The 144,179-nt window shown below is 38.4% G+C and overlaps 1 protein-coding gene across 1 annotated transcript; it reads left to right on the forward strand.

Annotated features, from left to right (window-relative positions):
• Positions 1–16,999: 16,999 nt before the first annotated feature.
• LNPEP (leucyl and cystinyl aminopeptidase) lies at positions 17,000–106,413 on the forward strand. Its single transcript, XM_037032401.1, has 18 exons — positions 17,000–17,200; positions 61,240–62,080; positions 63,981–64,119; positions 65,636–65,767; positions 76,205–76,325; positions 76,948–77,102; positions 78,851–78,964; positions 80,418–80,549; positions 83,687–83,818; positions 86,136–86,296; positions 86,569–86,657; positions 92,850–93,033; positions 94,179–94,335; positions 101,148–101,332; positions 102,773–102,934; positions 104,445–104,585; positions 105,261–105,342; positions 105,974–106,413. Exons 1-18 carry the CDS (start codon positions 17,182–17,184, stop codon positions 106,103–106,105), a joined length of 3,078 nt encoding a protein of 1,025 aa, XP_036888296.1. The 5' UTR covers positions 17,000–17,181; the 3' UTR covers positions 106,106–106,413.
• The last annotated feature ends 37,766 nt before the right edge of the window (positions 106,414–144,179 follow it).

Genomic DNA, 144,179 nt, shown 5'->3' on the forward strand with positions numbered 1-144,179 from the left:
GTTCCCATTCTGCTGAGTGTTTTTTTATCATAAATGGATGCTATACTTTATCAAATGCTTTTTCAGCATCTACTGATGTGATCATGTGATTTTGTTTTTCATTTTGTCTATATGGTGTATCACATTTATTGCTTTGTGAATATTATACCATCCTTGCATCCCTGGGATGAATCCTACTTAATCATAGTGTATAATCTTTTTAATGTTTGCTGGATCCAATTTGCCAATATTTTGTGGAGGCTTTAGCATCTATGTTCATCAGCATTATTGGCCTATAGTTTTCTTTCTTTGTTGTGTCTTTACCTAGTTTTGGAATTAGGATAATACTACCCTCATAAAAAGAGTTTGGGCCCTGGCTGGTGTGGCTCAGTGGACTGAGTGCTGGACTGTGAAGCAAAATGTTGCCAGTTCAATTCCCAGTCAGACCAAATGCCTGGGTTGTGGGCCAGCTCCTCCAATCTGATGTTTCTTTCCCACTCTTTCTCCTTCCCTTTCCCTCTCTCTAAAAATAAACAAATAAAATATTTAAAAAATAGTTTGGGAATCTTTCTCTTTATGAATATCTTGGAGTAGTTTGAGAATGGTAGGACTTAGCTCTTCCTTAAATGTTTGGTTAAATTCCCCTGTGACGGCATCCGCTCCACAGCTTTTGTATGCTGGGAGTTTTTTGATTATTGCTTCAATTCACTAATTGTTATCAGTCTATTTAAGCTTTCTGCTTCTTCCTGATTCAATTTGGAAGATTACATGTTTCTAGAAATTTGTCCATTTTGCCCTGGTTGTCAAATTTCTTGGCATATATTTGTTCATAGTAATTTCTTGCAATCCTTAGTGTTTCTGTGGTATCAGTTGTAATTTCTCCTCTTTCATTTCTGATTTTACTTATTTGGGTTTTCTCACTTTTTTTTCTTGATGAGTCTAGTTAAAGACTTGTTGATTTTATTTATTCTTTCAAAGAACCAGCTCCTGGATTTATTGATCATTTGAATTGTTCTTTTAGTCTCCATGTCATTTAATTCTGCTCTGATCTTGATAATTTCCTCCCTTCCACTCGTTTTGGGCTTTATTGGTTGTTCTTACTCTAGTTCTTGTAGATAATAGGGTTAGGTTGTTTATTTGAAATCTATCTTTTTTAGGTAGGCCTGTATTGTTATGAACTTCTCTCTCAGGACTGCCTTCTCTGTGTCCAATAGGTTTGGGGCTGTTGTGTGTTCATTTTCATTTGTGTCCAGAAACTTTCTGATTCTTTCCTTGACCTCATTGTTAATCCATTCATTATTTAATAGCATGTTATTCAGCCTTCATGAATTGTAATGCTTTGGTTTTTTTTTTTCCTTGAGGTTGGTTTCTAGTTTCAAGCCATTGTGATCTGAGAAGATACTTGATATGGTTTCAATTTTCATGAGTTTGTTGAGGCTTGTTTTGTGACATACTGTGTTGTCTATCTCTGAAAATGTTCCATGTGTATTTGAAAAGAATGTGTATTTTGCTTCTTTGGGATAGAAGTTTCTGTATATAGGGATTTAATCCATTTGATCTAGAGTATTATTCAATGCCACAATATCCTTGTAGGTGCTTTACTTGGAAGACCTATCCATTGTTGACAAAGGAGGGTTAAAATCTCCTGCAATGACTGTGTTGCTACCGATATCTTTCTTGAAGTCCTCCAAGATGTTCCGTATATATTTGGGTGCTCCTATATTGGGTGCATATATTTTCAAGGGTTATATTTTCTTATGGAGTATTCCCTTAAGTATTATATAGTGTCCTTCTTTGTATTTTATTATTTTCTTTGTTTTGAAATCTATTTAGTCTGATATAAGCATTGCTACCCCAGCTTTTATTCATGACTGTTTGCTTGGAAGATATCTATTTCCATCTTTTTGCTTTCACTTTGTGCAGATCTTTTTTTCTGAAATAGGTCTCTTGGTAGACAGCATATATGCAGGTTATATTTTCTTATCCACTCAGCTACCCTGTGTTTTTTGATTGGAGCATTTAACATTTACATTTATGTTTAAGGTTTTTATTCATTGCAATTGTTTTCTTTGTAACTGTCTCTCTCTCTCTCTCTCTCTCTCTCTCTCTCATCCAAGTACTAACCAGGTCTTACCCTGCTTAGCTTGTGAGATTGGGCAAGTTCAGAGTGGTATGGCCATAGACATCTCCCTCAATCTCTCTTTCTTTTTCTTCATCTTCTTAAAGCAGTCCCTTTAGCATTTCTTGCAATGCTGGTTTGGTGAAGATATATTCTTTCAGCCTTTTTTCTTTTGCCTGGGAAGCTCCTTATTTCAACTTCCATTTTAAATGAGAGCCTTTCTGGGTAGAGTAGACTTGGTTGCAGGCCTTTGCTTTTTACTACTTGGAATATTTCTTGCCATTCTCTTCTGGCTTGTAGTGTTTCTGTTGACTAATCAGCTGATTGCCTTATCAGGACTCCCTTTATGTTACTAGCTGCTTCTCCTTTGCTGCCTTTAATATTCTTTCTTTGTCTTTAAATTCTGCCATTTATACTGTGATCTATCTTACAGTGGGCCTCTTTGGATTCATCTTGATTGAGATACTCTGTGCTTCCTGGACTTGCATGACATTTTCTCTCATCATGATAAGGAAGTTTTCTGACGCTACTTTTTCAAACAGGTTTGATATGCCTTGCTCCTCTTCTTCTTTTGGTATTCCTATGATATGGATATTATTACATTTCATTTTATCCAGCAGTGCCCTTAAACTGTCTTCCTTCTTTTTTAGTCGTTTTTCTTTGTGGCTCTGTCTGGGATTTTTTTCTTCCTTGTGTTCCACCTTGCTGATTTAATCCTCTGTCTCATCTATCCTGCTTTTAATTCTTTCTACTGTGTTCTTCATTTCAGAAATTGTTTTCTTCATCTTCTCCTGGCTTTTATTGATAGTGCCTACATCCTTTTTCATGGTGATGTGTTCTCAGTGAGTTCCTTGTAGCTTGCCTATAGTTCTTTGCAGTTCTCACGTAAGTCATTGAGTTTCCTTATAACCATTATTTTGAACTCAATGTGTGGTAGTTTACTTTCCTCTATTTCATTTAGCACTCTTGTGATTCCTCCTTTCCTTTCAATTGAGGGATATTTCTTTGTCTTCCTATTTTGTGACTTTTGTTGTTTGTTTCTGCCTCTTAGATTGATGTGCTTTGACTCCTTATCTTTGTGGTGTGACCTTCTGTGGTAGGAGACCTGTGGGATTAGTGGTGCAGTCTCCTTGATCTCAACTTGATGCTCTTGAGATGGCCCTTATTCCCTTTATGTTGGCTGTCTGGGTGTAATCGAGTTTTGATTGTTGCTGGGCCATTTTTTGGTGGGTCCTTTCCTCCAGCTGGTTGACTGAGAGGTACTCCACCTGCCACGTCTCGTATGCTATTGGTCAGGTGCTTCCAGAACAAAACCACAAGCCCAGAAAACTGCTCACACCTTCAAAAATAACACCCATCCATAATCACACTATCAAAAGCAAATGAGCCAATCTTAATAAGGGTAAAAAGAGATTAAGACTATTATAATAACAAATGAATATGAGGTGACTAACCAAAAGAAAAATGATTTTGAGAGGGTAGAGGGAGGACCCATAGTAAGAGTAGGGCCCCAGCTGGTGTAGCTCAGTAGATTGAGCATGGGCATGTGAACCAAAGGATCGCAGTTCAATTCCCAGTCAGGGCACATGCCTGGGTTGCAGGCTAGTTCCCATCAGGGGGCGCATGAGAGGCAACCATACATTGATATTTCTCTACCTCTCTCTGTCCCTTCCCCTCTAAAGATAAATAAAATCTTTAATAATAATAATAAGAGTAGGTAGTTGGGACAAAGTGAAGAGAGAAAGTAAATTTTACATCATAAATTAAAAAAGGACGAAAGAAGGTAGAATGGAGCGAGAAAAGGGAAGCATATAGTATTAGGTTTAAATAGAAATTTTTAAAATATAGTAAGAGAGAAAAAATAATAAAAAAGTAAAAACCAAATTGGAGAAAAAAATCCACCAAGCACTATCAATAACAAATGAGCAAATATTAATACAGCTGGGATATGAATAAGAAGGAAAAAAGAAAGAAAAGCTTAAGAGATCTCTAGAGGAATGGGAAGTGATTTTGAATGACAGGGGGAGAAGGACTACTAAGAGTGAGGATTGAAAATCAGGCTAAGGCAGGGGAAAATTAAAATTTGAGACAAAAAGAAGAAAGGGCAAGAGGAAGGCAAAATGGAGTAGGAGAGGGGAATGGTCATATTTGAGATTTAAAATACCAAAATAGTGAAGATCTAGAGATAAAATTGAGGAAATGCAACAACAACCTATCCACAACCAAAGATCAGAGGTTGATAAAGGTGGAGAGAGAACTAGTATACTTTAAGATTAGAAAAAAATGTGAGATGACCGATGACAAGAAAAATGGATTTGAGGGCTGGATGTAGGAGAAATAGAAAGAGTGCAGGATGGAAACAATTCTCCCATCATAGCAAGAGAGAATATAAAATTTAAAACAAAAAGAAGAAGAGGAACCCTGGCTGGTATAGCTCAGTAGATTGAGTGTGGACCTGTGAACCAGAGGATCTCCGTTCAAGTCCCAGTCAGGGCACATGCCTGGGTTGCAGGCCAGTTCCCAGGAGGGGACACATGAGAGGCAACCATACACTGATATTTTTCTCCCTCTCTCCTTCCCTTCCTCTCTAAAGATAAATAGATTTTTTTTTAAATTTGAAAAAACAAAAAAAATTTTAAAAAATAAGAGGAAAGAAGAAGGTTAAATGGGAAAAGTGAAGGGAAGAGCAAAATATCAGATTTGAAATAAACTATAATATTAAAACTAGTGCCCTAATAGGCACAAACTTCATACAAAAAATGAAAGTTAAAAAGCTATGCAGGAAAAAAATACCTCAAATGAAGTATGAAAAATTAAGAAGACCACGTCGGATTTCATCTTGATAACATCTAGTATTTACCACTGTTTTTTCTTTCTTGATCTTCCTCTGGTGATGTCAGATGGTGTCCCAGTCTGGCCTTAGGCAGCCTGTTCGAGACTATCTGGGATCCACAGTCTATGGCTGTCTGCTTCAGCTGTAATCTAGTCACTCTGTATTTAGCAATCAGGCCCAAGCATCACAGGCTGGGGCAGCGTAATTCCTGTGGGCGGGGCTACTGCTTCTCCTCAGGCTGATGCAAATTGGAGCAAAAGGTCTTCCTGAGCAAGAAGGTGAAATCATTAGGCACCAGAATCCTGGCAGCTGCTCTATGAATTCTCTCCCCAAAGCCACCTACCCCAGTCCCTCCTCCAGCGTTTCTAGTCGACTCTGCTCCTTCTTTGCTAGTGCCCAGGGTAAGTGGCTGCAAATGAAGTTTTATACGTTGGCCCTTTAAAAGACTCTCTGTGTCACCAGGTGTCTGTCCCTGGCAGAGAGAAACTCTGCTGCTTTTCACAGATGGATGTTATCTGGGTTCCTTTCCAGCTCTGGTGCTGTAAGCTGGGGAGCCCAGCTTGGGGTTTAGACCCCTTTGGGAGGGACCCCTCCCCCTCCCCCTCCCCCTCCCCCTTCCCTGCCCGCTGAAATATTCCTCCAGCACTTCAGCTGCCACCCATGGGAGCCCAGCCAACCCTCTCAAAACTCCTCCATGCTTCCTAGAAGTCTCATTTTGGTGAAGCTGTTTCTTCTGTCTGTCCTTAGCTATAAGTCTTCTCTCCAGCTAGTGTTCAGTTGGCTATTCAAGATGACCTGTCTGCAATTTAGTTGTAATCTCTACAATTTCAGATTGTTTGGCAGGAGGATAGTGTAGCTTCAACTTAGTCCTCCACCATCTTGGATAACCTTGCTTCCTGAAATTTTAATTTCAATAAACTCATGTCTTTAAGTCACAAGGAAGAAAGGTGAAAAGGATTATGAAAGACTGGGTATGTGGGGCAGAAGCAAATGTATATTTTATATCCTAATATTTAATGGATGGTACCAGATTATTTTTCTGAAAGTGGGTGTTAATTCACTTTCCTCTTACCTTTATATCCTGTACTTGTTTATAACAAATGTTCATTTCTTATGTCTAGTAATACTTTCCATGGTATAGTTTCTCTAGATATTTATATAGCTGTGCCACTAATTTGTCTTGATTGTTTTCTGCTTGATAAGTCTTTTTATATCTTGTTTCTTTGAATTTTTCTGTATCCTTTTTTTCAGATGAGTCTTTTATACAGACTATACAGACCTAAATTTTGTTCCCTATTAGATTCCCCATCTTGGGCAAGTTGGGCTTTGTCATCTGTCCCCTCTCTACATCCTGTTGCTCTCAAAGGCATAAAAATGGAAGCTCCAGGTGCCCTCAAGGTGAATGTTGATTTCAGCCTCTGCTTACCCCTCAGGGTTCCTGCATTCACTTCATTTTTGATCCATGAGTATTCCTTAGTTGTTTTCAAGAACATCAGTGCACTAAAACAAATTGAAATGTTAGTTATTCTACATTTTTATTTTTAGCAAGAAGGTCAGCCAGGGTACCTAGTCTAGTATATTCTCAGAGTCCATAATAATTTATTTTCCAATCTGCAAATGCCTAGCACTTTTACACATGAAGCTCCTTAGTATGGACATTTGTTTGTTGTATTGACTGTGTAGTATTGATTTCTTATAAATGAGGTTGTGGGATGCCTAACACTGTATCATACTTAGGAAGTTATCTGTATAAACAGATGGTTTATTGAGAACTTAAATCAGGAAAATTTTCCAATATTTATAGAAATAGTTTAGAGAGTCTGAGAAATGCAGACTTAACAAGATAGACAAGCATTTCTATGACTCAATCACTTCTGCAAATTTTACTTTTCAGCTATCACTTCAAGAGTGTATATTGCCCTGGCTGGTGTAGCTTAGTGGATTGAACACGGGCTGTGAACCAAAGGGTCATGGTTTGATTTCCAGTCAGGGCACATGCCTGGGCTGTGGGCCCAGTCCCCAGTGGGGACCATGTGAGAGGCAACCACACATTGATGTTTCTCTCCCTGTCTACTTCCCTTCCCCTCTCTCTAAAAATAAAAAATAAATAAAATATTTTTTAAAAACAGCGCTTATACTAATTTGTTCTTCTTCTCCCAGGTCTTCATCTTCTACTCTGCTCCTAGGTAAAGTAAAAAAACTGGTTTCTATTATGAGTAGATGACTCATTAATTCTCATTTTTAGATTTTTAGCCAAATGATTTCCACACTTCAAGTTCATGTCTCCTTCTGTTGAATTATGCCATATTTCTGTCTTTGAATATAACGGTTTAGGTTTGTGCCTCTGTAAGGAATTCTTGTGTTAAATACAACCTAGCATTTCTCTTAGTCATCCAAACAAGACCTAGTTATAAGTACAAATCTCATTTTAAAGTAGGCAGAATAAATTGTCTAAGACTTAAGAGATACAGAAGATATTAAGTTTTGAAACCTCATTCCCTTTTAAAATTGTTTTCTTAGTAAACTGAATTTGATAATTATCAACCATTTTTAATATGATGAGTTGGAATTGAGAAAAGGTTAGATAAAACATTCTAAAAGTTTTAATAGAAATAGATCCCTGGCTGGTGTAGCTCAGTGGATTGAGCACAGGCCTGCAAACTTGAGGATCGTGGTTCGATTCCCAGTCAGGGCACATGCCTGGGTTGCAGGCCAGTTCCCAGCAGGGGACATATGAGAGGCAACCATACATTGATATTTCTCTCTCTCTCCTTCCCTTCCCCTCTAAATATAAATAAATAAAATCTTAAAAAAATAAAAGTTTTAATAGAAATAGAGGTAGGATGGGGAGAGGGTGAACTTTTTCCAAAACAGAAACAATCATCTCCCTGGTATAAGATTGTTAGCATATTAGTTTATTTTCTTTCTATTCATACCGCAAAACGTGGAACCAAATACTAAAAGCAGGAATCTTATCAGAACAAATGGAACTTTTTACGTGATAAGCGGTAAATAGACAATGATACAGATCGAAGAAAAGGTCAGGTCTGAAACAACTATGCACAATCTATATGAATCTGACAGATTCCACAGGAGACAGAACTTCTGTCCTGGGTAAGTTAACTCAGTTCATGCTGATGGACTGACTTTGGGTCAGTGAAGCAATAAAAGAGGATGGAGAGCACTTCAAAGATTGTATTGTTTATTTTTGTCCTAAGTTGTGCCTTACCTGTATGTAGATAATAGTCATGATGCAACTGATCAAAGCCCTGTTTAACGTATAATGTTCTCTATTCTAGGAAAGCTGTTACCAAATAGGAAAAGCACATTATTCTTTTAGTTTCAGATGTTTCTCTGTGAATCCTACCTGTTTGTATTTTAAGGCCAAGGGGAGTATAGTGTTAGTTACACTGTATCACTTGAAGACCAAGAAAGAAATCACTTGAGCTGTAGACCTTGCAAATCCAAATCTAAAAAGTGCTGTATAAAGCAATAATAACAATAAAGCCTCACAGATTTTGTTTCAAAATACATCTTTCCTTATCCAGTTGCCTTTTCTTCTATCATTATTACAGATTCATTCCTTTGGGCTAAAGAAATTAAATATTAAATTATAACTCATTAGTCATACTTTAGTGTGACTTAAAAAAATAAGTTATTTCTTCACAGCTGGCTGAGAAAAGGGCCCTAAGGAGAGAGAGAGGACCCTGAAGCTGGGGGAGAGGATTGGGGTAGAGGTGGGGTATGGCCTAGGGTCTGGAGTGAGGTCACTACCCCCCAAATTGCTGGTTGGTTAGGAAGATCTGGAGGGTAGTATCTGTCCTTTATTCTAGGGTGTTGAATACAGGTGACCTTCAATAAATATTTGTTGGCTGTGGGATGCAGCACCTAGAAATGAGGAAAATTGAAAAAACGGGACCTAAGAGAACTTGGAGCTAAGCCTACTGGGCAACTTTGCCTCAGGCTGGTCCTGCTGGTATGTGATTGTATGCTTCTGTGGCGTGTATTAAGCATTATGTGTATATCCCGTGATCTTGTCCTTTTTGGCCCAATGTACTTTATGTGCCTTAAAGCAACACTTCAGTCCTGTTTTTGTTGCTTCTGGTGTTGTTTTCTTTGGTGCTCTGTACACCACAGGCACGTCACAAATGCTACCGACGGACGGACAGCCTGTGCCGGCAGCTATCAGCCAGAGGGAGGGAAAAAGCATCTGAGTCAGCCCAGTGTCCGCCAAGAATCCCAGCCAAGTGTAATTCTCTGCATAAATATGGCAGGACCTTCTCGTGCTAAAAAACAAATAAGAACCTGAAGGACGTATTTCACAGGAATGAACCTTAGGCTCTATTTCAGCATAGATGTGAGAAATAACGGGAGATGAAAACTGAATCAGTATCTTCAGGAGTACAAACGTCTCTCTAGAAAAAGCAAGTCAATCAGAAATTCCAGCTAGATATCATTTCTAAAAATAACTTTTATATCTTCTGTCTTTTATATAAGACAGCTGATGATTGGTTCTCAGGGCTGAAGCAGGGTCCAGCATCCCTGCCCACTCCTGGCCTAGCTAGGCCTCACTGAATACAGGATTTATGCTTCCGGTCAGCACCAAAAACTTGGTCTCAGGGCATCGTTACTTTAGATTATCAGGTTGGAGTATGTCAGCATTGTATAAATTTGTTCACTCTTGCATTATACTTTGTGAGTTTAAACTTTTTTTACATGCAATCCACATGGTATTAAAGTTTACAATTCACATTTAAAAGTAATAGCAAATACATTTTAATGTTTATTTTGTGCCAGTCTCCTTAAAATACTTTTAGTATGTACATTCCTCTTTTCCTCACAACAACCCTAAGGACAGAGTGCTTGTCTTTAGTTTATAAAAGAAAAAAGAAAACCCAGGGAGATTAAACAATTTGCCCAGTCACAGAAGCAATGGTTTTAAAAAATATTCAGAGTTGTGCACCTGTAATTGTGGTCGATTTTAGAACATTTTCATCACCTTAACAAGAAACACTGTACCCATTAGCAGTCACTTTTCATTCCTCCCTCCCTTCAGTTCTAAGCAACCGCTAATATTTCTGTCTCTATAGATTTGCCTAGTCTGGAAATTTCATATAAATGGATGACTCCCATATATGGTCTTCTGTAACTAGCTTCTTTGATGAACATTTGTGTTGTCTGATGAACATTTGTTTTGGCTATTATAAATAGTACTGCAATGAACATTATTGTACAAGTTTTTGTATGGACAGAAATTTTTAATTCTTTGGGCATATACCTAGGAGTGGAATTGCTGGATCCAACAGCAACTCTGTTGAGCCTTTAGAGGAACTGCCAGACTATTTCCAGCACAGCTACACAATTTTATATTCCCACCAGCAGTGTCTGAAGGTTCCAATTTCTTTACATCTTGGCCAACATTTATTAGTCTCTAGCTTTTTTATTCTAGCCATCCTATGCCTGTACCTACCTATACTGTCAAGTGGTACGTCATCGTGGTTTTGATTTGCATTTCCCTCATGGGTCATGATATTGAACATCTTTTCATGTGTTTATTGGCCATTTGTATATGGGAAATGTCTATTCTGATCCTTTGTCCATTTTACTTGGATTATTTGTTTTTAATCATTAAATTGTAGGAGTTCTTTATGTATTCTAGATATAAATCTCTGTCATTCTGTGGGCTGTTTCTTCACTTCTTGGTGTTATACATGGAAATCAAATCTTTCTTGATGCTTATCTTCAACCTTATTTCTTTTAGAAAGATGCTGTTATGACGAGTTTAATTGTGTTTATGTAAAATCCGTATGTTGCAGTTGTAACCCCCAGCACCTCAGAATGGGAACCCATTTGGAAATAGGGTTGTTGCAGTGTAATTAGTTAAGATGAAATCACACTGGAGTAGGGTGATACGACTAGTGCTATTAAAAGGGAAATATGAACACAGACATGCATGTAGGGAGAATGCCATGCAAATACTGAAGTTACGCTGCCACAAGCCACGGAACTACTAGAAGCCAGGAGAGAAGCCCGAACCTGTATGTTTCCCTGGCGCTTTCAGAGGGAAGGCCCTGCTGACACCTGGGTCTTCAGTCCTCGCCTCCAGAACTATGAGACAAAAATTTCTGTTGTTTAAGCCACTCAGATTGTGATTGTTTTTTTTTTGGTTTTGTTTTTGTTTTTTACAGCAGCCATGCGAACTCATACAAATGCCTAAGATTTATTTTTCCATTTTAGTAGTTACTTTCAAGTCAGAGTTCAAGGCTTAATAATATATCTTTTTTTTTTTGGCTTGTAATCCTAATTATAATGATTGATTATATGAAAAATTGCATTGATTTTGGCTCTATTTTTACTTTTCTTGTACAGTGGCCTAGGGTTTAAGAATATTATTATTTTTTAAAATATATTTTATTGATTATGCCATTACAGTTGTCCCATTCCCCCCTTCATTCCCCTCCACCCTGCACACCCCTCCCCCACCATCCCCCCCTTTTGTTCATGTCCATGTGTCACAAGTTCTTTAGATTCTGTATTTCTCATAATATTCCTGCCCCCCTATTTTCTACCTACCATCTATGCTACTTATTCTCTGTACCTTCTCCCCTCTTCTCCTCCTCCCACTCCCCTGTTGCTAACCCTCCATGTGATCTCCATTTCTATGGTTCCGCTCAGAAGCAAAACCATAGCTGTCCTCTAAGTTTGCTGTCCTCTTAGTTTGCTTTTGTTTTAGGTGTCGTTGTTAATAACTGTGAGTTTGCTGTCTTTTCACTGTTCATATTTTTTATCTTCTTTTTCTTAGATAAGTCCCTTTAGCATTTCATATAATAAGGGCTTGGTGATGATGAACTTCTTGAATTTGACCTTATCTGAGAAGCACTTTATCTGCCCTTCCATTCTAAATGAAAGCTTTGCTGGATAGAGCAGTCTTGGATGTAGGTCCCTGCCTTCCATGACCTGGAGTATTTCTTTCCAGGCCCTTCTTGTCTGCAAGGTCTCTTTTGAGAAATCAGGTAACAGTCTGATGGGAACTCCTTTGTGGGTGACTGTCCCCTTATCTCTTGCTGCTTCTAGGATTCTCTCCTTCATTTTAATCTTGGCTAATGTAATTATGATGTGCCTTGGTGTGTTCCTTCTTGGGTCCAACTTCTTTGGGACTCTCTGAGCTTCCTGGATTTCCTGGAAGTCTATTTCCTTTGCCAGACTGGGGAAGTTCTCCTTTCTTATTTGTTCAAATAAGTTTTCCACTTGTGGCTGTTCCTCTTCCCCTTCTGGTACCCCTATAATTCAGATGTTGGAATGTTTAAAGATGTCCTGGAGGTTCCTAAGCCTCTCCTCATTTTTTTGAATTCTTGTTTCTTCCTTCTTTTCGGTTTGGTTGTTTCTTTCTTCCTTCTGGTCCACTCCCTTGAGTCCCAGTTTCCTTTCCATCACTATTGGTTTCCTATGTATTTCCCTTCATTTCAGTCAGTTTAGCCTTCATATGTTCCTCTAATCTGTGACTAAATTCAATCAATACTGTGAGCATCCTGATCACCAGTATTTTGAACTGTTTATCTGAAAGGCTGGCTATTTCTTGGTCACTTAGAATTATAGGCTCTGGGGCTTTGAGCTGTTCTTGAGTCATAATGTTTGGTCTGTTTGCACCTGTTATGTTTGAGAGGCGGAGACTTAGGTGATCACCAGGGCCGGGTGGGTTTAAGAATATTATTAAAATATTAGTGTTTATAACTTTTAGTGAATATTTAGATTGCATACCTGATATTTTGCCTGCTTAACCTTTTTTTACCCCTCTGAATAAGAAAAATGATTCTGTACAATTCCCTCTGCCCCCCCCATATGAAATACAAGAACTCAGCACTCCTAAATATTAAACTCAGCACTCCTAAACTGCTCTGTCTTGATCATGGTAAACTTGATTTTGTTTTCAGTGATTTGCTTAGAAATAAACAAAATTCCCTTTGGGCAAGTAAAACCTAAAGAGAATTCTAATGGGGCATTTCTGAGAAAAGCTTCCTTGCTCTTAAGAAAGACAAACCAGAGAAAAGTTCCTTCTTCCTCCCGTGATGCAGCCTGTTTGAGCTTGCGGCCCTCAGTCTTTCAGAAAATTGTTCACAGAGTGGACAGAGTGAGAAGGTGAGTTTTTTTTCATATGTTTGAGAGCCGTGACTAAAGACTGCCTTATCTCTGGGCTTATTGCGTGAGATGATAAATTTCCTTCTCATTTAAAATAGTTTATTGGCATTTTGCTTCTGTGTCCCAATGCATCTGAACTCATACAGAAGTGCTCTTTCTTGATAACCCTTTGCTTTATTTGGCTGAGTCTTTTTTGCTAATGGCTAAGCTATATAAGAACTTTGTTGGATAATTATTCTGTTGTTGGTTTTTTTAGTGCTTTAAACATTGCCTAATTTGGTATAACTTCAGATGTCACTAACTGGTGCTGAGCATGTGTGCTGCAAGAGGGTTATCAGGGTAAGGAGATACTGACTCCTTTTGTCCTTGGGATGGCTGAATCTAGAGTAGCTGGAAACGTCATAGTGGTCATCTTGTCCCGGCAGCAAACAGCATCCTCCATTGATTTAAGAGTCCTGAACAAGCATTTTCAAATGTATACACCCAATTAATGTATAGTTAAGTGCTTATTTCAAAAGAATTAGAAAAAACATTTAATATTGCTAAACCTAAAGTTGACATGGAATATCAATAAATGAAGTTGGAATTTCAATTAAGTAGTTAATGGAAGTAGCCTGAAGTTAGCTATATTTCTCTTCATGCCATATACCTCTCACAGATCATTTTTATTTCCCTGTGGGAACAAGGAAGCAACAGCAAATTTCAGGGCACTGGTTTAAAACAGAGGCCGCCTGAGTCCCAGCCCCTGTCTGTCGCTGGACCGAGAATAAATCTTCTAGCTTTTCCAGATTTCAGTTCCCTCATCTGTTAAACTGAGGCTTGGATTAAAGATCCCGGCCACACCAAGTGCTTTACTTTGATTAAAAAGAAAAAAAAAGTTCTTATATTCACTGATTAGCAAGTTTGTTGCTTCTTTGTAAATAAATACTGTTTATTAGTTAGGGAACTTGTATTTTTCTTTTCATTATTAGTTACATTATACCTAGCCTTTCAGTTTCTTTATTTTCAAGTGTTAAATGATAGAAAGCAAGGATTCTGAAATAGTAATGGGTATAGTAGATACTGTCACACTCTCCTTGATAATGAGTAGCAACTTCATAGCAATTTAAAGTATTATGCCCTTAAACTAAAGAGGAAGTTCTGTGTGGGAGGCTAGAAAGAGGTTAAAGACTGAAACATGATGGGTTTCAGCAGTGAATGTGTGAAATTGTGTTCCCTCATTAAGGCTTTATGAAGTCAAATGTAAAACAGTATCCTCCCCTCAAAAAAAAATCCAGAATAAAACAAAACACAATTCCTTATTATTCTTTTGAGGGCAGGAAGGGACCTGAAACACTTTGGGTTTAGATACTTTTATCTCCAATCCAAAACCAGAATTCTTTAAATCTTTAAATGGTTCTTAATGACTCTCTCTCCTTCTCCCCACCCCACCCCACCCCACCCCACCCCGTGTAGGAATGGGTTGGGGGTGGGGGGGGAGAGAGGCAAGAGCCTGGTAAAGAGAGAATAAAGAAATTATTTGTACCTTTGTCAAAGAACTCTCAGGAAGACATGATAATCCATCTATTAGTGCCATGGTGAAGCATTTTTACCACAAGTCTCTGCAGAAATAAAATATTTAAGACAAACACAAGATAATGTGTTTCACACTTAAGAGCATAATAGACTCTAACTTACAGGTGAGGTGAGGGGATTTAACAAGCTGTGGATTTTTAAATAGCCCTGATCTTAAGTACTTTGGTTGCAAAAATAACACCAAAGGGACCTGGCATGTCCTAAAATATATGGAAGAGCTTCTTATCTAAGCAATACAATGTGCATGGTCCTTTTAACAAAATCCAGTCCTTTATAAAATATCTGAACACTGATGCACCGGCTGCGGTTCACTTCCTATTTTTGGTTAAGTTCCCTGGGGCAGGGTGAGGGGCAGTCTACAGGCTCTGATTATTTTTATTTAAGAGTGAGGGAAGAACAGCTTTGAGGTATCCTATGATACAGACACCTTGCCTGTACTGATCACATACACACTATTTAATATAGAATAAGGCAGATGATCTCTGGAAGGGAGTTCAACATTGCAAGTTAACTGGAACTCTAAATACCGTTGCATCCATTCGCATATTTATTCAAAAATTTATTGCAGTTATCTGGGGATTAGGAAGACAATCTGTGTCTTGCAGCTTGCATTCCTGAGAGGGAGTTTGATAATAATAAAGCAACAAACGAAAACATTGTTTTAGAGAGTAATGAGTGCTCTAAGAAAATTAGGCAGTAGTCCATGTTTGTTCTTTTTTCCATTGTGTGGTCAGGAAAGGGCTCTCTAGAGTTGACATTTGAGTGGAGACCCCGATGACAAGAAGGAACCAGCAGGCAAATTACCAGTCAGAAGGATCAATGCTTGCAGGAGGAACGTGCTTGGATGGAACTTGGCTACTTCCAGGAACTCCAAGAAGCCCTTTGTGGCCAAAGCCACGATCACGCATAGGAAATGAGGTCCCCAGAATTAGGTAGAGGTGTTTGTTTTTTTTTTATTCTAAGCACGACTGTTGTCCATTGAAGGCTTTAAAGTGGAGTGGGAAGTGTGTAATTTAACACAATTGACACTTACGATATAACATTGCACTTCGGTTTTACTTCTTTTAAATCTAACTGCTAATTCCTGTGCGGGTCAAACCCCTGCCATCCCCTGTTTGGCTAGGCTGTTTTGCGCTCACCGGCTTGTTTGCAACCAATGCCTTGCAACCTGCTGTTGACAGCCTCTGAGGAGCCTGTGACACTTGGCAAGCACAAGGAGGCACAGCCTAAGCCAAATTGCGGCAGCGGCCAGGGATGCGGAGAGGAGAGAGTAGGAGAGAGGCTGAGGCCACGGTTTGGAAGGGCTGCGGCCTTCGCTGCGAGAGTAACAGCAGCGGTGTGCACACTGAGCGAGGGATGAGGGAGCCAGTCCAGACGAGCCTCCCCCGGGGCTCACGGGGGGCCCCTAGTTGCTCCATCCCCAAGGTTTGCCAAGACTGCCCAGATTTGACATTGGAAACAATGGTGGCAAGGGGCTGGAGGCAAAGGCGCCAGGGCCGGGGAAGGGGTGGTTAAGGGAGCTTCCGCTTCTCCAGTCTAGCTCCCTCTGCCTAGACCAAGAACTCGAGCGGTGGCATCCCGCAGAGCCGCAGGTGTTGATTTAGGTCTAGCTCCGGCTAATGTTCTGATCACATTCTGCGGTGCCCAAGGACTCCGGCTTATCCAGCGCCAGGTTTTGTGATTCGCCGGCCTGTAGAGACCTCGCAGGAACTGCTAGCCCGATGATAGGTTCCCTAGCGCCCCGGCCTGCCTTCTGTCTCTTGGGGTACGCCCACTTGGGACCATTCTGTTGTGGGCCAGCAGCCTTGCGGAGACTGCCCACAGCGCCACCTCTTTCGAGTCTTGGTGAAGTGAGCCCCTGAAGCCTCTCTCCAGTTCGGGAGTGACCCTTCACCCGCAGGCGCCTGCTCTGCATTCAGATCTCTGTTACAGTGGCACCTCCCAGCAGTCCTGTCTTCACCAAGCCACCCGAATTAGCGCCCCACTCACTCTTCATCACATCACCCCGATTTGATGCTCAGCGGAGCAGTTATTTCAGCCTCGTGTATCTTCTGCGTTTGTTTATTGCCTGTTTCCGGAATGTCTGCTTCACGGGGCAACCATTGTGTTTTTCCACTGGGGTGCCGAGTTCTGGGCACCTAGGATGGTGCTGGCCAGGACACAGTAGGCCCTCGCGTTTGCTGAATGACTGAACAAGGGCCTGAAGAAACTGACAACCAGCTTTCCCGACGGGGGCGTGACTTGCTTACACCCGCCCTTGGGCCGGCCCTCCGCTCTAACCCGCTTCAACCCTTCCTCTCCCCCAGTTGGCTTCGGGCCTTGAGAAGCTTTTTCCTCTTTCTACCCTCACCTTTTCTGCTGCTGTTGTGAAAACCCGGAATGCCGGAGCCAATGAGCAGCGGAGCGGCGCCGCCCCTAGCAGCACCTCCCTATCATCACTCGGTGGCCGCGCTGGGCATGCTCAGTCTGCAGGGCCGCTTCAGCCCTCCGCGTAGGAAGCTGGGGCTCTCCGGCTGCAAGGAGCAGTGGCGGGGGGAAAATGGAGCCTTTCACCAGTGGTGAGTGGGCAGCCAGAGGGTCCGGGACCGGAGCTCTCTGGAGCCCAGAGGACTGTGGGCAATAGGAACCCGAGGGGTTGGGATGCAGTTGTTCCCACCACGGGTTTTCTGCGAGGGTTTGGGGGCGGGGAGGTGGGACTGGGGGGGAGGCAGCGGGAGGCTCGGGGGCAGGGGTCTGGCAGAGCCCACTGGGGGGCCGGGGGCTAGCGTGAAGGTTAACGCCGCCGCCGCCTTCCAGGGTTGGGAGGGGAGGCTTCGGGTGCGGCTGGACCCGATTCTCCGCTCAGCGGCCAGGTGGGCGAACGGCAAAGTTTGGGCTGCCGTGCGCAGAGGAGGGGGAAGTGGGAAAGTTGGCAGCACCGTTGCCCCATAAGGTGGTGTGCGTCACGGCCTCTGCCCCGCTAACTTGGGTGCTGCGCTGGGAGCTGTCCCCCTGTCCTTCAGCGAGGTGCCGGCGTGACTTTTCCTAATGGGACGGGTTGGGGTATGGAGCTTGCCGGTTAAATTATGGGAAAGAAGGGAACCTTGGGGAAAGGCTTGCCTCCCCGCTGCTCAGCGCCCGAGGAGGTGCCCGCCAGCACCGACTGTGACCCAGGTGCTGCGCTGGGCGTTCGAGCCTCCTTCCCCAGCTCCCGATAACACAGTTGTTCAGTGGGAGGCTCATTAGATATGGGGGGGGTGGGTGGGCATTAGGGTGATATCACAATGCGACTCGAGAGGAGAGTCAGAGTCGGAGCTTGTGGGATATCCTACAAGAGTCATGCCGTTTACTGAATGGAGAGAATAAATCCCGCCTTAGTTAAAAGGAGGGCTTTTGTTTGGAACAGAAGTGCCAGAGTTACAATATAAGGGTGAGATGCCTAACCTTTATGCAGCGTTGGTTATATGGATTCTGTTTGGGGATAGAAAGTAGGAAAACTGCCATCAAGGGATAATTCACACTTAAATAGAGAATTCATTTTCTAGTTGACATGTTTTCCTGCTCGTGGTTGGTTACTTCAGGTAGTTTGTCGTGTTAATAGAAGCCAAGTCTACCGCTGTTCTGGTGGGTCGCTGTCACCCAAGAGCCAGGCGTTGACCACTATACATCCCAAACACCATCCTGACTTTGTTGTGCTTCATTCAGGGGCTTGTGAACTGCTCATTATATCCTTCCTGTTTCTACTTCAGAGCGCTTTATTCTACTGCCATCTTCCTGTTTGTACTGTTTAATCAGGCTTAATGATGGCAAATGTAGTTCCGAATCTTCTTATTCAGGTTCTATTTGTAATCACGAAGGCTCTAAGAAGAGTCTGGTAAAGTTACTAAGTTACGGAAGAATGGGACAGAAAAGAACCTTGAAGACCATCTGCTACTTTAGTGTAATATATGTTTAATACAGATCATTAAATCCTTCCATATGACTCTTCCAAGGCTTTTTCTTTGTTCTAAGTAGAATACTTGGAGCGTCCATCTCTCTAGGATGTTAAATATGAAATTTCATTTAAATTTTTAAAAAGTTCCCGCAGCAAGGCCAAGTCATCCATTTGGTCAAGAGCGTGGCTGGCTGATTTTTGTGAACCCATGCCTACAGAATGAAAGTACATTCTCACGTCTTCAAATTGGAACCTCTTCTTGTCTCTTAGAACATGCTCCCCTAGATATGAACATTTACAAATTGCTACATTTGGGAAGGCAGTGGAAAAGTCCTACAGACGAGAACAAAAAAGAAGCAAACCTTCAACTTTAGTGTAGGAAACTGGATTTTTAATCCTTTCCTGTCTTCCAGATTTTCAATGTGTGCTAGAGATAGTTTGGCAATGCATCATTTTAGTTAATGTAAATCCTTTACCAGGGAGAATAGAAACTACATTTGAAATCACAAGAAATGAGCTCCTAGCAATTTGAGGTACTTTTCAGGTTTAAGGTGGACTGTTTTGTTTTTTTTTAATTTCAGAAATTTTGAAGAATAACTAGAATTTTCTAGTGTTTTCAAATAGGACATCTTTGTACTTAATCCTTTTGAGTATAAAGGATATGTAAATTTAATTCTTCTCCTGTAGGTCTGGGTATTCTGGTGCAGAGTATTTCATTATCCATAGAATTTATGATTGCAGGAATTGTCAAGCTTGGTATTGGCTTTTGTTTCAAATTCATGCTCTTTTAGTGAAATCTTCACTGCTGGTACTTTCTCATGTATCCTGTATATGGAAAGAGTTGTGAGAGCCTAACAAAGACAGTTTTAGTTTTAGGACCACATATCTTTCAGTTAAAAGCTTGTCAGTGGTTTTACCCTGTGCCCTACAAATTTGTAGAGAAGGCAAATTTAGTTTCTGTTTTGTCATTTTGGCTTTGAGTACTCATCTATTCTGGTAGGGCTTTCTGTACTTTGTTAAAACTTGCGGCTCCCGTGCTTCTTTTTTCTTGGGCCCTGCTCTTTGCCTGCTGATAATGTGAATATCCTATGTTAACCTGTCCAGATAACACTTCCTTAACCCATTTAATATACACATCTTCAGAAAAGGCTTATAAAAAGGGACCTTAGTGCCAGGAATTCCCATTTGGCTCAGGAGATATTTTTGGTCTTGGGGAAGGACTGCTATTATGTTGAAGACTGTATATATCTATACTGGTTTTGTACCTTTGTTGAATTTTGGGGGGGGTGGTAGGGGTGGGGCTGAGATGTGCTAGACCAGTACTCAAGAGTTTTAACAGTAACTGTTATGTCCTGCTATGCAGGTAGAGAGAGATGAAACTTAGAAAGTAGTGATTTATATATTATCAAAAAACAAACAAAAATGTAGCGGCAACTCTCTAGACCTTTAAATAGATTTACTGTTGTAGATTAAGTTATTGTTTGATGACTGTCAATCTTTATTTATTTGTCCTCCCTCATGCAATCAGGATTGGGGTATTTCAGAGTAACTTAAATTTTTGTTAAGGAATATAAACACCAGGGCTCACCCTCAGAATCTGATTGAGGAGGTCTGAGATTGTTAGGCCTAGGAATATGTGACTTCATTTTGAGGATGTTAAAATTACTCACCAGAAGGTAGCAGATTCAGGATTTGGAGGTGTATTGACAGAGAAGGACTTTTTATCCTTATGTGCTGTGTTGTATGTGTGTGTGTGTGCGTATTTTCCCCCTGTGCTTTGTAGGCCTAAAGGAAATATAGAGGGTAAAAAAGCATTGATATTTGAAGTCCCAAAACTGAAAACATAATTTAAATGGGTAGTTGTGTTTTTTTCATATGAACAAAGCCCCCAGAAATTTCTTTAGCACTACAGCCTGATGCATAATCTAACAGGGTGACTGGACTTTCCTGTCTTACAAAATTATTTTTGTTTTTGTTTCCAAATGCAATCCAATTGAAAGTATTTCCCAACTTCCATAATAGACAACAAACTAGATATTCATGGGTTGTAAAGCAGTATGAAATTGTGATTTCATCTTTTTATGTTATAAAATAATAATTGTCCTATAGCATACGTTTAAAAAAATTAGCATCATCTATCAAAAATGTGAGCTTACCACATTTTGTTTAAAAATGGAAGATAGGAGTTTTTCTCTCTGATAGAATGTAAATTAAGTTCTGTTCTTAATCCATCTGTTTTGTTTTTATTTTAGTTAATAAAAATAGGGACTATATAATAATTGAGTGTTAACACTTAATAGTCTAAGTTTGAGGCATTAAGTATAAACCAATTCAGCTTTTAACTGGGAAGCAGTGTTTGAAAATTTCTTTGCTTTACACAACCTCCAAAAAAGAGCGTCTTGAAACAAGATAAACAACATGGTTTAAATGCAGTTGAAACCAGTGATTATCATTTATCTGTAGATGATCCTTGAGAACTCAGCCTGAAAGATATATAACCAGAAAGATTGGTTATGAGGAAATTACCATATAAAAATAAGCAAGAGGTGATTTCCTCCTCAGTAATTCAGTCAGATAGCATTTTTTGAATCCCCATTACAAAGTAGAGTTTTGTGCTAAGCACAGTTATAAAAATCTCACAGACCTGTCATTAGATAATGCTAATCTCAGTGAGAGAAATGAAATGCAAGAATCTAACTCTGTTCTCATGCTGATATATATAAATGAAAAAGCAATAACAGTTTAAGACAGTTTTCTAATTATGAAATAATTGTACAGGGTTGTTTTTGTAACATGCTCATATAACATCTGTCACCAATAAGTTCACATTTCTGCTGTAAATATTCCTGTTAGGAAACAACAGCATTTTACCCTCTCTTTGAAAATGTTAGGAAATCTTAGGAGTTGGGATGGAGCTAGGTTAGACCCCTGCTTCCTGGCAGTCGAGGTGAGAATAGTGCAGACAAGTTCTGTAAATTTGTTACCTAACCTCTTGAAAACTGTAGGTAGCTGGAGGTGGCACAAATACTACTAAGCCTTTCCATAATACTAGTGAAGCAACATGAGAAAGTTTTTTTTCTTTTTTTAAAAAAATTGAATCAATAGACATGCACCTTTTCTGAGAGTTCATAGGAAGCAAGGATTGGAAATAGAAGGAAATTTTGAAGCCCTTGCGATAGTACAGTGCCTGTATATGTAGTGGCTTTTTCAGAGAAGGCTGCTTGCTGCCCTAGTGTTCCTGTGCAGTTGTTGTGACTGACAGTAAGAGTTCCTGTGTCAGTGCAAGAAGGGTCAGGATTCCTCTGTAACCTGATTCATTATTATAATCCATTTGCAATGGTCCCGGGAGGTCCTGTAGGACTTGGACTCAAAAGATTTTTTAGGGAAAATTTAGTATAATTAGTGATGAAGATGAAAGAAATGTAGAGATTTTAGGTAAAGGAGGAAGCTGATAGGCAGAGATTTTCAAAATAGTCATGTCTTGAGCTTTGCAAATCTGGTTCAGAAGGGAGCCTAGTTTGGAGAGCGAGACGCTGTTGTATAGGCTGAAAGGCAGAATCAAAGTTGGAAGGGGAGGTAGGTGGATCTGGTGGGACAAAATAAATTGTGGGGCAAGGGGAATGAATGAGTTGAGATTGGCATTTGGAGGCCCTGGAAGGAGATTGAAAACATTTGCCATGAGTTTAATCATACAATGTACTTCTTTCTTTCACAGTCAAAAATTCAATTACTTGTAAGTTAGGACTCTTCACTTTCATGAACATTTTAAATTTCAAGAAAAAAAGTACAAAGAGGACTGTAGAGCCATTGACCTTGTGGTACCATCCTGGTAGTAGTGACTGTTCTTTATTTCCTGGTTTTGCTTCACTTTTCTACGGATGCTTATGGTTGAATAATGACCCAAATAATTTTTTTAAACTCCAAGATTAGCATCTAGACTAGGAGGAAACCAGTTCTTTTGCCAAATAAAGAAAATTCAGGCTTCCAAAGGAGTTTGAAAAACAATGGAAAATCAAGTTCAACTGTAGAAGATCCTTTGAAGTTCTTTTCCTTTTAAGAGTGTTTTCCTTAATGAAGGTCTTCCTGGTCATCCCTCCCATGTATTTAAGAATGCAGTCACCAGAACAAAACTCAAGCTAATTATCTGGATTTCTGTAGGTTGGGGGACTGGGTGGTCCAGTCTTCTCTAATCCCCCCATACTTTGGGGGGAGGTCAAGGCAATGATCTGGGATGAAGGGGGTAAAAAGGTTTCCTGATGTTTCTGTGGGGAGAGCTTCATAAGCTGGGAGAACAGGAGAATGGGAAGTGTAGTGAGAGAATGGGTATCTCTGCGGGTTGGTTGTGCTCCTTTCCTTCCTGAGCCCGATGACCTGAACTGTGTGGTAATGTTTCCTAGACAACTATATCAGGTGTCATAGAGGAACTTGCTGGTGGGTGAGGACGCTTTGGTCATAGTATTGCTCACATCTGAAACTTAACAACATTTAAAACAGTTGTTAGAATATTTATCACCCCAACAGCATTACATTATCCCAAGTTTCTCTTTAGAGGAAAAATGCATGAAAGTTTGGGAGTGATTGAGTAGAGTAAGCAAATGTTTAAAACATCTTTAAGTTGCTTTTGGTTATGTGATTTGAAATCAGATGGCAGTGTAATCCTTGTCTAGTTTCTTCTTGTCCATAGCTGTCCAAAGGGCCTCAGTGGTTAAGTAAGGGAGGCTGCCGTGGCCCTTGCGGCATAGTGAGAGGAACTAGTGTGTCTGATTTATCAAGATCAAGTCCATGAGTTTGAGGTGTTTCCCCTTGTAAGTATTAGCAGTAGTTTTTCTGCTTTTAGAACTAAATGCTAAGTACCTAACCAACCCTTTGGGCATTGACATGTCCTTACGGTATCTAGATGGGGTGGCTAGCTTAAGAAAACAACTCAGACTGAGCATAGAGTATTGGGTGTTAGTGGGAATAAGAAATGTGTTGCTCTTTAAAACATCAGCCTCACTTCCATCTGCATCAATCCAGGCTAGTGAGGCTTGGTAATCTTCCAGTTGGAGGAAGCACACAGAAAAATAATTGAATGTAGAAAAGAGGGTGTAATACGAATGGATGTTAGATAAGAAATAGGGTATGTTGTGTTAGATACAAATAAGTTACCTTTGTTTGAGTTCAGTTGTTCATTGCAGTTGGCTACATAGTTCTGTTTTAATTAATTGCCAATTTGGGAAATACCACAGAGATAAAGACTTGAAGAATTCATGCATAGAAACTTTTCTTGGCAGATAATCAAATGACTGTGATGATTGGTAGAAAAAAATGTGGTTATAATCCAGAATTTTGGATAATCATCTCTATTTTTACAAAAGTGGGTTGATGATAAAGTGACCCTCTAATTAAGTTTTAACTTGATGGCAAAATATTTGCTATAGAGATTTAAGACTATCGCTTACTTGTGTTTTATCAGTCTGATAAGTCAGATGGAAAAGCATTTCAGAGAATTATCAGCAGAATAATGTTTTGTTCAAATCTCTCTGAGATCAAGTCTAGCAAATATATTTACTAATTGAACTACTTCCATGTAAGCATTTTGTATACATGAAAGGATGCTTAATAAATTTCTTTTGCAGCTCTCATTCAGTGATATTAATTTTCTGTTAAATTCCAGGTATTCATTATGCCTAATGCCATTTTTCATTTTAAATAAGGGATTATGGTAGATTAAGATTATTTTGAAATTATATTCAGGTAGTTGATGAAATTAAAAATAAACTTTTTAACTTTATATCTTTAAAAGATACTTGCCACTTTGTAGATTTGCTTGAGAGATTAAGGAGCATAAATATTTAGGCATTATTAACAATTACAATTGCTTTTTATAGCTGAATCTTTCTAAGAGGTACCATGAGGATTGTCTTGGATTGTGGGACCCATGTTATGAAGAAAGATTAAAAAAATATATTGTGAGCCCTGGCTGGTGTAGCTCAGTGGATTGAGTGTGGGCTGCAAACCGAAGGATCGCTGGCTCAATTCCCAGTCAGGGCACGTGCCTGGGTTGCAGGCCAAGTGTCCAGTGTGATGGTGGGGTGGGGGNAAGGAGCATAAATATTTAGGCATTATTAACAATTACAATTGCTTTTTATAGCTGAATCTTTCTAAGAGGTACCATGAGGATTGTCTTGGATTGTGGGACCCATGTTATGAAGAAAGATTAAAAAAATATATTGTGAGCCCTGGCTGGTGTAGCTCAGTGGATTGAGTGTGGGCTGCAAACCGAAGGATCGCTGCTGGCTCAATTCCCAGTCAGGGCACGTGCCTGGGTTGCAGGCCAAGTGTCCAGTGTGATGGTGGGGCGGGGGGTGGGGGGTGGGGGTGGTGGCACAGGAGAGGCAACCACACATTATGTTTCCCTTCTTCTCTTTCTCCCTCCCTTCCCCTCTTTCTAAAAATAAATAAATAAATAAATAAATAAAATATTTAAACTAAAAAAATGTTGTAAAAAAGTTTGATATAAATCTAAACATTAGGGTAAGTAATTTAGCCTAGGAAAGGAAAAGAAAATTGAAAATTAAGCTCAAATAACTTTAAGCTCAATTTCCCCTTATGACGATGTTGGCTAATTTTTAAATGGTGAAAAAAAATGTCTGATTAATATTATAATGATAAATATAAGGATAAGGAATACTGTTTGTATTCTTTAGTCTTTGGAATATTATGTTCCTCTTGTTAACTTGATGCTTTTTAGGTGTCCCCTAGCCAGAAATTTAACTAGAGTGTTTTTCCTGTAGGATCTACAGTGTGTTTGAATGCTGGTTTTTCAGTAGAAGTAAATGGTTTTTACTGGAGCTTTGTATATTATTGTGAATTTTATTTTTCTTTTGGCTCTACATCAAGTCCATTGTAGATAACAACCAGAGAAAATAAATACAGAAGTGTATATGTGTATGTGTGTGTGTGTGTGTATGTGTGTATATATATATATATATATATATATATAATTTATTTATTTATTGGAAGATACTATACAAAAAATGTTTTTAGCAAAGGAATGCTTTGAGCTCAATGCTATTTTATTGGAACCAGATAATACTAGGGTTTAAATCTACTTATGTTTTTTTCTTTATTCCCCCTTTTTTTGTGTTGAATTTCTCCCTTTTTAAATCATGCTAATAGTTTTTCTTCATCTCTTATTTTGTTCGCCAAGACTAAATATAGAACAAACCAAAATTAATGTTCCATGTCTTCTTGGAAAGTCAGGAGTTGGGGGTCAGAGAAAAGCATAGAGTGAATACTTTAGTGCAAATTCTTCTTACATACCATTTTAAACTGCTTCAATTAACAGGTGTTTATAAAATCTATTTTTGACATGTTCCTACTTACCTCTTTTTAAAGATATAATAGTTTTTTTTAAAGATACCTCCTCAAATAAATATATTAAAATACACATTAATTGTATGCTAACTTGTGCCAGGCTTTGTTCTTAAGGCTGTAGCACAAATATGAACACAGCGTGGTCCCTGTTTTTGAGGAGCTTATAGTCCCCCAGAATTAAGTTTTAAAAAAGGTATGTGAACACACAAAATAGTATATTCTCTTAAAAATGGTCAGGCTTCTTTAAGAAGCACGGGTCCCATACTATACCACTTTCCTTAGATACACTTGGTTTGGTACTTTTAGTGTTTCTTTGTTTTGGAGAACTATCCATGACAATGATAGGTCTGTCCATCTCACTCATTTTGATGACGGCTATGTAGTGTAACATAATATAGAAGCGCGATTTAGATGGTTACATTCAAATCCTGGCTCCTTACTACTAGCTCTGTGCTTCATAGCAAGATGTTCTACTATATTTAGTTAAAAGACTAAAAAAAATATGCACAGAAACTCAAACTTTTGTTGTTTTTAGCTGAGGTCTAAGATACATGGTAGTTTGACATACTCCAGCCATAGTGAGATTTTCAAAATTGGAAGACAAATGGTATTTCCTACATCTTGTCTCCTGAAGGCTTCGGGCCAGTATAGGAGGATTCTTTTCATTTCATATTTATTAACAATTATCATGTATTTGTAACACTTTCAGGGAAGTGTTGTGTAAGAGTAGAATAGAGGAGCTATTCATTTCTACAGTCAGTTTGATTCTGGCTTAGATGTGTTTTTCTGGTTCCTTTAAGCAAATGTAATATGCAACACCTCATTCATACAAGTAGAACTTGTTTCAGTCTTTAGATTAGGTATTAAATATATTTTGTCTGTTAGTTGGGGTTGAACTAGTTAGGAATTTAAGACCAAAAGAGGTAGTGTTAACATGAAGATACAGAATAAAGGTACTTCATTTACGGTTAACAAGGTGTGTATTTCATAGGCATTAGGAATGCAAACAAACATGTCTGTGTTAAAATTTATACCTATTTTGCTATGTTTCCTCACAGGAAGTGTAATAAGGAGCTAGTTTTACTAGTGAATTTGTATGTCTGCTAGTGTCTGTGACAGCCTTATTTATTATTATTATTTTTACAGAAGATTGTAACTTGGCAGCAGCTTTTGGCTCTGAGAATCTGTTATGAATCATGGCAATTTAGCTCCTTACCTTCACCCTGCCAGGAGTCTCCAGAACTTCTTTTTCCCTCACAGAGATAATATTTTCAACTTTTAAAACATATCAGGTAGTGATTTTGACCAAATGGCAAGATGAACTGTCTATATGGAAGGATTGCATGGGAACAAAGTAGAGGCATTTCTCATCTTGGGCCAGAATTATTCCTAGGAAGCCTTAGGATTGAGAAGAGAGTGATTTCCTACAGGAATAAATTATTGGAGTCCACTTTTCTGCCCAGAGATGCTCAAAGAAGAACTAATGGTACTTTATGAAAGCATGGGTATCACTTTTTAGGACTCCGTTTTCTAAATGGTTAACAACACATTTTGAGTTCTAAATAAAGAATGTACATGCTTGTTCAGCCAAAAACCATCAATTACACACAACAAATAAAAGTACAGCTCTCTTATATTTGGGTGCTACTAGAGTTGCCACCGAACACAGTGTTTACGTATGTTAGATGCTCAATAAATGTTATCTGAGATTACTGTTACTTCAAATAACTTGGAAACATTTAAATAACAATATTATTTTGTTTCTTTTCCTTTAATTTAGAGATTTTTCTTTTTTTCCTAAGTAAAGTTGAATTTCAATGCTTTTTTTTTCTATAAATTTTTCTATGGCAAATAGAGTAATTCCAAATTGCCTTTTGGTGGGATATTCGTAGGAGTGTTCATTTACCTTCCCTTTTCACTGAAATGCATGTTGAGTGCTTGCTGTGTTTCAGACACAGCAAGTGCTTAGTATAGCACTACGTTAAGGCATGGTCTCAGTGTGTGAGGGGAAAAAGATGATGGGTAAGGGGAAGCAGTCTCTTACTTGGAAGCGTTTTCAAAATCAAAATTAAAGGATGACCTCACATTTTCCTCCTTCCTTCATTGCTAGAGAGTTGCTGTGCCTTTGAGACCAGAGTGGGGCAGTTAAATCAATGTCTCGTCCAGCAGTACTATAGGGCCTCTGGCTGACCTAGTATTGGGGTACTTTTGCTCTTCATTAAAAAGACACAAAAACAGTTCCCAAGTTAATTAGATTAAACTTTTAAAAAGTAAGTTTTTATATCCCAGAGTTGATAAGAAGGCGTGAATTGGTCATACATAAGCATTCATGTGGCCTTATGGGAAGAGTACAGGAGGCAAGGCCACATCATTGCTGTCAATTGGGCAGAGTCATTGAGAGGCAAGATTCTCTATTAGTTGATACAACAGGGTACTAATAATATAAGTTAGTTACAGTATGAGCAGGAATGTGAAAGCATGAAACTAACCAGGATGAAACAATGTAGATGTTTCTGTTCTAATGTTAAAGGATAAAAATTAAATGACATTTGGAGAAGAACATAACCAATACAATTCTTTAGTGGCCACATAGTATAAATTATGGTGTGTGAACTGCAAAGACATTAATTTAATATCATCTTTCTTTAAAAAAAACCCCCTCCATTTTCCCCCTTTTACTCAGTATATTTATGGAGTACTTACATGAAAACAGAATATAAGTAGTGTATTAATCAGCTCAGGTTTCCATAACATAATACCATGGACTGACCAGGTTGGGTGGCTTAAACAACAGTAAGTTTATTTCCTTACATTTGTGGTATGGAGGTTAGGTATTCAAGATCAAGGTGTGGGTCATGGTTGGTGTCTGGTAAGAGCTCTCTTTCTGGCTTGCAGATGGCCGCCTTCCTGCTATGACCTCACATGCCTTTCCACCATGCTTGCAGAGAGAGCTGTGGCGTCTCAGATGCCTCTGGTAGGAACATCAGTCCTATCAGCCTTACCCTTGTGACCTCATTTTAACCTTAATTATGTCCCTAAAGGCCCCTGTGTCCAAATAGTCACATTGGGGGCTAGTGCTTAGACATAAATTTTTTTTGGTGGGGGCAGGGCACTCAGCTCAGTCCATAACTGGCAGCCTTCAATTTGGATGATTTGTTTACCTTATAATAAAGAAGATTGTGGTTTTTTCATAAAAACAAATTATTGGAGTCCACATTCCTATCTGAGAATGCTCAAAAGAGCATATATGGCTAACTTAAGTTCAGTAATTTTTTTTGCACACCGAGGTTCCTTCCTGCCCAACTAGAGAGTGATTCAGATCTATATTCTTTTTTCTTACCTTATGTATTTATATACTTTTTCAAACAATACGCTGAAACTTCTATTCTTGAATCAAGATATCTGGAGGGTTCGGTAATTTTTTCTTTATCTTTGAAGGCAGAATTATGCTTCTCAAACTTTTTGGTCCCAGGATGCCTTTTATACTCTTCAAAAGTATTGTGGACCCCTAAAAGCTTTTGTTTATGTGGACTATATTTCTAGATGTTTAGTAAGTTCGAAGTTAACACTGAAACAATTTTTATAATATTAGTTTACTTCATAATAACAATAAAAACCTTTTACACGTCAAATAATATTTTAGTGAAGAACTGTTTTCCAAAACAAATCAATTATTCAAAGGCATTATTTTACATTGTCGCAAATCTCTTTAATGTCTGGATTTAAAATACATGACAACTAGATTTTCAGCTTTGCTTCTGCAGTCTGTCATATTACATGTAATGCACCCATGTATAACTCCACTGAATACTCATGAGAGAATGGTAATGAAAATTTCAAATAACCTCTTACTAAGAAAGTAGTTTTAACCTCCAAGACTGGCTGAAGGTGCATTAGGGATTCTCAGGGTACCCATTCCATGTCTTCACAACTATTACATTAAACATTTCATCTGCCTTTTATAGGAATTGGAGGGGAATACCCCAGCAAGTAGAAAATGGAACTGTGGAAATTAGGCAGCAGGTTTCTTAAGACAGATCTAGGTCACAGGAGAAGGAAATGTTCTAGCCAGGCATCTCTGACAAACCGTGTATCAGGTGCCGTGGTTATTTGAGGGCTCTACTTTGAACCCTTGGTTATTTGAGGATTCTATTTTGAAGTTATTTATTTCAGCCCTGGATAGTTCTAAACTAGAGTGGACACAAAATTTTAGAATGCTTTTTAATTACCTTAAGAAAGAGGGTTGGACTTTATCTATTTTGTATTAAAAGCTGAAGAGTTTTCATTCAACCTTCTGCCCCTCTTTCCCCAACCCCCTTCCTCCAACATACACATAATATGATTGCATCATTTAACTTCTTAGCCCTTTAGTGGTTTCTTAGACTTGTCTTAATTTTTAATGAATTAAAGGCCTGCCTGGTTTAATTCAATTGTTTGTTTGTTTGTTTTTTTACTATTTGTCCTGATGTGTGAAGTGCAGAATGATATAAAACCCTCTGTCCCATGTATCTTTTTAAGAAAACTAGAATGAACCCTCTTTCCCTTCCTGTGGTATTTGGGTCCAAATGACTAGTATTGGTCTACTTAAAACTGTTTTTCCCCTTAAAAAGATATCTGCACCCTCATGTTCATAGCAGCATTATTTATATCAGCCAAGACATGAAAACAACTTAAGTGCCTGTTGATGGATGAATGGATAAAGAAGTTGTGGTACATACATGCAATGGGATATTACTCAGCCTTTAAAAAACAAGGAAATCCTTGCTCTGGCCAGGTGGCTCCATTGGTTGGACCATCATCCTGCATACCAAAAGGATGTTGGTTCGATCCCCAGTCAGGGTACATACCTAGGTTGTGGGTTCAATCTGCAATTAGGGCACATACTGGAGGCAACTGATTGATGTTTCTCTCTTACATTGGTGTTTCTCTCTCTCTCCCTCACCAACCCCCACCCTGTTCTCTTCCTCTCTAAAATAAATAAAAATACCCTTGGGTGAGGGTTTAAAAAAAAGAGAAAATCCTACAATTTGTTACAACATGGATGGACCTTGGAGGATTCGTGCTAAGTGAAATAAATCAGAAAAAGACAAATACTGTATTTGTCTTATATGTGGAATCTAAACAAACAAACACAAAACCCCAAACATTAAAAACCAACAAACACATAGAAAATGAAGACAGATTTGTGGTTACCAGAAGCAGGGTGTGGGGAGAGGGGCGGGTGATCAAAAAGTACAAAATTCCAGTTGCAGGATGAATTAGTACTAGGGATGTAATGAACACATGATGACTAGTGAACACTGCTGTAGGATATCTGGTGAAGTTGTAGAGCAGATCCTGGGAGTTCTCATCGCAAGGAGCAATTTGTTATTGCATCTATCCATATATGAGGTGATGGCTGTTAACTAAATGTATGTGGTAATCATTTCACAATACTCTAGGTAAATCAAGCCATATGCTTTCCACCTTAAACTTATACAGTGATGTAGGTCAGTTATAAGTTCAGTTAACTGAATTAATGTTCTGTAAAAGTAGGTCATATACCCAACCATCCTAATCCATACATTTAAAGTACCTTGAGATACTAACAGAATTAGCTCTTCACTTTGTTGTTCATAGTAAGTGTCAGGAACACTTTGGAACAGAAGACCATTTATGGTTCCTTTGTGTGAGTTAACAAAAAGTAATTGTGGAACAAAGGACTGGAGCCTGGCATGGGATGTGCAGTAGTTGTTCAAATGAATAAGGCTTGCAAATTGGCCTTGGTGTAGGATGTATAACTAAAATCAGAGTACTGAGGTGCTGCATTTCCCTGGTTCTTAAGTTTTCCATTTTTTAAACTTGAAGTCAAAGCGAATAAAATCTACACTTTATCCCTCCCTCCATCCCCATTTTGAGGCAACAACTGACCTGTTTTCCATCACTATAGATTAGGTTCTCTAGAATTTTATATAAATTGAATTATATCAATTTTATATAAATAGAATCATATACTATCTTTTTTGGCCTTTCTTTATCAATCAGCGTAATGATTTTGAGATTTTTTCCATGGACATCAATATTTAGTTTCTCTTTTAAAATTGCTGAATAGTATTCCATTATATGGATATAACATAATCTGTTAATACCTCTAAATAGATATTTGGTTTTAGTTATTATAAATAAAGCTGTTGTGAACATTCAAATACATCTTTGTGTAGACATTAAATTTTGTTTGTCTTGGTTAAATACCTAGAAGTTGATTGGTTGGGTCATCTGGTATCTGTGTGTTTTAACTTTAAGGAACTGCCAAGTTTTCCAAACTGGTTATTTCACATTTCCATCAGCAGTGTTATGGCAGTGCCTCTCCATATCCTTGCCAACACTTGGAATGATTAATCTTTTTGATTGTAGCCAGTCTTGTGGGTTGGTAATATCTCAATGTGGTTTTAATTTGCATTTCCCTTAAGGAATACTGATGTTGAGCATCTTTTCATGTTTTGTTTTGGCCATTAGTTCATCTTCTTTCATGAGTTGGCTGTTCAGATCTTTTGCCCATATACAAAGTTGTAAGAGTTCTTTGTGTATTCTTCATTTACTTTTTTGGGGGGTCATTTTATTTATTTATTTACTTACTTACTTACTTATTTATTTAAAGATTTTATTTGTTTAGAGGGGAAGGAAAGGAGAGAGGGAGAGAAATATCAATGTATGGTTGCCTCTTGAGTGTCCCCCTCTGGGAACTGGCCTGCAACCCAGGCATGTGTCCTGACTGAATGGAACTGCGATCCCTTAGTTCACAGGCCCGTGCTCAATCCACTGAGCGACACCAGCCAGGGTGTTCTGCATTTACTTTTACCAAAGATATAAACATGTTTGTGTGATATATAACATATGTATTATACAGGGTGGGGCAAAAGTAGGCTGACAGTTGTTCATATAGAAAATAACATAATAGTTAATAAATCTTAATATAAGAATAAACTGTTTCATGCACTCACAACTGTAAACCTACTTTGGCCCCACCCTGTACATATTGTACAAGCATATATAATAGATATACATATACACACAGACATATATCAAAATACTAAAGATACTGCTGTATGAAGTTCTGGCTTCCACAGTTTTCTGTTAAGAAATCCATGGTACTCTTAATTGTTATTATCCTATATGTAATATATATTTTTTCTAGCTGGTTTCAGAGTTTTGTTTTGTTTTGTTTTTTACTTTTTTTAGTAGTTTATTTGTTTCTTGGTTTTCTTTGGGCTTATTCTTTTTTTAAAAGATTTTATTTATTTATTTTTACAGAGAGTAGAAAGGAGACAGTAACATTGAAATGTGAGAGAAACATCTGATCAGCTGCCTCTTGCACACCTGCAACTGGGGACCTGGCCCATAACCCAGGCTTGTTCCTTAAGCAGGAATTGAACTGGCAACATTTCAGTCCACAGGCCCTCATTACACTGAGCCACACCAGCCAGGGCTGGGCTTACTCTTTTGTTAGGTTCATTGGGCTGTAAATTTGTGTCTTTCACTATATTTGCAGAGTTTTAGGCCGTAGTTTTTTTCCAGATGATTTTTCTGCCCCAATATTTGTTTACATGCATGTTAGTCCTTCTGATATTGGTTAACTTGTCGATACTGAGGTGCTGCTCTTTTTTTCCCCCTCAGTATTTCTTTTCTCTGTGGTATTGATGTTGAGGCACTGTTCATTTTTTCTCAGTCTTTCTTTTCTCCCTTTTCTTCAAAGTGAATAATTTCTGCTTATCTTTAAGAAATGTGATATGTGAATCATAATTAAAATTGACCATCATTGAACTTACACACCCCTGATAAAAAGCTGGAGTAAGCAGCTGCAGTGTTTTCAGGGAAACAGTGGCCAGTGGATAAATCTAAACTAAAACTTAAAAATCTCATGCAATATGATTTGCTGTAAACTTTAAATTGCTAATTGAAACATGTTTTTGAGCAACACATTTTGAGAAATTTGGCCAAATTCTGGGGTATAGAGTGTCATTTTACTCTGTTAGTTAAGGCTGAGCTCTATGTCCAAACACGTGGCAGTATAGTTATTTTTTTTGCTAATGATGACCAAATGTCGGAACTGTTCTTTGTAAGAAGAGGGTAAAGTAATGAAATGTGTTAGAAATATTTACATCAAAGACATTTTAAAATTAGTAAATAAAGTTTTATCACTTAGCCAGGAAACTCTAACATTAATAATTATATAGATTCTCTTATCCCAGTTGTTATATTTTACTGTATTGGGAGGCAGGTAAGTACTTACTACAGAAGAAAAAAGGAGACAGCATATATTTTTCTCAAAAAATCAGTTATAGCACATGAGAAATTTCTCTGAAAATATAATTTTTTCAATCATATCTGCTCTCTGTTTTGTTTGAGATCAAGATGGAACCATGTTGCTTGGTCTTGAACTGTCAGTTTGTTTGTTCCCTGAAGTGATTTCTATTCTTCTGGTTTGGTCTTGAAGTCTTGAGAATTCATTTTATTATAAAATGTAAAAACTCATTTTTAAATAACATAGCTCTCTTTGCCCTTTTTAAAGGAAAAGGATATCTAAAATAGAGTAATAACTGGTAACATCCTATAGATTTGCTATTTTAATTGATGAAGGCTTAGACAATGTTAGGATGTTATATTATCTGAAAAATACTCATTGAAAAAAATTGTCTGCCATGGAGCAAGAACAAATGACTTCTCTGAGGTTACTTAACCATTTCCTGCATGTGAGAAAGTCGTTGTTTTCACATCACCGAACTGAAATTGGGTAGAACTAAACTTAGCTAAGCGATTCTGTGGGTAAAATTCAGTTTCACTTCCATCTTCCTGTAGAGAAGTTAAAATTTAAAAATTAAAAACAAGATAGCCCCTTGGTTTCAATCATTTTTACTAACCAGCTGAAAAATTTTGGACAAAAGTTAGTTGTTTTATCTTTAAAATATAAAAGGTTAGCATATCTCTAAAAAAACTTCTGGTTTTCTAAAATAGCAAAAAATAAAGTTTCCATGAAATGGGCATACATCGTGTTGTATTTGAATAGTTTCGTAACCTTAATGAGAAAGGGGGAAGCCCGGCTTACTGCCCGCGGTGGAGTAGTAACCCAGTGAATGTAACTGGGCAGCATGAAGCAGCACCTCTTGAACACCTACCAAGTGCCTGGCCGAGGGAGTTGTGGAAACCACAGTGGCATGTCTGACACATGGGGTGGCTGTGTTAACTCCGAGGCCATGCTAAACCTCCATGCAGCTCTTTAGTTTGGACCCTGAGGTGGCTCTGTGACCACCCCAGCTTCAGAGGCTGTGGAGACATGAAACATTTGCCTGGCAGGAGGGACCTGGCTTGACACTCCCAGGCTATTTTAAGTCATATCACATGGTGTTAGAGGGTTTAGCTACTACAGTAAAAAAAAAGTAGGTTTGGAACTCAGTTGTGTCACTTACTAGCAAGTTTTTTAACTTGTTACCCTCTCACTTCATCTGTAAAATGTTGTGGAAATTAAATTAAATAAGATCATACATGTAAAATGCTGATTAATAATACAGAAAGCTAATAATTATTGAACACTTACTATGTGGTAGGCTCTGTTCTAAATCTTTTACTTGTATGTCATTTAATTCTCACAATTCAGTAAGATAGGTACTGTTAACTCCAAATTATAAATGAGCACATTGAGTTTAGAAAGATGAAATAACTTGTTCAATGTTACATGGGAAATGGCAGAGAATATCTCTGGTTCCAAAGACACTCTTACCTACTCGGCTGTTCTCAGCCCATTGTTAGCACATGCTAAAGCCCTCGTGAATGTTGGTTTTTATTATTTTTATTGGTGTCATTTTAACAACACATTTTGAGTTCTATATAAAGAAGGTCATGATGAGCTTTGGTTTTACTTTTTTCAGTGTCTAATCTGGTCCTGTTCTAGTACCTCAGGCAAAGAGCATCCTCACTTCCATGGGTGAGGGAGGTGGGAACTGTGGAGTCAAGTGCATCAAGGCCCTTGGGCTTTGGAAGAAGATCCACAGATGCACATAGGAGTTTTTGTATAAAGAATGCAACGTGTTCTGAATGCCAGGTGTTCTGCTCTCTCCTTATATGTTCAAGTGGAAGTCGAAAATAACGATGAGGCCCTGCATGTGTTTCAAAGATTCCACAGAACCATAGAACTGATATCTATAATATAATATCGCTTTTGTCTTAGGGGTGAATTAGCCTATAAGAATAGTACCTACATCACAGTAAGTCTATGTATCAATGATGGATAAATCAGTCATCTATTGCTGCATAATAAATCACAAAACATAATGGGTTAAAACAACCACCATTTAACTTGCCCATGATTTTCTTTAGGTCAGTGATTTCTACTGGGCTCAGCTGGATGTTTCTTCTACTGATTTTGCCTGAGGTCACTTGTAGTAGCCGTCTTCTGGCAGGTTGACTTGGAGCTAGAAGATTTAAGATGGCTTTGCTCACCTATCTGACAGTTGGTGCTAGCTCTTGGCTGGGCTCATCTTTCCATGTGGTTCCTCACCCACAAGGAGGCCAGCTCAGATTTCTTCTCACAGGACCCTCAGGTCAGCAGAAGAGAACTCGTGAAAGCTATAGGGCGCCTAAGGCTACAATTAGAAATATTTCACCATCACTTCTGCTGTATTCTATTGATTAAAGCAAATTACAAAGCCAGTATAGATTCAAGGAGTGGAGATAATACACTCCATCTCTTAATAAAATTCATGGAAGATTAGTTAGCAAATTCTGTCCTGGTGTCAGGTTCCTATTTCACTGACCAGGACCATTTCTAAGACATGCCAATAGTATCTCGCTGTTTATAATGCACACTTTTTTGCCCAAATTTTTGTGGGAAAAATAAGGATGCACATTATAGATGGGTAGCACATAGCACTAATGCCTAGTGTATAATGTGGTCATATGTTAAAGCCATGGGTGCGTATTACACACAGTAGCACATTATGCACAGCAAAACATAGGTAATTTTTCATTAATTTCTTTACATCATGAACAGATTAAAATATGATCTGTGTGTGTTTGAGTGTTTTCTTATTACCATATAAAAAGAAAAATAATAAAAGCAGTCAATATACTCATAACTTGGCAGAAATAACCAACATTAACATTTTTATTTACAGTGTGTCCAACTGGGCAAATATTTATTTATTTCAAATTTTATAACCTGCCTCTTAGTACTATATTTTGAACACCTTTCCGTGTTTAAAATGGATGTAAATAATTTTTATGTCTGTATAACATTTTATTGGTATGAATATATGTATCTTCCAATGTTACACATGTAGGTTCCCTTTTTCTTGCTATGTAAACAAGACTGCTGTAAACATTCTGTAGATGTGTGTAGATTCTCTTAGGATAAATTCCTCTTACAGAGTTACTTGGTCAAAGGAACTAGGCTTTTGGCATATATTGTTGAGACATGATTTAAAAAATTTTCTGGTTTAAACTCATCAATGAGTATAATTTTGCAGAGCTAGGCATGTAAGTATCTTAGTAAAATTGTTCTTTAGACATGCACAAGTTAACGTACACCTTGTGGTTTGTGTTTGGAGGAAATTTGGTATACTCTCTTGACTATCAGGATAAACTCTTAGATGTGAGCCTTAGACATCTGTTTCCCTTTAACATATCTCAAACATAATAATTTTTAAAACTTAGGTAAAAACAGAAACTATAAACATGTCAGCATGTAAACTAAGTTACTGATACCATCTTATTGACTAAAGCTTTTATTTTCCAAATGGGTCCACTGATTAGAGTTCTATGTCTTTCTTCTTGTACGTGATATGTGCTGCCCAAGGTGCACCTGTGATTTCTAGGTCCTTTTTTTTTTTTTTAAAGTGGTTTGCGCTTAGACACTTTGAAGCCCTGGAGCAGAAATCCTTCTAGGACCCCTCTCCCCCTGTCTTTTTGCTTTTCTTCCTAATCATTGGCAGCAGTGTTATTTGGGGGTTTCACTTTGGTAGGGTCTTTCTGGTACATAGCCCAGTTTTCATGGAAACTCTTTTCTTTTTTATATTTTCTCATTTAATGCAATACTTAATTATTACATGATTACAGTTACAATTTTAACTAGCATAAAATGGTTTGAGAACAGACAACTAATTCTTGGTAAGAACACAACTGCTCTTCTGGGGGCGTGAGTGCTTGGATCTTATAGAGAATAGCCCTTTAGTTATAGGCATTCACTGGGCGCATAGCGTTGGAAATGTCTTTGAGAGGAAATGGAGAACATTGGTTAATTTCATGGACATACGTTAAAAGAAGATCCACGTTGTTTGTTGAGGTAAAACAGTTCCTTCCTTTACTGAAAAAAATGACCCCTCTTTTATTATGTTATTCTTGTTTTACAAGTTAAGGTTTGTATCAAACCACAGATATTTCTTTCTTTCCTTGATTTGGATGTTAAGTATTGTATTTAAAACATTTCAGTCCAGATTCCTATGTGCTACAGCTCTTGTTTTTGTTTGATACTCTCCTTGGTCATTGGCATTTTCTAGTAGAATGCCTGCCTCCTTTTCCTCTTAAATGTTCTTCTTGGTAGATCATTTAAAATAATGTGCTTCATAACTACAGCATTAAACTAGCAAGTAGTTTATGCTTTTTGCTTCTTTCTCCCAGCACTGAAATGTTGGTTTTTGCTCATAGAAATAAATGCAAAACTGCACAGAAAATAGCAGTGGTGATTAGACACAGTGAATGCAATGCAGTGCAGCATTTGAAGATGGTGGAAAGTTTTAGTTTGGTAAAGTACAACCAATACCTGCGTCATACTGTCCTTTAGGTTGTTTCAACCAGAAAATATGAAGCACTCTATAAATTTAAATTGCCTTTGTCTAAATCATAGCTGTCATTTGATATGTTTTATTTTGTAAATGCAATTAGAGCAAATGAACATAGCCTTTATAGATACACTTAATCCCTAGGTTTATTTTGTTAAGGGTTGTAGTGTCTTCACAGTCAAAGCAGCCATTTGACAAATGTGTTAGAAGTCCAATGATTTAAAATATAAAACCTTAAAGTATTAACGTTCTGTGAAACAGAATAATCTGAAGTTACCCTGTTCCACACTGGCTGCAGTCCTCTATGGACACTGCTTGTGCTGATTCTCAAAGACATCAAGAGGCCAGAGTTGTTGCCTATGTTTTATCACTTGGTATTTATGGCACAGAAGACAAAATGAGGTGTCTGGACTCTTTTCTATCTTTTTTTAAAAGATTTTATTTATTTTTTAGAGAGAGGGGAGGGGAGGGAAAAGGAGTGGGACAGAAACACTGATGTGTGAGAGGAACATTGATTGGTTGTCTCTCTCATGCCTCCAACTGGGGACCAAACCTGCAACCCAGGCATGTGCCCTGACTTGGAATCAAACTGGCAGCCTTGCAGGTTCGCAGTCCAACACTCAGGCCACTGAGCCACACCAGCCAGGACTAGACTCTTCTTAATTCATGAGTTTATCTACTGATAAGTGCTGTGAGCAACATTTAAAAATCCTCTTTTTAAAAGTTGTGAGGGGGGGAAATTGTACTGACGGACCTTAAAGAGTAATACTGGTGTGCTTGGCTGAGAAGCAAAAGGTATGTTTGTTTGCTTATGATTTTGAAATTTCTACCCTAATTATTTAATATATTAATAATAAATTATTTATTAATGTAGCATTTCATAGTTTGCAAAGTGTAGTGACCCACTTATTTGATGATGGTAATATAAGCAGACAGGGCAGCTATTATCCCCATTTACCAGTGAGAAAACTGAAGTTCCAACATATACTTAAATGGTAGAGCCAGAATTAGAATCTCCATGTTTCTATTTACTACACTGTATGCCTCCTAAACCATAATGGATTTGAATTATATACTGAGTTCGAGAAAAGAAGAGGAAATGTATTGCAATGTCTGAAGAATCACTGTCCAGGAGCAATGGAATGCATGATCATTGAAGTAACTACTAAGCCCTGCCCTACAGCAGGTGTTAGAAGGAACTTGGAAACCTCTTAGCGTACTGATTCTATCTTATTACCAGCCTCAGTAAACCTGGGTTCAGCCCTCAGAAAGTTTATGAGCAGACATGGAGAAAATTTTCATTAATTAATACTTCCTTCTCATGTATTGGGGTATTGCTACTTTCACCTTTTCAACATTTATTGCAGGTTTCTTCCCTGCTGGGCACTAAGGATACGAAGGAATGGCACAAGAGCTGTGGCCCGGAGGAATTGTCTAATTCCAGTGTGAAGCAAAACTTATCATTATAGTTTACTCATGCAGAAATTCCTTTCCCTATTCGGTCAACTAAGTCTTGAAAAGTTTCTAAAGCCTCTCTCCTTCAACTTGTAATTCTTTAATAAGCAAAAGGTTACCAGTATTGAAATGTACCCTTGTTCTAGAAAAGTATATGAAGCAACTTTTACAACTCAGTACTTCATCCTAAGTGCGAAAGCCTGTGTAAGCATGTAATATGAGCGATTTCATTTTCCAGGTTTGAGAGGCCGCCACTGGCCTGTAGTGTGGAGAGCGGTGACTCATAATTTGGGAATGATTGTTTTGATCTCTCCCAGCAGTTTCTGTAGAACATCAGCAGGGCAGCCAGCATAATTAACACTGCACAATCTAATTATAAACACAGCTCTGTGGAAGATGGCTACAGGCAAGCAAGCCTGTAGTGGATAATTTTCCAACTTGGCAGCATTACTTTAGAACGATGACTAGATAATGTCAAGTTCACTCTAAATCTCGCTTTTCCTAGATTGTCCAAAGACTTACCGTAAGGAGGAAGTAATATCTGTGGAAGTCTCACTGGGTTATTTTTTTTCAGGGTCCATTTAAGCATTTCTTTACTACAGTCCTTCTAACCTTTTCACACGAACACAATAGTTAGGCATCTTAATGTTTAGGGGAGAAGAGGGGAAGGGGTCATAGTAGTACCCTTTTCCCAAGAACAGTTGAATTGTTTTTAAAAGGTGAAAGAAACTGGGGATTTCAAAACATTACATTGGGTCGATATAATAAAGAGGGAGAAAAGACATGCCCTTTGGGCTGACATGAGTGGAGATGGTGGGATAAAGGTACAGTGGTGAAGTGGACACAGCAGTCACACGTGCTTGAGAGAAACTGAGGCGTTTGCAATACGTGTGTGGTCTCNTACTACAGTCCTTCTAACCTTTTCACACGAACACAATAGTTAGGCATCTTAATGTTTAGGGGAGAAGAGGGGAAGGGGTCATAGTAGTACCCTTTTCCCAAGAACAGTTGAATTGTTTTTAAAAGGTGAAAGAAACTGGGGATTTCAAAACATTACATTGGGTCAATATAATAGAGAGGGAGAAAAGACATGCCCTTTGGGCTGACATGAGTGGAGATGGTGGGATAAAGGTACAGTGGTGAAGTGGACACAGCAGCCACACGTGCTTGAGAGAAACTGAGGCGTTTGCAATACGTGTGTGGTCTCACACTGGTCAGAGGTAGAGCAAGCACTGTGCATGGTTGTGCATCCTTGGAGGATTTGGGGAAATGGGGCTTAGAACCAAGGACTGATTTTCTTAGTTTATATATAGGTTTGGTCATTGGGTCACTGAAGTTTAGAACAAAGGTATTAGCTGTGGAGAATGGTTCACATAATTGTGACCTGAACAATTATAACCTGATTGGGCAGTAGGGTTGTATTTGGGCAGAATGAGCCTCAGAGTTGTGATTATCCCAGATGAAGTAGGTGCTTTAAATCAAATGCCCAAAATGAGGCAGGAATAGATGATTTAAGTACAGTTTTATTTTTTTTAAATTCTTATTCAAGTACAGTTTTTGGTCTTATATTACCAGCCCTGCCCCCCTCAGTGCTCCCCACCTCCCTCCCATTTCCGTCCCCCACCTTAATTATTGTCCATGTGTCCTTTATACTTATTCATGTGAGTCCATCCCCTTTTCCCCTATGATCCTCTCCCCTCTCCCGTCTGGACCCTGTCAGCCTGTCCCGTATTTCAGTGTCTTTGGTCATATTTTGCTTGCTTGTTTGTTTTGTTGTTTAGCTTCCTGGTAAAGGTGAGATCATATGGTATTTGTCTTTCAACACCTGGCTTATTTCACTCAGCATAATGCTTTCCAGTTCCATCCATGATGTGGCAAAGGGTAGGAGTTCCTTCTTCCTTTCTGCAGCATAGAATTCCTTTGACTAAAATACTTTTTTAAAATACTCACCTGATAATCTGTTTATTGATTTTAGAGAGAGAAGAAGGGAGAGAGGGGGAGAGGAGGGAAACATTGATTGCTTGTTTCTCAACCAAGGATTGAACCTGAAACCTAGGTATATTCCCTGACTGGGAGTTGAACCCACAATCTTTTGGTGTACAGGATGATGTTCCAACCAACTGAGCCACTGGCCAGGGCTTAAGAATACTTTCTTACTTTTGAAGAGATTGTAAGAGGTTTCAGAGAACTCTTTGTAGCTCATTTTAAAAACTTAGATTTATAAAAAAATTTCCCTAGGTTTTTATGGGTTGGCCAAAAAGTTTGTATTTTTTCCCATGAAATAAAAGACACGTTTTTTCATTTTGACCAGTAAGTTTATTGATTTGGCTATTTTGAGTATGTTGGCTATCTCCCAGGTGGTACAACATTGACTGTTCTCAATGTCTCGATTTGATTGCTGTCAACTTCAGCTGGTCTGTCTGACTGTGGAGCATTATCCACCGAGAAATCTCCAGCACAAAACTTCGCAAACCACTTTTGACACATTTGATGAGTCACAGCACGTTCTTCATATACACCACAAATCTTTTTTTGTGTTTTGGTTGCATTTTTACCTTTCTTGAAATAATAAAGCGTAATATGCCAAAAATGTTGCTTATTTTTGTCCATCTTCAATATTAAAATGGCTACAGAAAAACTCAATTTTTTAGTGCACACTGATATAACAACTGTCACACTACAATCTAACAAAATTGTTTCAGATGAAGATAAAGACAACTAAGCTCTACTAAGGAACTGTCTTACAGGAAAAAGCAAAACAGTTGGGCCAACCCAGTGTTGAGTAGGGAGAGAACATATGCGTTTTCTAAACTTGAGTGTCACTATCATTATCACTGGCTAAGTGATTCTGTGTTTGTCAGATGATCTTGAAGGAGGGACAGATGTAAGACTGGCGGGCTTGTCAAAGAGGATCTCTGTGGCCCAGGATTGAATTCTGATTTGTCTCTCTAATGAACCTAACTAGATTTTTGAGGTGACATGAACGATTGGTCTTGGGGGTCTGCCAAAACTTGATATTGTGGATTTTTAGGCCAGTTTCTAGAATATGATTTAGAGTCAATGACATCGCTTTCCTGGCCTCCTGCAGCTTGTTTTGCTTTGTTAATTTTCTGTCGTTTCTCTGTTTCATTAATTTCTGTTCCATTCTTTATTATTTCTTTTACTTACTTAGGTTTAATTTGCTATTCTTTTCTAGATTTTTAGGGTGGAAACTTCTATCATTGATCTTAACTTTTTCTAATATGTACACTTGAAGCAGTAAATTTCTCTCAAATTTCGATATGTTGTATTTTTATTATTATTTATTTTAAATATTTTTAAATCCTTCATGGTTTATTCTTTGATCATGAATTATATAGAAGTTTATTTTCTATTTTTAAATATCTATATATTTAGATAATTTGCTATTATTGGTCTTTTAATTGTTTCCATTGTGGTCAGAGACATAGTCTCTAAAAAAACTAGTTTAGTCTTTTGAAATTTATTGAGATTTATATTATAGCTCAAAATATAATCCATATTAGTGAATGTTTTATATGTATTCTGCAGTTGTTTGGTGAATGTTCTATAAATATTAGTTAGGCCACGTTGGTTGATAGTATTGTTCAGATATTCTGTGGCTGTACTTATTTGTTGTCTACTTGTACTATCAATTATGAAGAGAAAGATAATAAAATCTTTAATTATGGTTGTATATGTTTCTGTTTTTCTCATGAGTTTTATCATTTCCTGTTTTATGAATTTTGAAGCTCTGTTATTAGGTACATACTTATTTAAGGTTGGTGTCTTACTCTGATGAATTTCTTCTTTTATCATTATAAAATTTTATTTTACTTTGTTAACTTATTTGTACATTTAAATGTAAAATGTATCTCTTAAAGACAGTGTATAGTAGAGTTTTGCTTTTTTTAATTCAATATGACAAGCTCCACCTTTTAGTTGGAATATTTTATCTACTTAGTTAATGTAATTATTTATGTGGTTGGATTTAAGCCTGTCATTTTGCCATTGTTTTCATTTGTCCCTTTAGTTTTTGTTCTCTGTTTCTCTATTAATGCTTATTTTTGGATCTATTGGGTATTTTTGAATATTTCATTTTAATTCTTTTATTGGCTTCTCAGTTATACATCTTTTACATTACTTTTCTATTAATTATTATGTAACTAATGATATGCATTCTTAACATTAAAATCTGTTCATAATCAGTATCATACCACTTCACATTTTACACTTGACCCTTTTCACTTTTTACTTCTGATTTTTTCTTTCTCAATTTACAAATATAATTTAATATAATTCCCCTTATTCACCCTCTGCACTCTCTGTTCTTGTTGTTAATATATTTTTATTTTTATATGTTAAGTGCAGCTAACATGTTATTGTTGCTTTAAGGAGGTAGTTTTATAGTCTTTTAAGGATGTTTTAAGAAGAATAAAGAACATAAACTTTTATTTTTAACAACTTATTCATCATTTCTAATACGCTTCTTTATTCCCTGAAGTTCTGAATTTTTGTCTGGTATCATTCTTCTCCAGTCTCAAGAATCTCCTTCACCATTTTTTATAGTGCTCATCTGCTTGACATGAATTCTGTCAGCTTTCATTTATTTAAAAATGCCCTTATCTTGTTTTTTAAACGATAATTTCCCTGCATATAAAATTCAGAGTTGATAACCATTTTTTCTCCCAGCACCTCAAAAATGTTGTCTGTCATCTTCTAGACCCAGTTGTGATGAGAAGCTAGTGCTTTTCCACTTATTTTTCTCTTTTATATAACATTGTCCTCAGGTTCCTTTAAAGATTTTCTCTTACCTTTGGTCTTTAGTAGTTTGAGCATGTTGTAGCTAGGTATTATTTTCTTTGTATTTATTGTTTTGAAACTTTGATGAGTTTTTTTATCTGATAAATAGTGTTTTCATCAAACTTAGTAAAATTTTAACTTATTTCTTTATCTTCTTCCGTATGTGGTAGACGTCTGATATTGTCCCACAAATCCCTGATGCTGTGTTCATTTTTCTATAATCCTTTTTCTCTTTTTTTATTGTTCTATTACAGTTGTCCCAATTTTACCCCCTTGCTCTCCCCTACCACCTCCCACCCTGCCCACCAGCTCTCACAGTCAATCCCCTACAAATTGCTTTGGGTAGTGTGAACACTTTAATGATGTTAATTTTCCTAATCCATAAACAGGGTATATGCTTCTAGATATTTGTGTCTTTCTTAATTTCTTCAGTGTTCTGTAGTTTTTTGAGTACAGGTCTTTTGCCTCCTTGGTTAACTTTATTCCTAGGTACTTTATTTTTCTTGTTGCTATAGTAAATTGATTTTTTGCCTAGTTTCTCTTTCTGATATTTCATTGCTAGTATGCAAAGATGCCTTTGATTTCTGAATATTGACTTTGTATCCCACTATTTCCCCAAATTCACCTGTTAGGTTGAGTACTTTTTTGGTGGAATCTATAGAGTATAGAGTTTTTTCTGTATACTAATCATGTCATCTGCAAACAATTACAGTTTTACTTCCTTATTTCCAATTTGGATACCTTTTAATTCTTTTTCTTGTCTCATAACTGTGGCTAGAACTTCCAATACTATGTTGAATAAAAGTGGTTAAAGCAGACATCCTTGTTCCTGACCTTTGGGGGAAAGCTTGTAGTTTTGCCCATTGAGTATGATGTTGGCTTTAGATTTCTCGCATATGGCCGTTACTGTGTTGAGGTGCGTTTCCTCTATTCTGACTTTGCTGAGTAGTGTTTTTATCATAAATAGGTGCTGTACTTTATCAAATGCTTTTTCAGCATCTATTGATATGATCATGTGATATTTGTATTTCATTTTGTTTATGTGGTGCATTACGTTTATTAATTTGTGAATGTTATACCATCCTTGGATCCCTCAGATGAATCCCACCTCATCATGGTGTTTTATCTTTTTTGCTGCTGGATCTGGCTTGCCAATATTTTGTGGAGGATTTTAGCATCTATGTTGACCAGTGATATTGGCTTGTAGTTTTCTTTCTTTGTTGTGCCTTTACCTGGTTTTGGAATTGGGATAATCCTGGCCTCATAAAAAGCATTTGGGAGTGCTCCCTCTTCTTGTATTTTCTAGCATAGTTTGGCAAGGGTAGGAGGTAGCTCTTCCCTAAACATTTGGTAAAATTCACCTGTGAAGCCATTCCAACCAGGGCTTTTGTGTGCCAAGAGTTTTTTTTTTATTATTTACTGCTTCAGTTTCAGCAGCTGTTATAGGTCTGTTCAGGCTCTCTGCATCTTCTTCATTCAGTTTTAGAAGATAATACATTTCTAGAAATTTGTCCATTTTGCCCAGGTTGTCAAATTTCTTGACATATAGTGTGTTGTAGTAATTTTTTACCATGTTATGTATATCTGTGGTATCTGTTGTAATCTCTTTCATTTCTGATTTATTTATTTGGGATCTCTTTTTTTCTTGATGAGTCTGGTTAAAGGCTTGTTGATTACATTTATCACCTCAAAGAACCAGCTCCTGGATTTATTGATCATTTGAATTACTCTTTTAGTCTCCATGTCATTTAATTCTGCTCTGATTTTGATGATTTCCTTCCCTCTGCTTGCCCTGGGCTTTGTATATTGTTCTTCCTCTATACATGTATGGTTAGGTTGTTTATTTGAGAATTTTATGCCTTTTTTAGGTAGGCCTGTATTGTTATGAACTTCTATCTCAGGACTGGATTCTCTGTGTCTGGTAGGTTTTGGGCTATTGTGTATTCATTTTTATTTGTTTCCAGAAACTTTCTGGTTTTTCCTTTGATCTCATTGTTAATCCATTTATTATTTAATAGCATGTTGTTCAGTATCCATGAATTTGAATGTTTTTGAGTTTTTTTCCTTGAGGTTGGTTTCTAGTTTCAAGCCATTGTGATCTGAGAAGATGCTTGATATGATTTTAATTTTCTTGAATTTGTTGAGGCTTATTTTGTAACTTACTACATGGTCAGTCTTTGAAAATGTCCCATGTGCATTTGAAAAGAGTGTATATTCTGCTTCTTTGGGATAAAAGTTTCTGTATATAGGGATTAAATCCATTTGATCTAGACTGTTGTTCAGTGCCACAATATCCTTGTAGACGCTTTGCTTGGAAGATCTATCCATTGTTGACAAAGGGGTATTAAAATTCCCTACAATGACTGTGCTGCTACTGATATCTTTCTTGAAGTCCTCCAAGATTTTCCTTATATATTTGGGTGCTCCTATGTTGGGTGCATATGTTTTCAAAGGTTAAATCTTTTTGATGGATTGTTCCCTTAAGTATTATATGGTGTCTTTCTTTGTATTTTATTATTTCCTTTGTTTTGAAATCTGTTTTGTTTGGTATAAGCATTGCTACCCCACCTTTTATTTATTTCTGTTTGCTTGAAATATTTTTTCCATCTCTTCACTTTCAGTCTATGTAGATCTTTCTTTTCTGAGGTAGGTTTCTTGGTAGACAGCATATATGTAGGTCATGAGTTCTTATCCATTCATCTACCTTATGTCTTTTGACTGGAGCATTTATTCCATTTAGATTTAAGGTTTTTATTGATAGATATTTATTCATTGACTTTTTTCCCCCGTTGTACCTGTGTTTTTTTTCTCTCACTTTGTCTCAATCTCATTCTCTTTTTCTTTATTTTCTTAAAGCAGTCTCTTTAGCATCTGTTGCAATGCTGGTTTAGTGGAGATGCATTCTTTCAGCCTTTTTTTTTTGTTTGGTAAGCTCCTTATTTCACCTTCGATTTTAAATGAAAGCCTTTCTAGGTAGAGTAGTATTGGCTACAGGCCTTTGCTTTTCATTGCTTGGAATATTTCTTGCCATTCTCTTCTGGTTTGTAGTGTTTCTGTTGAGTAATCAGCTGATAGCCTTGTCAAGTATTCTTCTCCTTCTGGAATTCCTGTGATATGGATATTATTACTTTCATATTGTCCAGCAGTCCCCTTAAGCCCTTTCATTTTCTTTTGAGTCCTTTTTGTTTTGGTGGCTCTGTCTGGGAATTTTTTTCTTCCTTGTGTATCAGCTTGCTGATTTAATCTTCTGCCTCATCTAGCCCACTTTTAATTCTTTCTACTGTGTTCTTCATTTCAGAAATTGTTTTCTTAATTTCCTCTTGGCTTTTATTGCCAGTTTCTATGTCCTTTTTTATGCTGATGTAGTGCACAGTAAGTTCCTTGTAGCTTCTATGTAGTTTTTTGTAGTTCTCACTTAGCTCATTGAGCTTCCTTATAGCCATTTTGAACTCAGTGTCTGATAGTTTACTTTCCTCTATTTCATTTAGCACTTTTTTTCTTGTGATTCCTCCTTTCCTTTTGATTGGGGAATGTTTCGTTATCTCCTCATTTTTGATGACTCTTCTTGTTTATTTCTCTTCTTAGATTGATGTGCTTTGACACTCTGTCTTCATGATGTGACCTTCTGTGGTAGGAGACTTGTGTGATTCAGTGGTGCAGTTTCCTTGGTCTCCTGAACTTGATGCTCTTGAGATGGCCTTGTGCCCTTTATGTTGGCTCTGTGGGTGTAACTGAGTTTTGATTGTTGCTGGGCCATTCTCTGGTGGGTCCTTCCCTCCTGCTTGCTGACTGAGTGTCACTCCACCCACCACATCTTGTGTCCTGCTATGCAGGTACTGCCAGAACATAACCCTACAGCCCAGGAAAAAAACCCAATCCTTCAAAAATAACCCCCACCCACAATCATAACATGAACAGCAGGTGAGCACTATCAATAAGGGTGTGAAGAAATTAAGACTGTTATAAGAAAAGAAAAATGAAGATGATGTGACTAAAAAAAATGATTTTGAGAGGGTAGAGGGAGGAGCAATAATAAGAGTAGGGAATTCAGACAGGGCAAAGAGAGAAGTAAATTTCACATCATAAGTAAAATAGGGAGGGAAGGAGGTGGAATGGAGCAAGAGAAAGGAAGTGTACAGAAATTTTAAAAATATATATAGTGAGAGAGAAAGAAAGGAAAATAAATAAATAAATAGAATAGGAACTAAATTAGAAAAAATATCCACCAGAGCACCATCAATAACAAATGAGTAAAAATTAATATTGTTTGGGATGGGATGCAAGGGAAGAAGAAAGAGAAAAACTTAAGGGATGTCTAGAAGAAAGGGAAGTAATTTTGAGATGACAGGGGGAGAAGGACTACTAAGAGTGAGGATTGAAAACCAGGCTAAGGAAGGGAAAAATGAAAATTTGAGACAAAAAGAAGAAAAGGCGAGAGGAAGGCAAAATGGAGTAGGAGAGGGGAATGGTCATATTTGAGATTTAAAATACCCAAATAGTGAAGATCTAGAGATAAAATTGAGGAACTGCAACAACAACCATCCTATCCACAACCAAGGATCAGAGGTTGATCTCTTAAAGAGAGATCAGATGTTGATCAGAGACTAAACCCTAGTCTCTTAAAGAGATTGCTTTAAGAAAATTAAAAAAAAACAACATATTTTAAGATTGAGAAAAAAATGTGAGATGACCAATGACAAGAAAAATGGATTTGAGGGCTGGAGGTAGGAGAAATACAAAGAATTGAGAATGGAAACAATTCTCTCATCATAGCAAGAGAGAATACAAAATTTAAAACAAAAATAAGAGGAAAGAAGAAGGTTAAATGGGAAAAGTGAAGATGGGACAAAATATGACATTCGAAATAAACTATAATATAAAAGCTAGTGCCCTAATAGGCACAAACTTGAAAGACAAGAAATGAACATTAAATAACATGCTATTCAATCTCCATGATTTTGAGTGTTTTGGGTTTTTTTCCTTGGGGTTGGTTTCTAGTTTCCCTTGTGGTTGGAGAAAATGCTTGGTATGATGTCATTTTTCTTGAATTTGTTGAGGCTTGTTTTGTGTCCTGTCATGTGGTCTGCCTTTGAAAATGTTCCATGTGCATTTCAAAAGAATATATATTTAGTTTCTTTGAGATGAGAGGTTTTCTATTTATCAGTTAATTCCACTTTATCTAGGGCATTGTTCAGTGTCACAATATCTTTATTGATATTTTGTTTGGAAGATCTGTCCATTTTTGACAGTGGGGTGTTAAAATCCCCTCCTATAATTGTGTTGCTGTCAATATCTTTCTTGAAGTCCTCCAAGATTTTCTTTATGTATTTGGATGCTCCTCTGTTGAGTGCATATATACCTAGGTGCCCATCAGTAAATGAATGGATCAAAAAACTGGTACATTTACACAGTGGAATTCTATGCAGCAGAAAGAATGAAGGAGCTCCTACCCTCTGCAACAGCATGAATGAAACTGGAAAGCATTATGCTAAGTGAAATAAGCCAGGTGGTGAAAGACAAATACCATGTGATTTCACCTTTAACAGGAGTCTAATCAACAAAAACAAACAAACAGGCAAAATATAACACTGAAATTGAGAACAGGCTGACAATGACCAGAGGGGAGACAAGAGGGAATTTCAGGGGAAGGCGGGAAGGGTTTGAAGGAACAAGTATAAAGGACACATGTACAATAACAAGGCAGGATGGAGATGGGAGGGAGGTGGGGAGGGCTGAGGGGTGGGCTAGGATGGGGGTAAAGGGCAGAAAACTCGAACAATTAAAAAATAAAGAAACGAACGTCAAAAAGCTATGCAGGAAAGAAATACCTGTAATCATGAAGACCATGTTGGATTTCATCTTGGTTACATCTAGTATTTACCACTGTTTTTTCTTTCTTGATCTTCCTCTGGTGATGTCAGATGGTGTCCTAGTCTGACCTTAGGCATCCCAGTCTGGCCTTAGGCAGCCTATTCGAGACTATCTGGGATCCACAATCTATGGCTGTCTGCTTCAGCTGTAATCTAGTCACTCTGTATTTAGCAATCAGGCCTAAGCATCACAGGCTGGGGCAGAGTAATTCCTGTGGGCGGGGCTACTGCTTCTCCTCAGGCTGATGCAAATTGGAGCAAAAGGTCTTCCTGAGCAAGATGGTGAAATCATTAGGCACCAGAATCCTGGCAGCTGCTCTGAATTCTCTGAATTCTCTCCCCAAAGTCACCAACCCCAGTCTCTCCTCAAGTGTCTCTAGTCAACTCTGGCCCCACCCCCTTGCCATTGCCCGAGATAAGTGGCTGCAAATGAAATTTTATGTATTGGCCCTTTAAAGTAGAGTCTGTGTCTCCAGGTGTCTCCCTGGCAAAGAGAACGCCTGCTGCTTTTCACAGCTGGGTGTTATCTGGGTTCCTTTCCAGCTCTGGTGCTGTAAGCTGGGGAGCCCAGCTTGGGGTTTAGACCCTTTATTTCTTGGTGGAAAGCCCCCCGCCCTGTCACTGAAATATTCCTCCAGCACTTCAGCTACCACCCATGGGAGCCCAGCCAACCCTCTCAAAACTCCTCCACACTCCCTACCAGTCTCATTGTGGTGAAGCTATTCTGTCTATCCTTAGCTCTAACTAAGTCTTCTCTCCAGCTAGTGTTCAGTTGGCTATTCAAGATGATCTCTCTGCGATTTACTTGTAATCTCTACAATTTCAGATTGTTTGGCAGGAGGATAGTGTAGCTTCAACTTAGTCCTCCACCATCTTGGATAACCTTGCTTCCTGAAATTTTAATTTCAATAAACTCATGTCTTTAAGTCACAAGGAAGAAAGGTGAAAAGGATTATGAAAGACTGGGTATGTGGGGCAGAAGCAAATGTATATTTTATATCCTAATATTTAATAGGTGGTACCAGATTATTTTTCTGAAAGTGGGTGTTAATTCACTTTCCTCTCACCTTTATATCCTGTACTTGTTTGTAACAAATGTTCATCTCTTATGTCTAGTAATACTTTCCATGGTATAGTTTCTCTAGATATTCATATAGTTATGCCACTAATTTGTCTTGATTGTTTTCTGCTTGATAAGTCTTTTTATATCTTGTTTCTTTGAATTTTTCTGTATCCTTTTTTTCAGATGAGTCTTTTATACAGACTATACAGACCTAAATTTTGTTCCCTATTAGATTCCCCATCTTGGCAGGTTGGGCTTTGTCATCTGTCCCCTCTCCACCTCCAGTTGCTCTCAAAGGCATAAAAACGGAAGCTCCAGGTGCCCTCAAGGTGAATGTTGATTTCAGCCTCTGCTTACCCCTCAGGGTTCCTGCATTCATTTCATTTTTGATCCATGAGTATTCCTTAGTTGTTTTCAAGAACATCAGTGCACTAAAACAAATTAAAATGTTAGTTATTCTACATTTTTATTTTTAGCGAGAAGGTCAGCCAGGGTACCTAGTCTAGTATATTCTCAGAGTCCATAATAATTTATTTTCCAATCTGCAAATGCCTAGCACTTTTACACATGAAGCTCCTTAGTATGGACATTTGTTTGTTGTATTGACTGTGTAGTATTGATTTCTCATAAATGAGGTTGTGGGATGCCTAACACTGTATCATACTTAGGAAGTTATCTGTATAAACAGATGGTTTATTGAGAACTTAAATCAGGAAAATTTTCCAATATTTATAGAAATAGTTTAGAGAGTCTGAGAAATGAAGACTTAACTAACAAGATAGAAAAACATTTCTGTGTCTCATTCACTTATCCAGACTTTACTTTTCATCTATCACTTCAAGAGCTTATACTAATTTTTTTCTTCTTTTTCCAAGTCTTTATCTTCTACCCGGCTACTAGGTAAAGTAAAAAAACTGGTTTTCTGTTATCAGTGGATGACTCATTAATTCTCATCATTAGGTTTTTAGCCACATGATTTCCACACTTCAAGATCATGACTCCTTCTGTTGAATTATGCCATATTTTTTCTTTGATTATGACATTTCAGGTTTACCCCTCTGTGAGGAATTCTCATGTTAATACAACCTAGTATATCCCTTAGTCATCCAAACAAGACTTAGTTATAAGTACAAACCTCATTTTACAGTAGGCAGAATAAATTGTTGAGACTTAAGAGATAGAGAAGATATTAAGTTTTGCAACCTTATTCCCCTCTAAAATTGGTTTCTAGTAAACTTAATTGGAAAATTCTCTCATTTTTAATATGATGAGTTGCATTGAGAAAAGGTTAGATAAAACATTCTAAAGTTTAAATAAAGAGGTGGGATGGGGAAGAGGGAACTTTTTCTGAAACAAGAACAGTTTTCTCCATGGCATTAGGGTTTCGCTTACTCCTCTGGCATCACCATCCCCACTGTTTTCCTTTTCGTTTCTAAAATTGGCATTTGCTAGTGATCTGTCAAGTTCTTAAAGTCTTCTGGTATTTCCAATCTACTAAGTCTATTCAGTGATTTTTTTAAAATTTTACTTATTGAAACTTTCCTAGAATTTCAATTTTTTTCTTCCCTCTTTTTTGTCATTTTAGTTTCTTATCTGAGAGTCCTGTCTGTTCACATAGTCTCTTTAGTTGTTGTTATTGTCGTTTAACACATTTTCCTTTATTCTTTGAGACATATATATATATATATATATATATATATATATATATATATATATAGTAGCTGCTCTGAAGTTTCATTAAATGCAATACCTAGGTCAACTTAAATCCTGTTTGTAGTGACTTAGTTTTTCCCTGTATTGTCACATTTTCATGTTTCGTTGAATGTCTTAATTTTTATTATGTATTGGACAGTGTTGATCAATTTTTGAAATGCTCAGTTGAAGAAAAAATTTCTTTGTAGATTGTTCACTGTCATTTTAGTAGGCAGTTTGGTTCCTAGCTGATCACTCTGTGTAAGCTTGGTTTTGTATTTTGCTAGGGCAGATCTGTGGAAGGCACAAGGATTTTTTCTCAGGCTCCTTTAACATAGAAAGTTCCATCCTCCAAATTCTGTATCCTGTATGAATTTTATTAGAGCATGGTATTAGACTTTGTCAGTGTGCGTCTAAAGAAATCCTTATTCTTGGGTGTTCTTTTGCTCCTAAAGTGAAGCCTTCCTGTTGTTTCAAGTTGACGCCTAGAGTGCTAATGAGTTGTCCATGTTCAGACTGGGTTAGACTGGCAATATATCCCTGTGCTTCCTGACTTCAAGTATTTCTATTTTATACAACCCTTATTACAGCCACCCTTTTGTATGTCTCATGTAGTCCGGCATTGGTTAAGGACCCTCGAGAAGCCCCTGTACAAACTTTTATGGTCCCCCTCTGCACCATTCCCTCCTCTCTGGTGCCCTGTCTCTGCCTACCAGCCCTGCTCAGTTGCAGTCCAGCTCACTGTACTCCAATTAGGAAACTGTCCTTAGGCAGAGAACCATGAGGAAATGTGAGCTCACCTCCTTCTCTCAGAGGTCACATTCTTGTCCTGTGTGTTACCCAGTAGCTCAAAATAGTTGCATCATTTTAATAGTTGTTTACAAGAGGACGTAAAGTTTGGTACCTGTTACTCTGTCATATTGGAAGTGCAGGTCTCCCACAGCATTTTATATGTATTGAAGTGAATTGCAGTGGTTTCATAAAAGGGAAAAATGTATCTTAGTCTCTCATAAGTAAAGAAGGTACAGTGAGCTCGTGGTGCTCATGAACTGAATCATTTCTCTTGGATCTTCCTGCCTCTGACCCCCAGTCATCCATTTACTTTACTCTTTTCTCTTCACATGGGAGTAGAGGGGAACAGAAGACAGAAAGAGCATACTTGGGTCTTGCATCCTAGGCTATATCATGGGCCTATCCACTGGAAAATAAATGTGGTTTGTGAAAAAGCACTATCCTTTAGTAGTGAAAGCAGGAATGCATGCAAGTCTTTCTGTGTTTGTGTTTTATGACACTGCTTATATGTTGAGATTTAAGGAAATACAATATGACAGGGAAAGGGACCACTTAGAACATCTTCAAAACTTGTGCTAATGACTGCCCTTCAGATTCTGGTGACTTTACATGAGCATTGGGATTGGGAATGGGTAGAGAATTTTTTGCCAGATTAGAGCTGTTCAAAAAGTCACTTGTTTTGTTCTAAATTCTAGTCCTTTTTAAGCTTACGAATCTTTAAAATAAAATCTTTTTTATGGAAGAGGATTGTTTTATTTGATAATTAGCCATCATTTCAGAAATTTAATGAAGTTTCTATTTGGAAATAATCTAGAAGATTTAAATACTGTTTTAGAGTTGGAGTTTTTAGCTCTATTTAAATGTGTCATAGAGGCCTCAGGAGAATAATCTTTTATTTTTAGAGCCTAAGTTTGTTTCTGTTTACCTAATTAAATGCAGTAAATCTTGTATCTGCCCAAGAAGCCTTACTTTGATTAAACCTATTCGTTTAAAATGTTTGGTTTGTTAATCTGGAAATACACTCCATTTCGTTTTCTCACAAAAATGTGATGGTAGTCTGAAGGGATTAAAGTCTGTGGGAAGTTTGTTCCTTTTAATTCGAGTTGTTTCCCATGTTTGCCAAAACTCTACTTTTTGTTATATTATTAAGATTGAGCTCTTAGCTAATCACTTACTCTCTTGCAGCACCCTCTATGTATTTTCCTCTTGTTTTCATCACATCCTCCCTATATTTAACACTGGATCCACCATCTTCTTTCTCTACTTACAAAAATTTGTTTCATTTATTTATTTATTTTAATTGTGATAAAATATTTATAACACTCTCTTCTTTTAGACCTGGGCTGGTAAACACTGCTAAAAACATTTATGGAAACTGGTGGCATGACATCTTCCACTGGGCCTATTACCAAACTTCTCAGCCATGCTTTGTCCTTGGTCCACCCTTCCCTGGTTCTCTCCCATAGCACCTGTTCTTACTGTTCTCTTCAGGTCACCTATGCCTTCCCCAAAACTGCCTTTGGTCTAGGTAGACAGCCTTGCTTTCTCTGTCACAGAGAACATGGAGGCCATCTGCTGTTTACACCCTCAGCTTTCCATTTGAATACATGCCTCTCTATCTTCACCTCCTGTTCTTGGAGGCTTGGAGGAGGAGCATGCCTAGATCACATAAAGGTTAGTCTCTCTGTTGGAGTTCTTGTGATGTCTCCCTATTCCTCTGATAGATACAGCATTTTTTCTGGTCCACCTGTCCACCTCCATGTTTCGTTGTGGTTTTCCTTCTTCACATAAATACATGCTTAAGTTCTTCTCATCTTAAACACAGACAAAAAAAAATGGATTTAACTCTTTGCTGTGCCATGTTTTCTTCCAGTTTGATCCTATGCTTTTCTCTTGACACAAAACTGTGTACCTTGAAAGAAGAGTCTGTAGCCCTTGCCTTCCCTTCTTTCTTTCCATTCTTTTTTTGGGCCACTGAAGTCAGGCTTCTGTTCTCATAACTCCATTGAACGTGCCTCATAAAAGTCCCTGGTTCCCTAGTTGTCAAATCCAGTGGCCTCTTTAGGCTTCATTTACCTGACCTTCCTAAGTCAGAGATTTTCAGTGGTTTTCCTATCATGGTACACATAAACTAATTAGTAACATTCTTTAGCACACCAAAACGTACATTTTCTGTTGATCTGCTAGGAAAAAAATAGGCATAAGTTTTAGTCATTCACACTGGATGACTGTTGTTTTGTTGGCTGTTGTCATTTTTTAAATTTGACAATTTAAGAGAAAAGAGGTCGGTGCCCCTGACTTAGTCAGGTATTGCATGTTTTAAAAATTCTTGCGGTGCACCCGTTGAAAATTCTAAGACATTAAATGCTGACCACATCCTCCTTCTTGAAAACCCACTTTTGTTTCCCGGGATGCCTCTGCCCCTGATTTTTCTATCTCTAGTACGTTTTACTGATTCTTCTCTGCCGCCCCTCTCCCTCTGCACTGCTCTTTAATGCTGACACTCTCTGACTCATCTCCCGTATTGTCACACTCACCCGCATAATTTTAATTATCACATCATTTACATTTGGAATTACATGAAAATTCCAAAATACGAATCTTTCACCCATATCCCTCTTTTGAGTTTGAACCCACATAATATAATCCTTATAACAGTTCTACAAAATAGTAATGTTTTCCACATTTATAGGTGAGGAAGTTGAAACTAACTAAGGCATGTTTGGTAACCTGTTTCAGATCAAGCAGCCAGTGGAAGAGCCACAATTTTAAGCTCTGTCTAAAGTTAGGCTCTTAATTTTATAATAGGCTATTAATCAAGTATCTTCACCGGCTATCTGACAGATATTAAATAAGTCATGTCCCACACCAAACACCATCTCATAAGTCCATTCTCACTATCCTCTCCCAAAGTAAAACAAGAGCAATAACATGAAGACCTATATTCTCAATCTCAATGAATGGCATTCCTTCTTTTAGTTTATCCAAGCCAGAATTGTTGAGAGAATTCATATAGACTTTCCTCTATACTTCCCTTGTCTCTCCACCCTACAGGCTCATCCAGCCCAAGCTGGTATCACATAATTTCTATGTATTTTTCTTCTTTAATATGACTTGTAATCATTCCCTCCTTTTTACTTCTGCTACTGTGACATTTGAGAACTTTATATTGACCTGGATTGCCATTATTGTGACAGTCCAACCCATTGCTTCTCATATTGTCTGGGATGAAGAATTAAGGTTTACTGTTTTTGTTTTTTAATTTTTAATATGTTACAGAAATGTTGTAGAAATATAAAAATGGATCATTGGAAAACTGAAATGAAAAAAGACATGGAAAATATAAGTGCCTTTTTAAATTCAATAGACATAAAATACTGCGAAATTTCTATAGTCGTTTTCAAACACTAGTTTTATACGTGTATCTTGCTGCAGGTAGCAAACAGTTTGTGGATCGGCGCTGGTCCACAGACAACACTGAGGGGCACCAGTTCATGGTGTCTGGTGAAAAGAAGTGTCTGCAGTTTTTCTCAGATTTTAACCACATGGGCCTGTTATTTAAAATGGAAATACTCTAACTAGGACATTCTTTGCTTTTGGCTTCTATTTAGTTTGTATGTGTGGATTTAAGATGTTTTAGAAAATTTCCTGCTGCTTTAGGATCCCTTCTTTCAATGTGAATACATCCTGTGTGAGCAAGGGGTAGTCACGTGTCACACTACAACTTAGTGCTGAAACCGAAGGACACTGATTGAACAATCCAAAGTGACATTTTCTTAAATAGACTTGAAGTGTAGTCTCCATGGGCTGCCTGTAATAAAAGTGATTTTCCCTGGTTTGATATATTTAACTTGCTGTGATGGAACATACATACACACATTTGCATCTAATGTGCAGTAAAATATAGCAGATGGGTTGATGTGTTTCATTTATGAAAGATTAAAATTCTATATACATATTAATCTGACAGGGGGATAAATAATAAAAGTTATCTGGATTTTGATAGGCATCTGACTAAGCCCTTGTCAAAGATGTAAAGTTAATGAGTTGCAGACGAGAGATGCTAAAATGGTCAGGCTGTGGTTTACCCCTTGGCTTTCAACAGGGAGTGACTTAGGAATCTAAAAACACAAAAATGAAGTTCTAGAGGGGTAGATGAATTCAGGGATGGGAATGTTCTAAGTAAATATTAAGCTGAATCATGCCTAGAGTTAGTTTAGAAATTTATTAAATAAAACCATAGTGCCCAGACCCCATTATTGTCCATATCAGGTCTGACACAGAACAAAACACATGATCCAGTGCCTTAGAGAACATAATTTTCCTGAATGAGATTTTTAAAAAGTCATAGAGGTCTTTTAGACATTTTTCAATGAAAAAGCAAATTAAACAACTAATTGACAGCCTTGCCAGGTACTAAACAACTACCACACACAGAAAATTTCTAACATTAAATATTCATTAAGAGTTTATTTTTCTAAGTTTAATTACAGTAATATTTGCTCAATGACTACTAAACACAATTAACTATAAAAACAAAGCAAAACTTTGTCATAAGAGGTTGGGCACTATAAAGTTTAGGAGACAAAATTCCCAAAGCAGAATGTCATAACTAGCACCCTTCTTCCATTTCCAGATCATTCACAGCAGATGGAGAAATGGCAACTTGCTAAACCCACCCCTGGAGAGTAATTAAAAGCTTTATTCAAAGAAAACTTTAAACTAGCATAGCTTTAATGAAATTCAGGATGGAGAGGAGGTCGGAAGACAACCTACCTGGGGTGTCTGTGCTCCTCAAATCAAAAAAGGTTGAGATAAAGTGAAAGAAAATGTATTTTTGAAAGTTCATAAAAAATAAATGCCTTTTCTTTTTAAAAAAATTTTTAATTTAATTGTTGTTCAAGTACAGTTTTCTGTCTTTTACTCCCATCCCAGCCCATCCCCCCTTTTCTTAATTTGCATTGTAGCAAATTAAGCTGAGTCACGGAATAACAGATGCTCACCAGGTAGACTGGGATGAAGGGAGAAATGATGACATTGCAGGCGATGGGGACAGAGAGGAAAAAAGGCATGTGGGGGATAATGTGAAATAGCAGCCTGGCTTGTTCTCAGAATAGAAAGCAGTTTGGGATGGCGGGAGTACATGCAGGAATGGAGTGTCCAGTGTGTAGCTGGAGAAGGCTGAAAGCAGTGCTTCTCAAACTTAGGGGAACACAAATCACCTGAGGATTTGTAAAAATTCAAACGAACGGAAGGGACTTGAGAGTGCACTCTTCCAAGAAGCTGCAATGTGTTACAGGTGCTCTGGTCCACATACCACATTGAGTAGCAAAACTATAAATTTTATCCTAATATTTATTGATACTTTGTTTCATGGATTGAATTACCATTATTTAGTTACTTAATGTTGAATAACACAAGCATTTCTGTTATTGCTCGTGGCATAACAAGTGGCATTTCTGTGAAACTAGACATTAAGTAATTTTATGTCAGTTTTGCTCTGCTGATGGAGAAATAATACCCTTAACAACTTCATTGCCAAGTGCAAAAGAAATAAGTAATTTAGATACAAGCCCTCATCCTGTATTGAATTAATTGAGTAGGGGGATGCAACGTAACAATGGAAAGAATCTGAAATTTGATAACAGATTTTTAGAACTGAGCTCCATTCTCAGTTTTGTGACTAAATAATTGTGACTTTATGAAGATAAATTAGCCCCTCTTTCTGTTTCTTTTTCTGTCATCTGAAATAGTTATAGTACTTTCCACTTTATGGAATTGTTGTAAGAGTTAGAAGTGACATGTATGAAGTACCTTGTAGGGAAAGGTGAGTGGGGATTTCAATTATCAAACTTTTGAGCTACATTAAATCCAAAAATATATGACTCTTTAAATAAAGAACATCGAAAGATCTGATTCTAGGAGTTACTGATCTATGTGTGATTATTGGCCCATCTCACTTTTTGAGTCTTTTATTCTCAGTGACTCTTAGCAAGTTGGGGAGTGTGGTTTTTTGTAGTTTATAAAAGCTCCCACCACTACCCAGCCCCAAGATCTGCTTATACTTGTGTATTAAGTAATATGGTTATTAGAGAGGGGTTTATGTTGTACTTCTGAATGTTCTGGAAGCATGAAAAACAGATTGGATTGTAGCTTTACCTGATTTTCACAGTTCATTTGTCTTATTTTTAGTATTTCTTAACTATGGAAATTTTCTATGTAATTTGCCACTTTCAGTTTGCTGTGGAACAGGAACATCCCTCTTCTAGGGGAAAGAATAACAGTCTGTGGCTTAGCCACCGTTTAAGGCTATAAAGGGCTTACTAGTTTGTGATCCTCCTTAGTGAGAATGGGACTCAGCGGAGAGACCCACAGAGGCCCTAAAAGCAGAAATTCTTTCAAATCTGGGGTTCTGGTAGAACCAGAAGTGGGACACGGACCATTGGTGGGCACATCTCTTTGATTTTACTGACTCCTTACCCAACGGGCACAGGCACAGCCAGAGGCAGGCCAAAGCAGGGCTCTCTGAAGCCCAGGACAAGGGTCTAGGCTGTTGGGCAGAAGTGTATTAAGGAACTTATTGTTTAACCTCTTGCTTTTTGTTTAATAATAGCCCACTTATTTAGCTTTCTTGTTTCATGGCTGTAGTATACATTTATTTATGCCTGAGTTTTTAATGGGTACAAGACAATTACAGCATCTTATTTAGTTCAGTAGCTCTGAGATGGAAGTAAGTCTTACTGATAAAAAATTTCTTATATTAATTGTGGTCTCACTAGTAGACATTTCATAATGAGTTTTTCTTCCTGACTCTGTGCCTTATCCTTATGTTTTCATTTTTTAGATCGGCTTCCGCTCCCTAGGAATATGATTGAAAACAGCATGTTTGAGGAAGAGCCAGATGTGGTGGATTTAGCCAAAGAGCCTTGTTTACATCCTTTAGAACCTGATGAGGTGGAATATGAGCCCCGGGGTTCACGACTGCTGGTGCGGGGTCTTGGTGAGCATGAGATGGATGAGGATGAAGAGGACTGTGAGTCATCTGCCAAGCTGCTGGGCATGTCCTTTATGAACAGAAGCTCAGGCCTTCGGAGCAGTGCAACTGGCTACAGGCAGAGCCCAGATGGGACTTGTTCGGTACCTTCAGCGAGAACCATGGTGGTCTGTGCTTTTGTCATTTTGGTTGCCATTTCTGTAGTCATGGTGATTTATCTGCTGCCCAGGTGTACCTTTACCAAAGAAGGCTGCCATAAGAAAAATCAATCAATGGAACTAATTCAGCCATTTGCAAGAAATGGGAAGTTATTTCCATGGGCACAATTCAGGCTTCCCACTGCCATTATACCACTTCGCTACGAACTTAATCTACACCCAAATCTAACCTCAATGACATTCAGGGGTTCTGTGACAATTTCACTCCAGGCTCTTCAGGCCACGTGGAATATCGTTCTTCACAGCACGGGCCAAAATATTTCAAGAGTGACCTTTATGTCACCAGTTTCAAGCCAAGAAAAACAAGTTGAGGTCCTGGAATATCCACTTCATGAACAAATCGCCATTGTTGCCCCTGAAGCCCTTCTTGAGGGGCACAATTATACCTTGAAGATAGAGTACTCAGCAAATATGTCGAGTTCTTACTATGGGTTTTATGGTATCTCCTACACAGATGAAAGCAATAAGAAAAAGTATGTAGTTCTCTTAAATGATTCTGTTTCGTTGCTCTGTGACATCTTCCGCAATGTGGACTTCCTTGACCATGCAAGAGACATTAATTGCAATTCTTTAAATTTTAGGATGTTATGTGTAAAAGAGCAGAATGATGGTTTGGAAGAATGTACTTCTCTCTTATCAAAACCTTGAATATATATTACATATCATGGTGGGGGTAGGGGTATGCAAATGGAAGGAAATAGGTAAAGATTTTATCTATTACAATCTCCATCACAAAAACATGTTATTTTGAGTTTTTTACATCTTACAAGATGAATCTAGTTTTCTGTCACCTTACAAGAGCTCTATGAGAAGCAGAGTAAAAAAGAGTATGGATTATTTTGTAAGACCTATTTTTCTAACGTGTGGAACTTTTAGGAGGTGCTTAGTGAGATAAAAAAGAGGGTGTGGAGGTGATTTATGCTTACGTAAATCATTTTTAGTATCTTTAATCTTTGCTGATTTATTATTTTTAGTGCCACTGACTATTTTGAATTTCTGACCAAAAAAAATTTTTAATCTAGGAGATACTTGGTTTTTAAAAAGAGTGACAAAACATAAAAGCGTTCAGCTCCTGATTTAGACCATATATTTTGCACTTTAATCTCAGTATTCATAGCATGTAGTTTAAATCGCTGGAAAGATGCAATGCATACTGCATACTCTTAAGTAACAATAATGTTAATTCTCTTGTGTGCACAAAGTCCTTGTTAGGTCTGCCTAATGCAGTTGGAGCATTCTCTCCTATTTCTTTGTAAACCAATATGTGAATTACTGATGCCATTTAGCTGATGTATATTGGTATATTGAGAAAAATAGAAATGAATATTTTAAATCTATTTGAGGAGGTTTTTTAAATCCTTCTTAAGTGGAGAGACAAAAGCAGGATCTTTGGTTCTATTTAGATAAGTACTTTTTCTCTTTATGTAATACTTGAAAACTAAATGGTATGACGACTCTTCATGAGATCTGACATTAAAAGCAAATTTATAATTGCAAATTTATGATAGCTTGGGCTGCTTGGCTTTACTTCTCCTTCTATAATCTCTCTCATCTCTAAGAATTACAGAATATATATAAAAACAATATTTTTAGTATGCAAACAAACCTTTAAGACAAATCCTTTGTCATATCTCCCAACCAGATTATTGCTTTTGGAGTCCCTTGTGCCTGCTACTATATAATGGGAGGAAAAGCGTTGTGTGGCAGAGTAAGGTGATTTTTGGTATGGTCATTTGTTATGGTCTGGATTGACTTGTGGAAAAAATGCTAGAAAAATGGAAGATGGTTCCTTAAAATTAAGAAATAAAGCATTAAAAATCCTGTATTTTAAACTTTTAAAATAAATTTGTGAAACTCTGCTGTTAAAAAAATATATATATAATATATATATATATTTTAAAATTTATATAATGATATAAATTCACTAACTTACTTGGTTAGATAAAATGAGTACCTCACACTAATATACATCTGGATGGAAAACAAAAGTTTAGAAGATTATTTATACCTTTGAAGATGCCTGAAAGCTATAATTCAGAGCAATTTTTGGTCTTTCTCCCACTTTTAATTTTGCTTAGTTATTAGAGAAGTTTTTGCACTTTTTCACCCTCCGGGCTGTAATAAAAATAAATTCTTAAACAAGTAGGCAAAGTAGTTAAGGGGCAGATTTCTTACTGACTGGAAAGCCAGAATATATGTGAATGCCAAATGTGTACTGGCCTTGCTTGTAGCGAGGGCAAGTCACCGATGTCATCTAAAAGGTAAAGGTGGTCAGTAAGTCCAGAAATTGTTGGTGGTAGACTTAGGTTCTAGATAAAAACCTGATATTTACTAGGTGCTCAGTAACTACTGGATGAATTTGCATTTTTTTAGATACTTTGCAGCAACCCAGTTTGAGCCCCTGGCAGCGAGATCTGCTTTTCCTTGTTTTGATGAACCAGCATTTAAAGCCACGTTTATCATCAGGATCACGAGAGAGGAGCAATACACTGCTTTATCAAATATGCCTAAGGTACTGTTCTGATCCTCGATTATAAAATCTTTCAGTGGGTCTCTTTCTTTGTTGTGAAGACTTGAATTCCTTTTTGCTGTACTGTTGAGAATGAGTAAATTCTTACGCATTCTTATTTTTTCTTAAAATACATGAATTAAAGTCAAAACATACATTGGAATCAACTGGGAAGTGAGCCTGAGGAGCACTTGAGGAAAGAGAAAGACCTGCTGAGTGTGGAATGTGAGGGCAGGAAACATGAAGTGTGTGCTGTACACTAAATCTTTGTACAAAACATTAATACTAGGAACCAGTACCAAAGATCAAAGTGATATTTTCTGAGATTTGGTGAATTTGCTATTTTAAACAGTTGAGAGTCATGAATCCTTATTGAACTCGGTGTTTTGTTGGTTATTTAAAAATCTTGGATGTGAGCTGTACATGGGAGGCAGTGAGTGTGAAACCAAGCAGAATAGTTTTTATGCTAAATCTAACTTAGGGGGTCCTTTTTTGGACACCTGAGGGGCAGTGTGCAGCCAAATAGGAGCCTCTCAGAACCCATGTGGCCGGGGGAGAGGAACAGCCACATTCAACAGACTGTGGAGTGAACCCTTGCAGGCAAGAGAGGACATGGTGTATATTTTAACAGAGACATTATTTCAACAGCTGCACTCCCAGCCGTACTCATCACCTTAATCTTTCTCTAAAAGAGGTAGAATGCCTATTTGCCTTGTATCCCAAAATACATTGCAATTCATGGTCAGAAAATCCTATAAAATTGCCTGCATTCCCTTATCTTCTGCCTACTACAGACTTCTCTAATGACTGTGATCCCATTAAACCTTGGGGTCATAACTTGTTACCTTTTGAAGCCATTTCAGATCATTTGGCATGATATCCCAGCTTTAGCTCCTTCCGTGAGTATATTTGTAGCATTAGAGAGGAGCACCGACTGCTATATAATAAGGAAGGATTTTGGCTTTGGTGGTGTTTTATGAGACTGACGCACTACCTACTGCACTAATGAGGCACCTTGGCTTTGGTGGTGTTTTAAAGGCAAGAAACAGAGCCAATGTTGCTTACTATCTCTAACTTCCATTTACCTAAAGCCATCTTTGGAGACTAAAAACTCATTAGGGATTTTCACTGTAATTAATATATCCTTATGGTGAAGGATGGTGGAACAGACTGAGACTAAAGGCCATGCTCTGTTTAGAAACTAGTGTTGAGAGAGCCCTGGCTGGTGTGGCTCAATGGATTAAGTGACAGCCTGCGAACTGGATGGTTGCAGGCCTGGTCCCTATTTGGGAGTACATGAGAGGCAACCATGCACTGATGTTTCTCTTCCTCTCTTTCTTCTTCCCTTTTATCTAAAAATAATAAATAAAATCTTTAAAAAAAGAAACTAGTGCTTAGAGAGTAAAACATGCCAACATATTTAAAACTTATTTCCTATTTGAATTTTCAGTTTCTCGGTTTGTCACTGTCATTTATTCCCATAATTATAGAATTGTCATCTTTTCCTCTATGCTTGTAGAAGTCATCAGTCACTATGAAAGATGGACTTATTCAGGATGAGTTTTTTGAAAGCGTGAAGATGAGCACTTACCTGGTTGCTTTCATTGTGGGAGAGATGAAGAATCTGACTCAGGACGTAAATGGAACCCTGGTATGTGGTCGTGTTTGTCCAAACGAGGTTGAGACAATTTTTTAATGATTTCTGATAACTGCTTATGGAGGAAAACAAGCTTTTGATTGCAACTCTGTCATTTTTATGCCATAACTCTTACTTTTTGCTTAGTTGTTATTTACTGTTATTAATTAAATATCTGAAAGTCAATAATTTTTAAGTGTCTTTTCATTTTACTTTTATAAGTAAGTTCCGGTAAGACAATATACAGGGTTGGCAAAAGCAGGTTTACTATTTTTCATATGGTAAATGTTACAATAATTAATAAATGATAATACAGGGACTAAACTCTGTGTTTCATATACTCACCCTGTATGTATAATAAAGCTTCTAGAAATGTGTTGTACAGTATGGAGGTCACTAGCTTAATGTGATTAGATTCAAATTAAAATGAGAAGACAGTTTCATGGCTGAATAAGATGTCCTTCATTTATGTCCCTCCCCCAACAATTTGCATCCATGCATGGACAAATGCCTTTTTGTAAGCCGTGGGATCCAGCACCACATGCCATGGGACATGGAGGAGTCTTGCCCACCCATGAAGCAGCTACTGAACATGCAGATCTTGTTCCTGGCTTTGGACTCTGCAGTGGTCTGTGGACTTCCTGGGCTGTAGTTTGTGAGCATATGAAAAATACTGTATTAGACAAGTGCTTTTCAACCTTTTTCATCTCATGACACACATAAATTAATTACTAAAACTCTGTGGCACACCAAAAAACATATTTTTTGCCAGTCTGACAAAAAAAGTGGTATAATTTTTATTCATTCACACTGTGTGGCTATCTGCTGTCATTTTTTAATTTGACGATCTAAGGGAAAGGTCAGTGCCCCTGACTAACTAGTCAGGTATTGCATGTTTTAAAATTTCTCATGGCATGCCTTTTGAAAATCACTGTCTTAGACAATTGCCCCCAGATAAGAGATTCTGAATGGAAGTCCAGATTTCCGGCAGAAAAGTTCTACCATACTACTGGAGGAAAAAGAAAAAAGCATGAGTTTGGGTATATTTGAGAGGTCAGCTAGTAAAGACTGGAGGAGATTGCTACTACTTCAGATATAAAGACAGCTAGGCAATACTTCAAAGAACATGAAAAATCTAGAAAACATGACATCACTGAAGCACAATAATCATCCAGTAACCTGCCCTGAAGACATGGGGATCTGTTTTACCCAGTGAAGATGTCAAAAGAGCTGCTTTAGGAAAATTTAAAGAGCTACAAGAAAACACAAAAAGTGATTCAGTGAAATTAGGAAATAACACACAAAGAAAAGCAGAAGTTTAACAAAGCTATAGAAATAATAAAAAAAGAACCAAACAAATTTTGGGGCAGAAGAATACAATGAATGAAATGGAAAAAATTGCAATAGAGAGCATTAACATCACAATGGATCAAGCAGAAGAAAAAATTGGTACATTAGAAGATAGGAAGTTTGATATCCTGTTAGAGGAGAACAAAGAAAGAAGCAGGACAAAACTGAAGAAAGCCTGTGTGATGTGTAGGACCATTAAATGAAACAGTTTGTGAACAATTGGAGCCTCAGAATGAGAAGAGAGGAAGAAGGGCACAGAAAGATAATTTAAAGAACTAATGGCTGAGAACTTCCCTAAACTGGGGAGAGATTTGGATACCCAAGTTCATGAAGCTAATAGATTCAGTTTAAAAGTAATACCTCTCCAGTTTAAAAGTAATACCTCTCCAGTTTAAAAATATCTCCCCGGTAATACCTCTTTGGTATCCTCTCCAAAACACATTGTAATAAACGTACCAAAAATCAAAGAGAATCTTAAAAGCAGAAAAATAAAAGAAGCATGTAACTTACAAGGAAACCCCCATAATTTAATCAGTGGGTTCACAGGTTCTCACCAGAACCATAGAGGCCAGGAGAGAGTAGAATGATCTGTCCAAAGCGCTGAAAGAAACAGAACTGCAAACACGAATACTCTTTCCAGTGAGGTTATCCTTCAGAAATGAAGGAGACAAAGACTTTCCCACACATACAAAACTTCAGGGAGTCCATTAGCTCTATCTTACAAGAAATGCTAAAAGGACTATTTCCAGCTGAAATGGAAGGATTCTGATCAGTAACATGAAAGCATATGAAAATATACAACACATTAATAAAGTTAAGTATATAGTCAAATTTAGAATAATACTGTAAAATGGGATACATCAAAAGGATTTTTAAGAGGGATGTTTGGAATGATAAATACCTTAAGATAAAAGGAAGCTCTCAAATGAACAAGCTGACTTTATACCTCTCAGAACTAGAAAAAAAAGAATAAACTAAACCCAAAATTAGCAGAAGGAAGGAAATAAAGATCAAAGCAGAATTAAGTGAAAAATATATACCAGGAAAAACATAGAAAATATCAAGAAAACTAAGAGCTGTGTTTTTTTTCAAGATAAACAAGATTGATGAGCCTTTAGCAAGATCTACTATGCTTGGAAAGTAGATCTACTTTTTTATGCTTGGAAGTGGATCTACTTCCATAGTAAATTCACTATTCACCATTCATCTTCCACTTTCTATGCTTGGAAGTAGATCTACTTCCATCTACTGTGCTGCAAATCATATATCTAATAAGGGGTTATTATCCAAAATGCATAAGGAACTCATACAACTCCATAGCAAAAACAAACAATACAATTTACAAATGGGCAGAGGAACTGACCTGACATTTTTCCAAAGAAGATACACAAATGACCAACAGGTACATGAAACATCACTGAGCTGTAGGGAAATGCAAGTCAAATCTCCAGTGAGATTTCACCCCACTCCTGCCAGAATGACTATCTCAAAAAGGCAAGAGTTGAATGTTGGTGAGGATGTGGAGAAAAGGGAACCCTTGTGCACTATTGGTGGGAATGTAAAGTGGTACAGCCACTATGGAAAACAGTATGGATGTTCCTCAAAAAATTTGTTTAAAAAGTTAAACTACCATATGATGGAGCAATTCTGATTCTGGGTATATACTCAAAGGAAATGTAATCAGGAATTCAAAGAGATATCTGCACCCCCTTGGTCATTGCAGTATTGTTCACAGTGGCTAAGATATGGAAATAACCTAATTGTCTGTCTATGAATGAATGGATAAGGCAGATGTGGTATATATGTATTTGTGGGGGGCTCCACTCTCAGGGCCCCCCAGCTGCCAAAGATGAGAATAAGTCTACCAAGACACGATTTGCTTGGGGAGGAAAGATGGCTAATTTCTCAAAGAAGAAGGGCCAGGAGCCTTTTCCTCAATGAACTTTTATTGGGTTCAGTTTGCACAGGAATGAAGGTAAAGCTCATCAATCATTGTCAGGCAGTAGGATCAAACAATAGATAACGTACAAAGAACTATGAGGGCTTATTCTGAGTCAGAGTCAGTTAGCTAAAGGGCTCTGAAACTTTGGGAAACACTCATTTCATGCTTTGACCCTTATCAGAAAATTGAAGTCATTCTTAGCAAAGCAGGTTTCACAGGATGTTAAGCATTCTTTCTTAGGCCTGATCACCCTGGGGAACCTGCCCTTTCCAGCACAGGGCTGTACCACCCTCGGTCATTGTTTCAGGCTTAAGTCAGTGAGGGGAAGTAAGGCCAAGAGATTAGGAGACTTCTGGCAGACTGAATGAGGACTCAGGCTATGTCAAAGCCAAGCTTTGACATAGGGGGTGCCAAAAAGGGGGTGTCCATCACCCCCTTTTTCTGTAGCCCTCCAAGTCCGTCCCTGAGGGGCTCCTTCATGACCATGCCTGTCTTAGGTCATCCCTCCCTTGAGGAATCTTACCCATCATTGGCTAACTGGTCATGCACTGGGGGCCAAGCAGGGTGAAGTAAAGGGGACAGAGGCAGTGCTCCTGCCAGGGAGATAAGCTTTGTCTCCTTAGTGGCTTATGGTCTCCAGGTCTCTCACTCAGCCTTAGCCATGGGGGTTACAGCTTCTAAAACTAGGCATTGCAGTTCCCAACATGTACTATGGAATACTAATCAGCCGTGAGAAAGAAGGAAATTCTTCCATTTACGATGTGGATGAACTCTGAGGGCATTATGCTAAATTACATAAATCAAAAAGAGAAAGACAGACTGTATAATCTCACTTACATATGGAATCCAAAAAAGCCAAACTCATGGAAATGGAGAGTAGAATGGTGGTCGCAAGGCCGGGGGTTGGGTGAGACTGGGAAGTAGTGGTCAGAGGGTGGACGTTTCCAGTTACGAGATGAGAGAGTTCTGGGGGCCTAATGCACAGCATGGTGACCCTAATTAACAATATTGTATTATATAGACGAACATTGCTGAGAAAGTAGATCTTAAATGTTCTCACCACAAAACAAAACAAAAAATGCTATCTAGGTGCTGTGATGCTACTGTGGAAGTCATTTCACAATATATAAGTTTATCAAATCAACACATTATACATCTTAAATTTATACATTATTATATGTCAATTATATAATTAGAACTGAAAAAATTAAGTTTAAAATTCACTTCCTTAATCTCAGTAGCCACATTTTTAGTGGTTTTTTTTTGTGGCTAGTGGCTAACATATTGGATATCACCAATACTGAATATTTCCACCAATGCAGAAAGTTTTATTGATAGCCAGCACTAAATCTACAACATTGTGCAGACTTAAAGGATAGCATAAAAATGTAGTTAGAAGAAATACTCCAGGTTATGAAAGTTGAATCTTTCTTTTTTAACAAGCAAATTCAGATTCAGTTTTCTTTTAATCTGAGAGTAGTAAGATTGTTTAAAGGCCTTGTATATCTGTAATTTGTCAAAACTGATTATTCTAATTAGGCTCCTCTGCTTTTCTTTGTCATTAGTAACTCTCTGTAAATGATTTTTGTTTGGATTTGATGTTAATTTGACAGTAGAGACCTAATAAAGCTAATATTTTCATATACTGGCAATATAGAAGAAAAAGGTCTTTTAAAGCTAGTAATGATTATTCTTTATGGTAGAAATGTGACAGAATACTTTTTCTTCATATTTTTAACCCTGTCAGGGAATATTGTCAACCCTTTGCACATATTCAGTTGGATTTGGGTTTTCTGTCTAAAGAGCTTTATTTTAAATCATAGTATACTTGAATTATATTATTTTGCTAATTAAAAGGGTATACTCCTTCTGTTATAAAATTATATGTGTACTCCATAAAACTATTCATGAAGTAAAGTAAGTGTTCAAAGGTAAGTGTAGACTGCATACTGAATAAGTGTCCAATATGATTCACTCAACTTTGTGCTGAAAGAGCTTTGTTAAGTCTAAATCAAACAATTTTTTAGAATCTGTTCAAAATGATATTAAGATTGGTTTAATCTTAAAAAATTCAATTCCTCTTCAAGCATTGCACCACAAATTTAGACCTTGATTTAGATGTTGCAGCTCGATAAAATCTAAAACGGTCAATCTACAAAGTTAGGTGTGCTGCTTCAAGACTCAGTTGAATACACAACTACCCTCTTTCACTGAAGCATTTCCTTCTTTCCACAGCTGGGGTTAGTCATTCCCTCTGATCTTCATAGCACTGTAGTTACATCTCTGTTGTAGTCCTTACAAGTTTTTGATATAAAACCTCCACACTTTTTATTGCGTTCCAAAATGTGTGTAGATTTGGCTTTTTTCCCCACTTCAGTCCCTCCCCCCCACTCTCTCTGTGCCTCTCTCTCTTTCTCTCTCTCGCTCTCCCCCCTCCCTCCCTCCCTCCCTCCCTGTCTCCCTTCTCCCTTTCTTCCTCCCTCTGTCCTGTACTCCATCCTTCTCTCTTTTTCTCTCAACTGCTATGTTGGCTCCTTACTGCCTATAGGATTATATTCAAATTCATCATTCTGATATTTAAGATTACCTTTTAAATTAGGCTATGTTTCCAATTGATAAATAGTATTGAGCAAGAGGAATTTCAGATGACTTTTGTTCCTTTTTATTTACATGTATTAGGAAGCAACATGGTTTAGCATAGATCGTGGAGTCTACCTGGGTTCAAATCTCTCCTTAGCCGTGTGCCCTTAGCAGACTGCAGTAATCCTCTCTAAACCTTACCTTCCACAACTCTAGTACTGTATTGCCTGCCCTCTCAAAGGTTAAATTTTTTAATTCCTGTAAAATGTTCAGTACCCTGCAGATAGTAATACACATACACGCAGTCTCTTTTTTGTATATGCAAATATGTCATGAACTCCCTATATGTGCATAAATGTAAATTATCTTTATTATTCTTAATGCTATCCAGTAAAAAAAAAAATTAGCACTATGCCAATACACAATTATTTTATTAATTTTATCTCTTTGTAGGAAATGGAGAAGAATCTAACATGCATAGAGTTACACTCTTGGCAGGCAGCTTACACACTCATTTATAAACATCTTTTCATTTTATAAACCAAATGAGGGGTAGGCATTAGCTCCATTGTTGATGAAGAAACAGTGTGTCAGAGAAGTTTAGTAGATGACCCAGGATTGTATAGCCAGTGAGTGATAGTCAGAATTGTACTGTCTACTACAAAATGCTGTTTCTTATACCAAATAACAACTTCTGTAGGTATGGTGACCTGAAATTCAGACTTGGAGTCTAACAAAGGATTTTTGTTATGCTAACATGTGGTAGTCTTTAGGATGTTTTCTCTTTTGTAAAATTTTGCTCTAGGCCTATTTCACAAGATTCAAGAAAGCAGTAGGGCTTCACTTACTAATCAGTCTTACCAAACAACTAAAAATGTCAAAGTTCACTTTAGATTATTAAACATGTCATGTTCATTGGTAAAGATTACATTGTCAAAGGCCTAAAGAAAAAGGAACATTTGTTCTATTATTTCTGTCCATTCTTCAGTGTTCTTTAAACCTTTCCCTGACTTCAGGGTGCCAGCATTACCTAGGAAAATTCCAGGCCAGTTTTCAAATACACTGCTTTTATCTGTTTTTTTCCTTGAAGTTTTTGTTTTACTTTTCCCATTGCTTGATTTTTGTTTTTACCATAGACAGGTCTAATTAGTAGAACCAGAATCCAGTGGTGATTAGCCAGATGTGGACTGTTTAACATTCAAACAGAACCCTCAACAGTATTATCAATATAAAGTTATAATTTTAATTTATTTATATTCAGTCATGAACATAGCTTAGTTCCAAATTTCCACTAACAACATTTGTATGTCAATTTTCTTTTCACTAACCAGGGATATTGTCCATAATTTATACCATTCTCTTAAAGTCCCATCTAATCAATTGTTCTGGATAGGTTTGATACTGTTGGGGGATTTTTTTTGCTTGTTTTGTTTTAGGAATTTATGCTTTTTTGTGTGTTCAGCTGTCGTTTTAGAAAAGCCAATGTTTTTGAGGAGCAAGCTATATTACCTTTTGGGTGGGGATGAGGTTTAGTTTTATTTTTCTTTTGTTTTATCTAATTTTTGCTTTTATTAAATTAAGGAAAAGATTCAGTTAAACCTAACAAATCTGCTACTCTTCAGTCTTAAAGAACCCTTTGTCTGAGTCTTTAGTTCTATCTTTTAGAATCCCCCTAAGGTCTTAGCAAGAGATCTTGCAAGAAAAGTTTTAGGTTGTTAAGTTTTAAGAGCCCAGTGCCAGTTGAGTTCCATTTAGCAGTGTTTAGAGTGCTCTTATCAAGACCAGAATGCTGGTCAAGGCTTTCCTTGTTAATTAGATTGCTCTCTTTGTTTCTTACTGCTCCTATTATTCACAAAACAAGTTTGATAATTATTATAACAACCAGATGATTTATCTCTAGTGAGAACCCATAGCACCCATTCTTTTTTTAATTATATTTTATTGATTAGGCCATTACAGTTGTCCTCATTTTTCTCCTTTTGCCCTGCTCTGCCTAGCACCCCCTTGCCGCAGCCCGCTGCAGCAGGCGTCGTCACGAGGTGAGGCGAGGGACTAAAAAATGGAGAGGACCATAGCTCTGCTGGCATATGGCGAATTTATTCAAGGAACAGCTGTCTTATATACAAACTGCTAATGCCTAAAGCAAGACTGCAGGGAACTAGAAACAATGTTGTTTTTCAAAGTTCGAGCACTCCCTTAAGCTATCAAAAGGGCAAGAAGTTCTCATAACCATCTGGGAACATGACACCTGCGCCAGGGTCTTGTTGTGTCTTTCAAGGCTGGGAACTAGAAGGTTAGGAAAGTGTCAAGGTACCCGCCGGCTCCAGGGACCAGAAACCAAGTTCATCCACCATTCTCACAGTGGAGAACTCTGTCCTTGGTCCCATTATGGCCTGGCGGGCCCCCACACCCCCTACTCCCTCAGGCAGTCCTCCCACCATTGTTCAAGTCCCTGGGTCATGAGTATAAATTCTTTGGTTACTCCATTTCCTGTAAGGTACTTTACACCCCACCCCCTGGCTATTCTGTAACTGCCTATCTGTACTTCTTAATCCCCTCAGCTCTTCACCCATTCTCCCCCTCACCCCTCCCATCTGGCAACCTTCAGGTAACTAAGTTATTTTCTTTTGCTTTTAAGAGTCTTTCTTTATCTTTGGACAACCTTTGGACTTTTAATAATGTTAATAATGATGTGTCTTAGAGTGATCCTCTTTGCATCCATCATAATTGGGTGTCTCTGCACTTTCTGGACTTGCATGTGTGTTTCCTTTACCAAATTAGGGAAGTTTTCTTTCACTATTTTTTCAGATAGTTTAATTTCTTGCTCTTTCTCTTCTCCTTCCAGCACCCCTATGAGGCAAATGTTGGACTTCTTAAAGTTTTCCCAAAGGCTGTTTATACTATCCTTGTTTTTTTGTTTTTGGGTTCTTTTTTCTTCTTCTTGTTCTGATTGGGTTTTTTTGCTTCCTTATGTTCCAAATCATTGATTTGTTTTTGGCTTCATCCATACTGCTGTTGTTTCCCTATAAATTGTTTTTTATTTCAATTAGTATGTCCTTCATTTCTGACTGGGTCTTTTTTATGCTGCTAAGGTCCTCACTAATTTCTTTGAGCATCCTTATAACTAGTATTTTGAACTCTGCATCTGATAGATTGTTTATCTGCATTTAGTTTAGCTCTTTTTCTAGAGTTTTGACCTGTTCTTTTATTTGGGCCATGTTTCTTTGTCTCCTCATTTTGGCAGCCTCCCTGTGTTTGCTTCTATGTATGAGGTAGAGCTGCTTCGACTCCATGTCTTGGTAGTGTGACCTAATGTAGTAGGTGTCCTGTAGGGTCCAGTGGCAAAGCCTCCCCTATCTCCCAAGCTGGTGGTACTTTTTGAAAAGCAATTTTCAAAAAATTGCGCTTTTTTTAAACAACAAAAAACAAACATTGCTTTTTAAAACCTATTTTAACATGATTGTTTAAATTTTGCCTTTTTGATACTCATTGGATAAGAAGTTTATAGTTAGTCACATTGTATGTGTTTAGCTTACACACTTGGAAAAAGAGAAGGAAAGTACCTGCTGATGTGGCTCAGTTGATTTCAGCATCATCCCATACACCAAAAGTTTGTGAGTTCGATTCCACGTCAGGGCACATACCTAGGTTGGAGGTTCAATCCCTGGTTGAGGAGCATATGAGAAGAAAACCAATCACTGTTTTTCTTCCTTCTCTCTGTCTCTCCTTCTTTCCCCTCTTTCCCTCCCTCCCTTTCTTTCTAAAAACAATGAAAAAAAGAAAAAGAGAAAGAATAATTTAAATAATGTGGGTGATTGCATCTGATATCCCCCTGAGCGAGCTTGTGCTCTGGCGTGAGTGGGTAGTGGGGACATGAATTTATCATCCCATTGAGCTGGTTTTAGTGAGTTTGCCACTCATTTAGTGTTTTATTCTGCTGGGTATGATTACTTTTTCATACAACATGGTCTATAAAAACAAGCCAACAACTGGGGAAAAAAAGTAAGCTCTCCCAAGGCTGGAAGAAAAACCAGCTGTGCCATGCTTACTGAAAGAGAATGTGTTGGTCTCCAGTAGGTTTTTCCAGGGTAATATCCCAAATGGGCAATTTCCACCTTATGTGTTTAAGTAAATTCCTCTTCATACGTGATGCCTCTGTACTGATACCTACCCAATGCCGGGCATTGTGACAAGTGCCAAAAGAAGGAAGATTTGGCACAGTCTTGATAGCTCATAATCAAAGCAGGGCAACTGGAGGTAATGGAGAGAAAAAAGAAGTATTGTAAAATTAAATTGGCAAATGCATAAAAATTACTATAATATGACCGCAAATACTTTATTTTAGATATTATAATTACTTTAAAAACGGGAAAGATCAAGTGTTTTCTAACACTGTTGTATGTATGGAAGTGACTTGCTAAACTCAGTGGGTGCTCAAAGAACTATAAGCAAGAGATTTGCCCAGAAAAATCTTTTAACTCTATGCATTTCTTACATATGCTAATCTTGACAGTGTTCACCTGAATATCATGACATTTTAATTATACCTGCCTTACATCACACATAATGTTTTCTTCTAGATTTCTATATATTCTGTTCCAGAAAAGATTGGTGAAGTTCACCATGCCTTGGAAACAACTGTGAAGCTTTTTGAATTTTTTCAAGACTACTTTGAAATTCAATACCCACTTAAGAAATTGGGTAAGAATCAAACAGTGACTCTGATTTTTATTGCCATTATTTTGCAAACATTTTTAGAAAGAACTCTTGCCAAAGTTACTATAAAAGAAAACCAAGAAACACTTAATGATTTAAACATTGTTTGTATTTAAGATCATTTAGATTTCTTGAATGTGTCTGAATGTGGAGCTTATAACGCTTAGAAGTTTATAGGGCTACTACAAAGGTGCTGTGTAAGTGGGAACTTGCTTCAGGCTCAGTCTGAAGTTTAACCAATTCTAACTTCATGAGAAATTTCTGCTTCAGATAATAAGAACTGAGTAATGGAAGCTCTGAGCAGTGAAGCTGTTTCTAGATCAAGGAGAGTTGCCTCTGCACACTGAGAAGGAATTAGGTATCTCTTCGTTTGCTAAGGACTAGAGTACCAGTGACTCCACAGGGGCTTCCTCAGGTCTTCCCCAGCTGACCTGTGGGTGAGGAGCGCAGGGGGCTGCAGTAAGGCAGGTTCCATTCATTAGGGGTATAAAGTGAACTCACTGCCTCCTGATCCACAGTGATAAAGCAGTGGGTAAAATATTTTTATTTAACCAGGGGGTACCTTAAGTGAGGGAAAGTTAATTACTTTTTTTCCTGTTATGTCCAGATTTGGTGGCTATTCCTGACTTTGAAGCCGGAGCAATGGAAAATTGGGGTTTAGTCACCTTCCGAGAAAAGACACTTCTGTATGACAATACTACTTCTTCAATGGCAGATAGAAAACTGGTTACTAAAATCATCGCTCATGAGCTCTCCCATCAGGTATTAGCAACCAAGGCTGTTATATCTCATACCTGTGGTCTGTTTCGTATCCTAGAGTATAGAATGGGTTTGTATGCAAATAATAATTCACCTTTTTCTTATAGTATTGCTTTCATAAAAAAACGAAGCTTTGGAACACAAACAACTTCAGGTGAAAGTGCTGTGTAATGTTTGTATAGGACTTTATAGCTTATAAAGTGTTTTCACGTGTATTATCTCACTGTTCATAACTGCTGTAAGGTAAGTGATAATCCCATTTTACAGATGTGGAAACAAGACTCAGCTTAAGTAAATAACTTGCTCAGAGTCACAGAGGCACTAAGTGGCAGCACTAGGCCTTAAAGATGCACTATCCCTTCGGGATCTCTCTCTTCTCCCCCAGTAGTACACGACTGTTTTGCCTCTGACTAGTGCTGGCTGCTCAGTGTACTTTGCGGGGGCAAAATCTTTTCCTCAGTTGTACTCTCACAACTCTTGGACTGTAGTTGTCATGACTAGATTTAGTTCTTCCTCTCTTGCTAGAACTGTATTTTTTAAGTACTTTTAGAGGAGAAGGGTATGCCATGGAGAAAAAGAAAGAAAATTACACAGATACACGAAGCTCTTTCTGCCTTTCCCAACCCATTGCCTCTCTTGTGTCCCTGAGGAGGAGCTTCTCGGTGCTGGGTGCAGGTTAGAGGTGCCGCGACGGTAGGGGGACCCAGAAGAAGGGCAGAGCACGCTCCGGGCAGTTCACTCCCCGTCCCACACTCACCCTGAGCACAATTGTGTAGCCCTTGTGAGGACTTCACGACAAGCTGGTGTATGAAGCACATGCTTATTTACTGTCAGAATGTTGGGCATGTAGATGAGGCGTCTGTTAGACGATTTCCTCCAGGTCTGTTGTATCTAGGGCCTCCATCACTGCTGGGGAGTATTTGTCTCTTACTTCTCTTTTAGGATGTACAGATCACCTTCATCTGAAACAGGTTTTAGGATAATACCTTTGAAAAATATATTCTGGTAATTCTCAAAAGTGTTTGTGTCAGTATCTAGTAACCTTATTGTGCTGCTGGTCTGAGTCCAGCCCTGGGCCCCCCGCCTGCTGTACACCCTGTCGCCATGCTTTATTGTAGGAAATGTGGAGATGCACTTTTAGTAGCTTCTCCTTTTTTTCCCTTCTTACTCCCTCACAGAAGAAGGCATTTAAGATCTTTCTGATTTTATTTATTTCCATGCAGACCAACTTTCTTAAGGAACGTTGTTTGAGTTATGTCTTAAGTCACGTAAATACTGTCCTGAACGTGGGCAGCTGAGGAGCAACATGGAGTGTGGGCTCTCAGACTGCAGGGAAATCTGTCACGTAGAAATTTACTTTCTAGTTGTTGTGGGTGGTCATAGATGCAGTGGCAAGTAATCTTACTAACTCGGTATTAAGAGGTAGAAGAATTTTATTATCTAGGAAATCTCATTTTTAATGTAGTGTCTAAAAACTGCTTTTTTAACCTAATATGTAATGTGTGTTACTTTGATAAATATGCTAATTGTATCTCTTATTTTTTCATTCAATTAGAGTAAAATGTTAAAAGTTTATTTTACTTGTAAATTTATACAGCTTTTGTAAGTCTTTACTTTGTAGTTTGTTTTAACTATAGTGACTATTTTAAAATAATTGTCATCTAGTTATAGGTGATCTAAAAATTCAATTGTTAGAACATTCTTGAGAATGCAAATCTTGTGTTGGTTAGTAGATTGTTTTCCCCCCTCAGTGGTTCGGAAACCTGGTAACAATGCAGTGGTGGGACGATCTGTGGCTGAATGAAGGGTTGACTACTTTCATGGAGTATTTCTCTTTGGAAAAACTGTTCAGTGAGCTGTCCAGTGTGAGTACAGTGTTTGTCCGGTCTACTGTGAGTGAATGTCGGGGGGCGGGGCGGGGGGGGTTAAATTATATTTGGCATGTATTGTTGTGCATTTGCAATAAAGAAAATGAATCTAGGAAGAAACAGTAAAATTGGCCCCTGTTACTTGTATCTGTACCTCTTGAGATTTGACAATGAAAATTATGCTTTTATTTAATGATATATTTCATTGAAAGCTGAAAGTATGTGAAATTATTTTACACTTTGTAAACATTTGTTATTAGGGATAACTTTTTAAATTGATTTGCTACATTTTATTTTTAATATAAAATAAAGAAATTTATATAGTTGAAGAAATTTAGATATAGTTGAAAAGCCTTTTTGCAAAACAATACATTTTATCCTATGCATAAAGAAAAAAATTAAGATATTCTGTGGCAATGCTGTTATCACTCTGATCATGCTTATAACAGTGATACGTAAGTTGGTACAGACAAATAATTTGCCTTTTTTAGATACAAACCATGTTTTGTTCTTGTTCAAAGACTTGAAACAGCATTCTGTTATAGAGAACATAAAGTCACTATGTTATTGGGCTTTATGGAGATGTTTCCTGCCCTTAGACACATTTGGACACACCAGGATAAGATATGACACACACTGTCAAATAATTCATGCAGCAGGTGGGAAAGCATAAAGATCCCTTTTAACCCTAAAATGCTGCGACTTTCTATGAAACTTCCTGGCTATATGACCCAAAACTGCTTTAAAACAGGAGTTCTTTTAGAGTTTCAGTTTGAAATTTTTGTGTAGGTCCTGCTCAAAAATTTCAAATGGGATGGAAGGAACTTATTTTTAGCTAGAAGACTAAACAAGATCCATTAAATCCGTGCATGTCCCTTAAAAAAGCAGTGAGATTTGCAGTTTCACCACTTGGTGGTGCCCAGAATGTTTAAAAGCTTCTAGTGCACTGGTGGAGCTCATCTGCTGAGCTCTCAAAGAATTCTTTCCATTTAGAGTGATATTTTATTTCAGATGAACCTCAGTTAAAGGGAATATACATTTCTTAGAAAAGCTGGACTGTGTGTAATAAATTAGCTTAAGGACCAGTTATTATTTTTACTTTTTAATTTCAGAGTTTTAAAATATATGCTAACCTTTTCATACTATTTTGAATATCAAGATCTGGCATTTGGTTGCTTTAATAACAGAATCTCTTAATTCATCCTTATGTTGTTTAGGAAACACTTTTTCATGTGGCCTGGAGGTTATAATTTTATTTTTAAATTTAATAAATATACATAAATGTCACACTCTTCCTGTATGTTCAAAAGCTTATGTTCTGAAGTTTATTGAATCTGGTTATTTTTAATAATATCTGTAAGCAGTAGTATAACTTGTATAAATAATTATTATACTTGCCTTTGCCTTTGATACTGCTCATGATTTCCTAATCTGTTTAATTTTTTACCAGTATGAAGATTTCTTAGATTCTCGATTTAAAACCATGAAGAAAGATTCCTTGAATTCATCTCCTCCAATATCGTTGTCTGTTCAGTCTTCACAACAGATTGAAGAAATGTTTAACTTTTTTTCTTATTTTAAGGTATTGCTATGCACAGTGGTACCTGGAATAGCTTTTAAATTAATTTTATATGTGAACAAGCTGCATGATTTAGAATATTTTAAAGAATATTATTATTTAAAGTATTATTTTTAGGTATCCTGTTAATATTTAAGATGCTTGCTTCTATTTAAATCTTGGTCTTACCTTTTTCTGCATTATTTTATTTTCTCTGTCTCTGGTGTAAGTCCTTTGACTAGTATTCCAGGCAGTGCAGTAGATCTTAGAGAAATATAGTTTTTAAAGTTGCTTCACTCCTTAGATCTATTGGTAGTATATGTACAGGGAGGGTGTTAAGCAAGCCCTTGGCTGTGTTATTCAGAATCGGGGTGTATTCCAAAGTCAGAATTTTCAGAACAAGTAAGCAAACAGGTATTTTAATAATTGAAGATCGGGAGATTCCCAGATGGCTGTTGAGTAGGTGGAAGCTACACTCGGCTCCTTCTGGCACCAAACCAGATTTACAGCTAAATTATAGGGTGGTCCACCTGAGTAACTAGCTGAAGGATAGCTGAACAGCAGTGTTATAAACCAGGGATTTACAGGAGAAGCCACACAGAGACTGGTAAGAAGGACAGAGATGCAGAGAGCGCTGGCCCCTGCGCCCATGTGTGGTGGCTGAGAAGCTGGAGGGGTCTCTCAATTCCAAAAGCACGCCCCCTGCCCCTAGGACTGTGGGGTCTCATCCTCAGGCTGGGCTTCCCAACCTGAAGCATCACATCTGGGAAGAGGAACCTGCAGACAAAATCCTACTTCCCCAGCCTTCCACAGACAGTGATATGGTGATTGCCAGAGAGAAAGGGGATGGGGGAAGGGAGAGGAAGACAGAGAGGGTAGTGGAAAGAGACTTGGATTTGTGTGGTGTGTGCATGGTGCAGTGCGCAGATGATCTGTCACAGAGTTGTACACTTGAAAACTATCGGTTTTATTAGCCAATGTCACCCAATAAATTAAATAATTTTTTAAAAAGAATTAAAGATTAGATTGCAGGATAAGAAACTCAGACTTCAGGTTTGGAGGTGAATCAAAAACAGAATAGAAACCTGACTGGGATCACTAGGTCAGAAGAACACAACTGTCTGCCACTCACATTTGTGTTGGGAAGGAGGGTGAGTGTTACATGCCTTCTTTGCCTCCTTTGCCTTGTGGGTATTAGATTAGTTGATAAATAAGTTGAATTCCTGTATTAGAGAAGAAAATAGACAAAATATGTGAGATACAGTCCACATTTTTAATGGGAATGTTACAGCAGAGAGGGAAAGTCGGTGTTGCAAGTTAGAAAAAGAAATGTTGGCAAAGAATGAGTACTCAAATTTGCCGTGTAACACCATGGAGAGCAACAGGTACTGAATTCAGTTAATGTGTGTATGCTAATCTTAATGACTCAACACTGATAAATTTTTATCAGAATTGAAATTTATTTAAAAACCCTTTGAGTGCTTACTGTGTACTAGTCATTGTTTAGTAATTGGAGTTGAATTTTTCAGTTTTCCCCTCAACTAGCATATAGTTTAGAAGAAAAAATAAATACTATCTGTAGCAGATGCAGGAAGTGATATAGATTACTTTTGGAGATAGATGAATGTGATTTCTATTTCAAATGAGGGAAGGCTTCACCAAGGAGGTGGTTGTTTTGAGATTGGGAGTGATGATGTGCGCATCAGTGAATACAGTGTGACCTTAATAGGTGCACACCTAATTCTGAATATTAGTATATACTTACTACCCTGTATGATGCAGACTCTGGCCCACAGTGTCTGCAGTGTTATGGCTGAGACAAGACATCGACTACCAGCTCCTGTGGAGGAAAAGGGACAGCATGGCCACTCTCTCAAGGGGGGAGCACACTGAACCTTGCCTGGACAGGCTTTTATTGGCATTAATTTGCACAGGAACACACTGCATATAGGGAAAGCTCGTCCATCATTGTCAGGCAGTAATGATCAAATAGATAACATTCAGAGAACTATGAGGTTTTATTTTGAGTCGGGTCAAGTAGCTAAAGGGCCATAAAATGTTGGGGAAACAAACTCATGTCATGCTTGGACCCTTATCATTTAAATTTGAGGATATTAGCAAAGCAGGTTTCACAGGATTTTATGCATTCTTTCTTAGGCCTGATTGCCCCAGGGAACCCGCCCTTTCCAGCACAGGGCTGCACCCACCTCTGGCATTGTTTCGGGCTTAAGTCAGACAGGGGGAAGTAAGGCAGCCAAGAAATTAGGAGACTTCTTGCAGACAGAATGAGGACTCAGGCTATGTCAAAGCTGAGGGGCGAGGGTTCATCACCTCCCTTTCTCCATAGCCCCCAAGTCCTTCCCTGAGGGCCCCTTCGAGACCATATCTGTCTTAGGTCATCCCTCCCTTGAGGAATCTTACCAATCATTGGCTAACCAGTCATGCACTGGGGGCCAAGCAAGGTGCAGTAGAGAGAGCAGAGGGTGCGCTCCTGCCAAGGGGATAAGCTTTGTTTCCTCAGTGGCTTAGGGTTCCAAGGTTTCTTACTCAGCGTTAGCCATGGCGGGTTACAGCTTCTGAAACCAGGCAGGGTGGTTCCCAACACCTATACATCCATCAGTTCTAAACATTGGAAGTGACTCTGCAAGAAGAAGAGATCTTGGTTGCTTCAGCAACATGATACACTAAAACTGGAAGTTCATGTACTCCCTACCAGAGAGCCTCCTGAGAGTGCTGCTTATTTATTGTCCCCAGCAGAGTGTGCGTGAATTGAACTGATGCTTTAAACAGTGAGGATAAGAGTGGGGATGCCACATAAAATTTGGCGTGTTTTTCTATTGAAAATACATTTACAATCACTTAGTTTTTTAACACTAACAGTGAAACAGCAAGTAACAGATAGACCACACAAAATGTCTCATAGTGGAAGTGGTGTGCATGGGAATCTGCTTCACTCGTTCGTCTGAGGTCCTTTAAAACAATTTTGAAGACAATGTGAACGTAGTTTATATCTGGCTAATGGGATTAAATAACAGTGTATTATAAGTAGATTCTATATATGAAAGCATATGCTTAGATTGATTATATTTTGAATTTTAGATTCTCAATTTTATAAATCTATTATATTCTATTATTTCCCTCTCTTACTTTTTATTGAACAGGGAGCTTCTCTCTTGTTGATGCTAAAAACTTTTCTCAGTGAAGATGTATTTCAACGTTCTTTTGTCCTTTACCTGCATAATCACAGTTATGCATCCACCCAAAGCGATGATCTGTGGGATAGTTTTAATGAGGTAAGTGACCTGAATATTTTATTTAGCTCTAAAAATAAGAAGACAGGGGTTCTATTTATGTTTTTGTCAAGTATATAAATAAGCTGTGGTACCAAAGATAGTTATTTAAGAAAGAGGGGGATGGAGCTTAGGATAAATATTTATAAATAGAGCAAAGAATTAAAAATCAGGAAGTGGAAGTACTAGTCTTAATTGTTGAAGGACTGTGTGTGGCCTCACGTAATCATTTTTATTCTATACTTCAATCTCTATTCTTACTTTGTAGGGAAGTTGTCTTTTCCAAATTAGTGTATATTATTATACACTTTTTCAAAGTGTATAGTAATTCATCTTTTTCAAAAATATTTTTTATTCTTATGATTTTGCAACTTTTCTACCTCTCATTTATGATTTTTTTCTGTACTCTGCCCTATGTATCCTCCTGTCTTTGGGACCCATTTTGTCTAGAGTAAATGAAACATCTCAAGCTGGCTGCCCTTGGCCGCATACTGCCCTTCCGTCACCTTGCTGTTTGGATTTTGCTATGTCTGCAAGTATCCTAATCTAATAAGCAGTGCAATTAGGTACATGTTATGCTTCACAGCAGTGCGTGAACCTAGCCTGTATTGTGCATGTATACTAACTGCATGTCCTTATTAGTATTTGGGTTTTTTTTTTAAATTTAATTGTTGTTCAAGTATAGTTTTCTGTCTTTCGCTCCCATCCCAGCCAGCACCCTCAGCCCTCCCAACCTCCCTCAGAATATTTGAGGGTTTTTACCCTGATCTAGATAAAGTTCTTAATGCTTAGAAGATCACAGACATATTTGAAAATTGATGAAAGTTCTGGACATATTCCCCAGAAAAATTGCATAATGCAAAACATCACACTTTCAAAGTCGTATGGACCCTGTTTAAGAACTTAGCTCTGGATGTTTTTTGTATACTCTTTCTGCTGCCTTGCCTTATCTGAACCTGGTATTCTCTAGGTGTTAACCTTTTGCCCAAAAGGCACATCTTCCCTATTCTCTCCGAGTTCTCTTTGAGAAGAGGGATTAGTTCTTATTACCTAAGAGTTGCTTCCAAATCATTGTTTTTCTTCTTAACATGCAGTAGGATTTCAATCCAAAGCTACACTATTTACTTTATACTTGTTATGTTATCTCCTGACATGTAGAATATATTTATTCCTCCCTCACTGACTTCAACTTTTGTATCATAGTGTTTTCCTATCCCAGCCTCGTCCCTAACCTTATCCTCAGGTGTTTCAGCATCCACATAAAGCTGACCACTGACCACTGTCCTCCTCGTTTCAGTTCTGCCTCAAGGACCCAAAAGTGCCTTGCCTTGGAGCAAGCTTTTCTTCCCAAGAAAGAAAAGCTTGCTGTTTTCTTCCCAACTCCTTGCCCAGAACTAAATAGATCTTGGCCATAAGAAGTGTTAGATTTAATATCACAGTGAATTTGGGGAAATTCTCTGCATCCTTTTCTGCTTTAAATGAATGGGAGTATGGTGATTGAGGTAAGGCCTACCATAGTGCAGTGATATTGTGAAACACTTTAAATACTTGATTTTAGTTGCTTGCAATTCAAATCCATATGTAATCTAAAAAAATAATTTAAATTGTAAGTTTAACTCACCTTCTTTAAAGAGATAGTTCTTCAAAAAATTGCTTCTTCATTGATGCAAGATGTTTCAGGGACAGTGGTCAGTAGAGGATCCGTGAACCTCTAACAGTGGATTTTTTTAGATAAATTTATGTAATTATCTGGGAAAGAGGGTCTGGACATCAAAATGTTCACCACTGTTCTCTAGAGAGACTTAAAATCCAGGCGACTGACCTGTTTATATTTCACCGTGCTGCTGCTGCTGTTTCCTGACATTTATTTCCACAGTGTTAGTTCTTTAAAAGAAGAACTTTAACATTATGAAAGCAGAGGGTCTGGAGAACAGAGAAATCTAGACCCAGCTGATTCACAGGAGTAAGTCGCAGTGCTTCTGACTCAAGACTCCACGTTGTTATTCACACCCTCAGTGCTAGTACCCTGCCCTGAAAGGGTGCTTACTCCCCCTCAGGGGTTTTAATGAACACTTTGATACTACCTGCTGAGTTTTCAACAGTGCCTCTCTCTCTTTAGTTGTTACTCAGTTCTGTTTAAGGTTACTTGCCTTTTAGCAGTCGCTCATTTACCTAGCTTAGAAATGTACATCCAACTCGGCATTCCAGCTTCTTTTTATATTGACTGTAGCCTTCATAGAATGCAGTAGGGAAAGAGGCAAAGATACAAACTCTAATAAACTGCTTACGTTCAAGCAAAAATAATTTATTTTATTTGTAGGTCACAAACAAAACACTGGATGTAAAGAAAATGATGAAAACCTGGACCCTGAAGAAAGGATTCCCTTTAGTGACTGTCCAAAGGAAAGGAAAGGAGCTCCTCCTACAACAGGAACCGTTCTCTTCAAACTTGAAGCTTGAGATCCTGCCCGCAGACGAAAGGTGTGGCCCTTTTTCTCCCTGCTGCCTCTTTTGTACCCTCAAGTTAAAATTCCTTGAAATGCTTTGTGATCATAGGTTCTTATAAAACCTCTAACAAGATGATCGCTTTCTGGAAATTCCTTGACATTTTTCACCTTCCTGCCACTGCCACCCCCCAAAAAAAACCAACAAAGAAAAAAAAGGGTTTTTTTATATGTAAAAAAAGACAAATTATATGTAAATGACTGAAATATTGGAAAGTGTGACAGTCTTTTAATATTTTCTTTTTATAGCCATCTGTGGCACATTCCACTGTCCTTTGTCGCTGAGGGAAGAAACTATTCAAAATATCAAGTGGTATCATTTCTGGACAAGAAATCAGGTTTGACTTAATACTTTTCTGCTAAGAAATTGGAAAGGACGTATTTTTAAAACACTTGACCAAGCAGCAGAAAGGAGTCTGCACTTTCCAGTGCACACTCTGTGAGCTGGCTGTGTGGGTCCCCTACACATGATGTGACTAACGTGAGATTGCATCTGTGTGTCATGCATGAAATTGGTCTTTCACAGTCGTGTGACATAAGGTATGAAAAGTTTCAATGGGAAGTGCCAGCAGTCCTCATAGAAAATAACAAATGCCGTATCCTAGCTAAATAGTTTGTGTTAGATAGGAAGAAGTAGAGCGGTTTCTTGAAGTGTGCTCTGCTGACTGCTTTCTAGGGCTGGGCTGGGGCAGTGGCATTTGACAAGCACTCGTGGATTCTTATGCCTAATAAAGGTTGATGCATGACCTAGGTAAATAATTACTACAAAATGTCTTTAGACATAGTATACATCTTTTGATAATGAACAAAATGGAACAAGAAATTATGATTGCAGGGAGGGGGGTGGTAAAATGTAGCATACCCACAAGGAGTCTATAACAGCAAGTGAAATGTAGTTTCTGACCATCTGTGAACTACCTCTGTGAATTCCACACTACGGATCTTCTTGATTTGCGTCCTGAAAGGACGTAACGCCTCTGGGTTCTGCAGGAACCATTGGTGACACTCTACATTAAGGGAAAATTTCTTGTTTGAATTTGGATATGGTGTTTAATCCTGTATCTTTCAGAATGCAGTGCAGTTAGTTTAGTGGTTAAGGGAACGAATATTGGAGCCAGGTTGCCTGGTTCTGTTGTATGATTTTAGGTGAGTTATGTGTCCTCTCCAGGCCTCATTTCCTCAGCTATGGAATGGAGACAGTAGCTATAGTTACTTTACAGTGTTGTGGTGAGCGTGAGTTCATTTACATGAAACACCTAGAACAACACCTGGCATATGTTGTATCCTAGATAAATTTTTAGCCCTGTATAAGGGTTAGTTATTGGTTATTATTGGTTAGTTATTGGTTATTATTTTAAAATACTTTAAATGTCATATAGCCACTCTACAAAACATCTAGAAAAAGAGCAAATTTTATCACCCTGTCACAACTACTCTTATGATTATTTCTTGGTTATTTCAAAGTATTTTTTACTTAGTTGATGTCATTGTGCACATGCGATTTTTGTATCTCATTTTTTAAAAGTTACACATATAGTGATTGACTTAACCTTCCCTTGTTATTGAACACTTGATTCACCATATGTCTCTATGAAAAAAAAAGCCTTAATAAAAATTCTGGCTCTTAAATGTTTTTTTGTTTTCTTTCATAGGAATGCTTCTCAAAATGACAACCATTACCTTTTTGATTTAATACATATTTCTAAGTTATGTGTCTGTTGTGTGGTAACAATTTATAATGCCAGTTGAAACATGAGCATACCAATTGCATCACAGTTTAAACTAGAGTAGAGTGTTACAGGAACAATCTAATTATTTAAAAACCCTAAGAACAGTTGACAATGCTTATTGAAACTAACATAGCTGGAAGTACTGCCTTCTGTAATGAAAACAAAACCACATACTGTAAGTGAGCCCTGGAAAGATAGTCTCTGACCTAAGGGACAATAAATAATTTCATCTCCTTATTTGAAAGGAACCAGTGAGGATTTTTTGCAAACCTCCTGATAGTCTATAAGTTTTGGGTGGTACTAGAAGTAATTGGATAATAAAATATCTGCTTTTATTAGTCCTTTACTTTTTAAAAGTTTACAGGTGAGCTTTCTACTCATTGAGGTTCACAGCCCAAAGTCTCGCTCATGTTTTTCTATTAAAACATTTTTTCTTCTAAACCCTTACCTGGCACTGTTTCCACTGCTCAAAAATTGAGCAACTCAAACACACCCCTCCTCCTCTGGTGTCTGGGTGGCTTTTGTTCGTGCCTTTTCTCTCCTGGAAGAGCACTGTTGTTGGTCTTCCCCCCACACCCCGCCCCTCTGAGCCACCACCACCACCAGTCCTATGATTTACTACTGTTCCTTCTTCAGATCTCAGATCACCCACTGCCCACTCCAGGAAGCCGTCCCTCACCGCACGGCAGGTTAGATGCCCTACTTGGGTGCTTTAATACCATTCTCTGCTTCTCTACTTGTAGTGCACTTTAAGTACTCATTCGCATTGCTCTGTCCTCACATTAGATGTGTCCCCTGCTGAAGGTAGATGTCATGGCTATATGAATCACTTTTGCAACCTTAGCACCAAGTAGGTGCAAGAACAGTTATTGAATAAATAAATATTGTCTGTAATGAAGTGACTCAGTTGCAAATCTCACTGTAAAAAGTTCCAGGAAAAGAGCATTCAAAGCCTGATGAAGTGATGTCTTCTGTTTCCTTTCATTTCAGAATACTCTTAGTTAAGGAGAATATGCACGATGCACTGTGGTGTAACTGGTTTACTTTGGAGCTGGAACTGAGCCACTGTGTGATGAAAACAGTGACTGTAGGTCCCTCTCCTCAGCTGCGTTACTTCCCTTGCTGCTGCCACACTTTTCATTCCTGGCAGTCGGAGTTTTGAGAATCCACACTGAAAATGTTTTGTCCTCACAAAAGTGGTGAACCTTAGGGACAGCTGGCTCTTCTTGGTTCCTGATGCTCCAGTGAGAATCACTCTTTAAGTTTTTTGGTTCTCATAAGAAATGTAGCAGAGTCAGTGACTACAGAGGCTTATTTTATGTCATATAACTTTAGTGCAGGGTGTTATCTTGGTAGTTTGTTTAATTATAGTATATTTCCATGTGTTCTAGGGTTGCTGGGTTAGTCCATTAGTTCCATCAAATATAGGAATTATATTTGCTTAATATCTTTGTCACTTTTCCCCACATACATGAATTTTAACCAAGTAATAGTATATAAAAGAAGGGCTGAAAGAGACCATTTTTTTCAAGCTACATGTTGAGTGTCTCTCTCCCTTTTCTTCTTCCTTTCCCCACCCCTCTGTCTGTCTCAATCCACACTGTACTCAGACCTAAGCTCTTTAACTACAGAAAATTTTTATATTGACTCTTAACTTGAAACACTCATGTTTCTGAAAGGATATCCCTGTGCCAGAAATATTTCCCTGAAACTAAAAGACATGTCATTGGAGTGAAAGGCAATTGGGAAAAAGGAGGAGGAGGAAGATTGTAGTAGGAAGATACTTATCATGTGCCATTCTCTGCTCTTGCCTTTCTCCCCCCTAATAAAGGGGACGGGAGGGGAATTGCAGGCAGGAGTGCTTTTGAACACAGTGGGTGCAGTTCGACTGCGCCTCGTGCTAGTCCTCTGGAACAAACTACCCAGGAAATTTTAAACTTTGTAGTAAAAACATGATTTCTGTTTCTGTGCTTTTATGTTTCTTTATAAAACAGTAGTTGATTTTCATAACTCCCTGACAAATGGCTTTGTGAAATCAATATTAGATTACTTCATCTGGGCTTCTGCCATTTAAGATTGGGGTTGCTTACTCTTTTTAACTACTCAATGGGTTGTGAAAAGTCAACCGTTAATCTGTTAATGATTATAATAAATCAAAAACACGTGAGGGTAGCCTCATCCACATTTGAACTGCAAGGACGTAGTGACGTCCCTTGTGAGCAAAGCCATTACTTTTTGATACCTGTGGTTTTAAGGACCTCTATTCTGGATCATTCAGAAGACCTGAAAGAGACTAATATGCTGACTCTTTAAGTGATAACTCTCCTCTCCATGCTGTTTGTTGGCTGTACTGCTTTATATTTCTGTCATCGAGATGACAGTAGTAATTTCAAGCACATTCCCAGCTGTGTTTCTGCTCTCTACCATCTGGACTTGGGTAGGTTTATGACATGGCAAGTTGCTTGCTTATCAGCCAAGATGCTATGTATTTCAATATTTCCTTGCATCTGTCCAGTGGGAAAATGGCCGTACTTATCGTTTCTTGCCCCCTTTTATGGGAAAGGGAGATTTGGGGCTACTCAGTCCTTCCCAAGATCCTTTCTTGATAAAAGATCTGTAGGAAATTATGTTGGGTGACCTGGAGAGTGTTGATCTTTTTGCATTAGCTAATGATAAAGTTAATTTCATGAGTCATAGGTTTGTTAAAAGTTCGCCAACTTAGAGCAGAGGAGTCACCGTTCCATTACAGTTGTTCCTTAGAACTGCGATCTGCTCCAGAAACAGAAACAGAAACAGACCATATTAACATTATTGTTTTTTCTTACCTATTGCTATATCAGCAATAAAACAGAAATTAGTACGGAGTTTTTTAAAATTTAATCTTCACTGTATTTTTTTGCCATTACCATTTAGGCCCCTAATAACTCTCTCCCCTCAGCAGTCACCACACAGCTGTCCGTGTCCATGAGTCCTGTTCCCTTTTTGTTTCATCCCTCCCCGCCCTCAGCCTCCCCACGAGCTGTCATCCTGCTCTCCGAGTCTATCGCCATTTTCCTTTAGTACAGAATTTTTAAATGAAAAACACTTTATCTTATATGCCATGTTAAGACATAATCAGACTGTCTTTTCCATTTAAAATATCTTTTGTACTTTCAGTAGAATTGGGGTAAATAAAGTGTCAAAGCATGTAGTAAATTTTAATAATTCTTGATTTTGAAGTTGATAGACCCAAAGACTTCAGATTCAAGGGTTTAAATGTGGTTCTAAAGTATATGTGCAAAAACTTTCACACAGAATTATTATGATAGTGAAAATTTTAGAACAGTCTAGATGTTTCCAAATAGCAGATTGATTAAACTGTGGTAGATCTTGAAATAGAATATTATAAAAATATTTGAGCCCTGGCTGGTGTAGCTCAGTGCATTGAGTGTGGGCCTGCAAGCCAAAGGGTCACCAGTTCAATTCCCAGTCAGGGCACATGCCTGGGTTACAGGCCAGGTCCCCAGTAGGGAGTGCACAAGAGGCAACGGCACATTGTTGTTTCTCTCCCTCCCTCCCTTCCCCTTGCTCTAAAAATAGATAAATAAATTCTTAAAAAGCAGTATGTATATTTTTAAAAAGATATTTGAACAGTGCATGTGAAGACAATGGAAAAATGGCAGGGAGTGGAATCTGATAGGTGAAAAGGCAGGATGAAAATGCATGCGTATATCTAGCTCTGTTGCGTGCAGTACTACATCAACTACCAGTAAATTGTGTATCAGAACAACCTTGGCAGGAAATGCACCCCACAGTGCTATTATTGTCTGAGTTTAGATTATTTTTCTTATCTCTCTACTCCTCTTTTTAAAATAATTTAAAAAATTAGTATTCTTTAAAGTGGGGAGGAAAACTTACATTATATACATTTACAAGCCTTATTTAGATGTTTTGAAACCACTTACCATGATACAGTTATTTCAGCCATTAATTCATCCATTAATTACCCAAAATATTTGTAGCTTAGGGTATATACAAGTATTTTTTGAGTACTAGGAACATTGTTCTGGGCACTGAGAGAGTAACAGTGAAAAAAATAGTTCATGGAGCAGATATTCTAATAAAGTAAACCTTAAGGTGCTTAGAAGCGTACCCTTAAGAATTATATTAAATTTGTGTCTGTTACTAAATTTAAAGGACATTTCTTTACATAGAGACAAAGGTGGAGAGGAAACACATTTTATATAGTTCTCATATGTGGTATTCCCTCCTGCCCCATGCTACACGCATTTTCCCTTTCTCCCTGCTTCTCTCTACCCACTGAACTTGGGAGCCAGTTCAGTACATGGACAGACACTATGTGTGCTTTCTTTCTGGGTCTTGAATACTCTCTACCTGGCTAACATATTTTGAGGGCTCAGCTTAGCTGCCATTTCTTCCAGGAAACCTCTCTTAAGGGGATGAGGTTTCCCTAGAGGATGAGCGTTTCTTTTATGTAGTTCCGTAGAATACTATCAATAACATTTATATGAATTCTGTATATTAGACTTTAAGACCTGTGAGAGAAGGGACATAACTACCTTGTTTACCACTAAATAAACAATTGTTAAATGAATGAGTAGTAACTTTTGTTAATGTGAAAATAACTGCACTGAAGGCAGAGATTTGGTTTCTTAATAGAATAATAAAATATATATATATAAAATATACCAAATTAACTTTGAAACAAAGCATTCGTTTAATTTTTTTCTTGCCCTATTCTCCTCTTCTCCTTCTCTCTCCTTCTCTCTCTCTCTCTCTCTCATTTTTGGTCTGGATTAGATGTCATCAATCTTACAGAAGAAGTGCGGTGGATCAAAGTCAATATAAACATGAGTGGCTATTATATTGTACATTATGCAGATGAGGACTGGGGCGCACTCATCAAACAGCTAAAAATAAATCCTTATGTCCTGAGTGACAAGGACCGGGCAAACCTCATCAACAACATCTTTCAACTTGCAGGGTACAGTATGCTTGGTTTGGTTTGGTTTGTTTTTTAACAAGTAATATTGAGAAAAAGAACATTTTAGAAAAACAGTTCAAAACAACTAGCATGTATTGCCTGTAAGATATAATTCATTTTGGAGGAACTGAAAAATGTAAGAAATACTCCATGCCTTCAGGGACTTTGTAATTTATATGGAAACCTAAGCTACAAACATTGAACAGTTAAATAACAAGATATTATTTAAATAATATCTCAAGCATGTGGATGCCAACAAGCAGACTCATATTTGCTGAGTACAGTGATAGTTCTAGCTTTGTTTTATTTCTGGAGAGAATTCGTTTCAAGCAGCACTTGGTTTAAGTGTGATGCTTAGTGCTTACTCACTGGTTTGAGGAACATCTCTGGTATCTAGAGCCTCCTTATTTGTGTACTGCTTGCCCCCCCCTCACCAGTGCCTTACAGAATCCCAAAGCCAAGAATGGCAGTGACCGTGTGTGTGTAGGTATCTTTGGAATAGGAAGATTACCATTTTAGGTTGTTAATGAGTCTAGAGACACATTCCTAATAGTCTAAGGAATATTCAAAAGTACTTCGTCTGACTATTCTTGACCTTCCTATCTAGGTTCATTTTTTAATGAAATTACCTTATATCATCTCAGTCATCATTGTTATGATTTCTATAAAATGGTTATTTTAAAAACATACTCGCAATAAATTCACAGTAGGCCTCACTTTAACAAGTTTGACAAGCAAATTCCCATATAAACAAATAATTTTTTGTGTAATTCAGATCTTCTTTATGCTACCTGTTCTCACCTGGTAAATATAAGTAATTTAAAAAATAAATAAAATTAGTACTTTTCATCTTTTATTACCTAAGATATTGTAATACTGTACCTGAGTCAGTAGCAATTCACAGGTGACATAGAATAAAAATGGAGCAATTGTTTATCTTTTTTCTGAAATGTATCTTTAACCTTGGGTCACACATGAACTTAATTAAAGGTAATAATATTTAGTCAAACTTTACAGAATGACACTCTAAGCTTAAATTTTAGGTCTTCAAGACTCACCATCTGGTCATAAAATTTCTCTCAGCATGCATAGAGTTCATCTGCCTTTCTCAGCATATTTACTTTTTCTGTTCTTTTACCCTCTAGCCTAGGCAAAGTGCCTCTTCAGAGGGCCTTTGATTTGATTGGTTATCTTGGAAATGAGACCTCTACTGCCCCGGTCACTGAAGCCCTGTTGCAGACAGGACTCATCTATGACCTCCTTGAAAAACGGGGATGTATGAATCTGGCCTCAAGAGTGGTGGTAAGTCTGCTTTTTGCCAGCTTCTCTTTGTTACTTGCTTTTAATATGGTTATTCATAATTTCATTCAGTAATAGGCTGAAAAAGCAACTAGTTAAATTCCATTTTCTTTACTTTTCTAGAAATCTTTATTTCGAATCAAAACATCATTGCTTACCATGAAGAGCTGATAAAGGCTTAGCATGATGTGGTCTCATCTGAATATCAAAATATAGACTTCTTATACTACTATCGCATGAAAAGTTTTCTATTGAAATCCTGGTTTATTTTTATATAATAAATGCTTTAAATGGGCCTTCTTGCAAAGTAGTTCTTCCCATTAATATTCCAGTTAATATCCCGTTAATATGAAATAACAGCCATGTTTGTATTGAAAAAATTATTTAGGTGTCCTTACTGATGGTCTGTCTTACGGATGCCGATGCTGGTGGGTTTGTTTCTCAGCGAGGCAGTGAGGGAGGCTTTGTAGTGAAGATCGTTTGACCTTTTTTAAAGCCGGTTGCTTGATCTTAATAGTTAACAACTGTTTCTAGACTGCTTTCAGTGTTAAACCATTGACTGAGTCATTAAAAGCTTGGGAAGGAGCGATGAATCCTTTGTGTTATCCCATTCCCTGAATCTGCCCATTCTTACAACAGGGTTTGCTTTGTAAACTAGTCAGGTTTTCCAGAGACCAAGCAAAAGACAGCTTACAGGAAAAGGAAGTATTAGACCAGGAATTAGAAAAGCCTTTTAGAGTTTTGGTGTCCTCACTGGTAAAAGGAAGGGGTTGGATTATGTAACTTTTTTTAACCACCTTTTTTCTGCCACTCTTACTGTGCATCCTAGTCTGCATCCCATGTGATAAAGTCTTAACACCAGCACGATTCTCAGTGGGGAAGGGGATGTAGGGCAGGAGAGCCATATGGTGCTTGAAAAGCACCCTTCCTCACAAGTTTCTGATCTGACCCCATGGGAGCCACCTCAATTTCTACCCACAGCGAGATGCTTAAGTTAGAAGATTTCTGAGGTCTCTTCTCACTGATAGGTTTTTATCATTGTTCTATTTTTTATATAAGGCTTTAACTCCCAGCTTTAGTAAAAACCAGCACCAGAAACAAGTACATGTCAGTGTTTATTATGTTCTGTATTCCATCCTTAGTGCTTAATGATGATTACCCTGTTTAATACTCACAGAATCCAAACTAGATATTTCTACTCTCATTACATATATGAGGAGACTAAATAACTTCCCCAAGTCACTCACCTAGTTGATTATAAAGCTGAGATTCAAACTCATATTTGTTTCACTTCAAAGCCTTTTCTTTGTGCTGTGTTGCTATATTTTAAACTAATCTGTATTCTAATAATGTCATCTTTCCAATGATACCTTTTTTTGGGAAAATCAAAGGCTTTTCTTTGTTGCTATCATTTTTTCTTTTTTTTAAACTGAATTTTTTTAAATTAAAAAGGCTTGAAAAGCTTGTAGACCATGTGTTTAAGGTTTAAAATCACAGACCCACCTCTAGTTACTTACTTGGAAATGAAGTTGTCAACTTACTATACATGAGATTTCTTTTATGTCCAAAATGTTAGCAACAGTGTTTCTTAGAGCATTGATGTACGTTTCCGAGAAGTATGCAAATAACTTATTGGTCTCCTTAGGGCAAACTTAGAATCCAACCTAGACTTTCTCCCAATGGTATACTAAAGAAATTGGCCATTTGTTAGTTTAGCTACTGTAGATAGACATTTGGGTTATTTGGAGTTTGGAGATATTACACATAGTGTTGCTGTAAATATTCTTCCGTATGTCTCTGGTGAGTTTCTATGGGATATGTGTCTGGAAGTGGGATTTCCGAGTCATTACGTATGCATCATTAATACTGTACTGCCAAATCGTTTTTCAAAGTTGTATCGATTTAACACTCCTTCAGCGGTGTTTGAGAATCCGAGTTCTGTTCTGGGTCTGTTTTTTGCCAGTACTTAGTATTAATAGCAAACCTTTTTCTCTTTTGGCTATTTTGATGTGTGTATCATAGTATTGCAAGTTTGGCTTTAATTTGCACTTCCCTAAAGTGAAAATGAATTCCTTTTTGATGTGTTTATTGACCATCGGGTGTTTTCTTTTGTACCCGCATTTTTAGGTGTCAGCCTTTTTCTTATTGATTTGTAAGAGTTCCTTATATATTCTGTGTTCCAGTCCTTGGTTGATCATGTATATTACAAATATCTCATCCTACTCCAGCTTGCTTTTCGACTCTTAATGATTTTTAAATTAGCGTAAATTCTTAGTTTTAAGGTCTGAACTGTTTGGCCCAAGATATTCTGTCGATAAAATTAATTTCCTTTGAAAACTATTGTTTTATCTTTTATATTTAGATTTTATGATCCCTCTGAAATTGATTTTTGTATATGGTGTGAGGTAGGCATAAATATTAATTTATTTTCAGTATAGATATCTAATTGATCCTACACCAGTATACATCATTGCACACGTATTTGTTTACTTTGGGGGTTATTGGTGCCATATCAAATCAATATGGGGTAGCATATTATTTTCCTATGGCCTCCTCAATAAATTATTACAAACTTGGTGTCTTAAAATAACAGAACTTTATTCTTTTACATTCCTGGAAGCCTTAAATTAAGGTGTCATCGGAGTAGGGTTGGTGTCTCCTGTGGGAGAATCTGCTCCATGAGTCTCTCTTGGCTTTAGGGGGTCGCTAGTGCTCCTCGGCGTCCCTTGGTTTGTGGTTGCATTACTGCAGCCTCCGCCTCCATCTTCGCCTGGCATTCTCCCTGTGTTTCTTTGTCCATGTTTCCTCTTATAAGGGCACTAGTCATTGGATTTGGGCCCTCCATAACCCAGTATGACCTCATCTTAACTTGTTTACATCTGCAAAAGTACTATTTCCAGATAAGGTCACATTCGAATAAGGTTCTAGTCAGACGTGAATTTGTGGGGGGATACTCTTCAACCCAGTATAGGTAGCAATATTAGTGTATATCATTCGCTCCCGTAATAAGGAACAGTGTTGGTACTGAATATGCCCTGAGGGGAGGCAGAATATCTGTCTACTCGGGAGCTCCACAGCCACTTAAATTTCGCAGTGGCAGAAGCCACTCTGCCTCTACCTCTCTGCACGCACTGTGTTGGATTCCAGTGTCTGGAAGCACTCGGTAACCTACCTCAAGCTATCCCTGTGCCCAGAATGTAGAGGTGAAACACAATTTGAGGAGTTAAACCTTTTGAATATTTTTCTACTATGGCTTGCAAGTAACTCTGCATCTTCATTCCAAGTGGTGATTTCCAGCTGGCTGGGCAGGGATGTGTTTATTAAGAATGTACTTCAGGGAGAGGTCCAGGGACATGGTGGTTAGATGGCAAGTATGGAAGCTGACAGGAGGCTTGGTATGTGATGGAAGAACACAGGTCCTTTTACTGCTGGAGACCCTCATATACTCGATTGTTAGTTAAAAGTCAGCGTAGCTTCAGTTCACCAAGACTGGAAAATTGTCTCTTTAAAATTCTAATTTTAGGGCATTTTGGTACCATTGAAACTCTCAAAATGTGAAGTCTGACCTACTATAGTTGGAAATTGGAATGGTAGACATTTCTGAGTCCTTGGACCTAATCTTTAAATAGTATTTGTAATTAAGACTAGTGTCTAATTTTTTATGCCAAGGGTGTCAAACTCATTTTCACCAGGGGCCACGTCAGCCTCGAGGTTGCCTTCAAAGGACTGAATGTACTTTTAGGACTGTATGAGTGTAACTACTCCTTAACAGTTAAGCGAGAGCTCGGCATTGCCGCTGGGTAGAAACAAGGTGCCGGGCTGGATAAAACAAGGTGGAGGGCTGGATTTGGCCCTCGGGCTTTGTTTCTGGAACTCGGCACTTTCTGCCATTGTCACCAGAGCAGTGTGTACATTTATTGGTCATTCTGTTGTGTAGGCCGTGCGTACCTATGTAACACATACCCGTGTATCACATTTTGATGCTGTGATGTGTGGTGGGCAGGGTCTGGAGGCACAGCTGAGTTGTGTCGTATTGTTCACATACGATGTTCACATCTTGTCCAAGCCACATTCCTGTCTCATAACTTACAAGTCTGTCCTTCTTTTACATATGAGGGGTTGGTGGGACAAGTCTTTTGCAATAAAAGCTGATACTGCACATTTAAGGAGTTCAGTTGACCCAGAAAGAACTCCCTGGGCGTATTACTTCAGAAGTAAAGCGGTAAATCAAGTGTGCCACGTAAGTGCCAGCATTTTTTCATGTTTTGCTTTTAAAATAATTTTATGTTTGTTGTTGCATTTTATTGCCTATCCAATGTTTGTAGCTTACGTGACCCTATTTGAATGTCACAGCAGGAAAAGATTCAAAAGGTTTAACTCCTTGAATTGTGTTCAGCATCTATATATTTCCTCTCCTCACTTGCCATTTTGACTTTATGAAATCAGAGAATGGGATTCTATTGTTCAGTGAGTATAAATTTCAAAAATTAATTTAGACCCATGGAAAAAATAAACTTAATTTTATTTGTAAAAGGCATAGGTGATTTGATGTCCTTACTATGATTTATTAATATTAAAAATATAACCTGGATTACTTATAAAATGACATTTTGTACCTCACTTTCTAAAGAATTATTTTTTTAAGTAACATACTTTATTACATTATCATTTGAAATATATTTAAAACCAACTCTTTTGGGATTTCCTCTTGACTGTTTGGTGTGCAGGGAACAGCTAATGAAGTTTGGCCCTGTAATTGCAGTGTAGTAACTGTTCAGGAATGAGCCTTAGCATCTTCAAACATCAGGTTCCTCCTGCCTCTAGTACTTTGAAGGACCTGTTCTCTCTCTCTTTCTTTCTTTCTTTCTTTTTCTCTTTTTTTGTACTGACCTCTTTATGTTTTAGTTAATTCTAAAGGAGCATTGCCATTTTTCTCCACTGAATTTTTAAAAATAGTATTTCAAGTGTGTGACCTTTTTTCTCTCATTCCTCTTTCGGTTTTGTCAAATGAAAACGAACTGTTTGACAGTTGTGAGTAGCGTTTAAGTTTCTTGTATGCTGCACTCATTTGGGATGGTTTGCTGTTGTGATGCCGTTGAGGAAGTCGGGCCAGTGGAGACAGCGTGCACCAAAGCAGTCGTGTGTGTCCAATAAGACCTCCTGCGTTGCTTTATGCTCCTTGCGTTGTCAGTCAGCATGGCCGCTGTTTTTCCACTTGACATCCTCCCAACGACTCAGGAGCTTACTCTCACGTCCCACAAGGTGTCTGTTCTCTATTTTACTTTTTTTGAAGCAAACAAACAAAAGTGAGTTGACCTGTCATCACAAACTTTGAGTCATCCTTGCGCAGATTTTTTCCCCCATTCTCGTGGTCAGATCCATGAGATTTATTCAGAGGTCTTCTGAGGCAATGGCTTCACAGTTTAAAAGTCTCTGACCAGTATTCATTTTAGGCATTTACAGTGGTACTCTGTAAGAATATAATGCTCTGTGAAGAACTTGAACTGATTTTCCGGGGTTGAGAGTTTTTGTGTCTGGTCATCTGTGGCCCTTGGCTACTTGAGGGGAGATGTGATAAGGGTGATGCTGTGGAAGTACCAGTGGGAGGAAATGCCCCTGCGCCGAGAACACTGCGGGCAGGTGTGCTGTAATTTTTTTTTCATTTTGATTCTCCTTGTAGCCATGAAATTTTTCTAAAACATACCTACAAGCATTTTTATTTTAAAAAATTTGTTCCTTTTAGTGGCATTCACAAATGCATATTTTATGCGATAGATTTTTTAAAAATCCAATGTGTCCTTACCCCTTCCCATGCTCCACAGCTGGCAATATGGAAATACTTCCATATCCTGTTAACAGCTTTTACACTTTTGTTGTGGGGAGAGATGAAAAAGAAATAAGATATTTGTTGATTTCTTAATACCATAGGTATACATTTAAGAATGACATTCAGAAGTAGCTATGGCAATGGACTAAACAGTAGGTGGTATTACTGAATATCTGTTAATTTCTTTAAGTGTGATAAGGTATGATGGTTATATAGGAGAATGTCTTTATTTCTGGGAGTTGCATGTTAAAGTATTTATAATTGAAATGTCATGATATCTGTAACTTACTTTCATATGGCTCAGCTAAAGCCATTAAAAAGTATGTGTGTATACACATATAGTAACAAAGTAAATGTAAGAATATTAAAAAACAGTGAATCTAGCATATGGGTGTACATTGTTCTGTTCTTGTAGCTTTTCTGTACGTTCAGAATTTTTAAATGACAAGTTGTGGGGAGAAGAAATAAATATAAACAACTATAATTGCCTGTAGTCGTTATTTCCTCACTAATTAATTTGTTACAGCATCAAACTAGTTGATATTTTAAATATTTCTTTAATATTTGATTCAGAAACATTTGAACACCTACTCGTGAGTAAAGAACTTTATTTTTCTCTCACTGTTTTTTGGATTTATGGATTCTAAAGTCATGAGGTCAGGAAGTTCCAACTTTCTTCTAGGATGATACTTTGGGGCAGGAAAAGAGCTTCTAGCTGAGTGCACCCAGAACAAAGGTCCCCCAATGCCCAGAAGTCGTTAGTTCTTCCTGTGTCGTGTCGGCTAGTCTCTCTTGGCTATAGCAGCTTTTCATGTAAGCTTTGTATTGAGTGGTTCATCCCAGCTGTGTGTGGGCAGTTGATATTTAATATCTCGTCACCTCTCCCTTTTTTCTCCTTTGGTAAATGCTGGCAAAAAGAGGTCTAGTTTTCCTGATTTTTCTGGTTGTCCTAATTATTATTCCATTATAATCCATTTTATCTGTCTAGACCAGGGTGTTTGAATTGCTTCAAAACCAAATTCAAAAGCAAACTTGGAGTGATGAGGGCAACACATCTGTTCGAGAGCTGCGGTCGGCCCTGCTAGAATTTGCCTGCACCCACAGCCTGGGGAACTGCAGCACTGTCGCCCAGAAGCTATTTGACGATTGGGTGGCATCCAACGGAACTCAAAGGTGATGTGTGCTTCTGCTCAGACGGACTCTCTTCTTCTTCTTCTTCACTGCGTGTCACGTCCTGAAACCAGGGTCTCCTCATCCTGGGTCAGAAATGTTATAAAACTGAGTGCTAATGTATGTGAACTCTGTGTGCTTATATTCTCAAATAAGATTTTAAAAATTATGGTAAAATACAGATAACATAAATTTATTATCTCAACAATTTTTAAGTGTTCAATTCAGTAGTATATTCACATTATTGTTCAACAAATCTCCAGAACGTTATCTTGAAAAACTGAAATTTTTTTACCCAAACAATTTCCCACCAATCCCCTCTTTTCCATCCCCTGGAAACTACATTCTACTTTCTGGTTTATGAGTTTTTCTACCCTAAATACCTTATATATGTGCAATCATACAGTATTTGTCTTTCCTTGACTAGCTTCTTTCACTTAACAAGATATTCTCAAGGCTCATCCACATTGTAGTGTGTGTCAGAGGTTTCTTTCTTTTTAAGGCAGGATGGTCAATCCATTGTACGCAGTGTACGCCATGTTTTGCATATTCATTCATCCGATAGACATTTGGGTGCTTCCACCTTTTGGCTTTTATGAATAATGCTGCTGTGAACGTGGGTGTGCAAATATCTTTTTGAAAGCTTTCTTTGAATTATTTCAGACATATATACCTAGAAGTAGGAGTTGCTGGATTATGTGTAGTTCTGTTTTTAATTTTTTCAGGCGCTGCCACACTATTTCCCACAGCGTCTGCACCATTTTACATTCCCACCAGCAGCACACAGGCTTCCTTCCAATTTCGCCTCATCCTAACCAACACTTGTTTTTTTTTCTGTTTTTTTTTTTATATGAACCATCCTAATGGGTGTGAGGTGTCAAAAAGTCTCTTTTAATTTGGGAATAAAACATAGCAAGTGGAGTTAGCAATTAGTAGAAATATTTTGATGAAGTTTGGTTCTCTCTAGGTTCCCTATGGGGCATTATGGAAAAAGATTCAAGCATCAGATAAAGTGATCATTATCATGGCAGAAAACTGTGCTTCTTCCCCTCTTCTCATCCCTCTCTTCGTATTTCTACTGTGGCACCTCCCACACTGTATTATAATGTGTATACTTCCTGTTCTGTATTTGTGAGAGCCTGTGAGTTCACAGAGGCAGAGACTGTCTCTCCTCCCTGTCACCCAGCCAATTGCCTACCTGCTTCTTCGTGGATGCTCAGTGAATAATTGTGTGTTAAACTGAATTGATATTCCTCACAGTCCCACCACCTAGGGAAGTAGCAGCCACTCAAGTAATCATTTTCTTCACTATTAGTTAGTTTAAAAATAAAGACTCTTCCACTGTGTTGTTCTGCTCCAGTCCCAGAAGCATCACCGCTAGTCATTCCTCACCTTTATATTCAGAAGTTTACTTGTTCTCATATCTGACCACCTCTCTTACAGCCCACCTACGGATGTCATGACTGCTGTGTTCAAAGTTGGAGCAAAAACTGAGACAGGCTGGCAGTTCCTCTTAAGCAAGTATGTCTCTGTAGGCTCTGAAGCAGAGAAGACTAAAATACTTGAAGCTCTTGCCAGCTCAGAGAACGTTCAGAAACTTTACTGGTATGAAACCACCCAAGGAGTATGACATATAGAAACCAAAAGCATAACAGGGTTGTGCTCCAAGGGTGGGGAGCTCATTTTTCTCTGGGATCTTCCTTTTTCTCCCTGTACTCACAGGCCACCTACATGTGAGTTTGTGAGACATTCCTTTTGAATTTCAGCTGATGAAGACCTGCAAATGGGAGTTTCCCCTGGGGAGAGAAGGGCAGTGAGTGGGGCCTCATGACTGGAAGGACAGTCAGTGGCCGGGTAGAGGACCTCTGGGAGCCAACGGAGATAGAAAATTACCTTGAGAGCCAGCACTGGGAAGGATAGAGGGAGGTGTTTGGGTGTCATTGCTTCTCTGGTATGCTTGTGCCCAGATAGCCCTAGTAGAGGCCCAGAGATGTCCTCAGCACCTGCCCAGGCCTGTCTTCCAAAGGATGCCCTGTAAATAATCATTTTCTTTAAGGTAGCAGGGAGCCCCAGACCCAAGCAAATGGAGAGAAATTTTTGTTTTAAATTAGTAATTTGATTTCAACTGATAATACCCTAACAAATTCCCATTATAAAGTATTTAAACCATACCTAAGAAAATAGAATAAAATGTGGAAGTATCTCTCATATGATCTTTTACTTCCATTCTGATTCTCCTGTTACCAATGTCAGTCCTAGTCTGTATATTTGTATAACAGCATAGGTTTATACTACACCCAGGGTTTTGTGACTGTCCTTTCAGTGAATTGGATCAGTCTTTAAGATTTGCCGTGTCAGTTCGTAAAGCCGACTTCATTTGTTTTTCTGGCTGCATAGTATTCCCTCTATATGGCCCTATCAGAATTTATTAAACCCATCACATCATGATGAGCACTTGGGATTTTCTTTATATTAGAAATGTCGCTGCATTCTTTTGGGGACATGTGTTTTCCCACCACACGCAGATTTAGTAGGACAGTAGATAAGAACTGCTTATGTTTAAATGTGCTTTAGTGTTTACTGGCAGTGTAACCTGGGCGATTACCAACCTCCTCAGTTTCTTAAACTGTAAATAAGGATAGGTAATAATAATAATTACCTATTTCAAACATTGTTGTGTCTATAATTTAGAACATTACCTAGTACATATGAAGTACCAATAAATAATAATATCCTGAAGTATACCTTTATTTTCACATTATTTAAACTCAGTTTTTAAGAGTAATAATATACCTGCCTACTCAAATCAAATAAAATTTTTAACAGAAAAAATTAGTCTTTAGAATTATAAATTCTACCAGAATTTATTTCTCAAATTCCTACTATGACAAGAACTATTCGTTATGTCAAAGCATTTAGAGATACTTATTGCTCAGTTCTTCCTTCATTTAAAAAAATGACATTTTCAATCTGTTGCTCAATCTTAGACTAACCCAAAATTTATATCCCTTGAATTGCTACAGAGCTTTAATTAGGAGACTGGCACTAATGTAAGCTCAGTCATCACTTCATCATGAATAATTATTTTGGAAGCTAAATCTGCTTTGCTTTACAGGTTAATGAAAACCAGCCTCAGTGGGGATATCATCCGAACGCAAGAACTGTCATTTATCATTAGAACCGTGGGCCGAAGCTTTTCTGGAAACTTACTGGCGTGGAATTTTGTCAAAGAGAACTGGGATAAGCTTGTACAGAAGTAAGTTCCTCAGAGAACCACTAGCTTTTAGTATTTTTAGACTCTGCATTTGAAAAACATACCCGATATTGTATTGGTTCATAGTAGTGATGATTTACTTTGAGAAGAAAAATGCTGCAGTGACGTTTAACTGAGACACCCAGAAATGTTCACATGTGTAAACATAATTCAATAATGTAAGTCACATAACTGGTGTTCCAGTTGAGTACTAATCAAGCCTAACTGTGCCTGGCTCCAGGTCACTTAGTTTAGCATGGCTATGGGCTATTTCAGAATAGCCATTTACTTATGTGTGTTGAAAAATGCCTCTTCAGTGCCAAGGGATCGGTTAAGAACTCACACCCAGGTAGATAGCACATGAAGGGTTTTTTCTTTTAAGCAGTAATTACATATCTGGATGTTCGATGTGATTTTTTAATAGATCAAATAGATTAATAACTTAATGTCAATATCCCTAACTCTTTGCCTTTTTCCTCCCACCTTTCCTTACCACTGGCAGTAAGTGCGTGCAGAACTCCTGTTACTGAGCTGCAGCTCCCAGCAGCGGGACTCTGCTCTGCCTTTGGTACCTGTAGCTTGCAGCAAAGCATTTCCTTTGGAGTCAGGAACATAGCTTACCAACAGCTGCTTCATTTTTTTTTTTTCTCTTTTTGCCTTGTATTTGTGTTTCTTCAGGTTCCATCTGGGTTCCTATACCATACAAAATATCATTGCTGGATCAACTCACCTGTTTTCAACCAAGGCACATTTGTTGGAGGTTGGTTGTATAAAATGCTAGTAGGGGAGGCGGGGTATCCCTTTCCTCTCAGGCTGCTCAGATTAAGACAGGTGGTGGCTTTTCCTGTCCCTGCTCTGCCTTGTTCATCATTAAGGATTCTGCACTGGGATTACTTCTAAAGGGAGGACGTATAGCAATGAGCAAAAATTGTGACAAGGAAAAATTCTGATTCCATTCTCAACTATACCCTCTCGTCTTCCTGGTGCAAGTATTTTTTTAATTAAAGCCAGTATATGCCAAGTTTATTTTTAAGTGGTAATGGACTAGTTTTGAAGAATGTCACTCCAAGGGTAAAATTGGGCACCAAGCCTAGCTTTAGAGTTTATCTCATTTGCTGTTACTTGGCCATTTTAGTTTATTTTTTTATTTTTAATTTGAAAAATTAATTCTTATGGGAGTAAGGAGAATGCATTTTTTAATTACTTCAGATTTCATCATACTTGATCAGTAACTTGATATAACTACCTCAGATATTAAAGTATTTCTCTCTACTTCTTTAGGATATAAGCAAAGCTATCACTAAATGAAAGTTCATTTGAAAAGGCTAGTCAGAGTTACCTGAGATTTGTTGTTATTTTCTTCTGGTGAAACATTTCTCTGCAACTTACAGGTCCAGGCATTCTTTGAAAGGCAGTCAGAGGCAACCTTTCGGCTTCGCTGTGTCCAGGAAGCTCTGGAAGTCATTCAGTTGAATATCCAGTGGATGGAGAAGAACCTTGAAACTCTGACTTGGTGGCTGTAGCATGCAAAACTGCACCTCATTTTGTCGCCCCTCAGAGAGCTTGTTAACCTGGGCTGTGTTTGGTAACTTTTGCAAAACCCAAGGTGAAGCCAGGGGTTGCTGCTGAGTTGTTTGCACTCTTAGGAGTTCTAGTTAGCTCAGGGCCCATCTGTATTTTTCATCAGCCTTTCCCGAAATGTCATTGGGTAGTATGTAGTTATTTATTACGAAATTATATTCACCTATATGCCAATCATCTACAAAAACAATGATTAATTTTTCTACTTTGAAGATACACAAATGAGGAATAAAATCTGTTTTGGAATTCTGTTGTTTCTCAGTATCTGTAAAGTACTGACCCAGTGAACCAGGAAAAATCTATGGGAGCCACCATCTTCGCAGGCTGCTGGTTTGTGAGCCATTTGTTACTTTTTAGTGATAGATGTTATTTGAATGAGGTAACAGCTTTAAAAAGTATGCAATAGAGAGAACTGATGAAAGAAATCGATAGAGAGAAATCGATGAAATCAATGAAGCATGCAACTATAGAGAACTAATCTCAGGTGTGCAGATCTACTTTGATTTGGGGTTTTCAGTAATCCTTTATTTCCTGGAAATTTTTAAAATAAGATCTGTAACTATTATATTTTTTTCTGCAAAATAGCCAGGTGCTACAGAATTTTTAAATTTTTGTTATATTGAGAAGCTAAATAAATAACAAGGCCAAAAGATTAAATGTTCCCAATATTTAACACTTGCTTTTTCATCTTTTAGGAAAATGTTTCAAATTAAGTTAGCTTGAATTGTAATTATTTGATTCATAAATTTCAATATTCTCCAAATCGGTACACCTTTACTACTTCCTGCCATAGATACACTTTATAAGTATTTCCGCAGTTATGGTGAGCATTTTGTTACAACTGGTATCTTTCATCATGACTATCGCTGTTACTAAGAATACAGGTTGTTTTAGTTGCCATTTGGTATGAGACTACAGACACTTTCTCTCTGAATCATACTCATAGATGCATTTTCATTTTATATAATAGAGTAGCACATTAGAAGCATTTTACAGTAGGGCCTTTGAGAAATTGAACATTTTTATTTGAAGTTCACTATAGTACCTTAAAGGAATAAAGAGAATGTGAGATAGAGGTACCTTGATCCAGGTTTAATATGGCGGGCTTTGAATTTTTTTTCTACTCTCAAATACAGTACTTTTCTTTAGTTAAAAATTCATAGTTTTATCATGGCCAAACTAACAGACTAAAAGGAATGGCCAAGGGAGGGAGAGAAGGGAAAGGAAGGGAAGGAAAAGGAAAAGGAGAAAGAAATCCAAAACTATATGGCATTTTTATTCCTTCTAAAGGGGAAATACTGTACTTGAATTTATTGAGCTGTGCAGACTTATACCTAAATTGTTGTGTTTCTTTGATTCTTTGGAGAAAAGCTTTCTTCCTAATAATTCTTAATGCTTTATGTTTTGTTCGACAACATCTTCTATGTACAAAAAAGAGTAACTGCTCATTTGCAAACACATAAAAACACTCCACAGGATCAGACTATGGGAAAGGTCAGCTTTTTTATTCTGCAAGTGTAAAGTGAAAATATGTGGGATTGTGTATAAAATTATATTTTATTTTATAAAAATATTTTTATATAACAAAATTTAAGTAGCTGGCAAACTAAAAGATAGCTTTCTTTATGCCTAGTATGTTTTTTCCCAATTTTATCTTTTCTAAACATTTATCTGTCTATTTTAGAGTAGGAAATATTATATCCTGAGAATCATGGAATCATCTAAAGTATCTTATTGAAACTGGGATAATTATAGATCTTTATTCCTCTTGTGCTTCAGTAAATGAATGATAATTTAGTTGATAATGGCAGGTAGTGAGTTTTTATATTTTTAGAGTGGGGAAAAATAATAAACTTTTGAGGGATATTTTTTGTTGCTGTTTTTTTACCATACTATATTACTGAATTCCACTTTGATACAGAGTTTAAATTTTGCTACTTCTCAAAATCGGTTAAGATGCTTCAGCTTTAATTCCCCATCTTTACATTGTTCCTGTAATACATTAACTGTGTGAATGGCAAATCTTGTCTTGAATTATAGCATTTTTTCCTCTGTGTGTGTGTGTGTGCGTGGTAGGGGGTATTATTATAAGTAAAACCTTATCTAAACTTTGGCTAAAAAAAGAGTTAGCTCATGAACCATTGCTATCTTTGTCCTCAAAAGCCATTCATCCTCACGAGGATCCATACTGGATCCATACTATTTGTAGTTTTGTTTGTGAGCCTCACTTAAGATTATTTGCACTTTAGTAAGTGTCACCTCACATTTTCCCACAGAATTCCAGTTTTTAATGTTGTACTAATCCATTATATGACACTTCTAAAAGCTAACCTAGATGAGCAATATAAGGTTAAGTATTAGGTAAAACATGTAGTATAATAAGTTTAACTGTAGCTTTTGAAGATTTTTCCCCCAAAACTTTGTCTTAGCCACTGTATTTCTGAGACTTCATGTAGACTAAAACACAGCAGCCAGTCACAGTATGCTTTTTATATAAGCATGTAGGTCCATTACACAGTTAAGTGTTTGTTTGACAAGTATTACATCATTGCAGAGAGATGGTGTACTTGAATGTAATATAAAAGACATATCACAGTGGATCCTTAGGAAGTATGGAATAGGAAATCTGGAATTGTGGGACACAAACTTATGCTTTGGAGATCTTAAAGACCATATGAAAGTAAGAATCTAAGGAGTCCAGTTTGTTCTGTTGATATCCAGTGATTGGATATAGTAAACTGCAAAGAGTGTCCACCTCCTCTTAATTTTTTATATAAATCTAATCAAGAAATTGTGTTTTTTGCTGTTGCTTCAGTGTTCATGAACTTTCTTATGGTCACAGGTTCCACTTAATTCTAATATTCTTTGCCATTCATTTTCTTCATTTAATTGTACTTTAGACATTGTGGGCAAAATTAAACAAAAAGAACTGGCAAAATGAGCTGGCAGAAGAGCCCTGGGTATGTAGAGGATGTCTGTCGCATCCATCTTACTGGGTACAGATGGATCCTTTCTGAATATTGGAAATTAAGAAAAGAAAGTTAAGTGTTGAGTGTGTCATTAAGGATTAGCCTGGTACCAAGTTGGATTTTAAAAGAGCCTACTCCGACAAGCACCTGGAATCATAATCTACAGTCAGATTGCTGAATGTTCACGATTCCCTTGAGTTTCTTGGGGCTGCAGGGAAGGTGTGTACCGTCGCCAAGGATGGCAGTTCCTGGGCTGAGTTTACAAAACAAGACCTGAATTTTCTGAGTTTGATGGAGCTCTTCTTTTCCCCTTGCCTTTGTTTTTTATTGGAATTAACTCTCTTTTTAAAGAGCTTCCTCCTACCCCCATTTGTATTTTTTAAAAATAATGTATATAATTTTGCTGGTTTTTGCATTCTTTTATTTTGTGCTTCATTCTCTCTGCATTGGCAAGTAAGTACCAATGAAAAGCGGAGGTCCAAAAGTATGATAAATCTCCTCTTCTCCTTTTCCCTAATTGCCAGCATGGGCAATAGCTAGTAGAATAGTTGCTTGATTTCTTTCAGTGGCTATTTAGGGGTATATACTTTAGAAATGTACATAGGGTTTTTGATGTGTTTTTATATTATTTCATTTTGTATGTTTTGTCCTGGTGAACAGTGCAATGTTGTCCACAACAATTTCTTCTGCCTTCCCCTGTTGTCTGTGTGAACGACAGCTGTAGAGGCTTTATTTCCTTTTTTGGAAGGAGGTTGTGGTGTTGAGAGGAGAGCAGAGTAGGTTCTTTGAAAAATGTGTGCAAATGTTTCCACTGCTTTTTTGTGGGTGTTGTTTCATTTTTGTATTTTATTCATCATTCACGGACATGTGGATATCTAGTGAACCGTGGAGGTCCACCAGTAGGACAAATGTCCCATTTACCCTTCTCTTTATTGTCTGCGTGGACAATGCCTAACAGGGTAGTTGTTGCTGTCATTTGGATCCAGTCTTATGGGTAGGGGGAGATCTGTATCATTCTTTCAAGTGGATATAAATGTTACACTGCTTATTTATATTTCATTTCGTATGTGTTCTTTTGCATGTGTGCATAAGTACTTAATGGAAATTGATGTCCAGAAAATGACAGATTTCCTCTTTTCCTTATTGCTTCTTTGGACAATAGTTAATAGTTTGTTTTCTTTTGTGGTATAGGAGATAATGGAGTATGTACATAGTGTATATAAATAAATTTGCTACTACTCTCTATTACTAATAGATTGTATACTTGTCCTTCTCGTGAGATGTTTAAGTACCTGATGAGACATGGAGGTCTGGATGTATGACAGTCTCCTCTGGTCCCCTTCCCTTATTGCCTGTGTGGGCAGTGGGTGGTAGTGTAGTTATTGGGGTGGGCTGGGGGAGGTTTGGTCAGGGACAGGCCAGAAGGGATGTGTACTTACTGTACATACCTGTTTCACTACTTCACTGGGTGCCCAGACTGGGAGGTGCCTAATGAAACCTGGAGGTCTGGATGCAAAACAGTCCCGTCTTCTCCCCTTCCCTTATTGCCAGAGCAGGCAGCAGCTATGAGAGCACTCGAATACTTTCAGGGTTCTTCTGTGGATGTTGGGTAAACACTGTCCTTTTTACTTTATTATAATATTTCATTGGCACCCAGTCCTTCACTCAGACATGTAAGTTGCTAACGAGCCATGGAGTTCTGGAGATAGAGTGATCTCCTGTCCTTCCTTTCATTTTTGTCTCTGTAGGCAGTAATTGTAAAGTAGTTGGGTTTGGGGGTACTGCTAGAGGAAGTAAGGGCAGAATATACCCTTTTAAGCTGTATGTGCAGTGTTTTTACTGTGTTGTGTTATTCCTTTCTGTACCGTGTCCCTTACCTGGATGCGGAGGTACCAAATGAGACATGGAGGCCCGAATGTGTGAGATCTCCACGTCCCCCCTTTCCTTATTGCCTCTGTGGGCAGTAGTTTCGCAGTAGTGTAGATTGTTTTTCTACTCTACCACTCCCTCCCTGGGAGGGTGGTAAGAAGTACTTTTAAAAAAGTATATAAATGTTTTTTCTTTTTTCTATTACTTCATTTTGTACCTAGACTTTTCCATGGACACTTAGGTACCTGGTGAAAATTAAGGTTCATCCTGTGAGAAAGATCTCCTTCTCTTCCCTATTGCCTTTCTAGTCAGAGGCCCAGATCTGAGGGCACGGTGAATCCTGTACCCTGTAGCCTATGTTCATGGACTTCGTATGAGAATACTGTAGGGCTCAGGGTGTGTTTGTTTGTTTGTTTGTTGAGGTTTCCAATGGGGAATTGGATTTTTAGGTAAGATACATAGTTTTTAAGTTGTATATAAATGTTCTGCCTCTTTTTGTTGCTCACTTTATATATTTCTTTGCATGACTATTTAGATACTTCATGAAAATTGAGATTGATTCTATGAAATATCTCCCCTACCCCCCTTCCCTCATTGCCTGGTGGGCAATGGTAGAAGAACAGATGTTTGGTTGCTTTTTTTGGAGGGGTAGAAGTGTGGGGGGCATCCGGGTGTGTATACTTGGGTTGGGTATGGGTGTGTATATTTTCTAATGTATATAAATGTTTGCTACATTTGTGTATTCCTTAATTTAGTACTCAGTCCTTTGCTGGGACTTGAAAGTACATAACAAAACGTGGAGGTCCAGACCTATGGTAACTGTCCTCTGCTCCCCTTTCCTCGCCGCCTGTATAGACAGTAGTTCTGTAATTTCAGTCTGTTTTTCAGGGGCTAGGGTTACCTGGGTGGGTAGGGTTAGGGGGAGAGGACAGGGTATGAACTTTAAATCTATATATTTTTTATACCTGGTCCTTTGGGTGGATGTATAGGTACCAATGAAAATTGAGGGTCCGTGTATGACAGATCTCCCCTCCCCCCTCCCCCTATTGGTTGTGTAAGCGTATTAGTGGCTAGAATAGTTGTGTGTTGTTTACTGGCTTGTTTGTTGTGGAGAGATCTATATTTTTAGCAGGGAAATATTTTTAATGACTATAAATATGTTTTCATTTCTTTGTTAGTGCATTTGTATTTGGTCCATTGCATGGCTATATAGGGATCTAAAGAAAATTGAGTTTCATAAACTGACAGATCACTTCTTCCTTTCCCACATTTTTCCCATTTTAGTAGTAGCCAGTACAGTTGTTGTTTCGTGGTTAGTTTGTTTTATTCTCTAGCATAGATGCCTATGAAGATGTAAATACACATGCATAATTGGCTTCTTTTTTATTGTTTTCCTTTACTACTTAGTGTCTTGCAGAGCTCTGAATGTTTCTAACAAAAATAAAGTCCCACTGGACCCCTGCCACCTGACTTGAAGGTGTAGCATAGTGGCCATGTCTCTGACAGTGGCAAGTATATAGCCAGGAAGGTGGGAGGAGACTCTGGGATGTGGCTGAGCTGTGAAAGCTAATTTATTAGCTTTCCCAGCTTTTCCTAGATTGGTTCAAACTGAATGAAATGGTGGGAAGGGACTTGTACTTTGGAAATTCCAGAAAGGCAAGCATACAGTCCTACATAAAAGTATGTTTAAAGTTTGTTGTTGTTAATCTTTCAGTGACTGGTAAGCCACTAAAAGTCCCTTGAGACTAGTAGCTTCTTTTGAGGCCTGGAATTCTGATTCATCCATAGAAGTCTATTGCAACTTCATCCAAGGCATATTCATGAATTTGGGGGATGAGCACTTCAATCTTTCAACACCCACATATGGTAGGGCAAGTTGGTCCTTTCCTACCCAAAGCTCTTCTGTGTGGCTCCCTCTTCCTCCTCAGTTCTCCATTAGCTGGACCATTCCTGTTTTCCCCCCTTTTTCTTCAGTGCCTGCACCATAAAATGTTATTTTTAAGTGCACTCAAAAATGTAAGCTGTTGTTGTCTTATTAGCTAGATGTTTCTGCATGTATTTCATACATCCAGGCCTGTATGTTCGCTTTCAGCATTCTCAAATCATACATCACATTGACTGTTCTGTCCACCGCAGAGTAAATGTTAAGACTCCACATTTGTCTACATTAAAGAAAAGGCATGTGTAAAATCTATCCTTCTGGCCCTCTCTTCCTCCCTTGCTTTCTTCCTTGGAGCATCATTTGTTTGTTCTGCAATTTATAATGAATCTAATGCTGAAGATTTGCCATATTATTATTAGTTTTTTAAGAAACATTGAATGATAGGACTCCTAGAAAATTTGAGGAGATGTTATTTACCATATCAAACCCTCAGGTTCTTGTGTTGAAAATTTAGTCTATACTTTGCTGTTACTTATACCTGCTGCTGTAGAAAAAAACTGAGTTCATTCATGACACTTTTAGCTTTGATCATAAATAAAAGAGAAGGGGGCACCTTTTTAGAGTTAGTCATGGTAGTCAGTGATATTTCTGAACAGTTTTTAATTTAAAATACTTCAAAGAAAGTGGAGGTCATGGCTTAACTGAATGAAATGCTCCAGAAGTTGAACTGTGTAAACCACCAGTACAATAATACACCCGTGTGTGCGTGTGTATGTATGAAGCGAGAATCACATTCTAATTGGAGCATTAAGCAACAAACTCACATTGAGACAAAAGTTAGTTTTACAGCTGTCTTGACTCAAGCCAAGTGTTCCACGTTGCTGTGAAGTCTCTTTCAAACACTTTGAAAAGTAATTACTTGGAAACTTGTAAAAGTATTACATTTTTGTATTTAAACACCTATAAAGATCTCCAATTTCTTGAAACTGAGCTTGTGGGTGGAATTCTAAATTTATATAACAATCTGTCTTTTGTGGAAGATTTTGAAAATAATATGTGTGTATATATGACATTATATATGCAAATTGTACTGTGTCACATAAAGGGAAAAGACTTATTTTTCTTTATACTTCTGATACCTTGTTTGGCATATGACAAGCACTGACTGAACGGCATGTGTAACTGCAAGCACTGTTGCTTTTTTGTGTGTGAGATGAAAATAAAAGTATTTCAATTAAAAATCATGTGGAGTATTTGGATGAAAAAATTACATACAGGGGTGGGCAAAGGATGTTTACAATTATGAGTTGCAAAACAGTTCATTCTTGTATTATTTATTAATTATCATGTTATTTATTTGTATTATTTTTATTATTTTCTCATCCTTATGATTTATCTTTTAGGTAATGATGACTGGTAATTTAACCTACTTTTGCCCACCCCTATATATAACGTGGCATGAGATTACAAACTCTACTAGGACTGCAACCATATTTCATTGTCTTTCGTTACTTGTCTCCTACCTCATCAGGACCCCAGTATCCTTATTGCACATTAACTCAAGGTTTCCTGAACTCACACTGTTGACGTTTTGGGCTGTCCCATGCATTGTGTGATGATTAGTAGCATCCCTAGCCTCCAATGCAAATAGCAACAAGATGCCAGTAGCAACTCCCTAACCCCCAGTAGACAACCAAAATGTCTGAAGACATTGCCAAATATCCCCTGGTGTGGGGGGTGGGGGTTAAAGCTTTCAGTAGATGCATGGGGCAGGGGGCTCAGTAACAAGTGAATTTCATCTAGGACAATTATTTTCTTTTTATTTTAAATATATAATCTTAATTATATTTTTCATTATTTAGTCCCCTTACACCCCCTACCCCCAGTAATCACCACCCTGTTCCTTGTTGTCCATGACCCAGAGTCCTTTTTTTCCCAATCCCTGCCCCCCCCACCCTCCGCACCTCACTAGCTGTCATCTGTTCTCCATCTATGAGTCTCTCTGTTCTGCTTGTTAGTTCAGTTTGTTCATTAGATTCCGCATATGAATGAAATCATATGGTATTTTCCTTTCTCTACTGGCTTATTTCACTTAGCATAATGTTCTCCAGGTCCATCCATACTATTGTAAAGGGTAAAATTTTCCTTTTTACAGCCAAGTAGAATTCCATTGTGTAAATTCCCCATAGTTGTTTTATCTACTCATCTACTAATGGACACTTGGGGCTGCTTCCATATCTTGGCTATTATAAATATTGCTGCAATGAACATTGAGGTGCTAACATTCTTTCAAATTAGTGTTTGGGGTTCCTTCAGACATCCCCAAAGTGGGATTGCTAGGTCAAAAGGCAGATCCATTTTTAGTTTTTTGAGTTGTCTCCACACTGCTTTCCACAGTGGCTGCACCAGTCGGCATTCCCGCCAACAGTGCAAAAGGGTCTCCCTTTCTCCTCATCCTCACCAGCACTTGTTGTTTGTCGATTTATTGATAATAGCCATTCTGACAGCTGTGAGATGGTATCTCATTGTGGTTTGTATTTGCATTTCTCTAATGATTAGTGACGTTGAGCATCTTTTCATATGTCTACTGGCCATCTGTATGTCCTCTTAGGAGAAGTGTCTATTCAAGTCCTTTGACCACTTTTTAATTGTGTCCCACCACTTTTTTTGGTGTTGAGTTTTGTTAGTACTTTATTAACTTTGGATATCAACCCCTTATCAGATGCATCAATGAATATGTTCTCCACTCAGTAGGTTGCCTTTTTATTTTGTTGATGATTTCTTTTGCTGTGCAAAATCTTTTTTGATGAAGTCCCATTTGTTTATTTTTACTTTTGTTTCCCTTGCCTGGGGATATATATCCAACAAAAAAAATTGCTACAAGCACTGTCCAAATTTTGGCTGCCTAGGTTTTCTTCTTGGATTTTTATGCTTTCAGTTCTTACATAGAATTCCTTGTTCCATTTTGAATTTATTAGCTTGTGTGTGGTGTTAGAAGGTGGTCAAGTTTCATTTTTCTGCATGTATCTGTCCAGTTTTCCCAACACCATTAATAAACTATCTTTAGCTTATTGTATGATCTTGCTTCCTATGTTGAATATTAATTTACTATAAGTGGTGGGTTTATTTCTGGGCTCTCCATTCTGTTCTACTGATCTATATGTCTGTTTTTATTCCAGTACCAGGCTGTTTTGATTACTGTGACTTTGTAGTATAGTTTGATATTAGGTAGCATGATTCCTTCAACTTTGTTCTTCTTCTTCATGATTGCTGTTGCTATGTGGGGCCTTTTGTGGTTCCATATAAATGTTTGAAATACTTGTTCTACTTCTGTGAGGTATGTCATTGGAATCTTGGTAGGAATTATATTGAATCTGTAGGTTGCTTTGGGTAGTATGGACATTTTAATGATGTTAATTCATTCTATCCATGAGCATATCCACTTATTGGAATCTCTTTCAATTTCTTTCTCCAGTGTCTTATAATTTTCCAAGTACAGATCTTTTTACATCCTTGGTTAGGTTTATTCCTAGGTATTTTGTTCTTATTGAAGCAATCATGAATGGCATTGTTTTTTTTTTAAATTTCCCTTTCTGTTACTCCATTATTGGCATATAAAGACGCAAATGACTTCTGAATATTAATTTAGTATCCTGCTACTTTGTTGGAATCATTTATTAGTTTTGGTAGTTTCTTGGTGGAATCTTTGGGGTTCTCCAAGTACAGCATCATGTCATCTGCAAATAAAGACAGTTTTACTTCTTCCTTTCTAATTTGGATAACTTTTATTTTTCTTGTCTGATTACTGTGGCTAGGACTTCCAGTACTATGTTGAATAAGAGAGGTGAAAGTGGACATCTATGTCTTTTTTCTGATCTTAAGAGGAACACTGTATTTTTCCCCACTGAGTATAATGTTGGCTGTGGGCTTGTCATATATGACCTTTATTATATTGAGGTATGTTCCCTCCATTCCCACTTCCCATTTTTATCATAAATGGGTGCTGGAATTTAATACAAGCTTTTTCTGCATCTGTTGATATAATCATGTAGTTTTTGCCCTTCACTTTGTTTATGTGGTGTATCACATTTATTGATTTGTGAGTGTTGTACCATCCTTGCATTCCTGGAATAAATCCCACTTGATCATGGTATATGATCTTTTTGATGCATTGCTGTATTCAGCTTGCTAATATTTTGTTAAGGATTTTAGCATTTATGTTCATCAGTGATATTGGCCTATAATTTTCTCTCTTTGTAGTGTCTCTTTCTGGTTTTGGAATTAAGATAATGCTCCCCTCATAAAATGAGTTTGGGAGCTTTCCTTCCTCTTGAATTTTATGAAATAGCTTGAGAAGGAGATGTGTTAGTTCTTCTCAGAAAATTCACCTGTGAAGCCATCTGGTCCAGGGCTTTGTTTGTTGAGAGTTTTTTTATTACTGCTTCAGTGTCATTAGATGTAGACTGTCCATTCAGATTCTATGATTCTTTCTGATTAATTTTTTAAGATTCTGTGTTTCTAGGAATTTATCCATTTCATCCAGGTTGTTCAGTTTGGTGGCATATAATTGTTCATAGTATTTTCTTAGAATCCTTTGTATTTCTTTCATGTCAGTTGTTATTTCTCCTTTTTCAATTCCGATTTTATTTATTTAGGTCCTTCCTCTTTTTTTCTTGATGAGTCTGGTTAAAAGTTTGTCAATCTTGTTTGTCTTTTCAGAGAACCAACTTGTGGATTCATTGATCTTTTGTACTGCTTTTTTAGACTCCAATTCATTTACTTCTGCTCTGGGCTTAATAATTGCCTTCCTTCTACTCTTTTTGGGATTTGATTGTTGTTCCTTTAAGTGTGAAGTTAGAGTCTTTATTTGAGCTTTTTTTTGTTTTTGAGATAGATAGGCCTGTAATGCTATGAATTTCCCTCTTAAGATTGTTTTCCCAGTGTCTCACAGATTTTGGATTGTTGTGTCCTCATTTTTATTTGTTTCAAGGTATCTTTTGGTTTCTTGATCTCATTGTTGACCCATTCATGGCTCATTAACATGTTATTTAGCTTCCATGTCTTTGCATGTTTTTCAGTGTTCTTGTGATTGAGTTCTAGCTTCATAGTATTGTGGTCATTGTGAGAAGAGGCTTGATAAGATTTCTTAAATTTATTGAGACTTGTTTTGTGTCCTACCATGTGTTCTATCATAGAAGATGTTCCATGTGCACTTGAAAAGTAAGTATATTCTGCTGCTTTGGGGGGTAAAATGCTCCAAAAATGTCAATTAAATCGAGTTGATCTGGTGTGTCATTTAAGACCGCTGTCTCCTTGTTGACTTTCTGCCTAGAAGATCCACCTATTGAAGTCAATGGGGTGTTAAAATTCCCAACTATGACTGCATTTCTGTCTGTCTCTTCTTTTATGTCCATCAAGATTTGCTTTACATATTTAGGTGCCCCTATGTTGGGTATGTAATGTTTACTAGGGTTATATGTTCTTGTTGGAGTGGTCCCTTTATTGTTATGTAATGTTCTTTGTCCCTTACTATAGCCTTGGTTTTAAAGTATATTTTGTTAGATATAAGTACTGCTACCCTAGCTTCTTTTTCTTTTCCATTTACATGAAATATCTTTTTCTAACCCTTTACAGATATGTATGTAGTGCCTTTCTATTGTTAGACTGTGTTCCTCTGTTCTTTTTTTCTTCTTCTTAAAGCAAGTTGTTGAAGTACTGGTTGAGTGTTAACAAAGTCCTTTGCCTTTTTCCTGTCTGGGAAGCTCCTTATTTCTTTTTCTTTAAAGATTTTATTTATCTTTATTTTTAGATAGAGTGGAAGGGAGGAAGAAAGAGAGGAAGAGAAACATCAGTCTGTGGTTGCCTCTCATGCATCTCCTACTGAGGACCTGGTCTGCAACACAGGCATGTGCCCTGACTGGGAATTGAGCCAGTGACCCTTTGGTTAGCAGGCTGGCACTCAATCCATTGAGCTACACCAGCCAGGGCAGAAACTCCTTATTTCTCCTTTGATTTAAAATGATAGCCTTGCCAGTTAAAGTAGCCTTGGTTGTAGATCCTTGCTTTTTGTCACTTTGAATATTTCACACCATTCCTTTCTGGACTGAAATGTTTCTGATGAGTAATCCTGGGACAGTCTATTTGGTGTTCCTTTCCTGCTTTTCTTTTGATTTTCTCCTTGTTTTTAGCCTTGCCGTTTAAATTATCATGTGTGTCAGTTTAGGTCTCTTTGCGTCCAACTTGATTGGGACTCTCTGAGCTTTCTGGACTTGCGTGACTTTTCCTTTCACCAGATTAGGGAAGTTTTCAGTCATTATTCCTTCAAATAAGTTCTCAATCCCTTGCTCCCTCTCTTCTCTTTCAGGTATTTCCATGATGTGCATGTTGTTAAGCTTCATGTGTCCAAGATGTTTCTAAAGCTCTCCTTATTTTTTTAAAATTCTACTTTTCTTTTTGTTGCTCTGCCTGATTGTTTTTTTCTACCTTGTCTTCCAAATCACTGATTTGATCCTATGCTTCATCTAACCTACTGTTTTCTTTCCAGTGTATTATTTATCTCAGATACTGCCTTTATTCCTGACTAATCCTTTTGTATGGTTTCCATGTCCTTTTCCATGCTGTTTCGTACCCTTATAATCATTACTCTCAACTCTCTATCTCATAAATTGCTTACTTTCATTTCATCTAGTTCATCAGGAAAATTCTCTTGTTCTTTCATTTGGGGTCTGTTACTTTGTCTTCTCATTTTGGCTGCTTTGTATTTTCTGCCTCAGATGTTAAACTAATCAACTGACCAGTTGTGAATTGAATCAACCTGTAATCGGCAGTCAGGCTTAAGCACTGCTGGGTGGGGCAGAGTAATTCCTAGGGTTGAAGCTATTGCTTCACCTCATGCTGATGCCATTTAGAGAGGAGAGCTTTGTCTGAGAGCGATGGCTTCTGCAATATGGGGAATGACTCAGCACAGGGATCCTGGAGACTGTTCCCTTAGTTTGCTCCTCAGAGCCACCAACCCCAGACTCTCCTCAGACATCTCTAGTCTACTCTGCTCTCCCTTTGTCAGCATCCACAGTAAGTGGCTGCAAATGAAATTTTGTGCCTTTGCCCTTTAAAAAGCTCTTTGTCTCTTCAGTTGTCTCTCCCTGGCTGACAGAACCCCTGCTGCTTTTCACAGCTGGATGTTATCTAGGTTCCTTTCTGGCTCTAGGTAGTAGGCAGAGCCCAGCCAGGTTGGGGTTTATACCCCACACTTCTCCCTCCAGCACTTCAGCTGCTGCCTGTGGGAGCCCAGCCAGACTTCTCACAGCTCCTCTGCACTGTCTACCAGTTGTGTTGTGGTGAAGTGTTTTCTTCTGTCTGTCCTCGGATATAAGGCTTCTCTCCAGCTACTGTCCAGTTGGCTATTCTGGACAATCTCTCTACAATTTAATTGCAATTCCAGATTGGTCCTGGAAGGAGGTCAGTGTAGCTTCCATTTACTCCTCAGCCATCTTTGATCTTTGTTTAAATTTTATATCCTTTTTTATTCATAGATATCAGCAGTAAATAATTGAAATAAAACCTATAAATATAGAGAACATTATGATTCCAGTGGACTTTTGGCATGGACAGTAATAAGCCATTTTCTATTATTTTCAAAATTGTTTTTAGAATTCGTGTCACAGAAGAGTAGACCTGGTTATATTTTCTTTTTGCTTCACTTCAATTTTTACCGTAAAAGCCCTCCCCCTTCAAAACACACACAAAGGCATCGGCATCCAGTGCTTACTAACACTTGTGTGCCAGTTGAACAGTCAACTTACATGCTATACAGGAGAGTTATTACCAGACAGCAAAAATGTACTTTTAAATGATTGCTACAGCTCACCCTCCGGATCCAACAATTGGAGATACATTTCCAATACTTGGTGCATGCTCTTCACTCATATTTTCCCGCACGGATGGATATCCGGTCAACTGGCCGAAGTCCGGTTGAGGGTAAATGCACTTTGGGGACCCCTGTGACTTCTCTCGTTGGCTGAGCTGCATTATAATGAGGACTTTTGCTTATGTATACTTTGCATTCCTACTTTGCATTAATTTTTATCACGGGAAAACTAACAACATTATGAAAGAACCTAGCAGTAGAGTGATCAGCAGGTGCGGTGTTGCGGAAGTTGAACTGTTGATGGGGAGCAGCACCCCGAGGCCATCGTTTGGAGTAAGGGGACACACAAGGTGCCAACCAGCTTAGCAAAGGCTGTTTAGGGGAGTCGTCATGCTGCTTAGTCAAGGGTCGTTTGAGTACAAGTGGCGAATTGGAAGCCCTGTGTCCTGTGCTTTCTTACAGCGTTGCTCTTCCTGCGAATGTGGCAGAAGAGATCCTTCGGTGCTTCTGCAGGGGTGCACATATGGGCTCTGTGCGTTTAGTGGCTGTTTGTATCTCATTTTCCGTCCTTCCCATTGCCTTTGTAATTTTTAATTTGAGCAGAAATATTGAAATGTTACTATTATCCACATGATAACAGAAGATAATGATTTCTAGAAGTTTAAAGCACTTGAAAGGCTGTGGAGCATAGATTAGCATCAACAGGACTGTGGTTTCTGATTCACACATTTTCCCTTGTTACTTACCTCCTACTAGCCTTCATTTCCTCTACCAATAAAACAGGGATGGACCTTTCGGGGAGGGTCGTTAGCATTAACTAAGAGGACCAGTAAGGCTCCTAGCACAATTCCTGATGCAGATGAAGGAAATATCAACTACCAGCTGCTTTCTGAGAGATATGGATGTTAATACCCTCAGTTACAGATGGAAAAGAGCTTTTAAAATTGAAGAAGCTTATATAGCTGGCCAGTTAGGACATTAGAGAAATAACTGGAGCTAATCCTCTTTTTATATATTTAAGCCTTAAATTTTGCAATGATTTTGTTTGAGAGGCACTGTAGTATATTAGGAAAAGCATAAAGCTACATGGGTTTTACAACTGAAATAATATCTTGACTATCACTGGATTTGGTTAACTATAAATAAGTATGAAATAAAAATCTGACTTGACTAATCAGCAATGGGGGTAATACCTATTTTTCAGTAAAAACACAAGGAACAGATATCTGGGAAAACAGACTTCACAGGTGCTCAGGAGATATTCCTTTCCTTTCTCTCAATTTATTTGCCTGAAATATGCAAGAAAAAATTCAAGCATGTCCAAGTCTCAATTCTAGCTGGAAAACACTGTGTACAACTTACCGGCATGATACAGAGAAACTGCCCACAGGTAGGATCCCTGTGAGGGCGGGAAGGAGCCTTCCGTGTGACCTAGTCTAACCCCCTCATTTTACTGAGAAAGTAGGGGTGCCAACGGTTAGACCTTCGCTAAGACTCCATGATAAAACATGTTAAATTCATGTATGTGTTTGTATCAGAAACGATTTATGCATATCACCTTTGGGGCTAATGATGTGCAGTTGCCTGCAGGAGACCATTTCCGTCAAGACAAGAATATTGAATTTACAGTTGAAAGTGGTGTTTCATGATTTTAATGTGGACTGAAATTAAACTATCCTAACATTTGACTTTTAAACTTGATGATATGAATGATCTGGGTATTACAATCCCCAACGAGTAGCTTTTTGTGTGTGTTTAAACTCAGCAGGTAGTGTTAAAGTAACCACTCTCAGGTAAAAGGTACTAATGTCAGGGAAAGGTTTGAACAGATTTCTTTCACTCCCAAATGGGACATCGTGAAAGAGGGCAGATTGGTTAACAGTGGTAAGTGATGTGCTGTAATGATTGATGAACTGGGTGGAAAGAACATAAATATTAAATTCAGCAACCATACATATAAGGTGAAAATGTGCCACTTTTCCAGAGTGGTTGGAAGTCAGCCTGAGAGGAGCCCTCTGTCCTCAGGTAAGCCATAGAGCCCTGCACCGTGGGCACAGACTGCCATCCTTTCCTACTTCTGAACAGAAAAGTGGTTGAAACTCACAGAGGGGACAGTAGCAGAGGGAAGTTCCCCTCACGACCTACCACAAACAACTTCATCCTCACCTGATACTTACCTTCTACGGAGCCTTTCCTTTTATCTCACCATTTCTGGGGCCTCTGTTCACCTACCTATTTTATTCAGTGTCGTGTGCAGGCACACACAGGCCTTGATGACTGCTCGTTGTTGCTCCTGGACATTCCCCTGAACTTGAAATGTCTCCTCTGTGGCATTCTGCCGCCACATCTACATCCAGATGCACATGGCCAAGTGCATCTGGAACTCAGTGAGACTAATGGCCCATCGTTAGCAGCTGGCCCCACAATTAGGGGGACTGATCTGTGGCCTTTTGCTTTTGGACATACTCTTTGGAGTTTTACCCCTTACGCTAGGCAGCTTATCGGTTGTTTATTTCAAAGAAACACATTGTTCTCATAAAAGGAAACTTTATGTACCTCTTTAGATTGGCAACCACTTTCCCTCTATGTTTTTCTAAGCTAATATGAAAATTGGCTTATAATATCTGAGCACATCCTGGCTTTGGGTGAGAGAAAACAGCCATAAATTGAACCAGTAGAAGAAGGAAGCCAGGCCACACTTTTTAAATGTTTTTCATGGGTCATTCATTCAATAAATATTTGCAATCCTGTACTATGCACCAGGCCCTGTGCTAGGTGGGTACATGAGGCTCGACTCTGTAATGTGAGCAGCTGGCTCCAGCTGGGAGAATGCCGCCTGGGTTTTATAAACACTGCCTGCGTGGTGGGTGGTAGATCGTTGAGGGCACTGGTTTATGAGGAACAGAAGTAAAGGGTGTCACAGTGGGAGGTTGTAAGCTATGAGGCTGGTCATGCTGCAGCCACGTCCTAACAGCAACCTTGAGTGGGCTGAGGCTGGTGACACTCATTCCCCAGCCAGAATCTCCGTCTGCTCACTTGGGTGTGCAGCACAGCGTGAGACACGGAGGCCTCGCAGCAGATGCTGCTTGGGCGTCCACACTCTATGCCTTATGCCACTGATTGGGAACTAGGGTGCTTTTGGTCTGCATACCAACACAGGCGTTCCTTTCTAAGGGTGTTCTCAGTGAGCGACAAGAGGCAAGAAGTTAATTTACTTCCTGCAAAGTGATCCAGTTTAGGCAGCCTGGAAATCCCGTGACCAGGAAGGGAGTTGGGTTGTCCTGAGCAAGACTGGCTCCAGCAGGAGCTCTGGAACATGGTGCTGTCCCAGGGCAGCCAGAAGGTTCTCCAGAAGGAAGCAGTGCATGGGCTTGTTGGGGGCCACCTCATCCCAGGAGTGGCAAAATACTGCCAGGTCCCTGCAGGCAAGGAATCTTGCCTAGGATCTGTGGAACGAGGGTCCTCCGTTTGGCAGGAAGAGTGAGCATCCTCTGTGGTGTTCCTTAGTTACCTCACTGACTGAGCCCACGAGTGCTCATCCCAAACTGAGACTGAAGTCCTGACCGTGGGTTTGCCAGGAAGTGCAGTTCCAAGGGACACAACCCCAAGTGCACAGAAGAGACCCTCAGCTCAGGCTCCTCTGCCTCCAGCTGCTCTAGGAAATTGTCCTTTCACTCTTTCCCAGGCAAGCTCTGCAAGTGGTTGGCAGAAAAACATAGAAGGGGCATTAAGACTAATACGATGGATGGGGATTTAAGGGTATTGGGCCCTGGACTTCTGCGGGAGAAGGCAGTCTGACAAACATTCTCTCTGTGATGTTGGCAGCTCCAGTCTTCACAAGTGTTTATTCAGGGTGCTGACACTTTGAGACAGGTGTCCATGATTAGAATACTGAGTATATTGAAGCTCCATACGTACTACTGGTATGCTCGTAAAGACCCTCTTGAGAGAGCAGGAAGCATCCTGGTGCAGCGGAGAGACGCTCCCTTGCTTCACCCAGGCCAGCCCATGACTGGGGAGGAGGAGGACAGAAGTAGGTGGATCAGGCTTCTAACATCTGAAGTGTATGGAGGTGCCCAGTTCCTCAAATCCTTGTCCCATTGCTGAATGTTGATAAATAATTTCAGGACCTAGCAAAACAGTAGAAGCAGAGGACATAAGAAAAGAAAACTACAAACCAGTATCATTTAAATATTGGTGCAAAAACCTTCAACTAAATACTAGCACATTCAACCTAAAAATATATATATATATAAAGGATTATACATCATGGCAAAGTTGGATTTATCCCAGGAATGCAAGGTTGGTTTAATATAAAAAATTTAATTAATGTAATATCATATCAACATCATAGAATAAAAAGTAAAAACAACATGATCATACCAGATGCAGAAAAACATCTGATTAAAAAATATACTTTCATGGTAAAACACACAACAAAGAAGGAACAGAGGAGAACTTTCTCAAGCTGCTAAAGGGCATGTATGAGAATCCGATAGCTAATATCATCACACATAACAGTGAATATTGGAAAATTTCCTCCTAAGACCAGGAACAAGACAGATTTCTATGTGCACAGCGTGTACGCAGTCTTGTGTGGGGGTTCTAGTAGGACACGTTGTTAGGGTAAACTAAATTACAATAGTAGTATAAGGCACTGAGATTAGAAAGGAATAAGTAAAACTATATTTTCAGATGATATGATCTTATATATAGAAAATGCAAAAGCAGCAAAAGCAAAAAAAAAAAAAGACGAGAACTATTTAAGTGAGTGTAAAAGGTGGTAGAAAACAAGACCAATACCCAAAAAGCAATTGTGTTTCTAAACACTAATAATGAACAATATGAAAATGAAATTAAGAAATGAATTTCAATGCCCTGGCTGGTGTAGCTCAGTGGATTGAGTGCGGGCCTGCAAACCAGGGGCTCGCAGTTCGATTCCCAGTCAGGGCACATGCCTGGGTTGCAGGCCAGTTCCAGGCAGGGGACACACAATACATTGTGTGTCCTCGGCAGAGGCAACCATACATTGATATTTCTCGCCCTCTATCCTTCCCTTCCCCTCTAAAGATAAATAAAAATATTTAAAAAAAAAGAAATGAATTTCATACAGGATACCATAAAAAATTACAATCCTTAGGAATAAATTCAAACACCAAAGTTTAAGATTTGTACACTGAAATCTATAAAACATTGCTGACATAAATAAAGAAAACCTTGCTAAATGGAAAGACATCCTGTGTTCATGGACTAAAAGACTCAGTACTACTAAGATGTCAATATTCTTCAGATTGATCTAGAGATTTAATACAATTTCTATCAGAATACCAGCTGGGTTTTTTTGTAGAAATTGATAAGCTGCTTCTAAAATTCCATGGCAACTGAAGGAACATAGAATGGCCAAAATAATCTTGAAAGGAGAACAAAGTTGGAGGACTCACATTACACAATTTCAAAACCTACTACAAAGCTACAGTGGTCAAGCCAATGTGGTATAAGTACAAGGACAGACATGCAGATCAGAGAGTTAGAACTGAGAGTCTGGAAATACACCCGTACGTTCACAGTCAGCTGATTTCTGGCAACAGTGCCAAGGCAGTTCAAGCCAGGGGGTGGGGAGGGAGCTAGTCTCATCAACAGAAAGTCCTGTGACAAGTGAAGAGCCGTGTGCAAAAGAATGAAATGACACTACTACTCACACCATATGCAAAATTAATAATCAAAATAGATTAAAGGGCTAAATGTAAACTCTTAGAATAAATGTAGGTCTAAACTTTTGTGATCTGATCTGGCTTAGGCAATGATTTTTTAAGACAGAGTGACCCAATAGAGTAACGAGGGTCCTTAAAAGTGGAAGACAGAGAGATCAGAGTGATGCCAGGTGAGCAGGACTCGGCTTGCCTTTGCTGGTTTTGAAGGTGGAGGAGGGGACCACAGCCAATGTATGTGGGGGTGTCTCTAGAAGCCGGAAAACAAAGGAAAGGCACTTAACAGAAGTCTCCAGAAGGGATCGCAGCCCTGCCAGGGCTTTGCTTAGCCTGGTGAAGCCCATTTCAGACTTCCGGACCATAGAAGAGTAAGATAATGATGTTGTAGGTTTATACTACTGAAGCCTGTGGTCATTTGTTACAGTAGTGGCGGCAAAACAATCTGTGAATGCAGTTAGAAAAACTGGATCTAATCATTCACTAAGAAACTAGTGACTACAAATCCCGTAATTTTGGCCTCTGAGTAAGGAGCTCTAAGCTTCAGACAAGTTTTTACAAATGTAAATCGTTATTTGGCAACAAGAAAAATAAACAGTTTCAGAAGCAACCAGCTGGAGATCAGAATCCCCATCTTCTTCCAGTCTGTCTCTTGGAACACACTTACCTTTTTTTTTTTTTGGTTTTAACTACATTACTAAAAAATTTTTTAAAAATCTGGAGAGTAATTCAAAAAATGTGTAGAACACATCACTCATGATAATTTTCTCAAAAGTGAGAAATTCACTGGGGAACAAACACTGGAGAAGCCATGGCTTGCAGAGAGCCCCTGAGGAAATGTGGCGTCTAACCCAGCGGGGGTGCACCTCTGGGGCACAGACCCACTTGAAACTCTTTTTAGAAAAACTGACATACAGCCCTACACACACAATTTAGCATTTGTTTGTGTTGGTTTTACAGCCACCCAAACGTTTATACATTCAGGTTAGAAACAGCTGATCTGAGTGCATCTGAGTGACATTTTCATGATATTGCATTGGATTACCATGAGGGATCAGTTCCTTAAAAAACATTCATGTGACAGAGCACAAGTGAGCGCACAAGTGAGCACACAAGAAATGATGTTTTCTCTATTCTGGTTTACTGAGGAACTAGGTTTTCTTCAAAGGGCTTACACTTTTGTTTTAGTCGTCAATAGGACGTAAATCCAACACTTCGCAGGGGAGGGACGCGAGCTCATAACTTGCCGTGTGAACACCGTGGGAGTGTCTTCGTCAGTCGCACAGCTCTCAAGTGTCACCTTTGACAGAAGCATCGTGGAAAAGTCCGCTGTGGAAAATGTGGCTAATGAATCCTGAGGGAGAAGCTCCAAAATCACAGGAAGGTACAAAGGGGTGAAAGTAAGTGAAAATGTGGGGATTTCCTCCACTTTTCCAAAAAACAGCCGTGTTTTTAGTGTATTGGCTTGGCTTTTAATTCAGTTCATGGAGATTTATTAACAGGAAACTACAAATGAAAACAGAACAGTGTCCATAGAGCAGGCGGGGAGATGCAGTGGTTAAGGCTGCCGGCCTCCACAGCTGTCAAGGGCGCACCTCGGGCAGGGGCTGCTGGGACAGCAGGGTTCCCTGGACTCAGTGCTAAATCCAGGGCAGCTGCTGTTACTGCAGTTATTCCAGAGTGCTTGCATACTGATAAGATTTTCACTACCCTGGATTTTTTAAATTTTCAATGTGATCTGAAAGGTAGATTAATATATCCCACCCTCTTTTTTTTTTTTTTTTTGCAAATGAGGGAACAAAGATCCAATTAGGTTAAACGATTTGCCAAGCCTTGCAAAAAGAACTAGAATCCCACTCTTTGGTTTTACAAAACAAAACCTAGTACTTTTTAAAAATATCTTTTTTTTCTCAGTACTGTGGTTCTCACGGTTGATTGCTTTATTAATCAACAGCAATTTTCCATCTGTGTCAAAAGAACTGATGGTCTCCGCTATGAGTGAGAATTCTCTGTGCCCATGCATGGAAGCATTCAGTGAAAAGACAAATAAAGACCAGCAGATCCTTCAAAATAGCTCTTATAATTCCTGTGTTAAGTACATATTTTTTTTCAGTCTGTTCATGACAGGTCAACCATGGAGCCAAATAAGCTAAGCTGTGAAAATTTAGAAGGAAAGAATATAAAACATATAGCTACAAAAATATCAAACACCTAACCTGGCCAGGTAGTACAGTTGGTTAAAGTGCAGTCTATACACCAAAAGGTTGTGGGTTCAATCCCTTGGGGGTTCAATCCTTTGGGGTCTATACACCAAAAGGTTGGGGTGCATCAGAATTGGGGCAGGGGTGCAACCAAGCAACCAATCAATGTTTCTTTCTCACATTGATATTTCTCTCAACCAATCAATGTTTCTTTTTCACGTCAATATTTTCCTCTCTCTTTTCCCCTTCTTCTCTCTCTAAAAAAATCAATAAGTATATCCTCAGATAAGGATTTGAAAAAAAGAGAAATCAAACACCTGTGGGATGTGTTCTAGGCACTTTGGAACAGCCCCTTGTTGGGAGAACCATGAAATACAAGAACATCCCTTCACAGCCAGTAAAGCAGGTAAAGGAGAAACTGGTGCTTTCCCTTTGTGGATGTTCAAGCCTTCTTTTGGTTTTCTCTCAGTAAAAGGCATGAGTTGTTTCAGGAATATGAAACAGAGGAGAAAGAAGATGAAACCAGGAAGTGGCTTGAGGCAACACAGAAGCACAATTCTAGGAGCTTCCAGTCAGCAGGGAGATGGAAGATCAGGAATCCAGCTGGGAGTCCGGTTACAGTGTGTCCGAGTCAGAACAACCACAAAACTAAGATAATGTACCTTTTGCTGTCATATTTATGACCTATCCGCTAACCTAACTGGTATTTGCTACTCATTTTTTTCCTAGGAAACAATAATTGACTCTGGATACAAATTATGTCACAGAAAAGTGATCAATTTTTTAATGAACTCTCTCTAAAGAGAATAGTATACAAATTGGCTATTATATTTGTATCAAGCAAAAGACTGAAAATGTCAAAAAAAAAACCTAATAAAAGTTAAACAAGGGACAGGGCATTCCCTGAGCATTGATACAAAGTTTCTTATTACTGTTTAGTTCTAAGTATCTTCTGATTTCCATTATGACTTATTCTGTGATCTGTGACTTATTTAAAGCATGAGGTTTTTTTTTTAATTTTTATAAGTATGAGACTTTCTGTTATTTTATTACTGATTTCTCATTTAATTGCATGGTGGTCAGAGAATGCAATCTGTGTGATATCAGTTCTCTGACATGTGTTGAATTTTACATATAGCTGAGTGTATGTTCCATATGTACTTGAAAAGCAAAGTCCAAACAGTTGAAAGTTCAGTTCCAGAGAGAATTAGTGAAGTCTTCTTCAAGGCACTTGGGTGATTTCTAGCCTGAGGTCACTCTAAAATTAATTCTCAGTGATAGTATGAAATTGTTCTGTAAACCCAAATGAGAACCACTTCGTGACTGCAGATTCTTGGGGACTTTTTTTTCTTGATTCATCCACACGTTTTAAAAGTTTCTTTGCTTCGATCAGGATATGCCACCCCGAACTACGCAATTCAGTATGTTGATTATTTGGGGCAGAAGGCAAGTGAGAGACAGTACCCGCAAGAACTCTCTTCTCCCGGGCTCTCTGCCTCAGAGCAGGCCATGACTCCCCCTCCTCCCCTGTGCTGGGGTGAGGAGGGCAGCCCTCGACACTGAGAGCACGGAGCCTGCACGCGAGTCTGATAAACAAAGTAACCGTTACTCCCATTGGTCCCCCTGCATATCTCTTAGTCACTTTCTCACAAAGTATCGGCCCTAGGACCCCGAAACCCCCTTTTCTTTGTCTAGTCACGTCTTTACATTTTTTTTTTGGTCCTTCGTTAAAATGGAATATAAGTCTGAGTCTGCTTCTTTGGGTTTTCCTTTCTTTTCTGTAAAGGATCCTGTGCACATAAAATATATGTGTGTGTATATTATATATATATTTATATATTGTAACATATTATGTATTATATAAATATATATTTATATGTAATCTATCACACATAAATTATATAACATATATAATATATTATATATATGATATAATATATATCATGTTATATGATTACAAATATTTTATTATAATACATATTATTTAGTGATATATTACTGATATATATTATATGATATATCTATAATATAATTCATATATTTATATAAATAAACATCGATAAAATGTGTATGCCTTTTTCCCCTGTTAACCTATTTTCAGTTTGGTTCACAGGCCTCATTCACTGAACCTACAATTCAGTTATTCACTTCCTTCCTGGGAAGAGTGTGGTCCATCTTGCAGCTCTTCTGGCTTAAACAAATACACACCTCTGATGTCCCCATTTAATAAAATGTGCTATCCCCGGATTTCTAAATGTTGGCTCAGGCTTTATGTTTTATGTTTTATTTTTTAAAACATTGTAAATACCAAACCAAACATTCCATAGGCAGAATGTGGCCCATGATGTCATTTGAGACCTACAGAAAAATTGGTTTAACTTTCAATTTTCACCTTGAGATCACCTTGAAACTTGTAAACATACGTGGTTTTCATTTAGAAACTTAAAATGATTTATTAAGTTGGAGCAAATTTTTTTTCTGACATAAGAATGTCTGAATATCTCAGTTTTCTAAGGAGTTCAGCCATTTCTCGATAGAGACCAAGGGTTACAATATCAGCTGAACTTGGAGGGACTGAAGTCACCTGATGATCTGTGAGCAGAGAGTCTGTCTCCCTGTTATCACAACAAAGGGATATTGGTGATTAACAGGACATAATTTGCATAAAACACCATATTCTTGCCTTAGGAACACACACATCTATGTGCAGGGAATATCAAATACTGGTCATTTCCCTGTGAAGTCCAAATGTCCACAGGATTTTCACCTCATAATATGTTAGAGTGTAAAAGTCCCCAGGAACAACAGAGATTTGCGGAAGAAAAAAGTCTGCGCTGCCTTGGCTCCTCCCAGCACTGCTTGTGTGGCTGGAATCAGCACCCTGCTCAGGCTGGTCAGGGGTTGCTTTCCGGTCTCCCCAGTGAGCCGGGTAATCTGAGCCCCAGCCCGCGCAGCCATAAGGAAGCCATTCCTTCCTCCTGGAGGTAATGCACATCAACCGGGCAGGGCCACATGTTCAAAGGCCAGCTCAGCCTTCTGCTCGGGGTGACCCAGCCTGCCAGGAGCCCTTTGAAATGCCAGGGCAGCCTGCAGGCTGGAGGAGCAGGCACTCAGCCGTGAGACAGCTGGAACCCATTAAGGTTGGCAATTTTTGCCTGAGGGACCAAAGTGCCTTTACATGGGCAGGGCCAAGGACTTGGCTCACACTTGACCGGTATTTGTAAATGCTTTAGGGAATTTCAGGCAAAGGAGGTGAGCCTGTCCCCAAGGTCCTGTTTCATGCCTGAGCAACCTGCCTGTGGAAGTAATTATAGGTGCTGTGCTGATGGGCTCCCTGTCAATTTAAAGACATTTGATTGTGTCAGGAATTGTCCACACAGTGCAGAGTCTTTCTATAAAAATCCCACGAAGGCAAATGGTCTGAATGCAGGGAAAGGATCTAAATGGTAACAACGGTGTGATTTTCCTCCTATTATTATTTTTAACGTAATACCATCATTACATCCTACCTAGTCAGTGTTTAGAATAAAAAATACAGGACATAGTTCCGGGGGCAGTTTATCCTGACAATTTTCCATTCATTTAAAAATGCACACATAGTTGTAATGAAATCATCCTTAAGCTATAAATTTATCTAAAAGCAAAAATTATTTTTAAATGTAAATCAATAACAAATATGATTTATGAGTATGATTAAATTCTAGCCAAGATAGCTATAGTAAAAACTTGAATATGAAACAACATATTTTCTTCTGCGGAGACAAGGTGTGGGCACAGAGCCAGGAACTGGGAGCCAGAGTGCTAGCCCAGTTCCGCGGGGTGCTCGCTTCCAACAAGGGCCAATGAGCAATTAAGTGGCAGAACTGCCATACCCCGTGTTCCTTTCTGGAGACTGACAGTACGCATTAGCCGTGATTGGAAATCTCAGGTTAAGGAAGCTAAACGCTACATTTTTCCGTATTCCCTTGCCACCCTAACTTCTAAAGGGAAAGGGGTTTCATCAATTTGTTGCATTTGTGCAAGATTGAGTCCAGAACTGAGTGAAGTCAGGAGAGAGGCAGCTTTAGCTAGTCCAGATGGAGCGGATACAGAACGACTTTGAAGCCCAGAGTTCTAGTGATGATTTGCAGTCCCTGGGTTTACAACAGGACAGAGTGTTCCTGGGGCACACGATTGCAGCGGCAGCTTCTGGATCCCCAGCTCTCGAGTGAGGCGTTACGGTCCTGGGGCCAGCAGTCGGCCAAACCACTCTCAGATCGCAGCTGGAGCAACAGGTCAGCTCCGCAGTGTCGTTCTGAGAGTCATTCCCGAAAGCGCAGCCTAGAGTCTGTTCTAGCTATTCCCATGATTCCCTGAGTTGCATCCCTTCCTGGTAAAGTAACTGGAATGGTTTTTCTTACCTGCAGCCGGACCCTTACTGGTACGCTGTGGCTCTCCCTGCTGGAAATGTCACTCTAAACAGCGATGTCCAAACTTTTGGCGTTCCTGGGCCGCACTTGAAGAAGAAGAATTGTCCTGGGCTACACATTAAATACAAAAACACTAACAAAAACTGATGAAAACGGATAATATTTTAAGTAAATTTACAATTTTATGTTGGGCCACATTCATAGCCATCCTGGGCTGCGTGCGGCCATGGGCCACGGGCCACGGGCCACGGGTCGGACACCCCTGAAAGTATGATCCGATAAGCCAGGGGACATACTCATGCCCTTTGCCTGTGAAATACTCAGCTTTTGCTGGTAGGTGTTATTTGTCCCCCTATATTCTTTAGTAGTAAATATTTGTCGTAGTCCGTGAGCTCTCCCTTCTGGCCAAGCTGCCAGGTCTCTCGGAAGAGCAGTTCAGCCTCCTCCAAGGCAGTGCCAAGAACTAAAATGGCACCTTTGTTGCTTACTTCAGTGCCCTCCATAGTGCCTGGCGGAACCAACTGTTGGAAATTTGTAAGGGATTAATATATAATAAGTGGCAGAGAGTTTGAAGCTTTGCAGTGTTTTCCGGCTTCATGTGACATTCGTTTGACTCCATGTGCCACGGGCTACCTTTCCTAGCTTTCCGTTGCCTGTGGACACGACGATTCCCAAATCACAGATGACAGTTTCCCCTACTGCTGAAGAGCCTCTTCTTGCAACCCAGCTGTCCTTGAATGTTGAAGCAGACAAAGATGTGCTGCTAATTACTTAAAGTGTTGACTTGTAAAATTATATTGAACAAGAGATTTGAAATAAATTCTCATTAACTATCATGTCGGGATACTTTGTTAAAATCACCTGTGATCCACTGAGAACCGTAGCCAGCTACCATCCATCAGAAACATCAGTCACGGACGGTGCTAAGCCTCACAGGTACGGTTCGCGTGTGGGCGCCTCGGCCAGAGCCGCCTGTCCAGGCATTTCTTGTTTGAGTCTTGGGCAGGGTTGCAGGTCTCCGACGGTGAATTTAATTCCTGCCCGCCTGGATTCCTCACAACCTAGTTAGCAGTGTCCAAGCAGAAAGAGTCTGAGAACGTCTGGCTCTAACTCTTTATAAGGATTTTCAGGATTTTTCTTCAAATCATGCTTTCTTTTCCACAACCAGACCTAAATTCTCCGTAGGCTATGATAAATTACTTTCTCCCTCTGTTTTATTTTATTTTATTTTTTGTGGGGGTGGGGGTGGGTAAACTAGCACATATTTAAGCTATTCCACAATGTTAATTGACCCTAAAAATGCTACAACTTGAAATCTATGCTTCCCTCAAGGTTAGTTGAGGTTTTCCCCACATAATATCCTTTTTTTCTTCACAAGCCGCTTCTTATACAAGGGAGACTGACACCCGCGGACGCTCTGAGGTTGACATCCTGTTGTTCAGTGACCTGCTTGCCAATGTGAAACGTTGCACGAAACAACTGGGAGAAGCACTGGATGCTCGGAGAGGAAAACTTGAAGCAAACTTCCCATGGGAACAGGCCTCGGGGGGGAATGTGTTTCTGTGAATTTTTCTAGTCCACAGGTAGAAAAGACTGCTAACAGGAATCCTTAGCTCAGAACAAAAAGAGCATTATTGAGTAATAATTACTTGTGTATGCTAACATTAAATTCTTCGGAGAAAACTGGAGGAAGTTGCCCCAGAGGCATTTTAAAAAGGCTTCTAGCTATACTTCCAACGAAATTTCATGAATTTGAGATCTGATGATTTAAGGGCTAATTATGTGTTCTCCAAAGCACCTTTATTTAATTTCCATCCCCTCAGCTGAAATCCGACCCAGAGGAATGCAAACAGGAAGAGGTGGGAAAGGTGCTTATAAGTACAAGAATCTTGGAGACACATTTGTCTGATAAACATTCCCTTCCGTGGTGTCCTGGGGTCTCTTGCTGATGTGACTTTGCTGACATTATACACAATGTCTCTTTGCCCCCAGATGTTGAACTAATCAGGACTCTTTTTTTTTTTGGTGCGCTCTGAAAAGAAAGAAAGAAAAGAAAAATCCTCGACATGTTGTTATTTATTTCCTTATTTCATTTTTACGTCCCCTGATATTTTTTCCATCTAGTGAGTTGTGGGTGAAGAAAAAAATGCAAATAACTGTGTTGTAAAGTGAATACAACATTTTTCTTGGGAAAAACAGACCGAGCTGTGTGGCACTTTAATTCTAAAATAAGATCGATGTTTTAAAACAATGTCCCAGAACTGTTTATTAATTTAAATAAAAGATTCATTACTGAGCCCTTGCTTCAACCGAGTATAGAGAACCAGCTTGAATGTGTCTTTTAATGAAAAACACTACCTTCAGGACCAGCAAACACCTCCTAAATTGTGGTAGTTAGTGAGAGACGTCAGATGAACGGCACGATGGCGACTATAATGAAGCACTGGGGTGGGAGAGGCAACAGGGGGAATGATGGAGTTTCACATATGATTGCACTTTGGACAGGGAGAGACCACCTTTAAGAAAAAGGACCAAAAAAAGAAGAAATGGGAGAATGTGTTTTTCATTTTTACCCTTTTCTTCTTCCAAGTTTTCCCCCATTAAATTTGTAAACTATAGGGTATGTTATACCATTGTTATTATTATTTATCAAAACAGGATAGTTAATGTACTCTAAACGCACATTAAATGTAAGAGTTAGGCATACCCTTACCACAGTGACCTTATTTGGAATCAAAATCTTTGTTCATTGTTATGTCGTTTTTCTGTACTTCCTGCCCACCCAGCTTCAAAGAACCTTACAAATGTGAGCTCCCTACCTCCTGTTCCCCTTCCCTGTGTCTGTGACACCCTTCTGGAAGAAAACTGGCTGGAAATTTTTTATTTTGTTAGATTTTAGAACACATTTTGAAGTAGAACTCATGAAAAATAACAGTGCTGAAAACCTGGGTCCGTTTACATTAATTGTTCCTGACCAAAAAGAAGTAAACTCATGTTCTAACCTGTGTTCCTTCTATTCTTTCAACTCATTAAGTAATTTAGTTGAGAAAGCCTTTAAAGTTAAGCTGAATTCCCAAGTAACCCAAATCCTTTTCTTTGCATCTAGCAAATGCCCGTTTTCCTTTTCTCTTCCTCTGAGTGATTTTTCAAGGGGCTAATGGTTTTAATTCAGCTCAGAATATAATTTATCCCCTATAAATGTTGGTGAATGGCTCCTGCAGCAAAAAAGAAAAAAGAATGTATATGCAGAAGAATGAGACTTCAAGGCAGACTGAGCAGGGAGGGCTGAAGTCAGAAAAAGAGGCAGGTTGTCCAAGCATTTTTCCTTCACTGGTATCTTTACCCAGCAGTTGCCTTTTCTGGCTTTTTTCTCCACTACTCAGAGCAACCAAGACTACACCATGATTCATTTGAAAGGAAAATTGAATTAAAAATGGAAAAGAAGCAGATATGTGAGTCTGACAGTTGGTTTTGACTCCCACCCACTGAGAGAGTAAAGAAGTTTATTGTTTCAGTTGATACCTGGTTTTTGGTGATATATTGTTTGTTGCTGTTATTTTAAAAGCTATTCAGTTACTTTATTTTGAGGGATGGGTGTGAGAAGAGCCTTACTTTTCCTTTGGAACTACTCCATGTCTTAACCTACCAGTAACAGCCACTGTTCTGTGTCAGTCATTTTCTGGGGGCTGCTTCTGAATGAAATCTCAAGACACTCGCCCAGCGAGCCCAGGGACTGGGGGTCATTTCCACGCCAGCAGCCCTGTGCTCCTCTCTTTACACTCAGTGTGTTTGTTACTGAAAACCACGGTGGGAAAGCACATGCTGAGCTTCGAAGGAAACAGTGCTGTGAATATGTGTGGTATTTATAAGAGTTATGATTATAATGGAGACTTCTGCCCATTATCTCTTATTTCTTATTGTTCTGAGTTAGAGGTTTTAAAAACAAGAATCTCTCTGTTTCTTTATATTATCATGTCAGATAGCTTTTCGGCTTGCCTATGGTGAATAGTCCTAATTTTAAAGCCACATGCAGTTGTCCTGATAAGACATGGACAAAACACATTCATAGACTAGAATGACGAGAAATAGGAAAGGGTGAATAATATCACCTGAGGACGCATAACCAAGCACTGCCCCATTTCCACTTGTAAAAATAGCAAAAATATTTTGGGATACTCATTGGACAGCAAGGTTCATGTACGTTAGCTTAGGGTAGTGCTGACATGCTCATTAACTTTGACCCATTCTGTAAGTGGCCTGAACTCCCCAAACTGATTCAATACCTCGTTCAAGCCCTTTGGTGTCCACAAGAGTAAACCTCACCCTCCTAGGGCCATCTCCCCAAACATGCAGTTGCTATGCTGAACATAACAAAATCTGCCTCTAAATTTGGACAGGAATGGTGGCCTACTGATGTACTTCACTCCTTCCCAGGCTCTCTGACTGAGAGAGAAGGATATACTTATCCTTCCTGAGAGGAAAGTAAGGTGCAGTAATTTAACAATGATTTGATGTATTCCTTTTGGAGCCAATTAGAACTTCAGTCATTTTTTGAATGACGTCTATTGACCTTTGTATTAAAGTTCACTAATTCTCTCTTCTGCTATATCTAATCTTCCATTAAATCTATCTATACATTCCTTAAATTCAATTATTATACTTTTTAGTTCTAGAATTTCCATTCAATTCTTTTTATATATATAGAAAACCAATTCTGATTTAGTTTTTCATCTTTTGGTCTGTCTTGACCATCTATTTGTCTATTTTCTTGAACATTTTTAACAGTTAAAACTTATCTTCTTATGCTAGAATTTGGATCACCTATGAGATCTGCTTCTATAGTTTGTTTTATCTCTTAATTTTAAATCTTATAGGGTTGTCTCTTAGAATTCCTCATGATTTTTTGAGATTAAAACCAGGACAGTCTGCTTTAAAAAAATTTTAGATGCTTCAGCAGCTGTTATCTTTTTCCAGACAGGTTCTACCCCTTTCCTCACCAAATGGATAGAATAAGATCTTATTACCCAAGTCACACCCCATGCCTATTAAATAAAAATGTCTATGTTATTTCAATATTCAGCAAAGTTGGGAAGTGACTATTATAGACTGCTTTGTTCACTGAGGACTTTCTCCTAATCTTTGAGCCCTAATTTATATTACCTCAGCCTGCCAAAACTGAACAATTTCTTTTAACTCTCCAAGATATTGTGCTTTATTTCTTAACAATACTTGTCTCAAGCATCTTCAGGATTCGGCAAATGTTTTCAGGGAAAAGCAGGTCATATTTCAGGTTCAATCACCTACACTTCCCTTTTTACCAGCATCCTGGACTCCAAATCTTTAACTGCTTTGGTCTTATGAGTTTGACAAAGTTCTGCTGGTTTCTTTAATGCTAGAAGCTTCTCTTTGCCCTCCCCACAAAAGTTCATATTTTCAGCCCCTCGTCTATTTCTGAAATCAGCATATGTCCCCCAGGACAATGCAGCAGAATAATAGTCCTCTTTTGCAAGAACTGCAGTCCCCACCCCCCACTAAATCTTGATCTTTCTACCTTTAGCAACTCTGTACTGCCTCTAAAACACATGTGTGGCTTTGTAAATCCCATTTTCTAGTTGTTCTCAATGAGCATTGATCTGTCATAAACTACCCCATTGTACCAGAAGTAGAAGTCTATTTATTAATTTATTTATTTTACTTTATCTTTATTGTTGACAGTATTACAGTTGTCCCCATTTTTCCCCTTTGCCCACCTCCACTCAGGCCTCACCCCCTTCCCTCTGGCCATCACCACACTGTTGTCTGTGTCGGTGGGTTGTCCATATATGTTCTTGGACTAATCCCGTCACCTTCTCTCATCCAGTCCCTCCCCCAAATCTGCTTCGACAGCTGTCAGTCTGTCCATGTATCCATGCCTCTGTTTCTATTTGTTTCATTTTCTTTTTATTGTTGTTCAATTACAGCTGTCCCAATTTCCCCCCACTGATCCACACTATTGTCCATTTCTATTTTGTTTGTTGGTTTATTTTGTTCATTAGATTCCACATATAAGTGAGACCATGTGGTATTTGTCTTTCGCTGACTGGCATATTTCACTTGTTTAAAGTATTTTACTTAGTCATATTTATGATTAATAGTACTTTGTGTCACAATTTGTATTCAGATATAATTCATTTAAAAATTATGTATGAACCACCTACTATGTGACAGATACTAGGGGCAGAGCAGTGAGTAAAGCAAACACAGCTGCTGCTCTTGAGCACTTAATGCTGCAGTGTGAGAGAAATAAGCACACAATGTAAGGCCAAGTGACAGTTAAATGCTGTGAAGAAACGTAAAGCAAGGTAAAAGGACAAGGAATGGGAAGGGTGCTCTGGCTTTAAAGGTGGCCAGGAAAGGTCAAAGGTATAGCAGAGAACTGGACAAAGCCATGAATCAACCCATGTGAGTTATCGGAGGTACGTGTATTCCAGGCATAGAAACAGCAATGGCAAAGATCGTGAGAAGAGAACACTCCTGGAACATTTAAGAAATAACCAAGGGTAAAAAAGTGGAGCTAGAGTTAGGAGAATGATAGTTGAACATCATCTAGTACTGTCCTTTTTTCTCTTTCTTTTAGCTCTCATACCATGTCATGTTGCCTTTTTAAGGATTCTAGTGGGGAAGAGAGCACCTTTGTCTTTAACATTCAACTTTTTAGGTACTGGATGTCTCCATAGTCATCTTCTTTTGAGATCATGGCCTACTAGGATGTCCTGGGGCCCATGCCTCCACAGGTGAGATTTATTTTGTTTCATGGAAGCCTTTAAAATGGGGCTCATTTAACGTGTGTTTAGAGAAGACTGGCTAAGTCCGGACACCGTACTGAGCTGGGCCTAGCGAACCAGGCTGCTTGGAGTTGTGTCTAGGAGTCACTTTACTTTTCTGTAGCCCATAGACACCATGCATCCTTGTGACAGCATTGATATAATTTAAGAACTATGATCAAGCATAAACTATGTGTCCAGTATAATGGAGTGGACTATAAAGAGCACAAAAGAAGCATGGACTTGGCCAGCAAGGAGCTTCTTGCGGCAGGAATCCCAACCTGAGCCTAAGCTGAGTTTGCACCAGGATTCAGCCACAACCTGGAGGCCAATCAGGAGGGTACATGAGTGTCCTCTAATAGAGAGGACAGTTAGAAACAGAGCTTTAGTCCAAACTTGGTAGATCAGTGTTCAATATTTAGCACCAGTGAACTCACGCCTCTGTCTTTGGAACAAAGACTTCAGAAATATTGAGTAGAAACCAGAAGACCTATTTTCTGGATACTAAGGCAGCCAGAACTCAGATTTGCGTGGCTTTGCTGTGCAAGTGGCAGAGAGCAATTCTGGTGTTGCTGTGTGAGCAGGGAAGGGGCCCGGAGGGCCCGAGCAGCTAGGGGCACCGCCCTCACTCTACACCGAGAAGACACTTGAGCAGGCCTCTTTGATGTCTCTGGGATGACGGCCTTAATTCCCTGGCATTGGAAGGAGTAGTCATGCCTTTGGCAGGCATGGCTATCACGGGTGTCATTATCATTTTTGGCAGGACCAACAATGCTTTTGGTGGCAACAGCCACAGAAGACATCAAACACAGAACAATGGAGTAGGAGAAGAGGCTAAGGCCAGATACGATTTTGTACAGGAAAGAAGGGCCTGCAAGCACATGTGAGATAGTCCCTGGGAGTATCTCAAGTAGGGGAGGAATGTGAGGGAGCTGGAATGCCTAAAAGAGTGGGAAGTGACAAGGACAGAGTCATAGAATGACATTGTAGGGGTCATTCTAATGTTACTGTTGTCCCTAAGATGTGTGGTATCTGGAGTGAGACATAAACTATAAAATCTAATCATAATTATTAAAAGGGGGATAAAGTAGCTCCATTTTAGGTGAGAAAATGACTGTTTGTGTGTCCCCAAATTTATATGTTTAAGCCCTTACCTTGAATGTGATGGTACTGGAAGGTGTGGTCTTTGGGAGGTAATTAGATTTAGGTGACAATATCAGTAGGGGGCCCTTGATGGGATTCACGTCCTTATAAGATGAGGAAGAGACGCCAGAGCGTCCTCTCTTGGCTATGTGAGGACACCTCAAGAAGGCAGCCCTCTATGCACTAGGAATAAGGCTCTCCCCGGGAACGGAATCTACCAGTGCCTTAAGAACTTCAGACATCCTGGCCTCCAGAACTGTGAGAAAATAAATTTCCATTTTCTAAGCCCCCTGCTTTATGGTACTGTGCTATAGTAGCCCATGCAGAGGCCAGATGGCTAAGAGATTTATATAGAAGTAAATGTATTCTCTGGAAACCTGGGGTTGAGTGTAGGCTTCTGTGGATTTAAAATGCCGGAAATCCCATAGAAACTTGAGAGCCAACCTACGACCAGTTTTCTTGCTCTGGCTTAACTCTAGGTATTAAGTATTTTCACTGACCTATTCATGAATTTATTCCATTCAATCACTAGTTCTGGAATATCTACTATATATGCCATTAAATACTTATAACGGGTTAAGTAGGAAATCAGATTTTTTTTTTTGCTTTTGGGGGGCTCACATTTGGGAGAGGAGAGATTTGAGACTCAATGACCTTGAAATATTTGTTATCTCCTAAAGGTCCATGCTCTCTCCTAGCTCTCTGTCTTTGCACGATGTTTCCACTGACACACTTTTCTTGTTCTACCCCATTCTGCACTCTGCTCTGCAGGTTCCTGCTTACCCTTCAAGACAGCTCAGCTTCAGCTGAACTTCCCTCCCTCATCCTCCCTTAGACCTGCCTCTTCTGCTTCCCATCACGACTTCCCTGTATCTTCTTGTATTGTCCCTGTACACAGGCTTGGCTTCCCACTATTTTGAGCTCCTTGAGGATAAGGTTTGTTTTGGTGCCTATCACTGAAGTTGTTCAATAAACAACTTCTCTCAGCCAGACTCCAGAGGGACATGTTGACTTTCTTCACCTAGTTCTTTTACTGTCAGCACTGTTGAACAACATGCTGCTCATGTTAACATTCTCTTCTCTTGTGCTTTAATTTGTCAGCACGCATAGACTGCATGCCTACTGTGTTCTAGACACTGTTAGCACTGGAGGTACACATATAAGTGAGACATGGTTGGGCGTACAGACTACAGGGGAAAATAGATGCATAAATAGTCATTTTCATAAAAATCATTTATTGTATATTAACATAGAGGTATGGGGAACTCTGAGATAAGATATGAGACTGGGAAGGAGAGTGCACACTCCTAGCCCAGCCTGAGGCTTTAGTAATCTTCCTGGCTCTGATAATCTTGATAAGCTTACGACTTTTTAAAATGCTTCAATTTACCCAGCGTCCGTCATGGGCCATACATAATTCTCATTGTCCCAGAATGGATCTGGTTAAATTAATTCCATTTAATCTGTACAACAAGCCTGAAAGGAAGATATTATTCCCAATTTGAATATTAAAAAACTAAGTCTTAAAAAATGTAAGCAACTTGCCTATGGGTATGTAGCCAGTAAGTGCAAGAGCTAGGAGGCAAATCTAGATCCATCTGACTGTATAGGTCCTGGGTAGACTGGTAAGATTTTAAGGTTATATAGTGGAGAGAACACCCTGGGCTTGCAGCCAAATCCCAGATGTATTTTATATTTTCGGTGTGACCTTGGTTAAATCATGAAAAACTCTCCAACCTCAGTTTTATCTCCTATACAATGAAATCATGTAGCAAAGTACTTTAGCTCAATGAATGTATTAAGAAAAAATATTTTCATTTTCTTACATTTAAAAGCCATAGGCCCATGACACTCTTGAGGCTTTGCGAGATGCTTCCTGTCTCTTGTATGCAGACTTCAAAAGCATAATTGTTAGCTTGCAGCAGCTCCTGGGTCATTGTCTTGAGAATTTGAGGTTATATCAGTAGCTTTTGAGCTAAAATGTCTTCTAGGAGACAGAAGCATATTTTCACACTGGCTTCTGAGTCTCCTAAGTTCTTGAGCACAGCTGTGTGAAGTGAATTGGAAAGGACTGACTTTATGATGTAACCTGCTCTCCCCACTGGTGATGGGAATGGGTTTGACAGAAGACCAGCAACTCACACAGTTTTAGGACTCCAGGAATTTTAATGGGCAACCAAATGCTTTTAATAAGTTGGCGATAATGGTCAGAATAAGACTCAGATGATCACATTAAGTCTTCACAGGCACCTTCGAGTTGCTTCCTGCACATCTTATGTTTGTGCTAGACAGCCAATAGCATGGCCCTCATGCCGCCACACAGCCCAGAACCGTGAGATGTGGCAAGGATGGAGTTGATGACACCAGCGTCACATGGGGACTCGTAATAAATACAGAATCTGGGGCTCCACCCCAGACCTCCTAACCCAGAAACTACATTTCCAATGATACCCAGCTGATTCTTGTGCTCATTAAACCTTCAAGTACTGACTGGCCATGGGGCAAAAAGCATGGGGCTCCCGCCTAAGCTACAATGGAGGGCAGGAGGGTGGTAGCAGATGGTTTTAACTCCCTAGCCTTGTGACTTTGGGGAACCTAGTTGACCTCTAGTTCCTCATTTGTAAACTGGAGGCAGCAATAGTCCCTATATCACAAACTGGCTGAACAGTATGCTAATAAATATGAAGCACTCAGAATAGAATAGTACTCGATTCACAAATGATGATGATGATAATAAAGCTTAATAAACTCACCTCAGTCACACAGAGTGTAAACTGAAAATTATAAACCTCAAAATACAATAATTTCACTTAAGAGACCACCAACTTGGGTTCCTGTCAGTGAAGAACCTTGAAGGAGGAAACATTTTGACAGACTAGCGGTTTGGGGTAGATAATCTCTGGGTCAGCCATGACCTCTTATCAGATAGGTAGAAGTAGATCATCATGTACCTGACACACCTATTGCCTGCCAAAATTGTTTCTTCTATCTTTTTTTAAAGATTTTTTAAAATGTATTCATCTTTAGAGGGGAAGGGAAGGAGAAAGGGAGAGAAATATCAGTGTATGGTTGCCTCTCGTGAGTCCCCTGCTGGGAACTGGCCTGCAACCCAGTCATTCACCCTGACTGGGAATTGAACCACGATTATGTGGTTCGCAGGCCCATGCT

Source organism: Sturnira hondurensis, unplaced genomic scaffold (assembly GCF_014824575.4).
Source record: "Sturnira hondurensis isolate 20B ecotype Veracruz unplaced genomic scaffold, ASM1482457v3 Scaffold0021354, whole genome shotgun sequence".
In the NCBI taxonomy this organism is placed as follows: Eukaryota; Metazoa; Chordata; class Mammalia; order Chiroptera; family Phyllostomidae; genus Sturnira; species Sturnira hondurensis.

Bases quoted from the DNA above. Each gene is read 5' to 3' on its own strand.
- LNPEP (XM_037032401.1), top strand. The intron at 93,034-94,178 runs GTACAGTATGCT...TTTACCCTCTAG, and splicing joins AACATCTTTCAACTTGCAGG to CCTAGGCAAAGTGCCTCTTC. The intron at 102,935-104,444 runs GTATGAAACCAC...TTTGCTTTACAG, and splicing joins AACGTTCAGAAACTTTACTG to GTTAATGAAAACCAGCCTCA.